Below are 144,179 nucleotides of genomic sequence, written 5' to 3' on the forward strand. Positions count from 1 at the left end.
ATTATGTTTCTGGTATTATAATTATTTAGTTTTCAATTAATATAAAATATCCCTTGTGTAACTTAAAGCCATGAATATGATAATCACTATAATTTCAAAATATGGCCATTGAGTTTAGTTTTAATGAATTTATTTTCAGTCTCAGCTATAAATTTCCTCCTAAGAATTAAGAAGAATGACAACCCCTCAACAAAGAGAAAAGTAAAATATATGTGTAAAATTTAAAAGAGAATGGTTAAATTTGTGTTTATTCCCTTTCTTTCAGTGACATTCCAATGATAAAATGAAAGGACACAATCCTATATAATAAAAGTGTGATATGCAAATTGACCCTAACACGGAATGAATGGGAACGACTGGTCGCTATGATGAGCACTGAACACCATAGGGCAGACACTCAATGCAGGGGTGGTCACAGGGGGAGCTCCGCTCAGCCACAAGCTGGGCTGTGGGCTGCGAGTGCAGTGGTAGTGGTGGGAGCCTTTCCAACCTCCTCAGCAGCGCTAAGGATGTCTACCTGTGGCTTAGGGAGCAGGCCTAACCCATCAGTCAGACATCCCCTGAGGGCTCCTGGGCTGCCAGAGGGATGTCTGACTGCCAGCTTAAGCCCAATCCCCTGGAGAGTGGGCCTAAGCCAGCTCTTGGTGGACATCCCCCAAGGGGTTTGGACTGTGAGAGAGCACAGGCCAGGCTGTGGGACCCCCCGCCCCCGAATGCACGAATTTTTGTGCACCAGGCCTCTAGTATATAGATCATTGAAGACCTGCAGAGAAGTCCTTTCCTAAGTCATGTTCAAGTATTTCACATTAGACCTTTGATTGAACATATAACTATTATACCACATGTACCAATATTGTAACTTGGTGTCATATCTGTAAGGAAAAATTGCTAATGACTATAAATGTTTAAGTATAATGTGCTTTCAATCAAACACAGTGAGTCAAGATTAGGAAAAGATAAGGTACATCATCAGCATATATTGGTGCTCACTGCTACAGGGCCAATGCGTTACTTGTTACACATCTTGAAATTAATTACTTTTGTAATCTATTGTCTATTTTGTTTTGACATGGGCCAAGATGAACTTGTCTTATATTCTATTTTCTCTTTAATGAATAATGTGAGAGGGAAACCCTATGACTTTTAGGAGCTAGCTGTAAAGAGACAAAACTGTGGTTGGTGTTCTAGAATGTGGGCATTCTTAGTCTGTAATATGCAGGCTAAAAAATCAGGCTGCCTTAATCTTGAGATAGGGATATAATTGTAGTATATAGTGGAAAATATATCTGTAAAAACGAATCTGACTCCATTCTTGATGTTTGACTACTGACAGCTTTTACGCCTTATCTCATGTAATTTCCTCTTTGCCCCACATCTGGGCAGACCCGGGTACTCATTGGCCACCTGAGGTAAGTACAAACCACATGCAGGAATTATCACACTGTCTAAACACAATAAAAACACCAAGCCAGTCTCCCTTGCTTGCTCTCAAGTTATTTTTAGAACTGCTTGGAGCCAACCTGCTCTCCCCAGAAAACCTCATCCTATATAATAAAAGACTAATATGTGAATCGACCAAAACGGTGGAATGACCAGTCACTGTGACACGCACTGACCACCAGGGGGTAGATGCTCAATGCAGGAGCTGCCCCCTGGTGGTCAGTGTGCTACCACAGTGGGAACGCTGCTCAGCCAGAAGCCAGGCTCATTGCTGGCAAGTGGCAGGAAACTTTCCCGCCTCTGCAGCAGCGCTAAGGATGCCTTGGGGGATGTCTGCCTGCTGGCTTAGGCCCGCTCCCCCTGGGAGGCGGACATCCCCCAAGGGGTCCTGGTCTGCGAGAGGGGGAAAGCTAGGCTGAAGGATACCCCTCCGTAGTGCACAAATGTTGTGCACTGGGCCTCTAGTTATGTAAATAATGAACCTCTTCATACCCTCTTGGTTTATGTATGGCATCATTAGGCTTGCCATCTGAACCACATCTTAGGGGTCCATCTTGCTTCTGCAGTGTGGCTTAAATGTATCTCTTTTCACCCAGGCCAGGTCGCTAAGTTGATTAGAGCATCATCCCAATATACCAAGGTTGCCAGTTTACTTTAGAAGTAAGGGCACATACAAGAATCAACCAATGAGTGCATCAATAAGTGGAACAACAAATATCTCTCTCTCTTTCTCTCTCTCAAATTCAATAAAAATAAAAATAAATAAAAGTATCTCTTTTCTTTGTGGAAGTGGGTCTTAATTTGGACTTTTTTTTCTTGCTTCCTCTAGATAAATAATTCTCAATACCTAGGATTTATTTTAATGGGTGTGTCACACAGATATAACAAAATTGATTTGAGCTAGCAGCCATGTATACAACTTCAATTTAGTGAGAGCACATATGCGCTGAAGCAGAACTTAGAAGGTTTCTTTCCAATCACTTGTGAATATGTAGGTGACAAAAATATGTTTATCTTCAAACATAAATAAGTATTGATGTGTTAAAGTACATAATTTTTAAGTTGGACCACTTATGTGTATTTCAACCAACACTTTTCAGAACCACTCTCTGTATAGAGACTCAATGCTTTCATTCTTTCTTCTAAAGTAAATAATTTTCATCAGGATTTACAATGGCTCATGAGATAAGTCAAATATATGCACTTTGATACTAGAAAATAAGTAAAAATAAATAGCTGACAGAAAGTAAAGAACTGGTAAATGTTGGAATTTCAGGCACATTTAATATTGGGGCAGGGCTGCTTTTTGATTTGGGTCACATAGTCAATGACCTAGTGACTGAATCAACCAACATATAGAGTATTCCTTGCCAAGCAACTTCACCAAATTTATAACAATGGAATTCTCCCCCCGCCCCAAATAAAAGTATAAAAAAGGCATGGAATATGAATCAATGTAGCATTTGTGGTTGTTGAAGTATTTAATTATGGTATCTTCATTAAAAATCTAAGTTACCTAAATAAAGGAAGCATGCAATATGCAAGTAGTAGGGACTCATATCATGGTCATTGTTACTGATGATGATGCATTGGTTTTGGTGGAAATCTAGGACAGTATTGAGCATGGAGACCTAGATTACAATCTTTAATGACTAGCTGTACAATAGCAGACATATTACTATCTCTCTTCAATTTTTCTACCTGTAAAATGGAATAATAACATTGAATTCCTATGGCTATTGAAAGTATTAAGGCTCTTCATGCAGAGCTTATAATAAAGGTTATTTATTTCTATACTTGCCTTTATTCTCCTCAGTGGAAATCACTTATATGCATTTTTATCTCTCTTACTAGACTAAATGTTTTTGGGACAAGCATTATGTGTGTCAGAGCATGCAGCAAGAGCCCTACAGGAGCTCTGCTGGACTGATTGACTCTGAGTGGCTGTGTGTCCATGTATTCTTCTAAACACTCCTATCTGACTACTCCAGGGCTGGTTCTGCTTGAACCCTGCCCACTGTACTAACTGTTGGGAACTTAGCCCAAGTTCCTCCTTTATCCTCTGCTTAGTAGTAACAGGTGTTGGGTCTGAGCCCCTCTGCCTGGAGCTGGAACTCCTAGGACACTGGATCATAGATGGAGAAGCCAGGAGAGGTTGTGGGTGTATAAGAATGAGGCTTTATTGCTGGAGCCAGTGGCCATTTAGCCATCAGACAAGAACAATCCTCACAGCAAAGTCCATACAGGCAGGCGGTCAGACACCGGCTGGTGAATAGATATATTTTCCATAAAGCAGCATCAGTCCCTATACCCACAGCTATTATCTGAGCAGGCACATGCTGCCTCCTAGACTCACCGCCTCACATTGTAGCTGTACCTAAGCTCTCAGGCTCAGCAGCTTCTCCTGTCTCTCCTGCCCAGCTGCTCTCTCTCCATACTCCAGCAGACTTCTTCTCACTCCCGCCTACTCCAGCCAACTAGCTGGTCAGTAACTTACTTTTATACCATTTAGACAAAGAAGGCTTCGTGGCAATAGTTACACTGATCATATTGGCTACTGAAAGGCACAGTGTACCAGTGTACCATGTATCCTTGCACCTGCTCATGGAATCTTGGCCTGATTAGGATCCCAGGCTCAGAGTCCTTAACCATTCCATTTAGGCACATGAGTGGCCTTTGGTTATTCTGGTGTATTTATAACAAGGCCTCTGTGCTCCCACCGGCCTTGACTATCTCAGGACCTGGCATAGTTCCCACAGTGTGTTTTTGTCATTTATTTTCTTAGCAAAAATCTTTCCAAGCATATGTCAGGAAATCAGTAAAGTGTGATGATTTAATTACTCAGAATGTTGATGATTTCAAATCAAGCATCCATTGGTCACTGTATATGGTATAGGTGCTGAAGTTTTCCAACAATTGGGCATCAACTTCATTAGGAAACCTTATTTCTACTACACATTTTGACATCTACGTCTTTGCTGTAAAATATGTAAAGCAACATTGATTGTGGTAATTTCTTGGTGGTATAACAAACCATTAAAAAAAATAAAAAGATGGACCTATTATTTTAGATAGCAGTAGGTCACCAACTGAAAAACCAGACGGTGCTTATATTCTCTAAAGTCCTATAAGTCCAATTCAAATTAGCAGGTAAAACATTAAAGTTTATATTTTAAACTACATTATTAGGCCAATTAGTTTAGAAATAAGAAGTTTTCATATGAAATTTATCAATGGTGCCTACAAATACTATTTTTGGAACAGTTTTTGAAGAGTAATGTGGACAATCCTATATAATAAAAGCCTAATATGCTGAATGTACAGTCATCTGGTCATCTGTTCAACCAATCTATATAATAAAAGCCTAAGCAACCATTATGGCAGAACGACCAGTCGCTATGCTGCGTACTGACCACCAGGGGGCAGATTCTCAATGCAGGAGCTGCCCCCTGGTGGTCAGTGCACTCCCACAGGGGGAGCGCCGCTCGGCCAGAAGCTGGGCTCATGGCTGGTAAGCACAGCTGCCACGGCAGAACCTCTTCCAACTCTGCTGCAGCACTACCGAGCGGTGGCAGCAGGTGCAGCAGGCCAGGATGAGCATGAGCAGCACGGTGCCTGGCCCCGATTTGGGCTCCTCCCTGACCTCCTGCCGGTTGGTGCACTGCTACATCCCCTGAGAGGTCCCAGACTGCAAGAGGGTGCAGGCTGGGCTGAGGGACACCCCTCCCCCCCCCCCAGTGCACAAATTTCGTGCACCGGGCCTCTAATTAAATTATAATATGCTACTGATATGCTAAGGCCACTCAACCACTCGCTATGATGAGCGCTGACCACCAGGGGGCAGACAGTAGATCGGTTGACCAGTCGCTATGATGTGCACTAACCACCAGGGGGCAGGCACTCCGACTGGTAGGTTGGCTTGCTTCCAGGATCTGGCCAATTGGGACAGAGCGAGATGGGCCGGAAACACCCTGGAGCCCTCCCGCGGCCCCTCCCTGTCTGGCCAACTTCCCACATCCCTCTCAGCCCCAATCGTGCACTGGTGGAGTCCCTCAGCCTAGCCTGTGCCCTCTCACAATCTGGGACCCCTCGGGGGATGTCAGAGGGCCGGTTTCAGTCTGATCCCTTATGCCAGGCCGAGGGACCCCACTGTTGTACAAACTCGTGCACCAGGCTTCTAATAGTTTAAATAAAATTGTTTTAAAATGCGGCTTTCTAAGATTTACCCAATCACCACTATTTTTAATCTAAGGGAAATTATATAGAATTTTATAAAGTGATACTTGTTAAAATGTCTTCAAAAGAGTAGAAAATTAAAAATTAAACATGTATTTCTTTTAAATTTTGTAAATGCTTATTGAGTCTCTATCCCATGCCATAGGTCTGAATAAGATGCAGTCCTGGCCCTGAAGGAACTCACAAGTATATGCATAGTTGAAAACAGCTTTAGAAATGAATTAATAGATCTGTGCATTAAGTGCTTTAGTGTATGAAAGCAGAAGCTCAGAAAATTCTGCCATTTGAAAGGAAAAGCCAAGAAAGTCATGATAAGGGGCTTATGTTTGAAATTAATCTTGAAAGATAAATAGAGGTTTAAGAACAAGAGCATTTTGGAAAGGAGAGAAAATATACAGTGTTTAATGATATGAGAAAAGGTGATTTTCTTGGGGAGAATAACAAGTAGTGCATGACTTTAGGGGCCTAAAAAAGAAGTCAGAGGAGAGAGGTGTAAGCTGAGAACAGAAACGTAGAACAGGATCTGACAATAAAGCACCTTGTATTCCAAGCTAGGAAGCTTAGAAATGAAACTGTGAATGGAATTGAAATCCATAGTATTGAAGAAACTTAAGAATAGAACAGTTAGGATTAGAACCACATTTAAGGGCATTTTCTAGTTACAAATGGAGAATGGATGCAGGAACGGGGAACCTTTTTTCTGCAAAGGGCCATTTGGTATTTATAACATCATTCCCAGGCCATACAAAATTATTAACTTAAAAATTAGCCTGCTATATTTGGTCAAACATTTAATTAACTCACCCCTAATGCCTTGGCAGGGCCAGACCAAATGATTTCATGGACCTTTTACGGCCGGCCCAAGGGCTCGATGTCACCCACCCCTGGTAGGGCATGAGAAGTGTTAACACAGAGAGTAATAAAGCTGATGCCACAGTTTAGGGGAATGATGATCAGATCTGAGGAACAGTAAAGAAGAAGTTGGGTGGGACATGAGGTAACAGATATGCGAGATATTTAGGGACAGGAATTAATACAATTTGATGATAGGCTAAGGACAGTGAGTAATAGTGAAGAAGTACAAAGATTAGCAACATTATAGCTCAGGCAAGATGGGGGATATAATAAACGTCAGTGCTTTTATATCACAATAGTTACATTTTTTCTCTTAGAACATGAAGCTGCCATTTGTGGAAAAGCGTGGTCACATGCCTTTCTTTATCTAATGGAATTCAGGAAGTGACATGTCTGCTTTGATGAGGAAGCTTTAGAAATCAGAGGATGATTTTTTTTTCACACACTCTGTCTTTGCCTTAATACCCAGTAATTAGTACTGCCTGCTCCAACAGACTAGGTATTTGAGTAAGATCAATGCAAAACAAAGCCCTAGCCAAGCCACATAGACCAGTAAGATTATGAAACAAATTATTGTATGTTTTAAGATGCTGAGGTTTGGGCAGGGGGGTTGGGGGGTGTTATTTTCTACTATACCATGGCCTTGAAAATACTCAAGTGATGGTGAAATAAAATTAAATTAGGAATAGTGGAGATTACATATTACGTGACTATATTAGCATTTCCAGTTTTATGAATTGGGTCCTCAGAATCAAAGTGTTTATAGGAGATTTGTATGCATGTTAACCAAAGTCATGAAAGCAGACATAGTAGTGCAGAAAAAAAAAAATAAGCAAAGAGCAGCAGAAAAAGAACTGATGAGGATAAAACCTTCAAATATATCAATACTTCCTTTTGTAAATTTGAACTTTACCTTGAAGAAAACAGTTTGTCATCAGAGAGTTTAAATAGAGAAATGTAATGATAAGAGTTGTGTTTTTGAAAAAGCACTCCATGGTTAGGTTAATTAATTAAGAATAAGGATAAGCTGGTTATTAAACACATTTTTTCATTCTTTGGTTTACTCAGTAAATATGTATCCAGAAATTACATCTTGAAAACACATGTTGCTCCAAACATGTCCTCCTTTGACTATAATAAAACTATGTAATAGAAAAACAATTAGGGTTTGGGATTATAATATAGTATACCCTGAAAACATACAAATTAGATAGCTTTCTAGCTCCTAAAGATCCAGAGGAAATATACTTTATTGGAGAGGAAATGCCTCTAAACACTGCATGCCCTTGAAACCTGGCATATGTGTTCTATAGAATACCTCAGAAGACAACTTCTTGTCAATCCATTTATATATTCTAGCAAGTACATAGTGTAATCACTGTAAAGGACATAGAGGGACATAAGCTACATTATTGACCTCAAAATGCTAAGAATCAAGGGAGATGTGGGGTCAAAACATCTGCAAAGATCTTCCTTTGAAGAATAAATACTTACACAAGACTAATAATTAATATCTAATAGGCAAATCACTAATAAATAATATCTAATAGGAACATGGTGCTATATCTTGAGCATCTTACTTAATTTTGGAATAGTTTTTGAATGAGACTTCAATTTTATTTTTTATACTTCATATGTAAAGTGCAAAATTATAATTTTCTTCACCTTTACCACTCTTCAAAGATCAACTTAACTAGTCCTTTCTCTTTAATTAAACTTGAAAATGCTAAATTCTGATAGGAACTTTTTTGTTTTTTGCCATGTTTTACTTCTTAGTGAAAAAATACTAGCAATAGCAAATTATCATATTTTGTATTATATATATAATACGTTAATTTATTTGAACCTAGGTAAGGAAACATTTTTCATCGTGAGTCATCCAGTTAATAATAATATTAGGCATATATTTGAAAGTCAAAAATAATACTATATTTATTGACCGATCAGTCTGCTGACTCTCAGAAGGGTTGGAGGAAATAGACCATCTGTCATTTGGATGCACACACACAACAAAAAAAAGGCAAGATAATATCTCACAAATGGCATAGGAAGGATTTTAACACTACAGAAGGTTGGATATATTTAAAATAAATGGGCGGCTGCAGAACACTCCAGATAGACTGTTGACCTTGCCTGAGTAAATACAGAAGCAAAGCAAGAAAAAAAGCAACATACAGTATATAAAATAAACTCAAGTTGAATAAAACAGGAAATCCTCTTATCTAAAATTGCCCTGTAATCCCTATTTGAGTGCAGTAAAGATTTCTATTTTAATACTTTATTTTTTCTTCCCAATTTATAACAATCTAATTCTATTTTAAATTAATTCATCTACAGTAATATTTTTCTTATTACACCTCATTCAGCTGCATGATGGCCTTTTCTACATTATGATCACATTATAAGTCTGTAATATGAAATGTCACTTTTACTCTAGTTTCTTCTCCTACATAATACATTTTGGGTTTCTTTTTTTTTTTTTTCTTTCTTTTTTTTTTTTTTTTTTTTAGAATAGCATGCAAACAGTAGCAGTTTTCCCTTAATTAAGACTATGATTATCATTAATCTGTCCTAATTTGTTGCTGGCATTTGTCCTGCATGTGGATTAGAAACAGAATATAAAACAAAAATTGTGAAAAACAGAAAGGAAGAAATGTAAAATCTTTTCAATACAAATGAGTCTGAACAGGTATCATTGCAATATGTTATATACAACTACTCTTTTGAGTTAAACTCTAAAATATTTTTAAGGCATTCCAGTTATATTTTTTGCAAGTGATATGGCTAACTTTTTTCTCAAACTGAATTCTCTGCTAAGTACTAACAATAGCAAAACAGCCCTAGCCGGATTTGCTCAGTGGAGAGAGCATTGGCCTGCGGACCAAAGGGTCCTAGGTTCCTTTCCAGTCAAGGGCAGGTACCATGGTTACCAGCTCCTCCTAGACCCTGGCTTTAGTCAGGGTGTGTGCAGGAGGCAACCAATCAACGTTTTTCTCTCACATTGATGTTCCTTTCTGTCTCTCTTCCACTCTCTCTAAAAATCAGTGGAAAAATATCCTCCGGTGAGGATTAACAAAAAACAAAAAAGAAAAACCAGAATATATATAAATATTTCATCATCAGCTTGGCAAAAGAATTTCATTGCCACCCAAAAAGTATACTGTCCTGAACTAAATGCTAAGAGGCAGATATTTTGAATACAATCACATACTCAAATATGTTTAATCTTTCATTGTACCATGTAGAAAATTTTCAATGCTGATTAATTTGAAATGATGATAAATCTAACTCTGTAAGGAACATCCTGAATTATAAGACAAAAAATCAATATAATAATTATTTATATTTTTGTAATTATCAATGAACATATTTATTTCTAAAAAGTGAACACCCAGATGTAAAACAGTATAACTTTCTAATAACAAAAATCCGTAAAAATCAAAGATCTGTTCTATCAACTTAATTACGTTTTCAATTATTTATAGAAATACTCAGCATTATCTTAACCAGCTCTATGCTTTGAAATTCACATAGTAAACACATATATTTTTAAACAGTCCTGTTCACTTTTACCCTGCAAAGATTTATATTTTAGCTTCTACCTTAGAACTATAGGAAAAGCTATTGGTTCTCCCATTTTTCAGTTTATTGCACTGACACCTTTGTTTCTTTTTAGTGTTTTCAGATCTGTGGAATTTCCTAATACTAAATCAAACATGCATAGATATCTATGAGCTTGCAATCATTCAAGCAGCTCTTGAGTTACTGTCTCTTCTGTAAACTTTAACAAAGTCCTTCAGCAAAAGCTTTTGACAATTTTCTAAAGAGGAGATGTTTCTCTTTTGGCATTGTCATTGGTTTTGGAATTACTGGTTTAAGTCTCTATTTCTACTAGATTGTAGGCTCCCAGAAGACTGAGACCATACCTTTGTGATTCCCAGATATGCCCACAATATCTAGAGTATGCCTACAAAAGAGTATATATGTGCAATTAGTTAAATAAGATGTAATGATAACTCAGACACAGAAAGTTTACCAAGTGTGGAATTGACCAGTAATTTTGGGATTTTATGATTTTGTGAATTCATTGTCAGAGCTTAGTATCATTGCAACAAGAATATAAAACAAACTCATTATCCACTTATCTCTTCCTGCCAAATGACTGACTGAGATTCTAGTATTTTACAGTGATAAACCCAATGATGGCTGAGAAAAATAGTGCAAAGGGAGAAAATGAGCCTCATTGGGTCTTACCATTCTCTGTCCCCTGTTAAAAGTTTCCGATCTCAGTGTTTGTATTTTTGGCTGTGGTTAGTGACTATCTATGCTTATTTCAGTTGTTCATTAAAATGTGTAGACTACAGAAGTACAAAAAATAACCTGCATTATTTTTAAAACTTTAATCATCTATATATATAAAAAAGCCTAAGTGACCATCTTACTGTCCGACAGTAGCTATGACTTATACTGACCACCAGGGGGCAGACACTCAAAGCAGGAGCTGCTGAGCTGCAGTGACTTGGCAGCTGCAGTTCTCCAGTGACACACCAGGAACCAGAGAGGAGGGAGCCCGATTCCGGGATGCGTCACTCCAGAACCACCCTCTCGCAATCCAGGACCCCTTGGGGGATGTAGGAGAGCTGGTTTCAGCCAGATCCCCGCAGGCCAGGCCAAGGGACCCCATCAGTACACCAGTCCATGCACCGGGCCTCTAGTATAATATATTTGCAATCCTAATCAAGATATACATTAATGTAAATGTAGTTTGTAAATAGGTTATAAACCATGTATTTAGCAGATTGTTTTACATTTATTTTATTTTTCAATTACAAATGACATCCAATATTATTTATTTTGATCCTCATCCAAGGATATGTTTATTGATGTTTTTTGAGAGAAAGGATAAGGGAGAGAGATTGTTGACTCTCGTATGCACCCTGACCAGGCTTCAAACCCAGAACCTAGGTATGTGCCTTGAACAGGAATTGAACCTCAACCTTTTGGTGTATAGGACATGCTCCAACCAACTGAGTCACCCGACCATGGCAACACCCGATATTATTTTATATTAATTTCAGGTGTATAGCATAGTGGCTAGACAATTATATAATCTGTAGATTCCATGATAATTCTAGTATTCCTCTGGGCCATAAATAGTTATTACAATTTTCTTGACTATATTTCCTATCCTATACTTTACATCCCTATAACTATTTTGCATCAATTTGTACTTATTAATTCTTTCACCTTTTTTTTACACAGCCCCTTAAGCCCCCTGATCATGGTCAACCATCTGTTTTCTGCATCGATGAGTCTGTTTCTGTTCTCTTTGTTCATTTATATTGTTCTTTTGAATCCCCATATAAGTGAAATCATGGTATTTGTCATTCTCTGTCTGACTTATTTACTCAACATAATATCCTCTAAGTCCAAACACATTATCACAAATGGTAAGGATTTCATTCTTTGTATGGCCATGTAATATTCCATTATATTTATGTAGCACATCTTTAGAAACTATGGTTTCTCTTCATATTGCAAAAATCTTTTGTTTCCATATCTTGGTTGTTATAAATAACTAGAGGCCTGGTGCACAAAATTCGTGCATGGTGGGGGGTGGTGTCCCTCAGCCCAGCCTGTACCCTCTCCAATTTGGGACCCTTTGAGGGATGTCCCACTGGCCGGTGGGATCGGGCCTAAACGGGCAGTGGGACATTCCTCTCACAATCCAGGACTGTTGGCTCCCAACTGCTCGCCTGCCTGCCTTCCTGATTACCCCTAACCACTTCTGCCTGCCAGTCTGATCACTCCCTAACCACTCCGCTGCCAGCCTGATTGATGTCTAAATGCTCCCCTGCCAGCCTGTTTGCCCCCAACTTCTCTCCTCTGCCGGCCTGGTCACCCCTAACTGCCCTCCCCTGCAGGGTTGATTGCCCCCAACTGCCCTCCCTTGCAGGCCAGGTGCCTCCCAACTGCCCTCCCCTGCTTGCCTGATTGCCCACAACTGCCCTCCCTTGCAGGCCTGGTCCCTCCCAACTGCCCTCTCCTGTTGGCCATCTTGTGTCCACAAGGGGGTAGCCATCTTTGGCCACATGGGGGAAGCCATCTTGTGTGTTGGAGTGACGATCAATCTGCATATTACTCTTTTATTAGATAGGATGCTCAGTGAACATAAGAATACATATGTATTGTTGAATTAGTGTATAATTTAAATTTAAGTGTTATGCATTTATAATTGCTGAATAAAATCTAATAATATTGGAGAATCATAGTGATGGTCATACACTGAAAGGGATGTTATCTCTAGAGAGTTAGTTCTTTCATAAATGCACATGTATGTGTCCTTGTTAATATTCCTTTACAACCTAATATTTATCAAAAATTAATAAATTATCAGGTTATAATTTGGCCCTGCTGTCCCTAACATAATAATGTATTTATATAGTAATATAGTCTATCTGTTTAAAGAGTTTGTAGCATATAAAAATGTATTTTAAAACAATTATCCCTGAATAAACATAAGATATGCATTATTTAGCCCTAACCATTTTGGCTCAGTGGATAGAGCATCGGCATGTGGACTGAATTTTCCCAGGTTTGATTCTGGTCAAGGGCATGTACCTTGGTTGCAGGCACTTCCTCAGAAGGGGGTGTGCAGGAGGCAGCTGATCGATGTTTCTCTCTCATCGATGTTTCTAACTCTCTATCCCTCTCACTTCCTCTCTATAAAAAAATCAATAAAATATATTTTTTAAAAAAGATATGCATTATAAATTGACACATCAGAATGTTTTGATACAGTAAGGGGTCCATAGTGAAAGCAGACTGATTATTATTTAAATACAGATTCAGAATCATTGTCAGTGTGTCAATTGATTAACTTATTAGTTAATAATATCTTGTTGATTTACATTAGGTTTCTGTCACTCATAGACATATAAACTAATGACTATAAGAAATAAATAAATATGTAAATAAGTAAAATGTCAGTACCCTAGATGATTAGATTCAACTATAGAATGAATGTAGCTATTTAGTTATTTAGCTCATTTTACTTATCTTGTGTTTGATATTCAACATTCCTAGAAAGCTATATAGCATGTTAAATTTAAGGAGAAAAAAGTTTGGGAGAATCAAAAAGATAAGTGAAGTCATTGCAGATATTTTAGAACCCAAAGCTCAAAGCTACTAGCCATCTTAGTACTTATTACAAATAGATTCTTTGCCAAAAAAAGTATTTAAATAAATGACTGCTTCATTAATACACAAAATCACTGCATTATTGCTAGTATTTAAGTCATTAGACTTTTTAAGTGTGTTGACATACTTTTATATAAGTGCTCTAAGACTCCACATTCCATTTACTACCTATAGGCCATCACTTATGTATCCAGCTATCTGTAACCTCTTCCCACTATTATCTTTTTGGGCTGTGAAGACAACATCCAAAATTCATTGTTATGTAGTAAATTTGAGAAAAAGGTGATGTCTTATTTGAGAGAATTATTGACATTCACTTTTATATTGGTTTTTGACATTTTACTGTGGTTATACATAATATGTATATTTGGATGGCCAGACTGTGCAAGTGCAAAGGTGCTAGAAATGTCCTAAAACAGGTCCATCCACTGAAGGGCACAATCAAATAAAAACCCTGGCCTCTTAAGTCCAAAAAAGATGTTATGCAAAAGAGGCATTATCAAAATCTATGACAAATAGCTATATAAAGCCAAGTCTTGCATAAAACTAGGCATTATCCATCATCACAATAGAGTTACTGAACTCCTACTGAGTTCCTGATAAGCAGTAGTACAATTAACTAGCCTCACTCCCTCCAGGGCTCCCTAACATAGAAGCCATTTGCTCAATGCTGGGTTAACTGGGGAATGGGAAAGTTCAATTCATATATATATTGAACTTCATCTATATCACCTACTATTTGACCGGCAGTGTGCTACAGAAATCAAGATAATAGAGCAGTTTATAATGCATAATCAGGACACGTACTCATGGTCTAACATACATCTGGGAGTAGTAAAAGTGCCTAAACTTCTTTAGAAGTTTGTGGTTGTACTATGTGGGTATGTCCTAAATAATGTCCTTTCTGAAGAATCTATTTCTAACTCAAGATACTCCAGTGAAGTAAATCGGTTGGTATTCAAAAACGGAGAGACTATGGGAGGGATCAGATGTTTAGGATGGATCCTAGCTTCCTAGAGAATGTTGAAGTTGAGAGGAAATTCGCTATCATCCAGTTTATTCCTCAATAATTATTTAAGCAAAAAGTAATAAATAAATAAAGGTATAAATGTAACAAGTTAAGGGTAGATCAGAACAAGTCTGGGACTCCAAATTTATAATTAAGAGTTAATTCTACCAAAATATAACCTTTAATTGTTTCCCAAGAGCCTTACATCTAAAATTTGCTGATGTTGAATGTATAAGGTCAAGAAAGTCAAAGGCATGAAATTACCTTGTGAGATTAGTCATTAACCAAACATGAACAAGTTTAAGAACTAGCTCTTAATTCCTGGACAAGTCTCTCCCAAGATCATAAGTACAAAACACTTTCAAAATCCTTTGAATTTATTAAATACCCCAGAACTGTTCCTTCTCAATGATCATACTATGCAAGCTTATAGTGATGGCTACAAGGAATAAAAAGTATAAAATAAATAGGAATATGGTTTTTATAGGACATATTTTTTTAACTTAAGTTGTTTTTTCTTAATTTCTTATCACTAAGTGTTCTCTCTTTATATGCCATGTTATTCTTCTCACAATTATTACAGGGTAGGCATTTTTTGTGTTATTGCTCTGTCACTCTTCCTCAATCCAAGAATAGGGAAACTGAATGGTTTTGCTGGGTAGTTATTATATTTGCTAATAGGACTTATGTTTTCATATTTATTCCCCATATTACTGTAGATCTCATTAACTGCTTTGAAAAACACTTTTGAAAAGCATAGTTGACAATTAGAAAAAAATATTATCATATGAGAGGGAATTTTTTGTCATATACTTAACCATGAAGAGAAAGAAGGAGAAGCAAAATCATTTGGTTAATTTCTTACATTGATTTTAAAAATTAAAGAAACAATATTTGTAAATTATATATATTCAATTTCATGAAAAATAGGATTGACTTCATCCAGATGCTCTATTTCTTAATGAGAAACTGTAATGAAGATAAGCCATTAGCAGTTTTAGAAGTCTAGATACAACTCACTAATGCAGATGCATAGAAATATAAACCCCAAAGAAGCAAATTTGGAATGCAAGTCTAGGAAATCAGTAATACCATCTGTATCATCTCCTGAGTCACAAAATAAAGAAGCAAAGAGTAAGCCAGATAATTTTTTGAAGAAGTAAGCTGTACCACATAGGGAAAAGGGAGGGAAAAAATGGTTTTTAAAGATGTTTATAGGATATTTTTAAATGTTTTAAAAATATATTTTTTTATTGATTTCAGAGAAGAATGGAGAGGGAGAGAGAAATAGAAACATCAATGTAGAGAGAGATTCATTGATCAGCTACCCCCAGCCACCCAGGCATGTGCCCTGACCAGGGATAGAACCATGACCTCCTGGCTCATAGGTTGATGTTCAACCACTGAGCCATGCCGTTTGGGTGGATTTTTTAAACATTTAAACAAAACACAATTATCTGTGTGTATATGTGTGTGTGTGTGTGTGTGTGTGTGTGTGTGTGAACCTACATATCTTGCATACTATAAGTTATAAAGTATTTTAAAATCTTAACAAGTGTTTGCTATTTTTAAAATAGTTTTCAATTATAGTTTACATTTAATATTAGAGTTTCTGCAATTTTTAAAGAGGCATACAAATCTATAGTTCTCATTAGCATATAAAGATTTTGAACAATATTTTCTACTCTAAAACAAAGTAAGCCAAAAAAATTTATTAGTACCGTTTTATTGATTATATATATACAGCCTCAATTTCTTATTTATAATATTTACTTTTTTCAGATATTGAGAGAAACGCCTGCTACTTTTAAAATTTTAGAATATACAGAAAAAGAAAAAAAATTCACTTCCAATTTTTATGCCTAATCTTAGACAAACCTTAGCTGCACAAGTTCCTATGATTTCACCTCTCAATATTCTGTTATGGGAAGCAATTCACATTTTATTAAACTTTCTTTGAAAATGTAAGCATAATATTCCATTAAAATAAGTATAATTATTTTGATTATTCCACACTTAATATTTTGAAGGCTATAATGTATATTCTTTTCTCTAACTTAACTTCTGAGCAGGAAGTTACTGTTCTGATGGGTATTGCCATTGAACAAAGGATTAGGTTGAATGGTGCATACACTGATGCTTGTTATTACACACAAATCTTTAAAAACTTACTCAGTTCCCCTAACATATTTGTCATGAGAAAATATTTATGGAACCAAAGAAGGGCCCTAAGATCTGGGCTTCATACAGAGCAGGTAAACATAAGGAGCATACACAGGATATTCTGAGCTAATACTTGGGGGTATTGTTGAACAAATCATAGTTACATATGCACTGTTTATTGAGGCCGTAAAGTGGACCAGACTTCTATGGAAGGCACTTCACATACATTTTTTAAAGAATTAGTCAAACTCTGTAAACTGAAAGAGCTAATGCCTTTCAGTTTTGGAAAGTTTGCAAAACCATGCTCTGACCTATGAGGTGTAGAAATTGAGGGGGGCATAAAGGCTTCTTGTCACCTTTCTCAAGAGTGGGATTCCTTATTACATAAAATACAGTATTATTAGACCAGTGGAGTTTTTATCCCCTCAGTTTAGTTGCATTACACTAATATCCCATAGAATGTCTCTTGTACTTTGAAAAAAGATTGTCTCTCTATCTTTGGTTTCAGAACTATTTGTCTGTTTTTCACCCTTTTTATGTCTTTAAAAGCATAATTGTTGCACGGTGGTAACTCTATAACAGGATCTTCTAGGCAGATGATATTTTAATTTACATAATAAAATATGACTTTTAATTTTTTCCAGTTGTGCAGAAGCAGTTAGAATTGATATGAATTAGCTATTCTTATCAGGGAAAGTATCTTAAAATGTACTCTACTTTGGCAAACATGTTGCTTCATTGTAAGAAGGTCAAATGCTATTAAAGTCAATGGTATTTTATTGATTGATTTGGTGTAGCTATGTAACAACAGATGTTAAAAGAAGAAACACATATAAAAAAAACACTTCCAGATTTATTATTTTCTCAGAAACTGACACCAATTCTGATGGTTTTTCAATGGATTTTTAATCTTTAAAAATGAAAAATTTGTATACTTTAAGTATTTTATCTAACTCAGCATTATTACAGGGAAGGACATAACAGAAAATTGAATGAGCAATGTACTTACAGTGATCGAAAAGATGAGGAAAAGCCTCCCAGAACAAATATATTTGTTCCAATATTAAATCTCTTGTTATATGTGGTATATTTCTTTAGCAAAAAAAAAAAAAAAAAGTCTCCTAGCTTCTGAATAAATTATGTTAAGGATCATTAACATGTTTAAACAGAGTGTTTTTATAAAGCACTTCTGTTTCCACTGGTGACACCCAAATATTCAGAAATTAGAAAATACATCATACTATTAGCTAATATAAATTCAAATAATATATAATTGTAAAATAAAAAATCAATTCATGATGCTAAATCAGGCTTTTTCCTGTGCTAAAAATTATAGCTCTGGTCCTTTATATTGGGGGTTTTCAAAATAAAACATAGACAATTTATATTTGCTTTCTCTGAGATGCCTATGACATCTGGGTTTGAAAACACATCATATAGGAAAAACATTTTGTGAATTAGGTAAGTACTTTAACAGTAAATACAAGTAAAACTATGTAGATGGAATTTTCAGAAGGAAGAGAAAAAGGGGCAGCACATTTTGGATCTTTGCAAATCCTCACATAAAATTATACAAATCACCAACATATTCGCAGTTACATTATATTATTGGTGTTCACTTTACAGCCAAGAAAGCTGAGACACAAAGGAGATAAGTAACCTGCCTACACTTACAAAGGGGACAAGTTTATTAAACGAGTGGGAATTTTAAGCTATAAATTTCTCTGACATACCTGTTCTAATGAATACCTAACTCTGTCTCAATGAGATTTAGTTTTGCAAATGATTACGCTGATTATTTTATCTTAGTTTTCCATGGAAGAAATGGATGGTCTAAATGATTAGACTCAACAGACTTGAATCCTTGAAAATGTATGATGGCTTCACTTCATTTTGCATTTCATGAAAGTCAAGTAGCACTGCATGGAAAGTACCTGCCAATAAGGCAGATCCAAGCATTAATACATAGATATTTTCTGTACTTTAATTTCCCCTGAGCAAACAAATATCAACAGAATGGTCGATGCCTATGGCTCATAAAGAAAACAAGAGGATAAATTCTGTCTTGCCCTCTTTACTTAATTCTAAGAACACCTCTCCTCTCCATTTAAGACAAGCATTTATTTTTCAGCTTTAGCTTAAATACCATTTCCACCACCCTGCTCACATATCCAAATGAAGATCCCTGCTTCATGCTTCGATGACTGACTGATTACTCTCTCCTCCAGACGAGATTGTAAACCATGATTTCCTTGTAGATGGAAGGAAAAATTGTGAGAGATTTTGAAATTTAATGAGTGTCATGACCAGCTCCATCTTCTGAGTTATCTCTGCCTTTGTTTGTCAACAATTAGGCTGATTTACAGCTATAGAAAGAGAAAATAACTTGTAGAATGCTAATGTAACACAAATTATATCCAGTACAATTTGATTATTATCCTGTGAATATTAGCCAGTTTTGTTATTCACTTATAAATTCATTTCAGAAATTATTTCCTTACTCTAAATGTGTGGGATTTAGAAATCTTTTTTGACCTGTTATACTGTCCTACAAGTTTTCATATTAATTAATGAGTTAAAAAATAAAATTATTGATAATTTTATAACTATATATATATATATATATATGCCACTATTTAACATACTGTGATTTTTTTAATTTTTAGAAAAGTGCTGCATCTTATTCTTTGTACTACCCCATTTTCTCTTTTTTTCTTTATTGATTAAGGTATTACATATGTGTTCTTATCCCCCTATTGCCCCCCTATCCCCCCACTCATGCCCTCACTCGCCTGGTGTCTGTATCCATTGGTTAGGCTTATATACAAGTCCTTTGGTTGATCTCTCCCCCTTCCCCCCACCATCCCCTGCCTTCCCTCTGAGGTTTGATGGTCTGATTGATGCTTCTCTTTCTCTCAATCTGTTTTTGTTCATCAGTTTATGTTGTTCATTATATTCCACAAATGAGTGATATCATGTGATATTTCTCTTTCTCTGACTGGCTCATTTCACTTAGCATAATGCTCTTCAGTTCCATCCAGGCTGTTGCAAATGGTAAGAATTCTTTTTTAATAGCAATGTAGTATTCCATTCTGTAGATGTATCACAGTTTTTTAATCCAGTCATCTGCTGATGGGCACTTAGGCTGTTTCCAAATCTTAGCTATGGTGAATTGTGCTGCTATGAACATAGGGGTGCATATATCCTTTCTAATTGGTGTTTCTAGTTTCTTGGGATATATTACTAGAAGTGGGATCACTGGGTCAATTGGGAGTTCCATTTTTAGTTTTTTGAGGAAACTCCATACTGTTCTCCACAGTGGCTGCACCAGTCTGCATTCCCACCAGCAGTGCAGGGTTCCTTTTTCTCCACATCCTCACCAGCACTTGTCATCTGTTGATGATAGCCATTCTGACAGGTGTGAGATGGTACCTCATTGTCGTTTTGATTTGCATCTCTCGGATGATTAGTGACTTTGAGCATGTTTTCATATGTCTCTTGGCCTTCCTTATGTCCTCTTTTGAAAAGTATATATGTAGGTCCATTGCCCCTTTTATGATTGGATTGTTTATCTTCCTTTTGTTAAGTTGTATGAGTTCTGTACTATCCCATTTTCAGAAATAAATCTGGCAAATATCTAGCACAGTAAAAGGATCATGTAGGTACTGAATGAATTAATTATTTCCAGGTCATATCATCCTATACAATAAAAGCCTAATATGCTAAGTTTCCAGTTGATGGGTCAGCCATTGTACCAATCAAATCATAATATGCTAAGGATATGCTAAGGCTGCTCGACCGCTCAATATGACATGCACTGACCACCAAGGGGCAGACGCTCCAACTGGTAGGTTAGCTTGTTGCTGGGTTCTGGCTGATTGGGACTGAGCGAGATGGGCTGGACACACCCTGGAGCCCTTCCGTGGTCCCTCCCTGGCTGGCCAACTTCCAGCGTCCCTCCGGAGCCCCGATTGTGCACCGGTGGGGTCCCTTGGCCTGGTCTGCACCCTCTCGCAATCCAGGACCCCTCAGAGGATGTCAGAGAGCCGGTTTTGGCCCGATCCTGCAGGCCAGGCCTCTAGTTGGGATATATATTGCTGCTGAACTGTGTTCCAGACAGTTTATAGAACTTAAGTTTAAATAGAAATTTAGACCTGAGTCAAAATATACTCCAATAAAAAATACTCATATTCTTAATCAGTGAAAAGGTATCTCAGAGACTTGATTGGTTTTAGACTCTCTAACCAAGGCTAAATGAACTTTTGCAGATCTTGACTAAAAAAGAACTAGGTATCTCAAGATGTTAGTTATGCTGAAGGTAACCAGAAATTTCTGACAAGTCAGACTTATGCCTGAAGAGAAACTGCAGTGATTTTGTTATTCCCCACCTCAATTCACTATCAACAGCATTAATGACCTACCATCTCCAAAAACACATTATTTATGAATAAAAAAAAACAGAACTGTTACTCACTAATCTTTTTTGAGAGCTTGCATTTAATTCTCCAAGTTTTTATTTATTTAGTCTTCCCATACCTCACTTTCTTCTTCATGGATTTATTCTCTATTGTCTATTTATTCTTATCCTACTGCTCTCCCAAGACTTAACTTATTCTAGCTCCTCCCCCTCTTCTTTCAATAACTGGAAATAGTTCAATACTTCATGAACATATAGTTTCAGAATATCAAGATTTATTTAGTAAACCAATATTTACTTTTATGTATTAAACTACATCCTCTACTAAAACAGTAAAGTAAAATGATAAAGCCTGTCCTCATATGATTTTAGTAAAAATAACAATATCAAATAAATACTTAGAACAATAGGATAAATATTATAGGAGTTTAATATGGATATGCCTAGGAACACCTAACCTACGGGTAAGGGACATCAGATAGTAAGTAATATTAAAGTTGAAACAAACAGAAAAAGCTAGAATAGGTTTGGTATGTGGAAAAGATAATTAGAAATAGTTTTAAAATCATGTGAGAAGTTTATCAGAGTGAAACTTTTATCATACTGAAGCAAAATCTAGTGTATAATCCTGGTATAATGGATTTCTTAGTCTTCTCCAAGTAGCTAATTGAGGATCTAGGCTTATTTCATCTTGAAAGCCCACAGTCTTTGTCCTATGGTCTCCATGGTCATCATGAAGGGGCATGGAGGATTTTAGGGCCACACCATGAAGTAGTATGCATCATTTCCACCCAAACTGCATTAGCCAAAATTTAGTCCAATTGGGAAATGTCATGTAAATATATACCTAGAAGGGAAGAAAAATAATAATTAGATGATACAGATCTCTATTTCTGCCACATCAGCTGTTTCCAATTCAAGTATTCCATAAAATAGAGTTTAAGAAGCACAGTGACACAAACATTATTGGTACAGCAACTATCATCTGTTTGCATTCCCTTTTTTTCCATGACAACCTCTGCTACAGAAGCTGAAGAAACCAAATACTCTACTGCAAGGCTCTCCTGAATTTAGGAATGACTGCATGATATAGTCATTCTCACTGGGATGACGGGGCATATTCACTGGAAGGGCAAGACTTCTAGGAAAGATTCTGATTTATTATAAAAAGAAATAGATCTGTCACCCTCACCGATTTGGCTCAGTAGATAGGGAACCAACCCCTAGACTGAAGGGTCATGGGTTCAACTTGGTCAAGAGGATGTTCTTAGGTTGCGTGTTCAATCCCTGGGGGTAGTGCTGGAGGCAACCAACTGATGTCTTTCTCACATCTTATGTTTCTCTCTGTGTGTCTCTCCTCTTCCCCTTTACTCTCTCAATCAATGGAAAATATCCTCAGGTAAATATTAACAAACAAAACAAAAACAACAGTATGTCTATATGCATATCTTTTTTCTTTTTTCTTGAATGGAGTCTAAAAGCCTCTGTTAGGGATGCCAAGAGAGTCATGTCAATCCAGAATCTTGTCCAGATTGAGCCATGGGAAAAAGTGACAGTAGAACCAGATAACAGAAAAGAATGAGTCCCTAATCAGTCAATTTTTTTTGCTACTTAAACATTTCTAAAAGGTATACACAATCTTCAATTGTATGTTTTAGTTGGAAAAAAGACTGGTTAACATAAATTTACTTTGCAATCAATATTCTTCAAATCTAAAAATTTTTATAGTAAACAATTATGTACAGCCCAGCTGGTGTTGCTTAGTGGCTGAGCATCAACCTATGAACCAGGAGGTCATGGTTCTATTCCTGGTCAGGGCACATGCCTCGGTTGTGGGCTGATCCCCAGTATGTGGTGTACAGGAGACAGCCACTCAGTGATTCTCTTATCATTGATGTTTCTCTCTCTCTATTTTTCTCCCTTCCTCTGTCTGAAATCAATAAAAACATTATAAATAAATAAAATAAATAAATCTGTCTATAAAAAACATAAGTCTATATTATCTAAAATATTTTACAAATACTCAAAACCTTGAGTCAAAAGAGTGTGCATAATATTCTTTTAATGTTATTTTTCATTTTATTTTTCTCAATTTATTGAGTTGTAATTGACAAATAAAAATGTATATATTTAAGGTATGGAATCTGATTGTTTGATATTCATATGCAATGAGAAATGATTAGCACAATCAAGTTATTAATATACTAGAGGCCCAGTGCACAAAATGTATGCATAGGTAGGGTCCCTAGGCCTGGCCAGCGATCAGGGCCAGTTGGGGCCTTCCTTTGTTTTGTGCCTCCCTCTGGTGGTCAGCGCATGTCATAACAAGCAGTGAACTCCCAGTCAGTCGAACTCCCAAGGGGACAATGTACATATTAGCCTTTTATTATATAGGATCTATCACCTCACATAGTTACTACTTTTGTATGTACATATATTTTCTTTATCCATTCAGCCTCCATGTCTTGTCTATTATAAATAACTGAGGTCTAATGCATGAAATTCATGCAAGAGCTTGGCCCTAGCCCCTGCCCGCTGCCACCACCCCTCTGCCACCTCTGCCATGGCTCCTAGCTACTGTGGCTTTGTCAGGAAGGAAGGATGTCAGGAAGGACATCAGGAAGGACGTCTGGTCTAATTAGCATATTATGCTTTTATTATTATAGATACTTTGATGAACAAGAGGATTCAGATATCTTTTTTAAGATAGTGATTTTGTTTTCTTTGAATAAACAACCCAAAGTGGAATTACTGGCTCATATGTTAAATTTTCGGTTTTTTGAGGAACATCCATACTTTTTTCCCTGGTGGCATTACCAATACACCTGTACCAATAGAGGTCAAGGATTTCCTTTTCTTGACACTCTTGCCAACACTTTTTCTTTTCTTTTTAATAATAGCAATTCAAACAAGTGTGAGCATGTGGGTTTTATTTGCATTTCTCTGGTTAGTGATGAGCACTTCTCATGTTCTTGTTGGTCATTTGCATATTTTATTTGGAAATATGTCTATTCAGTTTCTTTGCTTCTATTTGCATTGATTTTTTCTGAGTTGTATGTTTTTAATATATTTTAGATATTAATCCCTTATCCTTTGTATGATTTGAAAATATTCCTCACATTCCATAGGTTGCCTTTCCATATAGTTGATGGTTTCCTTTGCTGTGCAGAAGCTTTTAAATTTGATGTGGTCCCATTTGATTATTTTTGTTTATATTGCTGGTGCTTTTGGTGTCATATCCAAAAAAATATTGCTAGTGTAATATCAAGGAACATTTTCCCTATGAATTTTTTCTAGGAGTTTTATGGTTTCAGGTCTAACATTTCAGTGTTTAATTTAATAATGGTTCCTTTCAAAGAGAAAATTTTTCATGGTCAGAATAAAAAATAACTAAGAATGTGATCATATATCATATATTTTAAGAAGATACTATGAAGAATTTTTATTGTACATAAAATTATTTAGTTAAATATATTTAGTTATGGATTTTCTGACATGGGATTTGTTTTTATTCTGTATTTAAGTAAGCCTGATCTCTAGAAAATCCTGTAGGTAAACAAATGCTGTAAGATGAACCATGCCAGAACATTGAAGATAATTTGCATTCATTGACTCCAGAGGTGCTGGACACAGGTTCATTTTTTAAAATGAGCACAATTCAAAATTATGGACTAGACAAATCAATAATTCTTTATACATGGCAGATGAAGTAATTATTTTGGTTAGCTAATTGCCTTTAAGGAAGATATCTTACTAAAGCCTTTAGTGGTACAAATGAAAAATATGTATTTTTCCCACCTGTGAAACCAAAGTCTGAATATCTTATTTTGGATTTTCAATGACATATTTATTCCTCAAATTAAATTTTCTCATTGTTAAAAGTATATTTTTTAACTTTCTAATGTAGAACACAGTTGAATTATGGAAAGGAAAAATAAAATCATTATACTTTGCAGGATATGTGAGAATCCTCTCTAGATGATTATTCATATGTATTTGGAAGAGCCAGAGACACTGACTGCTTCTTTAAACTTTCTGCAAAAGTAAAATTTACATGAACAGGGTTCATTATTTTACCTTTAACAGTTACTTAGGTGACATGCTGACATATTTACTCTTCAATACTTATCCAACTTGCTATATATATACATATCTCAAAGGTGAGGCCAAAGAAAGTATTTCTTGAGGAAACTTTCACAAATGGTCTCCTACCCTAGTATTTAGATGATTAAAACTATTTCTACCACCCTTCCTTTTGGTATCATATTACCAATTAAATTGTGAAAGTGTGTTTGTTACTTCACGATTTCAAACTAGAATGATGCGAAATGTTAAGTGTTTTAGAGACTATAACCTATAAATTTACTTCCCAAATTTCTCTTCTATATGGCCATGTTCAGGAAATGTCACACAAGTGGATGGACACAGGGAGTAGAATCTCAATAAATACCTTTACCGAATTTACTAAGAGATAAACCATTTGATTTCAGAATCTTCTCAACAGATGTAAATGAGAAACCTAGTAAGTTTTTCATTTTATTTATATTGCAAAGGCCATAACTTAATACAATCAAATTTTTTCTCTAGCCCAGTGCACTTCTTTTCCATCTGATTGGCCTATGGCACCCACTGATTGACAAGTAGTCTGCAGTCAGTCCACCTTTAAAAAAGTCAGGTCTTATCACTTTATTTCTGTATATGTTTTCCTTTTATTGCTCTTTCATTTGAAGTGCCCTGGGAGTCTTGGATATCTTATCTCTCCTTTCCCTGGATTTGCTGCAATTCAGTTATAAAATACTCATTTTCTCTCGACATGTTTTTAACTTCTCCCAAAATGAACTATATCAATGCTGTTATTTTTTTTTTCCTGGCACTTTTAGTGATGCGATAAATAAAGTAGCCTTCCTGAAGTAGAAACAGCCTGTTGTCCCTGTTTCCCTTAGAATTCCTTTTAGTCTTGATTATGTGATCAAGCATTTCAGACAAACAAGTTTTGAGTGTGTCACTGATGCATAAATAGTTAATTTAGGAAACTTGGATGGAGACTTGGAAGGGGGCACAAGGTTCAGAATATTAACCCTTTGCACTCGCTTGCTTTTTTCTCAATTCCTTTATTCTAATGCTAACCGTGTCGAGTCACACTCGACATCCGAGTGCAAAAAGTTAATATACTAGAGGGCCAGTGCACAAAATTCGTGTACAGGTAGGGAGGGTCCCTAGCGGCTGCTGGCCAGGGGCCTTCCTTCATTCTGCGCCACCCCCCTAGTGGCCATTGCACGTCATAGCAAGCGATGGAACTCCTGGTCAATTGAACTCCCAAAGGGACACTTTGCATATTTGGCTTTTATATATGTAGATCTCTACCAGTTTGAAGATGGAAAAAAAGTTTGACCTTCAAATAGCCACACTATAATTTCAGTTGCTTCTAAGGATATTTTTTTTCCTCATTTTCTCACAAAAGCAGGAGTTAGCTACAATATTCCTATAATTAACCTCCTTCCTGGTTTAGAAGGAATAAATATTTACAGGTAGGCAGAACCTTAGCCATCATTTGGAAATTTTCAGTGTGTGTTCTGAAGTATCCTTATGTTCCATTGAGAATATTATTGGATCTTCTCAAGAGATGAGGGAGAGACCAAAATTGAGAATTTAAAATCAGAAAGCGTATCACTTTTCTATGAGAGTAATTTCAACTTATCAAATATTAGAGCTCCAATTTTTATGAAGTATCAATTTTAGTGATTAGCACTTAGAAACTCTTATTTTATGTTTCTCAACTTTTATTGTTCAAGCATGATGATAAATGTATTTCCCTAAGTCTAGTTTTATTTATAATGCAAGACATCAGAATCCATTTAATTAATTCCATATTTGTCTCAAAGTCATGAAAAGGCCCTACCCTTTTCCAAACTGTCTGTAGAGCTATACACAATAGAATTCAAAATACCAAACCTTCCGGTCTGTGGAGTCCCTGCACAGCCATCTCTGGTAACTGCTGAAGTCACATGGAGTTACTACCACACCGTGCCTCATTGGATAGAAACTGTGCTGATGTGTCAGTATCCCACAACTGTTGGAGTCTGCAAAGAAAGCTGAGGTCTCTGAGCACTTATGCAGAAAGAAGCACAGTGTTCCCTTCCCAGGTGGGAAAGGAATCTCACTTTTCTAACTACGCTAATCCAGGACTCCGTAGGCAGTGCTTTGACTTTCAGAGATTTTAGTGAAAGAACTAAATCAATACTTTCTACCAATTCTCTCTCCTCAGATTTAATCACATTTGGTTAAGATTAAGGCTAGAAATTATGTGAAATTAACACTGGGCTGTTCAATGATCCCAACTCCCTTCTTACCCATTACACCCTGAGACACAGTTTTGGGGACGTGTGTGCCTAAATTCTATTTTTCCTGGTGATAAGATGTTTCCCAGGAGGTTTCATAGCTCCTCATACAAATAATTCACAGTTGGACGTGGTCCTCAGTGCTTTCAGTGGAACTCCTGTATACATGAATCCTATGGTAAGCAAAGCTAAGTTTCAAGCTGATACAAGAAATTGAGATCCGGACAAGTGAGAATGACTTCTCCAACATCAAATAGCAAGTGACAGAACCAAAAACACAATTTACTGATCCCTAGTTTACAGCAGCCCACTTCTCAGAAACTATTGGTCAGCACCTCCTTAAAACACATTCATCTGATATCATTTGACACCACATTTTATCAAGGTCACTTTGAAAATAAAATCAGTAAGAAATAGACATTAGAAGAAGATTTAATTTCTATTTCCCTAATGTCCTTTTTCAGTTCCAAGATTCCATGCAGGATACCATGTTCATTTAGCTGTCATGACCCCTTAGACTCCTCCTGGCCATGACAGTTTCTCAAACTTACTTTATTTTTTATGACATTGAGAGTTCTTGAGGATACTGGTCAGCTATATTGTAGGATGTCCCTCTAGTGAGACTTGTCCAATGTTTTTCTTCCATTATACTTGGGTTTTTAGTTTTGGAGAGGAAGATCACAGAGATTAAGTGTAATTTTCATATCATATCAAGGGTACATTGTATCAACATGACTTATGACTGTTGATGTTGACCTCAACCTCTCTCTCCCTGAAGTAATATTTGCTATTTTCCCCACTATGAAGATACTTTTTTCTCTCCATTTCTATGCTTTTCTCTTTTGAAATAAATATATATGCATAGCCTGCTCTTTGTGAGTGGGAAGTTACCTTTCCTTTCATTTAGGATGGAGAATCTAAAGAAATTCTTCTGTATGGAAGATTGCTTACTTCTCTCCCATTCTTAATTCACTAAATTATTTATTTATATCAGCATGGACTAGGATACTTATTTTACACTTTGCATTGTAATCCAGTATTACTTTTTTTGTTCTCTAATTATTCCAGCTTTGGCCATTGGAAACTCTGTTAGCTCATGTGCTTTTTGATAAATCACAATAAATGTGTTTGTTTTTCTTTTAGCACTTCCTTACTTTTGGCATAGAAAGATTCTCCAGACTCATTTATGTATTTTCTCCCCTAGTTATAGATTCAACCATTTCTCCAAGGAAATCTAATTTCGTTAATTGGAGAATATTATTCAAAACCAAGATATAGGTCGTACGTAGGTGTGTGCATTGTACTTGAGGTGTCATAATTTTTAGGTTCTCTTACCTCAAGGGGCAAATAAATATATGTTTGCATATTAACTCCTATCTATCTTCTATCTATCTATCTATCTATCTATCTATCTATCTATCTATCATCTAGTTATCAATGTAACCATCTATAATAAGATTAAGGTAAACATGAGTTCTTACTGAAAAATAGTTACTTTTAAATTTCTCCTACCTCCAAATTTTTATTCCTTTCACCTTTCCTAATTTTATTCTATGTCTCTGAATCTTTTTCTTAAAATGAGGCTGGCTCATCTAACAGTATGCTGGAAACTCCCAAAGACCTACCACCAATATCTGCTAATTAAAGCTCTGAAGTAATTGAGACAACTCATTGAAGCCTGAGAGGGATGGGAGGACAGTCTAATGAGTAGCCTCAACATTTAAGACAAATCCAGAAGAGGAAGAACCAATAGTGAGTGTTGTGATTGAAGTCATCAGGGAAATTTTATAGCCAATTAATCTTAATTTACCCAACAATTTGCATTCTTTCAAGATATCATGCCTTTGAATATGCCATTTGCTCTGCTTAGAATTCCACACCAAACTATTAGATCTGATGAACAATTTTTTCACTATGCTGTACTCCCTCTCCCACCACACCACTCCAGTGTAAATGTAATTGTTCCAGTAAAGGTTTTCTCATTGTCTTTCCTCAAATAGATATATGTATTATTAGTCCCCATCTTCGTAGTACGTGACTTCTTATAATAGTTATCTTATTATACTATAACTATGTAATCAAATGCTTTGTCTTATATTAAGTTGTACGTTTTCTAAAGGTGTTTACCTCCAAGTCTAATAGAGTGTCTGGCACATAGTAGACATTTCAAAACCTTTATTAATTGAATAATTAAATATTTAATGTGGAGAAATAGATTTATTTATAGGGATTAAAGGGCAAGTATATAGATTAATTTGAAAATGAAACTTGGAATGAGGTTATATTCATGTTGTTAACTATATACAGTCTCCAGTCCCAAATTATTTACTGCATTTACTTGTCATTGGGTCTGAAATTCAGCATTAGGATTTCTTCCATTCAGTTCTGTATATTTTGTTCAAGGTACCATTTTTTAGCGTGAAAACATATTCATCAGGATAAACTTTCAACTGATAATTAATGTATTGTCTATTTTAATACCTTTGTGTGTATCAAATCATCATATTTCCTGATAGCTTTAATAATAACTACCTAGGAGGAAGAAGAAGTTATTTGGTTCTTAAGAACATTGATATTAACATTAGACTGGTGAAAAATCAGTTTTGTCCTTCATAATTTGTGACTTAGTAATAAATTCTTACCCTTTTCATATCTAAATTTTCTCCTCTATAAAAGGTTTCTAGAATCTCTATCATTAAAAGTTGTGAAGATTAAACAAGAAAAAACAAAGTTATCTCAGTGCCACATATATAGCAAGCATCAAATAAATTTCACCTACTATTATTATTTTCATATTGCCCAGGAATGGACATTTTGATAGAGTTTGGTGTATATGGATTATTTTGTTTTATAAGGGATTGCATGTATTGGAAGATACCAAGTAGGATATCAAAGAGATTTTTAGAATTTTTCTGAAACCCAAGGCATCTATCTATTAGAGAACTGGAAGCAGATTAGAGAATTGGAAGCAGATTAAAGAAAAAGGAAAGATAAGATTGAATGTTAGCATGGGTTAGAGTATATTCATGGTGGATATTTAAAATAAACATTTTGTCTGTTACAATGTATTATGGAGGATTTTTCTAGCATGGAAAATCTGAAAGTTGATTAATGATTCATTCCTTCAACAAATATTTACTATCATTACACTATGTATGGCCCAGACACTAATCTAGGTTTTGAGGATACAGTAGTAAATAGAGAAAGAAATGTCTATGCTCACATTTTTTAATGTATAGACAGACAGCAGCATGGTAATTATCAGAGGGAAAGGGGGGTGGGTAGGGTAGTAGGAAAGGGTAAAGGGGGCATAAATGGTAATGGAAGGAGACTTGATTTGAGGTGGTGAACACAGAATACAATATACAGATGAAGTATTATAGAACTGTACCCTGAAACCTATATGCTTTTATTGACCAATGTCACCTCAATAAATTCAATAAACATTTTTTTAAAATGCTCACATTTAAGTGTTATTGGAGGAAGTGGTATCTCCCTAGGCTAGAAATAGAATTCCAACTACAAATGATTTCTCATGTTACACTGATTGGCAGTAGGTAATGTTTACTCTTCTGAAATATATCAAGATGACTTATAAAATGTGACCACACATTTATTATAAGGTTAACATGTTCCAGGGATAATTCTAACCCCTCTATTAGATCATTAAACTCTCACAACAAATTTATGACGCAGGTGTTATTATTATCTCAATTCTTCCAGCAAAGAAACTGAATCATGGAGAAGGTAATTAACTTTCCTGTTGTTACACATCTAATAAGTGATACACTCAGTATTCACACCCGGAAAGTCAGACACCAGAGCTCTTAACCACCATCCGGTACAGTGAAGTTCCAGACAAATAAGAATGTCCTCTACCAGCCTGCTGCTGTCATCATTCTTCCTTAAAACTCCACAGAGATTCCACAACTGGCACTTTTCCAATACTCTTTCTCCCGGTGTAGTCATTCCCTTTCACATCCATAGGACATGAGTCATACAGGAAAGAAATCTGAACCAAACTGGGCCAAGTTTTTACAGCTTGGATCTCACATGATTTTTTGAATTGAATACAAAAATCAATACACTAGTTAGGCTGGGAGCTATATTATTCCTCTGTGAGTATTAAAATGAGATATTTATATTTGAATTATCCAGAATATTCCTTTAAGTATGGTCTTTTAATATGCCCATCCTAAGCCTAGTATGCAAAGAATAACAAGTAGCATAGCCAAGGTAACATTAATAGGCTAGTGTAACAGCAGTTGGCAATTAAAATATCCTGTTAGAAAGAGGAAAAGAACAGAAAAAAATGATTCAAGAAATTTCCAATAACTATAAAATAAAATTTGTTAAAAAACTTGAATTCTTGATTTCTCTAATGGATTGTCTATTTTAAGCAAGGAAAGAGTGCTAATCTCAAGCCATTTACGTAGGAGCTAAAATCCTTATTTTTAAATATCTGTATCCCTCATTCCTGTTATGTCACAAAATTTTGTGAGTTAATAAAATCACTGAGGTGCAAATTGCATGAGAGCATATTTAATATGATAAGGATATTTTTAAAATCCAGTGAATATCATTAATTTGCTTAATGGAAGTAGTCAAATCACATGATTTAGACCAAAATGTTCAGCTTTGATTTGGTTATTTCCATTGATTTATTATCCACAGATATTATTTATGTTGTTTACACATAATCTTCAGCTGGGACTAAAAAACATGCCAATATATAAAAACTTATAACGCTTGCTTCTTATTTTTTTGCCTTGTATAAAATGAATTTAATCAAATTTTGTCTTCTACAACTGTTTTTGTTTTATTTTACCAGGTTATCTCTCATCTCTCATAAGCCCATTTTAATCTACCTAGAACTTTATAAGCAGAGCATTTTTCTCTTCATCATTTTGGATACTTTAAATATCCTGTTAGAATTTGAGGTTCATTTATGGGCTGTAGAATTGTGATAGTTTCAAGTTTCATCTAAATGCAGAGAAAAGACTTGAGAAGTTATAGCGCCATTTACAGGAATTAAATATAACAGAATTTCTTATTTAGTATTTTTATTGCTATTTCACATTTATAATTACTTTACAATTTTAAAATGTATTTTAAATATTTCTTGTACTAGTATTTCTTGCAGTACTACAATTTATGAAGTACTGTCATTTTCAGTTTTAATCTGTTAAGTACAGGAAAATAAAAACTAACTTTTTTTTATTCTCTTAAACTAAAATGGAGAGTACATCATAATTAAACGCTGGAATAGAGCATCTCCAGAGAAGAAGAATCAAATCCCATTTCCATTACTTACACACTGTGATCCAGAGAAAGGCACTGAACCCCTTTTAAATATTGGCCACTCATCTGTGAACGTGGGGTTAAATATATCTGCTTCACACTGTGGTTGTGAGGAGGCACAGTAATGCAAATAATAGATGGCTTGATGTACAGTAGGATGCTTTCTATGCACGTAAACTAGGTTATATTAAATTATTCTTTCCTTCTTCAAATAGTATCATCTTCATTTATTAAAGAAATTGGTAATTAAATAAACATTTGTGTTTTAAATTATTTAATAAAACCACAGAAGAGAAACACTTTTCCATATTCTTAGAACACCAAGACCTTGCAAGTTTGGGACTCAGATTTTTTTTTAAATATGTTTTATTGATTTTTTACAGAGAGGAAGGGAGAGAGATAGAGAGTTAGAAACAGCAATGAGAGAGAAACATTGATCAGCTGCCTCCTGCACACCTCCTACTGGGAATGTGCCCGCAACCAAGGTACATGCTCTTGTCTGGAATTGAACCTGGGACCTTTCAGGCCGACGCTCTATCCACTGAGCCAAACCGGTTAGGGCAGGACTCAGATTTTAAAGGTCACTTTAGCATGCAGGTAAGTCAGGTTTCAGCCCGCTGTGTTTGCCTATATATATATATATCCTACCTTATAATAGAGAAACATGCAAATTGACCGCACCTCCGCTATGCCCATGATTGGGCCTGCGAGAGGCTGGGGGCGGGACTCCGGGTGGCCTATCCAGCTGTTGAGAAAACCAAGATGGCGGCGCCCAATCCTCTTAGTTCCGGGGGTCCCGGGCGGCGATCGCCACCCGGGGGGGCGTGTCCGGGCCAAGCCAGGCGCTCACGGGGTTCCCAGGCGGCGATGGCCACCCGGGGGGCCGTGTCCGGGCCGAGCCAGGATCTCGCGGGGGTCCCGGGCCGCGATTGCCACCCTGGGGGGGCGTGTCTGGGCGTGTCCAGGATGAGCCAGGCGCTCCCGGGGGTCCCGGGCAGCGATCGCCACCCGGGGGGGGGGGGGGCATGTCCGGGCCGAGCCAGGCGCTCCCAGGGGTCCCGGGCGGCGATCGCCATCCGGGGGGGGCGTGTCCGGGCCGAGCCAGGCGCTCCCGGGGTCCCTGGGAACATTGCAGACATGTGGTTGCTGCGACCCAGACCAGGCCTCTGGCCACAGATTCATACCTTTGCGGAGACCTAGGGCAGGGATCTGCCTCATCTGCAGAGAGACAGAAGTTCTGCAGTGCCCCCAAGATGTGGGTGGGCCCAGCCAGGGATCAAGGGGCATGGAAGGACTCCTGGCAGAGGGGCAAGGACCCTCACCCCTGAGGCGGGGGTTGAGGGGTGGAGCCACCTCAGTGAAGGGGTGCTGCACTGCAGGGTACTGGACTGACTGACGTGATTCAGAGAAGCTTCCAGAGCTAATGGGCCTCACTCAGGCGGCCTTCACACTTCAGAGGCAGTGATTACTGTTCCTGCCTTCACCCAAAAGCAAGCTCACTACACCCTGCCCCATAGCAGAGCATGCCTAGGCAGTGAGTGGGAAGCCTTCCACCTGCTTTGGAGAAGGGGGGGCAGTAAAGAATGGGGGGGAGAGGAAAGAATGTGGAGCATCCGCAATGAAGAGGTGCTTGAGAAAGAGGCTCGGAAGCCTGACTGGAAGGTTTGTTCTGTTTGCTGGGCCGCTGCCCCTTAGGAAGCGCAAAGAGCATGGCTCTGAGGGCTTCCTGTGTGCTCTGAGGGCTTCCTGAGTCAAGTTCCACAGCCAACTGGAATTGGCCTCAGTTTCCTGGTCTGTAAAATGGATGAAGCGTGTCCCAGTGCCTTCACTGAGCTTTGATGGCCAATTGAGATACTATATAAAGAAAATGAGGGAAGAAGTGAGAAAGAAAAGAAGGAAAAAAAACACAAAAGAAAGATTGAAAGGAACCTGTAAACCCATTGTCACTTAAATAGGGAATATAGTCAGTAGTGTTGTAATGATGGTATGATGCCAGGTGGGTACTAGAAATATCGGGGAACACTTTGTAAAGTATATGATTGTCTAACCACTATTCTGTAACTAATATAAAACCTGAAACCAATAGAAAATAATGTTGAATGTAAAGAACTGAAAATTGGAGTGAAATTTTTATAAATTCCAAAGTTTAAATAAAAGCTGTAAAGGAAGGAAGGGGAGAATAAAAAGTGTTTTTCATTTTGCCACTTCATTAAAAAGACAGTTGTCTTTATGTGGTGCTTTTATACTTTTCTAAGTCATTATCTCATTTTAATTTCCAGGCAACTTAAAGACAAGATAAGTATTCCCTCCACTATTCAAAGAAAGTAAATCTTGGTGTCTGGTCCTAATGATTCAATCGTCAAGCCCTTATTGTAAAGCAGGGTTAGTAAAATTTTCTGTGCAGGGTCATATCTATACTAATAAAAGCCTTGGGGGTGATCAGGCCAGCAGGGAAGGGTATTTGGGGGCAATCAGTCCCGCAGAGGAGCAGTTAGGGGTCAATCAGGCCAGCAAGGAAGCAGTTAGGGGGCAATCAGGCAGGTAGGTGAGCAGTTAGGAGCCAGCAGTCCCGGATTGTGAGAAGGATGTCCAACTGCAGGAATCGGGCCTAATCCTGCAGTTGGACATCCCCCGAGGGGTCCCATATTAGAGAGGGTGCAAGCTGGGCTGAGGGACACCCTCCCCAGTGCACGCATTTTGTGCACCGGGCCTCTAGTATATATATATCATGGGGATCTCTGCCTCTGTAGATCTTACCTGGGAGAGGAATGTGATTCACTTGGTACGTTTCAGTTTCAAGGTGTTTTATCACTTGTTGGAAGCATTGAATTAGCTTAAAAGTTGTATATAGCCTTTGGAAGTTTGAAGAAGAGAAAGAGAAAAAACTGAAAATAGATATTAAGGTATTTGAAAAGAAATATCCCATGTCCTTGCAACAACTATGTGGAAGAGGGGTCAGGGTATTGATATCCAAATTCAAAGGGATCTCAGTCAATGAAAGTTATGATCTGGAAATAATACTAATACTTAGTGTGCAAAATATATTAATGAAAAAATGAGGTTGAATTAACAACCAAAATGTATTTGTTTTGTAGAAGTAGTCTGATCTAAGAGGCAAAAGTAACAAAAAGTTGGCCAGAGTCAACATGATGAAATCAAAGTGAAAGGAGATAGCAATGGCCATCATTAACATTGTTTTGTTTATTTAGGATTGTTTTTTTTTTCCTTGCTTTCCTGTGTAACTTCTAGAAATTAAAATACTAAATGAGAAATATTATTTAAGACTAGGCATATGAAACAATCCTTAATAGGATATAATAAAAATAGTAACAATAATAACAGCTAATATTCATTGATTGTTTCAAATGCCAGTATAATGTTTCATTGAATCAATATGCTATGCTCTATCAATTTATTTATTTATCATTTAGGAAAACTGAGATTTGGAGAGGAGAATTAAATTATTTATGATTCCACATAACTATCACACATTGTTCTGATTTACATTTACCTTGAGAATGTGAGTAGGTGAAATGGGTTTAAGATAAAGCTACAAAGGAATGTCATTAAAACAAGATTTTTAAAGTGTAAAACTATTTGAAATTGAAAAGGCAATAGCTTGTCTTCCTCATGAGTTTGTTTATTTCTTTTTTTGTTTTGTAATATATTTTTTATTGATTTCAGGGAGGAAGGAAATGGGAGAGAGAGATAGAAACATCAGTGATGAAAGAGAATCATTGATCAGCTGCCTTCTGCACACCCCCACTGGGGACGGAGCATGGAACCCAGGCATGTGCCCTGACCAGGAATTGAACTGTGACCTCCAGGTTACTAAGTAAACACTCAACCATTGAGCAACATCGGCTGGGCTTAACTGTTACTTTTTGAGGGTAGGTTTCTTAACATGGGCTTCAGGAATGTTGTCTCTGACTTTAAAGTTTATGAAAAATCATGTGTGTGTGTTTGAGTGTGAGAATGTGTCTAGGTATCTGTGTGGGTATTTGGATGTGTAGGTAAACATGAATGTGCTTGGGTTCATTTTTTCAAGGGAGAGAAAACAAATGGTTTTGCTAATATTCAAAACTTCTGTGATAAAAAAAAAGGAAGTTTATAAGCAAGCCATCAATACTAATAAAAGGGTAATATGCTAATTAGACTAGATAAACCAGACATCTTCCGGATGTCCTTTCTGACAAAGCCAGGCCTGGCCTGGGAGAAGCTGCCTGGGTGCCAGAGGGAGGGAAGCCCAGGTCCCAGGTGCCTGCTGCAGGCCAGAGGGAGGGAAGCCTGGGTCCTGGTTGCCTGGGGCTTGTCGGAGGAGGGAAGCCTGGGTCCTGGGTGTGGAGGCCAAGGCAGAGGCGGTTAGGGGTAATCAGGCAGGCAGGCGGGCGATTGATTAGGGGCTATCAGGCAGACAGGCAAGCAGTTAGGGGTGTCAGGCAGGCAGGCAGAGTGGTTAGGGGCTATCAGGCAGGCAGGCAGAGTGGTTAGGGGCAATCAGGCAGGCAGGCGAGAGGTTAGGAGCCAGCGGTCCCAGATTATGAGAGGGATGTCCAACTGCCGGTTTAGGCCTGATCCCTCAAGCCGACAGTCGGACATCCCCTGAGGGGTCCCAGATTGCAAGTGGGTGCAGACCTGGCTGAGGGACCTCCCCTCCCCCCGTGTATGAATTTTGTGCACCTGGCCTCTAATTGGTTTATAGGGAGCAATGTTTTAGATGGTTATAATGTAAACAGGCATATAAAAATTTTAAGAGTTTATTTGAGCCAACATTAATTGGAATTGGGCAGGGCCAAACCAGAAGTAGTTAGAAATACTCCACCTAGGGAAAAGAGTTTTATAAAGGAAAAAAAAAAAATGTAAACAAAGCAAGGACATTATTTGATTGGCTATAGCTTAAGTGTTTGCCTTATTTAGAAAATCCTAGTTGGCTGTATGTGATTGGTTGTCCTTCCATTTTGATTTCTTAACCTTGAGGCATTTATGGGCTTAGATTTTGGTTTGCATATGTGCTGCTAAGGTATTAGAACCCCCTCAGTCTAATTGTCCTTCTTGTTAATTTAACAAGAACGGTGGTTTGAATATAATTTTGCACATTACAACAGCACCTAGAAAGCTCGTAAAAATATTGGCTCCACCAATTTATTTTATGGTTTTAGGTGCAACTTATGCATTGCCACCTTGGAAAAGCTCCCCAGATGATTCTTAATTAGGATAGAAACAACTTATTTAAATGAGATCAAATGGATCATTTCTCTATTGTGTTATAGCGATAACATACTCATCATTTCATTACAATAAGGGAGGCTAACTTTAACTATAGTTTCAATTAACTTTTTCACATCACAGCTTTTCTGTTTTCAAGTATATTTAATTGTAGTTTTCTAGGGTGTTTTCATTTGTCTACGGATGTTGAGAAGCTCTTAGGCTTAACTTTTCTTATTATTTTTGGACCATTGTTTTTAATATAAGTAAGTTTAGGAAATAGACACCCGCATTGTGATTTTAAAGAATAAATCCTTCAGGGAGAAAAATATAAGCTTTTTAAAGTAATTAACTTGACAACGCATTAAGTGATCAGGTTGACAAAGGAATAAGATTTTGCTCATTAATTCAGATTCTGAGAAGAGATTGGCATCAGCGTTGTTCTCCAGGGTATAGAGCATTTTAGTAGAGAAAGCCATACTTAAAGTCAGTGTTAAAATCGATCACTATCTGAAAATCAATCATTAATATGATGCCGGGTCAGTTAAAGGTCCTTTCACACAAAATAAGAGGAAGAAAAAAAAATAACTGTGTGTGTGTGTGTGTCTGTGTGTGTGTGTGTGTGTGTGAGTGTGGTGTGAGTGTTATAGAGAGAGAAAGAGAAAAGACAGAGAGATTTGTATACTTTAACTAAAATAAGTAACAATAACTACTTTGGACCTGTTTAATACAGTGTCTTTGGCTATAATGCCTCTCAATTTCTTCTAAGGCAGGTCCGTTTTGTTTCGTTTTGGTAACATTTTATGGTAACCAGTGAACAAGCTACTATTCATAATTGGAAATAACACAGATAAACTCATTGAAAAAGTGGTGGATTATTAGACTCTTAACAAAAATTTGAAAAATAGTAACAATGTTTTAAAAACCTCAAATGTTAAATTCTTTAAGCAACCATATGAGAAAGATGAAGAACTGGTCCTTAAGGAACTTACTGATCCAGGTTGACATAGCTAGTGTTCCATGACACAGGAAGAGCATCCAGGACTTTCTGACTGGAGAGATAATCATCAACTCCTGTATCTTCTCTCCATTCTTATACATCATGTTTGTACCCCTTCCCGGGTCATCTCCCCTGAATTTGTGATGGTGAGAATGGGGGATTATCATTTCTCAAAGATAATGGTTTCACAGGGGCCTCACTGAGGGCTTGGGCCTGTGAACTACATAGAGGAGCATTTTGTTGATGTGAAAGGCAATGATTCTAAAAGCAGGAGACCTAAGTTTTATATCCAGATGTGCTCTGAAGAGTCCTCGAGTGGAGAATTCATTTACCTTTGTTCACCAAAGTATATTTTAACATGGACTATTTTTGCGCCCCACCCCCTGCCCCAGAGCTAATTTTCTAATATTATAACAAACATAAGTTGGGTACATTTGTTAGAGCTTTTACATGTGTCTCCAAACTTAGGAGACACATAAGGTATGTATGCTTCTTTTTATTATATAATTTATCTGCACAGAAAGAGTCAGGTGAAGCAGACCACTGAAGATAGATAGTATACTGCTGAATACAGATTCCCCATCAGATGAAAGCAGTCTCTCTCTTCCCTTCCCTTCCCTTCCCTTCCCTTCCCTTCCCTTCCCTTCCCTTCCCTTCCCTTCCCTTCCCTTCCCTTCCCTTCTCTTCTCCTCTCCTCTCCTCTCCTCTCCTCTCCTCTCCTCTCCTCTCCTCTCCTCTCCTCTCCTCTCCTCTCCTCTCCTCTCCTCCTCCTCTCCCTTCTTCCCTCCCTTCCCTTCCCCCCTCCCTTCCCTTCCCTTCTTCCCCTCCCCCCTTCCTCTCTCCCTCTCTCTCTCTCTCTCTCTCTCTCTCTCTCTCCCCCCCTCCTCTCTCATATATCTCCACATCTATAATAATAAAAACATAATATGCTAATTAGACCAGATGTCCTTTCGGTCATCCTTTCAGATGACTTTCCGGATAAAACAGCTGCGAGGGCCGAGCCCCTTGCACGCATTTTGTGCATTGGGCCTCTAGTATGTGTATATTTATGCATACATGTTTATGTATGAATATACACTGAGTGGCCAGATTATTTATACACACACACACACACACACACACACACATACATACATACATATATATACTAGAGGCCTAATGCACGAAATTCGTGCACAGGGGGTGTGTCCTTCAGCCCAGCCTGCACCCTCTCTAATATGGGACCCCTCGAGGGATGTCCAACTGCCCGTTTAGGCCCGATCGGGCAGTCGGACATCCCTCTCACAATCCAGGACTGCTGGCTCCCAACTGCTCGCCTGCCTTCCTGATTGCCCCTAACCACTTCTGCCTGCCAGCCTGATCACCCCCTAACCACTCCCCTGCCAGCCTGATTGATGCCTAACTGCTCCCCTGCCAGCCTGTTTTCCCCTAACTGCCCTCCCCTGCAGGCCTGGTCACCCCTAACTGCCCTACCCTGCTGGCCTAGCCCCCCCCAACTGCCCTCCCCTTCAGGCCTGGGTCCCCTCCAACTGCCCTTCCCTGCAGGCCCTGTCGCCCCCAACTTCCCTCCTCTGCTGACCTGGTCACCCCTAACTGCCCTCCCCTTCAGGCTTGATCTCCCCCAACTGCCCTACCTTATAGGCCTGGTCCCTCCCAACTGCCCTCCCCTGCTGGCCATCTTGTGGCAGCCATCTTGTGTCCACATGGGGGCAGGATCTTTGACCACATAGGGGCAGCCATCTTGTGTGTTGGAGTGATGGCCAATTTGCATATTACTCTTTTATTAGATAGGATAGAAGCCTGCTGCACAGGTGGGGGCCAGCTGGTTTGCCCTGAAGGGTGTCCAAGATCAGGGTGGGGGTTCCCTTGGGTCATGGGAAGGCCTGGGCGAGGGGCCTGTGGTGGTTTGCAGGCCAGCCACGCCTTCTGATGACCCAAGCAGATGCCCTGGTATCTGGGATTTATTTATCTTCTATAATTGAAACTTTGTAGCCTTGAGTGGATCCAAGCCTCCTGCTTGCTCCCTGGCCACAGCCATTTTTGTTGGGATTTATTTATCTTCTATAATTGAAACTTTGTTGCCTTGAGTGGAGGCCTGGGCCAGCCAGGGTGTGCAGAAAGCTTGGCTAACTCCATTGCTGGAGAAGCCCAAGCTTCCTGCTCACTCTGAGGCTGCAGCCATCTTGGTTGGGTTAATTTGCATACTTGCTCCTGATTGCATACTTGCTCCTAATTTGCATACTTGCTCCTGATTGGCTGGTGGCATGTGTGTGGCAGAGTGGTGGTTAATTTGCATATTATTCTTTTATTATATAGGATTTTAGAGGCCTGGTGCATGAATTCGTGCATGGGTTGGGTCCGGCCAGCCTGGCCAGGGGGAGGGGACATGGGCAGTTGGCCAGCCTGCCTGCTGGTCGAACTCCTGGTTGAGGGGACAATTTGCATATTAGCCTTTTATTATATAGGATATACACTGAGTAGCCAGATTATTATGTGCTCAGAGATCATAATAATCTGGCCACTCAGTGTATATTCATAGATACAGTACATTCCCCAGAGAGTCATTTGCCAACTAGTGATTTTCTAAGATACATAATGATACCAGATATAAGAAAGTAGGAGGAATTTATCCTCACTTTTTCCCCCCACTAGGTTTTATTTAATATTCTAGATCTCTCTATATTTTCACTATGCTAATTATGATTCTAATCCTCTCACTTCCTTTATACCCCTCTAGAAAACCATTAAGTTTTTAAGAAAAAGCGTGTTGAGTAGTATTCTTTATGAATAAATGAAAGTACTAAATTTTTACATAGACATAGTAACACATAAGAATAAGCCAGAGTGTTATAAACTTATGTGTTGCATTTAAAATATTCTCTGATGTCTAATCTAAGAATGGGAGTTTGTATCGGTATCCATAGAAAAATATTAGAACAGGTGAAACAAGACAAACCTGGGTGAGTTGGAGAAACAACTGAAAAAGCAGATATGTTCAAAAATGCATATTTGGATTTAACTGTTTAAGTATTTACATAAAAAAACTCAACCTGACTGTCCTTTGTTTTATCTTTGGCAGTACCTAGGCTCCCACCTCTGGCACCAGTGTCTCTGTCTTTAAATCAGGCTTGTGTATGCACCTCACATTGTCATCTCAATGAGCATAGTTATGACTTTTAGCTACCTCAGATGAAAATCATATAAGTCCCCTCAGTAGTAACCAGAACACGGGGTGTTTTTCTTTGAGATGTGCAAGAACCATGATTTAAAGGGGGCAAACTAACACATGCATTTATTTGGTGTAAAATTGGCCATCTCTTTTTCATATTCCTTACATGTCAGTTATTTTTTTTTTAAAATGTAAGTCTTTTTTGGTAATATATTTATCTATTTTTAATGGAATGTTAGTTTTCTTGAACATACTAATAACAATTTTAGTCAGTTGTATCTCATTATTTTATTTTATATTCTCTAAATTTGCATACCAAAATTCTCATTATTTTGGTGTAATTTTAAATGTCTTCCAAGGAATTTTTCCACTTGTGTCAATGTTTTTTAGTGGTATTGAATCTAGACGCAATTTAGGTTCTAGTAAAACTATATATTTTTTTTTTGTTTTAAGCACATGTATTTGAATATATATACATATATATTTGTGTGTATATAATATACATATATGTTGCACATATAGATGTGTTGTGTGTATAATATCCTATCTAATAAAAGAGTAATATGCAAATTGACCATCATTCCAACACACAAGATTGCCGCCCCCATGTGGTCAAAGATGGCTGCCCCCATGTGGACACAAGATGACCACCACAAGATGGCCAGCAGGGGAGGGCAGTTGGAAGGGACTAGGCCTGCAAGGGAGGGCAGCTGGGGGTGATCAAGCCTGCAGGGGAAGGAAGTTGGGGGAGACCAGGCCTTCCAGGGGAGGGCAGTTGGGGGGAAACAGGCCATCAGGGGAGGGCAATTGCGGGGGACCAGGCCAGCAGGAGAGGGCAGTTAGGGGCAACCAGGCCTGCAAGGGAGGGCAGTTGTGGAAGACCAGGCCTGCAGGGGAGGGCAGTTGGGAGCAATCAGACCAGGAGGGGAGGGCAGTTAGGGGCAATCAGGCCAGCAGGGGGGCAGTTAGGTGTCAATCAGGCTGGCAGGGGAGTGGTTAGGGGGTGATCAGGCTGGCAGGCAGAAGTGGTTAGGGGCAATCAGGCAGGCAAGTGGTTGAGAGCCAGCAGTCCTGGATTGTGAGAGGGATCCCAGATTGGAGAGGGTGTAGGCTGGGCTGAGGGACACACACCCCCATGCACAAATTTTGTGCACTGGGTTTCTAGTGTACTTATAAATAGGTAAACTTTTATGTTTTGACAATAATTTGATACTGATTAAAGCATGGTATAAATGGGTAACTTTATATATATTAAGCGTCTATGAATAACAAAGAATTTCTTCCCTTATAAAATATAGATATATCTGGGGGAACATTGATAATAATTAATAAAGTCTGTTTTCATTTTAATATGCCATGATAAATATAATGATTAAATAAAAATTAATGTTAGCTTTACCAGATTTCCATGATTAAACAAAAGTAATCAAGAATAGTTAGCATCTATAAGGACAGATATTTGTGGCATCAAGTCTTATAACAAGTAGTATTGATTCCCATAGATGATTCCTGCTGATGCTATTTCATCAATTTAATGCTGGCATATTGTGCCACCTCTCATTAATTCATGGGCCCAAAGGCATTTTGATTCATATTCCTACTTTTTGCCTAGACACACTGTGATAAAAGCTGTCTGATTTTGAAATGTAAATTAGTGAAGAATTAATCAGTTTGGTGAAGGTGTTAAACAATACTCTACTGTCATGGCAATTTCAAGATTTATTCAGCAAGTAGTTTTAAGTTTACTTCTGATGCCAGATTTGGGTGGTGCCATGAGTAATTCAATTTTTAATAGGAAGTCAAATGTGTAATTTAATGTTTTGACAATAAGTCTTGTATCTCAATCTACAGCCTAAAATCTTATTATAAAACTTTATGTACATTTTTGGCCAGCCAAATAACTTGAGTTCCTCCAACACATTCTTTCCTTTCCCCTGGCTTCTGTCTATGTATATATGGAAGCCTGATAGTTTTACCTTGGAGATTTCCATTTTGGGAGATATTTTAAAAGCTTAGCTACTCACTGCAAAGTGAATTTTAGCCATAAACAGCAAACAGCTTGATGCTATTTCTTGGCATACCTTTCTCTATAAAATGTCAAACCACTAAAATGTTCAGAAATGTAGGACACCGAAACGTTTTAAGTAGTGTCATTCTCACCACTTGGCAAATAATTGGGAGCTGTTTCACATGACAGAACTGTCAGAATGGGATTATGATCATAAAGGAAACTTCCAAACTCAAAACTCATATAGTTGTCAATTTTAGGTGATGTCCACCAGATTTGAAAACACTCCACCAAAGCATAAATATACACTAATGTCAACATTAAAAATTTTAATGAAAATTTCTTTTCTTTAATTTTCTCTGTCACTTTCCTATGTTTTTTTCTCTATTTCTCTTCAGTTTTACTACTACTTTTTCACCACTCTCTTTACTAATTGTCTTTTCAAATCATTTGCCTTAATGTAATTAAAACTTCCATAATTCAACTAATTATCAATTCATAGAAATTCTCATGATACCTATTAATATTAAATTTACCCACATTAAGTGGTAATGATACATGTTCTTCATGTCAGACAATTGAATTTTCATTTTGAAAACCCATAATGTTTGTAGCAAGGGAAACAAACATTCAGGTATTATAGAAAGATAATTGGGCCAAGATCTGAAAAGATGAGATAGGCCTTCTTTGGAATTTACACTTCAGAATAAGCTTCCATATATATTCTTTCTGCTTTTCATATTACTATGTTTTTCTTTCTCTATTTCAGAATCTACAAATTCTTTAAGAATTGTCATTGTTTTCATAACAGGCCTAATAGCAGGGAAATTCCCTGGAGAATGACCAAGTTCAGCTGCTTCCAGATTCAGATTATAATTTGTGAGTTGCTAATCATTCAGAAACATTAGCTTTTAGATCTCTGTGGATAAAGAAAAGGGCACATGCACTCTCTAGGTCCTTGCTTTTATTATTGCTGTTTAGGCTAAAAACTAAATTAGACCCTGAACTCTGTGATTATGGTTCCTAGAGTTATTCCAATTTACTCTATTATTTCAATTTATTAGTTATTCCAGTGTAATCTGTTTTATCTCAAACTGCTATTTTGCTCTATTCTCATTTTTTTCTTCTTGCCTGTGAATAAAGAGGGTCTCCCTACAATCCATCTTTTTTTACCTTTCAGTCCTCACTTTTACCCCAGTCAGGTGTCTATGCTTGCCCTTCCTCAGGGTACATTAAGCCTTGAGCTGGACACATCAGATATCTCTTTCTCAGACGAAATATGTGGCTCTAATCTAAAGGTTCCCTTGTTCCCATTTAAGACCAACATCTCTCTGACCTTAGGGTTGTTGCTGGCCTTGTCTCTTGCTTAAATCAACAGACATTGTGTATTTCAAAACACCTAACATTTATTTTTTATTTATCTTTTTAATTTTTTTAGCACCTGCGTAATATGTGCCTTCTAATTACTTGTTCAGTTGTGACTTGCTTCTTGGAATCAGTATGTTGCTTTTGTTGTTGTTATTGTTAATCCTCACCCAAGGATATTTTTCCATTGATTTTTTTTTTTTTTTAGAGAGAGTAGAAGGGACGAGGAGAGAAGGAGAGAGAGAAATGCCAACGTGAGAGAGACACATTGATTGGATGCCCACCTCATGCACCCCGACCTGGGCCTGAGATTGAACCTGCAACGGAGGTATGTGCCCTTGACCGGAATCTAACACTACTGGATAAAAACCAATATAAAATAAGTCTTGAATGCACATAGTATATGTGTTATAGTTTTCTTTTTCTGTGGTTGTTGTTTTGGTTATTCTAGGATGTTGACTTTCCCCATATCTATTAGAATCAGCTTCTCAAATTCTAAAATGGGCTCACTAGCCTACTCTTAGAGAATACAGGCTATATCACAAAATATGTCTATTTTGCCAATGTCAGATTCTAGGAAAGACAACCATATATGATAGGCATATAATAAATATTTGTGTGGTCTATAAATTAATGAAGAAATGACTTTTGCTTCATAGCTATAGCTTAATGACTATAGCTTAATAGAAAAGCAATAAAGTTAGAATCATAACTGAGGGATTTTAGTACAAGAGTTGTTCGTATAAAGATTTTAGAGAATTTGAAAAACATCATTTAATGTTTTTTCCTAATGCATAAATAAGCATCTTTAATCATATCTTCTATAAGGTCTCCTGTTCACGGGTTACAGGTGTACATTTAATGGAGACTCCTCCATGACAACTTAGCACTTTTCTAATATTTTATTTTATTTCTACAAAAGCAAATTTCACACTACATTGTCATGTTTTCTGTATATATTAGCACAATGAAGGCATGATCGGTATCTTATTTTCATCGTTATATTCTGATTGCCAGGCCAGAGTTTGCCTCAAGCACATTTCATAATGGATTCATGATTGAATAGCCAAGCACATTTTTGGTGATTTTTCTTTCGAGTGCTACATCAGGTAGTGCTGATAAAACTACTCAAGATGATGAATATGGCATTCTTGGCAGTTATATTTTCTGTGACCATATAGATTAGACACAAATACTACTCCAGAGACTTGCAGCTTTGCATAGTTACTATATCAAGACTGTCAACTTTCCAAAAGACATACTGACCTTTCTTAATCAGTGCATCATTTGGAATTCGTGGCAATGGAGTTTCTTGACAACTTTTAAGCTTAAAAACCACAGTCTACATGAAAAGATTCCTTTGCGCTGGAAAGCCATGATTTCTGTCTTCTTCATGCTTGTCATTAGTAGTTCTTTGCTGACCCTGCATGTCTTCTTTAACATGTAAGAGTGCCATCATTAGCAGTTTCTGGACTACTGTTGTAAGGATTTATGATGATCTTCATAGCCTGTTGAGTTAGAAAAAAAATTTCCAGAGAACCAGAGCACATTATGATACCAGCTTCCACTTTTAGCATATGTCCCAGGGTAAATTTAATGTGGTGATTGATGGCTGCTTTAAAATTGACATTCCTCCCACTTAAGAATTCAAGTTTTCTTTTAATTAAACATATTCTGTCTACTCAATGAGAAAAGAAAATCATATCCAGAAAAAATAAAAACAAAAGAAAATTGACATAAGTACCTGTAGGTAATTATCTCTTCATAGATTTAATTAGACTATTAGGGTAACTTTATGTGCTGAATGTGATTTAATCGGGTGATGACTATCTACAATTAAAGTTTATTACTTCAAGAGTTAAAATTCTGAAGCATGCAAACAAATCAGTTATTATTTTTCCTAGCTAACCATGTGCTATTAAAATATTTCAGCCATTTTGATAGCTGATTCAAAAAATTATAAATACACTTCAGCCACTTTATGCTTACATATAATTTTTGTTGGCAAAAGTCATAATGGATAGTTACAAAGGAGAAAGTCATTATAGTACCTGTGAGAAAATCATTATATTACCTGGGAACTAATTTATAGGGAATTTTGGTTGGTTGTTTTTTTGTCATATTTATAGACTTATGTGCCAAAATGTCTCAGATATAAATGGAAATGATAAGGTTATGATACTGATACAAAATACTGTTTTGAGAACAAAAGAGTCATAATAAATACTTAGAGATAAGGAGGTATAAAAACAAATACAGTAGCCTACCTGGCTTTCTGCTTTTATGCATGATTTCTTACCAGCTAATCTCCATTTAGCAGGGTTTTAAAATGTAAATCAGATTATATTACTCCCTTGCTCAAAATCTTCCAGTAGATTCTCAACTTGGAATAAAATCCAAGATCCTCTCTAAGGCCAAATAGGCCACATGACATTGCCTCTTATCACTTCAATTTTGTCACTCCACCTCTGTTCTAGCTCATCATCTACATCAGCCACTCTGCTGTCTTTGACCAAGGCAAACATGCTCCCTCACAGGGACCTATAGCTGCACTTTCTCCCTAGAACACTTTTCATCCACGTATTCATTAGGCTTTCTTGAACTTCATCCAGGTCCCAGAGAAATTTCTCTTGCACCTGTATCAAAGTATCCTTCTAGCCATTATGTCTCTTTACTCTCCATTCTTTTTCTGTGTAACCTTTATCATAATCTATTTTATACTTACTAATTCCCTGTCTTCTAATAAAATAAACAAAATGAAGGCAAAGATTTCACTGCTTCATTGTACCCATCACTTTCTCATTTTTAATTTGCCACCTTGATTTTTAGAGCTCATTTTCCAGTATATTGCTAAAAGGAGGGCTTAGGAAGTAATTATTTGATGGCTTTCAACATTTGTTAAAATTGTTGCTAGGTTTTGTGTGCTTTTTTTTTTTTTCTGTCAGTAATTTTGGGTCATTGTGTTTATTTTGCTTTATTTTTACCCATGATGTCAATCTGACATATTTACTAAAATTTGGTAGGAGAGTCCTAAGGCTCTTTTATTAATATTCTCTACATTTTGAGGGAAATAAAATATTATGTAATGTAAATAAACATAAAGTATAGATATATTTAGAGAAAATAAAAATATTTGTTGGTTATTAAATACACATATCATGTTAATCAAAATATTCACTTATATATATACTAGAGGCCCAGTGCACGAAATTCATGCACCAAGGGGGGGTGTCCCTCAGCCCAGCCTGCACCCTCTCCAATCTGGGACCCCTCGAGGAATGTCCCACTGCCCTCTCACAATCCAGGACTGCTGGCTCCCAACTGCTCGCCTGCCTGCCTTCCTGATTGCCCCTAACTGCTTCTGCCTGCCAGCCTGATCACCCCTAACCACTCCCCTGCCAGCCTGATTGATGCCTAACTGCTCCCCTGCCAGCCTATTTGCCCCTAACTGCCCTCCCCTTTAGGCCTGGTCACCCCTAACTGCCCTCCCTTCAGGCCTGGTTCCCCCCAACTGCTCTCCGCTGCAGGCCTGGGTCCCCCACAACTGCCCTTCCCTGCAGGCCCGGTTGCCCCCAACTTCCCTCCTCTGCCAGCCTGGTCACCCCTAACTGCCCTCCCCTACAGGCTTGATTGCCCCCAATTGCCCTCCCTTGCAGGCCTGGTCCCTCCCAACTACCCTCCCCTGCTGGCCTGATCGCCCACAACTGCCCTCCCTTGCAGGCTTGGTTCCTCCCAACTGCCCTCCCCTGCTGGCCATCTTGTGCTGGCCATCTTGTGTCCACATCGGGGCAGGATCTTTGACCACATGGGGGCAGCCATCTTGTGGGTTAGAGTGATGGTCAATTTGCATATTACTAATTTATTAGATAGGATAGAGGCCTGGTGCATGGGTGGGGGCCCACTGGTTTGCCCTGAAGGGTGTCCCAGATCAGGGTGGGGGTTCCCTTGGAGTGTGGGGCAGCCTGAGCGAGGGGCCTGTGGTGGTTTGCAGACTGGCCACACACCCCAGCGACCCAAGCGGAGGCCCTGGTATCTGGGATTTATCTTCTACAATTGAAACTTTGTAGCCTGGAGCGAAGCCAAGCCTCCTGCTTGCTCTGTGGTGACAGCCATTTCTGTTGCTATTTATTTATCTTCTATAATTGAAACTTTGTAGCCTTAAGCAGAGGCCTGGGCTGGCCAGGGTGTGCTGAAAGCTTGACTTCCTCCATCGCCAAGGGCAACCCTAGCCTCCTGCTCTCTCTAGCTCCGTGGCTGCCGCCATTTCTGTTGGGATTTATCTTCTGTAATTGAAACTTTGTAGCCTTGAGTGGAGGCCTCAGCAGGCCAGGGTGTGTGGAAAGCTTGGCTTCCTCCATTGTCAGGGAAACCCAAGCCTCCCTCCTGCTCACTCAGTGGCCACAGCCATCTTGGTTGGGATTAATTTGCATACTTTCTCTTGATTGGCTGGTGGGCATGGCTGGTGGGTATAGCAGAGTGATGGTTAATTTGCATATTACTATTTTATTAGATAGGGTTTTTTTGTCTTAGGTCAGTCAAGTTGCTCAAAAGTAATATAGGGAAAAACCAAAAAATGTGAAGGGCAAAAGATGGCATAATAACTTGAATTAACACACTTGGATAAATTATCAAATAATGTGTTTCAAAGATTTATGAAACTTAATATAAAATTCTTTTAATGAAATTGCAGTTACCATTTAATAAAAAAGTATAATTTTATATGTAATTGGAATTAGAAATGTCATCATTTATTAATTAAGACCATTGATATTGAGAGAGTTGAGGATGTTCTTATTTCATTAAAAATACCCTTATTATTTCTGTCTAGTTTTTTGAATATTTGTTGAAAAAAATGTAGAAAAATTTCAAGTGATGCTCACATTTATTCCCATTCAATGTAATAAATTGCAAATTTATTTCTCTCAGAAAGTAGCAACTTCTATAAGTAGCTTCATACCCATTCTCCCCCCTCCCAAGTATTTAAGGATTAGGGCTGGAAGGTAAATGCCTATGATTTTAAAGTGAGCAAGTGAAAGTGGGCCTATTTTCCCCTATTGCCAGTTGCTAGCCACTCACAGAGTAAATTTATTAAAAATATCGATAAATATAATTATAGGTAGAGGTATATCTATCTATCTATATAATATATATATATATATATATATATATATATATATATATATATATATGAGGCCCGGTGCACGAAATTCGTGCACGGAGGGGGGTTGTTCCTCAGCCCAGCCTGTACCCTCTCCAATCTGGGACCCCTCGAGGGATGTCCGACTGCCCGTTTAGGCCCGATCTCGGATCGGGCCTAAACGGGCAGTCGGACATCCCTCTCACAGTCCAGGACTGCTGGCTCCCAACTGCTTGCCTGCCTGCCTTCCTGATTGTCCCTAACCGCTTCTGACTGCCAGCCTGATCACCCCCTAACCACTCTGCTGCCAGCCTGTTTTCCCCCAACTTCCCTCCTCTGCCGGCCTGGTCACCCCTAACTGCCCTCTCCTGCAGGGCTGATCACCTCCAACTGCCCTCCCTTGCAGGCCGGGTGCCTCCCAACTGCCCTCTCCTGCTGGCCATCTTGTAGTGGCCATCTTGTGTCCACATGAGGGCAGGATCTTTGACCACATGGGGGCAGCCATCTTGTGTGTTGCAGTGATGATCAATCTGTATATTACTCTTTTATTAGATAGGATAGAGGCCTGGTACAGGGGTGGGGGCCAGCTGATTTGCCCTGAAGGGTGTCCCTGATCAGGGTGGGGTTTCTTTGGGGCGTGGGGCAGCCTGAGCGAGGGGCCTGTGGTGGTTTGCAGGCGGGCCACGCCCCCTGGCAACCCAAGCTGAGGCCCTGGTATCTGGAATTTATTTTCCTTCTACAATTGAAACTTTGTAGCCTGTAGCAGAGCAAAGCCTGGGCCTCCCTCCAAGGCCCGTAGCCATTTGTGTTGGGGTTATAATTGAAACTTTGTTGCCTTTAGCGGGTGGGCCCAGCCAGGGTTTGTGGAAAGCTTTGCTTCCCCTGTTGCCGGCGGCAACCCTGGCCCGATCTCTCAAGCTTCATTCTGCCGCCATTTGTTTGAATTTGTTTACCTTCTATAATTGAAACTTTGTAGCTTGAGTGGAAGCTTAGGCCTGCAATGGCTGGCAGAAAGCTTGGCTTCCTCTGTTACCTAGGAAACCTTGCTCTCTGTGGCTGTAGCCATCTTGGTTTGGGTTAATTTGCATACTCGCTCTGATTGGATGGTGGGCGTGGCTTGTGGGTGTGGTTTGTGGGTATGTCGGGGGTATGGTCAATTTGCATATTTGTCTATTATAAGATAGGATATATATCTCCAATTTGAGCTTCTACATCTCAGGGGGGTCCAATCATAAAACCTGATAAGCATATTTTCCAAGTAATAAGATATGTAAAGGAAATGAAGATAGTAGTTAGGTGTCCCTTGGAAGCAATGGCCAAAAGTAAGCTTCCAGTGTGGTCTCCTGGAGTTTGAAGTGAAAGAACAGGAAACAATTGGACATATATGAGATAGGACAACTGGTGAATAAATTTTTAAATCTTCACAATGTTTGGAAGAGAGGCTACTCTAAGAATAAGGAAGACAACATTGAATTAGTAGAATTAGAAATGCATTAAGTTTGCTTTTCAAAGATTTTATGAGTCTAGAATGGCTTTGCCTTAATAACCACTGTAGTTGTATAAGGTTGTAGTTCTTCTAGCACTGCCATGGGCTTTTTGCCATAAAAGTCTCAAAATCTGTCAAGGTATCCACTTTAGTATTTGGGGTAGTTTCTGATATGAATATGATAGCAAGAGCAAGAAGCTCCACTTTGTAAGGAGGATCTCTTAGAAAAATATACTTGGCAGCTCAACACCCTAATCCGTGGTTGGCAAACTGCAGCTCGCGAGCCACATGCGGCTCTTTGGCCCCTTGAGTGTGGCTCTTCCACAAAATACCACGGTCTGGGTGAGTCTATTTTGAAGAAGTGGCGTTAGAAGAAGTTTAAGTTTTAAAAATTTGGCTCTCAAAAGAAATTTCAATTGTTGTACTGTTGATATTTGGCTCTGTTGACTAATGAGTTTGCTGACCACTGCCCTAATCCAACCAAGTAACTATAAAGTCTATTCTTGCCAGTTGTCAAGAATAAATTAGTGAGTAAACACCATTCTAAGTGTGTTATTTGATGAATCACTTGTAGAAATATTCTTTGGAATTCTAAGTCTTAGCAAAGTCCTTAATCCATGTTGAAAATACAAATAACAATAAAAGAGTTCCAGTGTTTTATCCTAGAAGTAAAAATATTTGAGGATTCTTTTTATACATATATTCAAATTTTATTGTTTTTTTGCAATCATATTTTTTATGATTTATAGCAATTATTTCCTGACAGCATTATAATCAGAGGTGGTGATACTTAACTCAATTGTAGTGTACTTTTTATAGCCTGCAAGGTGTACCTAAGCATTCATTGTGAAAGATGAGCAGAGAGAGGATCAACCTGGCAAAAGACTGAAAAAACACATATACATAAATATATTTTTATCTTAGCTTAAATGGAATAAAGCACACTTGCAAAGAATAAATTGTCATTCGTCCCTTGACACAAAGAATCTAAATGAATATGTTTCCTTCTTTTCTAAGATAAAACACTAGTTTGAGTTACCTAATCCTTTAATCCGGATTTAAACCCTTTAATCCTGCCAAGTATAGCCCCAAATGGGAGTTAAGGAAGGTATTTCAAATGCATTCATAATTGTACCAATAAAAATATACTCTTTTTTCCAGTCCGATCCTGTCCTCAAATGCTTCTTAGAGCTTTGTCTGTTTTAGATAAACAAACAAACAAACATAAGAAACAAGCAAGCAGCTTCAGAGTCAGCAGATAGCAACTGAAAGAACTGAGAGAGTAATTTTTTTTGTCACAATATTGAATGTATAACCCAAAGTATTGTGGTTTTATACTTTTTATTTACAGATGTGTTTAGAACTTCCACGGTATGTGTTGTTGGGAAAAATAGTTTATTATAGCTACTGATGATAATAATAATATAATAATAATAATAATCCTACATAATAATAGACAAATATGCAAATTGACCATACCTTCGCTATGCCCATGATTGGCCAGGAAGCACGGGGTGGGGGCGGGACTCGGGGTAGCCGGGGTGGCTGATTGGGCCGGCAGGACGCTGAGCTGGCAGCGCGAGCTCAGCGTCTGTGCCATGGCTGTGCTGTGGCACAGAAGGGGCCTCTGGGGCAGCGAGCTCACGTCCCGCTGCAGACCATCAAAAGCGGGGGAGCTGGGTGCCTGTCCGCTCCAGCACCAGGCCTTTCAGAAGCCTCCCCCCGCGCCGGAGGCTTCTGAAAGGCCTGGTGCACCAGGGGACAGGCATCCATCTCCCCCGCGATCGAAAGTGAAAGCGGGGGAGCTGGGTGCCTGTCCGCTCCGGCACCAGGATGGCAGGTTAGGCCTAGGGGACCCTACATGTGCATGATTTAATCATGCACTGGGCCTCTAGTAATAATAATAATTATTATTATTAAGATTACGAAATGGGGCTGTAACATTTGAATGGTGCCAAGGACATACTGATTAGAAAATATCTTACTGGACAATAGAATTAACTCCAAACATATAACTAGTCTGAAAAGTGCATCATAACTTCTTTGAATTTTATGATTCATATTTTTATAAATTTTGGTTTTATCTTTTACAAATAGGTATCATAAGTACATAGTTTTCTGCTTTATGGAGGAAGTATGTTTCTTGTATGTGAGTAGAGGAAAATGCATTATTAAATTGTGATTACCTAGAAGAAGCTTTATAAATATCTGTTGAGTGATTAAGGACTTCATCTTGATCACAGTAAATCACAGGGCTAGTGGAGTTCTTCATATGATTCTATGTGATTTTTCTTTTTTAGCAAGAGCGTTCACCTTCACTTTGATTTTTTGAGTCATCCTGGAGTTGCATTTTTTATTGAGCAGCATTTGTTTTCCACCCATCTAAAAGGTGTGTAGTTTAGGAAATATATCTGAAAAATGCAGCATATACAATTACCTAAATATTTATTTCAGTCAAGCCTTCTAATACCCAGCATATTTATAGAACGTACTTAGTCCTAGTATTATTACGTAATAAGAATTAAGTGATAATAATGTATTCAAAAGTACTTATTGTAGGCTTGATAAGTGTCATTCATTGGTTCTCTCTTTAGGAAGAGATTCCAACTAATGAGTCACACTCCCAAAACATTCAAAGTACACCAAGACAATAACAACAAAAACACACCAAGACATATCATTTTCAAACTGCTAATATACAAAGACTAAGAGAAAACCTTGAAAGAAGCCAGGGGTTATACATTAGAAACAAAGGAACAGAGGATTTGTCATAAATCATGTAAGAAGAGAGTGGAGTAAAGCATTTAAAGTGTTGAGGAAAACAACAATAGCCTATTAACTTCAAATTCTACATCAATCAAAATTATTCTTTAAATAGAAAAGGAGACACAAAGACTTTCTCCACAAGCAAAACTGAGGGAATTTACCACCAGTAGACCTTCCTGTCATAAATAATAATAATAATAATAATAATAATAATAATAATAATAAATATTTAAGTCATAAAGAAAATAACATAGGCTAGAGACTTGAATCTACAGAAAGAATGTTGAGTGTTGGAAAATGAATGGAAGTAAAATATTTTTTTCTGTTTCTTAGTGGCCTAAAAGATAACTATTTCAATATAGATTCAACACAATAAATACACACACAAAAATTCAGTAAGTTACTTCAAAGATAATAACAAAATGACTTTAAAATTTACTATATAGAAAGGCAAAAGACCCAGAATAGCTCACACAATAATAAGAACAAGTTAGAGGCATCGCACTACCCAATTTCAGGTTTTATTATAAATCTACAGTAATCAACAGTGCAGTTATTGGTTACAATGTAAAGACACAGATCAATGAAACAGAACAGAAAGTCCAGAAGTGACCCACATAAACATAGTCAATTATTTTTTGACAATGGTCTGGAGGCAATTCCAAGAAGAAAGGATTGTCTTTTCAGCAAATTGTGCTGGTACAATTGGACATCCTTACACATAACACACACACACACACACACACACACACACACACACACACACTCATTACTATACACATACACAAATAGACCTAGACATAGACTTTACATATTCTTCCCAAATAACTCAAAATTCATTACTCATCTAAATGTAAACACAAAACTATTCATTTTCTAAGGGAAAAGGAGAAAAATCTATAAGACGTTTGATTTAGTGATGAATTTTTAGAATCAATACCCAAAGAAAAAAATGAAGAAAAAAATGAGCTTTATTAAAATAAAATAAACTTCTGCTCTGAGAAAGTTATTGGTAAGAGAATCCAAAAGTCAGTAGAGACTGGGTGAAAATATTTTCAAAACCTACATCTGATAAAGAGTTTGTATTTGAAATACACACACACACACACACACACACACACACACACACATGTGCACACACCTTCTTAAAACATAATAACAAAAAACAAACCTTTAAAAATGGGGGAAAGATCTGAGCAGACACCTTACCAAAGAAAATATACAGACAACAAACAAGCCTATGAAAATAAGTTTGGCATCATTTCACATTAGGAAAATGCAAATTAAAACACCAAGATAACACAGCATGCCTAATAGAATTGGGGGTGGGGGGGAAATCCACCATGCTGGTGAAGACGCAGAGCATTAGAACCATTTGTTCAGGGCTGATGGGAAGCCACAATGGTGCAGCCACTTTTTAATACAGTTTGGCAGTTTCATCCAAAGCATATCATAATCCTACTTTATAATACAGGGATTATACTTCTGGGTGTTTGCCCAACTAATTTGAAAATATTTCTTTACAAAAGTCTGCACATGAATATTTATAGCAGCTTTATTCATAAATTCTAAAATTAGGAACAATGAAGTTACTCATTAATAACTGACTGGATAAGCAAACTGTGGTATATCCATACAGTGAAAAGCTATAAACAATAAAAAGGAATACACTAGAGCAAAGATAGAGATGATTATTAAGTGTAATATCACCAAGTAAAAATAACTAGTCTGAAAAGGCTGCATGCCTTATGCTTGCAATGTATGACCTCCTGGTAACGGATAACTATAAGAGACCATAAATAGATTGATGGTTGCCAAGGCTTTGGAAAACAAGGGGTTGAGGAGTTGAAGATTAGGGGATGAGTTCGGGTGATGAAGTTACTTTGTGTAATAAGTACCATTGAACACATAACACCTTTGATGGCATTACTACTACCCTTGCTCCTTTTCAATCTTCCTCACCAGTTGTCCTCCCTAAACTCAAACTTCAAATGTAAATTTCCTGAAACATCCTATTGTACTTTAAAATGTTCTCAACTCTTCCTTGGAAACCTCATCCACTTGTATATTTTCAGTCATTACTTAAATGCAGATAACTTCCAAATACGTATCTTGGGTCCAGTTCTTTCTTTTAACATTCAGAACCATGGGTATTCTGCATTTTCAGATATTTCATTAGTATTTTCCAAATAAAAGGTCTCAAATCCACATATTTAAAAACTGACCTAGTAATTGCCCCTTGCTTCCCCAAATTCTCTTAAGTCTGGTTTCCTTTTCTTTCTTCTTGTTTTTTTTTTTTAATATATTTTTATTGATTTTTTTACAGAGAGGAAGGGGAGGGATAGAGAGTCAGAAACATCGATGAGAGAGAAACATCGATCAGCTGCCTCTTGCACACCCCCTACTGGGATGTGCCCGCAACCAAGGTACATGCCCTTGACTGGAATCGAACCTGGGACCCTTGAGTCCGCAGACCGACGCTCTATCCACTGAGCCAAACCGGTTTCGACTGGTTTCCTTTTCTTAGTTAAGGACACCAGCACCTACCACCAGGTTGCCTCATCAGAAACTTATCATTCAAACCGAACATCAGTGTCTCAATTACTTCCTTTATTCTATCACCCAGATCAATCAGGTATCCCTTCTAATATATATCCTGTTGATCTCCTGCTCTCTATTTCTGCTTTGTGAGGTATAACATACATTTTTTGCTTAGAGTAGTTGAGCAGTATTTGCTTAACTGGTATGTGTCTCCAACTAAGCTGACCAAGAGGTCTCTTCAAACACAAACCGGATCACAACATCATCTTATTTAAAAACAAACAAACAAAAAAAAAAAAAGCACAGATTCCAATATGCCAATATTTTCCAAATATTTTAGAATAATAGTCAACTAGTTTATCCACCTGTACTTTTGTCATTCATGTCTTAACTCATACCACTTGATCCCTCAACATTTGATATAGCCATAAACAATGACTTGCAGATTATGCATTTGAGTGAGAACATTTAACACCAGCATGGCTGTTAACATTATTTGTGATACACTGCCCAAACTCAACACACAATATGTACCCAAATAACTCCAATTCATCCTTAAAGACTAAACATTTATTCTCAGAAGGGTCTCCATTGATCCTCAACTCTTACATCCTAGTCCTTCTACCTTATGAACAATAATTCTCCACATATTTGTTTGATAAAAATAATAATACAATCATTAAACACAACTTTAATAACAAAGCATTAACATGGCATGTATGGCATCGCATCACATTTTCCACTTTTTAAGTCAAAATAACTACACAACCAAAAGTTAACCCAGGATTTATCCTATCTAACAAAAGAGTAATATGCAAATTAACCATATCTCTGCTACACCCACAAGCCATGGCCACTAGCAAATCAGGAGCGAGTATGCAAATTAACCCAACCAAGATGGCTGTGGCCACGGAGAGAGCAGGAGGCTTGAGTTGCCCCCGGCGGTGGAGGAAGCCAACCTTTCCACCTGCCCTGGCCTGCTTTGGCCTCCGCTCAAGGCTACAAAGTTTCAATTATGGAAGATAAATAAATCCCAGATACCAGGGTCTCTGCTTGGGTCACTGGGGGGTGTGGCCGGCCTACAAACCTCCACAGGCCCCTCACCCAGGCTACCCCATTCCCCAAGGGAACCTCCACCCTGATCTGGGACACCCTTAAGGGCAAACCAGCCGGCTCCCACCTGTGCACCAGGCCTCTACTATCTAATAAAAGAATAATATGCAAATTGACCATCACTCCAACACACAAGATGACTGCCCCCATGTGGACACAAGATGGCCACCACAAGATGGCCAGCAGGGGAGGACTGTTGAGAGGGACCAGGTCTTCAAGGGAGGGCAGTTGGGGGTGATCAAGCTTGCAGGGGAGGGCAGTTAGGGGTGACCAGGCCAGCAGGGGAGGTCAGTTAGGGGTGACCAGGCCTGCAGGGGAGGGCAGTTAGGGGCAAACAGGCTGGCAGCGGAGTAGTTAGGCATCAATCAGGTTGGCAGGGGAGTGGTTAGGGGGTGATCAGGCTGGCAGGCTGAAGTGGTTAGGGGTGATTAGGCTGGCAGGCTGAAGTGGTTAGGGGCAATCAGGAAGGCAGGCAGGCGAGCAGTTGGGGGCCAGCAGTCCTGGATTGTGAGAGGGATGTCCAACTGCCCGTTTAGGCCTGATCCAGGTAGGATCAGGCCTAAACGGGCAGTTGGACATCCCTCGAGGGGTCCCAGATTGGAGAGGGTGCAGGCTGGGCTAAGGGACACCCACTCCCTGTGCACGAATTTTGTGCACCAGGCCTCTAGTCTCTATATATAAAAGGCTAAGTGACCGTGCAACCAACTGACCAGCCAGTAGGTATGACGATCACTGACCAACTGGGGGCAGACGCTCGACACAGGAGCTGCCGAGCTGCTATGACTTGGCAGCGGCGGTTCTTGGGTGACGCACCCCAGAACCAGAGAGGAGCCAGAGCTGCCCCAGGTGCAGCTGGCCAGGGAGGAACCACAGGCGGTTGGCTCCAGGGCATGTCCAGCCCATCTTGCCAGTCCCACCCAGCCAGCCATGTTCTAATTAATTTCCTTTCAATGTGCACGAATTTGTGCACCAAGGCACTAGTTAGAAATAAAACAAATAAATGACATGAAAATATAGTGACATATTTCATTGTTGATGTATGTTTTCAAGTGTATAATCCTAATTTGTTACACTCTAAGGGGCTTAACTACATCTTCAAAGCTTTGTCAAGGACCAAGAAATAACATTTCTCCTGGTGTTTTCAGATGTATGATATTTTTCCTAGTTTCTTGATTTTGCCTTTTTAAATTACAGTTTCATTTGAAATTATATGCATTTACTAGTATAAAAAAAGTCAAAAAGCTCCAGTTCATTAATTTTCTCTGGATTTTGACTCTTCCTTAGAGATTTAAAAATACTCTACTGGAGAGATATTTATGACTAAAAAAAATAGTACACTGCCAGTTTATATGAGAAATAAAATCTTTGGTTTCACACCAGTCGAAAGAAGTCCTTCAGGCAAGATGACTCTGAAGGAGGAGTATGAGTAATGGATAGAGGAGATAACTGCATCGGCTGTAGGTTCTAAAATATGATTTTTGGCACAACTATTGAATCTGTTAGTAACTGTAGTTATGGCTATGAACATACAGTATTTATAAAAGATGTATCACTACACAATGATAGATAAATGAAATTTCCCTAACTATGACAAAATAGTTATTGTTTCTTTTGAAATACTATGAGCAGCCTCCTTCCCCAAATATATTGCTTTTGCCCCCAGTTAATTATGAGTAATAATGAGGAATACCTCATTATTGCCTTGGAAGCCTTAGACCTGTAAGTTTCAATACAAAGAAATCATAGTATTTTAGCTTTTACCTGGTACATCTTACTGGCACCATGCTAATCCATTTGTACATAAGCATTTATTTTCTTTTATCACTTACCTTGGAATGATGTTTTACTATGGATAGTTGGAAAGTAGATGCAAGGCAAAGGCTTATAGACCATGTACTAGTTTACAGTGAAGTGCAATTTCAGAGGGCAGAAATGAAGGCAAGGGGTATTGACACAGGAGGAAGAAAAGTCACTTCAAGCATCAATTACTGGTATCAAATGTGACTGGTTGTTCATTCTTACATGAGAATTTTCAGAAAGGCCAGAGACACAACTTTTTCTTTGGACCATCTTTGTAGTTTAGGCAAGAACTCACACAGAGTTGAGCATAGTAGCCATGTGCCCAGATGTAGGAAGTGATGGAGGAGAAAGTACTCAGTGTCTTGGAGACGAGATGCGGAGATGAACTGATGCAGCACTGAAAGGTATCTGATACAAAGTACCTGTTATCCAGATTCCTGTTTCACTAAGACCCGTATTCTGCTCCTCCTTTTTAATTATTGCTTTCAGATTAGTTGCTCACTACTTACATACCCTATGGCTGTTTTCAAAATTATAAAATATAACACGGCTAATGTGATTATCTTAGTTTTCTCAATGGATGATGTGGTATGTTCCTGACGGATTGGGTATCAGGATTGCTTCTGATTATAGAAATAGCTAAAATTATTACAAATGCTACACCACAATTCAATCACATCATTCAAGGATTAGCTTTTCTCATTCATAAAGTTTTGGAAGAAGTGGGGAGATTGTCAATTGTTTCCCTCTGTCACTCAGTCCATCAATTAAAGATGAGTTCCATTAATCCATCCATTAGAAACATCCCTGAGGGGTGGCCTGCTACTTTGCATGTTAGGGAGTCTTTAGTTTGTAAAAGATCTCAAGACTAAAGTGTAAAAAAAAAAAAAAACATATAAAAAAGAAGAATGGAGCATCCTCATTTCAACCTTAAGAGGATTACATGGAAGCTTAAAAGTTGGCAGTTAATATTAAAGAATTCACTAGTGCCCCATACTCAGGTCAGATGTGTGACTATTTCTGCTCTCAGAGTTTGAGATTAGATGAACATGGCACAAAGTCTGACCTATTTATCATGTGCTCAGTACAAACTGAAAAGCAGGAGATCATTAAAAGTATATTAAACCATGGCTGGTGTGGCTCAGTTGGCTGAGAGTCATCCCATGAACCAAGAGGTCACCTGTCTGATTCCTGGTCAGGGCACATACCTGGTTCCAGGCTTGATACTCAGTAGGGAGAATGCAGGAGGAAGTCAATTGATGTTTCTCTCTCTCAAATCAACAAAAACATATATTTTTAAAATGTATATTGAAACTTTCTATGTAGAGTACATGAGAAAGGTAGATATTTGGCTCCTGAGGTCTTATCTTTGGAAATGTGTGGGCACATTTCTTTGAAAATAATATCTGTTTTATCTTTTCGGGTGTTGTATCCTCTACTCTACCTTCACTCATGTCACTTATTTCCAGTTGTCTCTGTCACAGTTTACAAATTATTTTGTCAATCTTTCTCTTGAGCTCAGCTGAATTTTAAGATCAATGAACTTACTTGCCAATTTGACAGGGCTATTAGTTGTTCTAGCAATTAATTAAGCCTTGCAAATTATTTTAACCCAGGACTAGCAGTCTCTACACCACTTAATTGTCACTCAATCACAAGTTAAATTTGCCTGAAATTAACATTGTGTTCCACAAGGAAGACAATTTCAACCAGTCTGTCCAGTTGCTAATTTTCTGAACATTTCCTTAGGCATTGCTTTGGAAAAAAAATTAAACCTTCTACATAGGAATTTTAGTTTTCTGAAAGCATTTGAAAGTGCTCTTTTCTCCATCAAAGCCTAATATTAGGTCAAGCAAAAAGTGTTTATGAGGAAGCTTTTTTTTTCTGCCTTTGTGATATTTAGCACTAAATTAGGGAAGATAAATCAACGGGAGAACAGTATAGGAGGAAAGGGTAAAAATTGCAAACATACACACTCACATTTTCATGCATCTGGTTCATTGACTTTGTCTTATGATATGATAGCCAAGAAAGAGAACCTGGTCATGTGAACAACTTCTCAGTGGATCTTCACACTGAAATCACTCATCATGGCAAGCTGCCTTGGAAACTAATAGTCTAAGCACCTGTAAAAATATATTGATATCTCCTCATTACTAGCAGGCATTCTTCACTGGGATGTCTCTAGCAGATTGTGATTGTATGGCAAAATAGAAGTATCAGGGGTTTTCCAAATTACTATTTGTGCCCAGATTTTTAGTTCAAGCTGCATAAATGCATGCAATAGGCGATCTGTCTTTGAGCTAGCTATTTAAAAATGACATGTTTCCATTTCTAAGCACAGAAATGTACATGTTAATCCATTCCCAGCAAGAGAGCTACTTCTTTATTCTTTGCTCTGTCAGGAGAGAGGGAGAGAGGGGAATTATGTTCTAGAGAAAATCATCTTCCTTATAGAATTGGAGACTAACTTTCCAGAGGCCCGGAGCTGGTGAAGGGAATCTATTTAATGAGTGCCTAATATATTTCTGTCACTGTACTGGCTGCTTTATGTACATAGTCTAATCTTCAGAGCAACTTCTAATCTTCAGAGCAACCACTATTACCTTTTATTTTTTTCGATGAGAAATCTGAGGCTTGGGCTAGTTATGCAATTCAACAAGGTCTTAGAATCCATAAGTGGAGTTATCTCTTCACCAGTTTTGCCCCTTCCAAATCATTTGCCAAACTCCTAATCAGGCTGTATGATCCTATTCCCTATTATTCCCTATTTCCTAAATCATAAAGTGCAAAGTAAGATCCCTTCTCTATCTTACTTTTCCAGCATCATCCATCAACTTTGTGCTAAGTTGCATCAATAGTTAATCACTGTGGTTTCCAGAAAAGAACTCTGATCCTGCTCATTCCAAACTTTGGCTTATTCTTTACTTCATACCTGAGAAATCTGATGCTTGACTCTCTGATTCCCTCCTTCCAACCCAATATACTTACTTATGTCTCCTAATTCCTCACATCCTCCAAAATTCAGATCAGGTTGTACCTGTTTTTGTTGGGTTTTTTTTTGTTGTCAGTTTGTTTGTTTTTGAGACTTTCCAGGCCCTGGCCTTGCTTCAGTTTCTTTCCCAATTGTTTCCTTAGTCACTTTTGCTTGTATTTCTTTCTGTTGATGTGTCTGCCACACAGGGATGCTGGGTCTTTGAAATAGAATCCTGAGTTATAACTCTAGAATCAGTACTTCATAGGCACTCAGTAAAATCTGATGAAAGGGATGGATGAATTGGGTCAGGCTGAAGTGGGTGTCAAAGTAAAGCTAACGCAATAATGCTTGGTGTAAAAGAAAAATACTTTTCCATCTAGGAAAAATCATCTTCGAGTAAAATATATCCCTGAAAAGAAGTGAGCAGGTGAAAAATCTATTAAACCTTGATTTTAGGAGAAACTTTGAGGAAAGGGAAGGTATCGGACTTATTCTAGACTAGTGGCCCGGTGCACGAAATTCGTGCACATTAAAAGGGGATTAATTAGAGGAAATAATTTAATATTGCTATTTGCTCTTTCTCTATAATAGAAGTGTCAGAGATGAAAGAAAATTAGTAAAATGTATATGAAAACCTTCCTCCTGTCAGAGTCAGGGGCGCACCACGGGACCCAGAGTCAAGTCCCTGCCCACACACATGCACCTCAAAATCGAGTGAGATCCAAACCCAGCCATCCACCCCCCCATTGGGCTAGATCCAAACCCAGCTATTCCCACTCTTGTCAAGCCCTGCCGGGCAGGGGGCATAGCCTCAGGTCCCCTGGCCCGGCGCCAGGACGGGGGGCATGGCCTGAGGTCCCTCAGCCCAGACCAGGGCCGGGGGCGTGCCTTGAGGTCCCCCGTCAAGCCCTGCCAGGCGGGGGTGCACAGCCTCAGGTTCTCCCGGCCTGGAACTGGGAGGGGGGCAGAGCCTCAGGTCCCCTGTCAAGTCCCACCAGCAGGGGTACAGCCTCAGGTGACCCGTCAAGCCCCGCTGGGCGGGGGGCACGGCCTGAGTTCCCCCGACCCAGCACTGTGGGTGCACCTTGAGGTCCCCCATCAAGTCCCTCTGGGTGGGGAGCACAGCCTGAGTTCCCCTGTCAAGCCCTGCCAGGCAGGAGGGTGCAGCCGTAGGTCCCCTGGCCCAGTGCTGGGGTGGGGGGTGCAGCCTGAGGTCCCTTGTCAAGCCCTGCCAGGCAGGAGGGTGTAGTCTGAGGTCCCCCCGGCCTGGTGCTGGGGCGCGGGGAGCAGCCTGAGGTCCCCTAGCTCAGCACCAGTACGGGAAGCACACCTTGAGGTCCCCCGTCAAACCTCACCGGGCGTGGGGCATGGCCTCAGGTCCCCTGGCCTGGCGCTGGGGCAGGGGTCACGGCCTGAGGTCCCCATCAAGCCCCACTGGGTGGGGGGCGTGGCCTGAGGTCCCCTATCAAGCCCTGCCTGGTGGGGGACATGGCCTGAGGTCCCCTGTCAAGCCCCATGGGGGTGGGGGAGGGCATAGCCTCAGGTCCCTGCTGACTGCTTGTTAAGGCTCCTTATGGGAACTTGGCCTCAGCTATGGGTGCAGCCATCTTTGTGACAGAGTGATGGTTAATTAGCATATTCCCTCTTTATTAGATAGGATTAGGTTTTCTTTATGCAGCATTCACTACATTTTAGAGGGATAAGAATTGCAATTTTACTCAAATTGATTGGTTTTTAAAAATTAATTATTTTGTCCTCAGGATAAACATGTAACCCAAATTATACCTAGCCTAGCAATCTACTAGATGGATGAATTTGTTGTCTGTGTGGTGGTGAGTGGGAAGGAAAGAAAATGGATGGAAAAACAAGGAAAATGTGATGTGAATTTCATCAAATGAATATCAATAAATGAGTTAATAATTGAAATGTGTTAGTAAATCTTATCTTATGGTTATGGAGGTTTTTGCTTACAGTTTTATAGTCTTTTGATAGTCATCGACTAGGTGTCAATTATTACTTTAGTAAAGATTAGGAAGTTTTTCCTTTTTTTTGTTGTGTTTTCAATAACCTCCTTTATCTCAAAAGGCACTTTATGTTTTCATGCATCTCCTACTGAACATGGTGCTTGCCTAATGCACTTTAGAAAGTCAGCAGATAGTATTTATTATTGAACTAGATTCCCGATTGAACTAGATGCACGAAATTCGTGCAAGGGTAGGCCTTCTTTCCCCCTGCTGCCAGCACCACCTTCCCTCTGGCACCTGGGACCCAGGCTTCCCTCTGGCTGCCAGCAGACACCCGGGACCCAGATAGCCCCAGCTTCATCCAGAAGGTCGTCCGAAAGGATGTCCAGTCTAATTAGCATATTATGCTTTTATTATTATAGATATTTTCTTTATTTTGAATAAATTTTTGCTGATTTAGAAGTTTTCAAGGAATTGTAATGGCTTCTATGTGCACTCTTCTCCCCTAGAAAGTCAATTCTATTGCTGACATTTTATTCCTGGATTCTGTTATGAGAATTATGAAAAAAAGAACTAGCTTCTCACTGTCTTATTGCCTCGCCTTTAAAGAACCCTATGTTTTCCTTCTAAAACCCAATTGTTATTTTCCAAATGGTTCATTATAATGCAGTTCAAAGATACTTATTCATAAATGTGTCTTGTAAACCAATAATGATGCCATAAAGCATACATCTAGAAGCTTGCTGCTGCTGCTAGGGCGCACCCATGTGAAAGCTGGTGACCATATAAGAATGTAAACCACCCTTAGCAAGAGAAATTTGGTTTGAAGACAGTGGGCCACAGGTAGTGTTTCTGAGAACAGTGTATCATATGCTTATCAATTTTCTCTCCACCCAGCTCCACAGAACATCAGTTCTGGGGTGAAAGACTGCCATCGGGAGCTGGGTTAAAAAGTCACTTCCACTATTTTCTCCGTGGAACCAGAGGAGCTCAATGTTAAAGGGAAATCTGATCCAGATAATTTGTTATCTTTTACTATTAATATATTGGCTCACTTTCACTCCATCTCTGCTCTAAGTAAAAAGAGAATACATATCTAGAGCAGCAACCCATTATAATGTAGATGTTTTGGAGATGAATGTATCTTTTAAAACTCTATATAATAAAGATAATTATTTAATGAATAGTCATTATTTAGAAAAGCATGGTTTTCATTTACATAATAGCAAAGTTGAAAGTTAGCTCCAGATATTTAGAACAAAATACATTAAGTATACTTAAAATAATATTGTATATATCATACTAAGATATTTTAATCTGGCCAATATTAACGGGTTTGAATCAATATTTATTGTGTTGTTGGGTTTTTTTAAGAAACATAGCCTGACTATCAGAATATCATATTTTAAATACAATAAGGATTGGTAGAATTTTGAGGTACATCCCTTATCTTCCTCTCTCTTTCTCTCTCTCTCTCTCTCTCTCTCTCTCTCTCTCTCTCTCTCTCTCTCTCTCTCTCTCTCTCTCTCTAACATATATACATGGATCCATATTTTTGATCCGGCAGAACAGTTGTTCAACATTTTGGAATATAATATAGACCATATTTAAAGGTGTCCCTTTTCTGCCCTGCTCTACAAACATCTTTTTGGAAACCTATTCCAATGTGTAACAACCATTGCCCATCAGGGGAATCTTCCTTATGGTTAACTTAAACCATTCACACTGTAATTGAGAACCATTTATGATTTGGTACTCAGTCCTCCTCAGAAGAACTGATGAGAAGATAATCACTAAATTATCCCACTTGAATCTTCTGGTTCTATCATATTGGCACCAAAAATTATAGGCCGGGCAACAGCAGTATTTGTGTGTGTGTGTGTGTGTGTGTGTGTGTGTGTGTGTTTAAATATTTTTTTAATTTCTTTATTGATTACAGTGTTACATATGTGTCCTTATTCCCCCATTACCCCCCACCCTACCCCTCATGCCCTCACCCCCCTGTTGTCTGTGTCCATTGATTAGGCTTATATGCATGCATACAAGTCCTTTGGTTTATCTCTCCCCCTTACTCCCACCCTCCCCTACCTTCTCTCTGAGGTTTAAATGCTATTGCTTTTTACACATTGGCTTTTAAGAAAACCCTTAAAAGTTTATCATAATAAGTAGATTTTGTTTATTATACAAACACTCTGGTCATTATAATGATTATACATATGAAAATAAATTCATTTTCAAAATTTTACTTAAGACTTATACTAATATAACTCTAATAACACAGTTTCATTAAATATAAAGCATGGGAAAAAACACTCATACAGTTCTACTACTGCTACTGCCTGTTCATACATGTGACTAAAAATTTAAAAGTAACCTGTTGGCGTGGCTCAGTGGTTGAGCATTCACCTATGATCCAGGAGGTTATGGTTCAATTCCAGATCAGGGCACATGCCCAGGTTGCAGGCTCTGTCCCCAATGGGGGGTGTGTAGGAATCAGCCTATCAATGATTCTCTCTCATCATTGATGTTTTTTATCTCTCTCTCCCTCTCCTTTTCTCTCTGAATTCAATAAAAATATATTTAAAAAAAATACAAAAGCAAACCACACTTATACCACAATTTGAGTTCCCTGGGAGCAGACTCCAAGGCAAAGTTTAGTGTTCAAGATGTTTACTATAGACAAGGGCCCTTTGAATCACCCACATGGAAAAGAAAAGAAAGAATCAGGACTGAGCCAGCAGGCTCAGCCTCGCCATGGAAAAGGTTGAGCTAACATGGCCATCAGAGACCTTCTCTGCTGGGCTGGAATACTTCTGCCCTTATGCTTCCTCTGGATCGGCCATTTGATATAAGCTGACTCTGGAAGAGCACAACTTTGGATGTGATGAATCTGTTTGGCTGAAGCACATCCTGGAGGGGATAATAATGGAAAGCTGTCCCTGGACAGTTTACCTAGAAGCTTAAGGCAACACCTCCTTCCTTGAAGCAGAAATTGGGTAGTGCATATCCAAATATACCACTGTTTATATAATTACTGGTAGCCCTGTGCACGAATCCGTGTGCCAGTAGGTCACTGCCACCCTCCTGTAGCTCCCCCCGCCCCCCTTCCTCCTTCCCACCCTTCATAGCTTGCTTCCCTGCACCCTCATGTAGCTCTCTGCCACCCGCTTGTAGTTCGCTGCCCCACCCTCCTGCAGATTCGTAATCCGGTAGTAGTTACACGGTCTATCATTACACCTCAGGGCATAATGGATAATTAGCATATTCCTCTCTTATTATATAGGATGTGCCAAACGTTATTCTAAGTTGTTTACATATATCAACTCATATAAAACCATAACCACATGAGAAAATCACTCATATGATACTCATTTTTCAGATGTAGAAACTGAGCATCATGGAATTTAAGTGACTTTCCCAAGGCCATGTAACTAGTAAATGGCAGAGCAGGTGAATTCCAGTCAGTTCTGTTGCTGACATTCCACAGACTACCACTCACCATTAGGTACACTGCCCCTCAGAGGCACTAACTCAGAGGTTCCAAGGACTTCTTGATTGCCCAAATCCAAGTTCTCAAGTTTTCAATTCTTCTTTATGTTGTCTTTCTGAATTTCCTGGCATGCTCTAAATTGTTTTACTTCTTAAAACTTGCTTTTACATTAATTTATGTGTTCCTGTGCTAGTTTTCATACCTACTTTAATGAGGGTTTTCTGGTGATTCTTTTTCATCTGTCTAATTAAATGTTAATGTCCTTTTCTTGTTCATTTCTCAGTTTTCTTTTCTACTCACACTACATGATCTACTTCAAGTGTACTTCAAGCATATTTTACCCAAAAAGGGGTAGGAAAAAAAAATAACAACCCTAAGCAGTTTCAGGCCCCAGTTCCTGGGAAGAGTCAAGGGTTAATATCCAAAAGGTACCTGTTGCAAGGGTAAAATGTGATCTAGAAAATATGGAAACATTAGCAACAGGAATAGCAACAGTTAGGAAGGCAATTAGATGATAACTGACTGATGACAGGATTCAAATTGAAGACTAGGAGTAAACATTGCAAGCATTATTTAAAATTAAATCCCTCACCCTGAGGAATTGGTATCAGACTGGCCTTCGGGGGTCATAAACCAGAAAAATAATCTAAACATGGAAGAGATTGATGTGAACTATTTGAATTCCAAGATTAAAAATAATAACAAGGTTAGGGTAACAATCAATGATTCAATATTAGATTGCTCTTTCAATGGGAATACATGTTGGTGTTTATTTGTGTTTTAAATAAGGTGCAGGAGTCCTTCAATAACTTAAGTTTTGTGCTACTGATTTATGAAAGAAAAACGTGGCTGTATTCTTAAGATTCGTAAGTGGTAATTTAATATATCCAACATTGTCAGTAAAAATATATTAAGACATATGCTTGTAAACTAATGGTTTTAGAAATAAAACATGCTGTGGAGGTGATTTAAATATAACTGATACTAAAATACAGCAACACACACACACACTAAAACACTCTGAGCACTTAGACTTCAGGGTTTTTTTTTAATACCATGCGTTTGCTTGTCATGTATAAACATTATATACATTTCTAATTTAAAATGTTCTTAATCATCTCACCTAAATATGTTCTCAATTGGTTCTTCCTTAAACTTTATATTGCATCATTTCTCCAATATTGGGGAAATTGTAGTGGTATATTATTTTTATTATCTATTATAGTTTGACAAATTTGATCTTCAAAAATCTGGATGACCCTTTTTATTTTAAAAGCATAATTTTCATACATTGCATCCATTATATGGGCAAATGTTTTATTGGGAGATACAATTCACATACCATAAAATCCATTCTTTTTCATTGTAAGTTTGATTTTTTTAAATATATATTTTATTAATTTCAAAGAGGAAGGGAGAGGGAAAGAGAGATATATAAACGTCAGTGATGAGAGAGAATCACTGATTGGCCACCTCCTGCACAGCCCACACCCGGAAAAGAGCCCGCAACCAGGGCATGTGCCCTGACCTGGAATCAAACCATGACCTCCTGGTTCATAGGTTAACACTCAACCACTGAGCAACACTGGCCTGGCTGGATGACCCTCCTAAATCAACAAATGCAGAGTGATGATTTTCAGATTGTTAAAATATTAATGCAAAATAGAAAGGGAGCAGGCTGAAGGCTGAGCTGTCGGAGAGTATAGGAGGGACTGAGGGTCGCTGGAGGGATTGAGGAAAGAAAAGATAAAATTCATGGACATGAGGAGAAAAAGTAACTAGAATCACAAAAACATGTATCTTTAGAGTACTAGTAATCCTTAGGAGAAAATAAATATTTCAACCCTCCAAAAATATTAATGTGAACAAACATTCTGACATATAAAACATTTGGTGAGTTATTCCTTTTCTTTCTTTGACACTGTATTTCAGAAAAGTATGTTCACCAAAGTTAGGAATCAATTTTATAAGTATCACCAAGACATATCGGTAATAACCCTGCACTATAGCAAAATTCCTTAATTTCCTGATTATACTGTCAAAGGGAAAGTGCCTAAGTCTGAGCCGTTCATGTCACCAGGGAAATATAATTTGCTCATTTCTTTAAAAATCATGGGCTTGTTTATGGAATTAGAGCATGATGAATGGAGAAGGAAGGTTTTGCAAGAATGGAAGGGCCGTAAAGAGCAGACTTGTATGTATTAGGCAAATGACTTAGAAACATGTGGCATTACAAAATAAAATCACAACCCAATATTATAGTTAATGCTGCCACACAGAAAAATAACATCATTTTCTGTACTTAAAATACATTAAAATTTGCTTCTTTGTTGTATCAATAAGCAAAACATGAATTTCCATCTTTACCTGTAACATATCAGAAAAAACAAAACACTGACTAAAATATATTTTAGACTGAAAAATTACTTAACTCTTGAAACTACACCAAGTGCTCCGGAATCACCTGGAAAACTCACAGGTACTTCAAAGGAAAGAAACATTTCTCAGTCTATAAATTATCTCTGCTTCCCTCATTACTTTAGGGTTCTGTGGTAGAATCACCTGTGTTGTCAACATTTCAATTCCATTGAAGTGGTGAGTTGTCAGTTTTGGAGTGAAAATATATTGTTATGGCTATTCATTTCTACCACGTATATAGTCTGAAACAAGTTAACATATTCAATCTTCCATTTATTTATAGTTTTTGAAGAAATAGTAATTGAGTGTTCCCATTTTCTAAGCAACCTTTTGATGTTCACAATACAAATATGAACAAAACAAAGCAAATGGCATTATGAATAGAAATATGAATTTTAGAGAGCAGATGGTGTACTTGGGGAACTGTATCAGATATGCTGAGAGTAAGAAGAAATGATATGGAGGCCAAATTTTGAAGGATCTCTCATGTCATGGTAAGTAGTTTAGAATGTATCTGTTAGGGTGAAGGCTTAGTGAAGGTTTTTAAGTTCTGTAATAATATGAACAGATCTGTATTTAGAAAGATACTTCCATAGGAACTGATTGGAAGGGGTTTGCGAGGAAGCTGAAGAAAATAATTGAAAACCTGTTATGTGCCACATGGGAATGCAAATATTAATAAGACATGATCTCAGCATTCAAGAAATTAGTGTTGTGAAGAACACTTTTAAACATTTAAAGTTAACAATGCTTTACTAAAGGAATAAACGCAGCAGGGTGATTGCCCAACTGCCTGATTTGTGTGTATGTGTCAGGGGTACTAGCGGGGAGAGGCACTCATGAAGGTGGAGGCTAGTCAGGCCGATACCCAAAGCGATAAGTGAATTGGAACTTGCAAGATCGGATAAAGGACTCATAAAGGAACAAGAATTAGGACTAAGATCTTAACTAGCAGAGGTAATATAGCATGTGTAAAAATAACTAGGCATCAGAAAGGGTAGTGCACTTGGAAATATCATATAAATAGGCATTGCTGAATCAAAGGAAAAATTTTAGAGAAAACAGTGGGAGATTATGCTAGAAAAGTCAACAAGGACTAAACCAGAAAATATTACTATCCTGCTGACAGTTTTGTTTGTTTGTTAATTTTATTTTTTTAAGTATCATTACCTTTCCTTTTTTTGCCATTACAAAAGGCTCTATCAAGCATACATCTGTACTAATAAAAGGGTAATATGCCGATTAGACTGGACATCTTCCAGATGTCCTTCCGGACAAAGCCACGTTGGTGGGGCCGAGGCAGAGGCGGTTAGGGGCGATCAGGCTGGCAGGGGAGAGCAGTTAGGGCGATCAGGCCAGCAAGGAAGAGCAGTTAGGGGAATCAGGCAGGCAGGAAGAGTGGTTAGGGGCAATCAGGAAGGCAGGCAGGTGAGCAGTAAGGAGTCAGTGGTCCCGGATAGCAAGAGGGATGTCTGACATCGCCCAAGCGGTCCTGGATTGGAAAGGGTGCAGGCTGGGCTGAGAGCCTCCCCCCACATGAATTTCATGCACCAGGCCTCTAGTATTTTAATAAAAAGTGTGTATATTAAAAGTGTACAGCATACCTTGATTTACATACATAATGAAATAATTACCATAGTCAGGCTAATTAACACATCATTCTGTGCACATGGGCTTTTAAACAATAAAATAAGAAAGCTCTATAGGATTTTATGGAGAAAATTGATACTTTAAAATGGTATTCTCTGCAGACAGAAGTAGCCAAAGATTGAAGTCAAATTATAGTAAGAAAAAAATTACAAAAGATATAGAGACCTTGCACTAAATGAGGAGGAGAGAAGGGGAAATGATATATTAGTTTCAAAGAGGAAATGATGTATAAAGTTCAAAGATACTGTATTTACAGGGCAGAAATTACAGTATTTGGTGATCTCTTGGACATGATGTTTTAAGTGAGAGAGAGGATTTCTGATGTGAGAATTAGCAGACATTTATACAGACAGCCAGTGGGGAAGCCAAAAGTGCACTTGAGATGATCCATCATAGTACTTCAGACATACTGAATTTTTGGCACCAATGTGACAGAATCAGAAGGCACAAAAAGTAAAAAATTTGAAGCAGGACAAGAAATTTGGTTTGAAATGTAAATTTTGGATTAAGGTCTGAGTTTGTGCCTTATCTCTGGCTATTGCCTTGACCCTCAACCCTCGCTGACTTCAATGATGATTCATATAGATTAGAATTAAGAACAATTATTGATCAATGGAAGAAGTCATGAAGTTATATAAGAAAACCACTCCCCATTAGCAGGTGGCATTTGGGCATGACTTAAGGTTCAGCTGCTGTATGCTCAAAGGCCTAAGGGTGAATGAAACATTATTTTGTTCTGTGACCCTTTCTTGATTATCATGCTCAGTATTTCTGTCAACTTCATTTCCCAGCTAACGAGATTATTTATCTGGTGGAAGCACTGGTGGTGATGACAATACATGCAATATCATAATTTAAGAGTAATCTAAATCTAGCTTTCTAGACTTAAAAAAATACTACTTAAAATTTTCTAAAGTCAGAATTTATCTCATCTCCTCTATCCTAAGGTGCATGCCTACCACATTTCATACATATTACCTGCATAGAAAATTATGCTAAATTCTAGTAAATTCTGGTATAAGTCTTACACAAAAATGTAGCTATAAAAATAAAATTAAAATAATAATATACAATTCACTTAGATATATTTTAAATTATTATTTTCAGTGTGAAAATGCTTTATCTTTTCAATAGTTCCCTTTAAAATCATCTTCTCAGTGTGAAATAGTTTCTTCACAGAAATAGCAATTTTCATTTTTTTGTAAATCTACAGAATGTGATAGAATGTGTTGTTTTCTTTTAAAAAAAATAAAAATACTTCTATTGACTTCAGAGAGGAAGGGAGAGGGAGAGAGAGACAGAAATATCAATGAGAGAGAATCATTGATAGGCTGCCTCCTGCACGCCTCCTACTGGGGAGCAAGCCTGCAACATGGGCACATGTCCTTGACTGGAATCGAACCTGGGGCCCTTCAGTCCACAGACCGGTGCTCTATCCACTGAGCAAAACTGGCTAGGGCTGTGTTATTTTCTTTATTAGATTAGTATAAAATAGCCATTTGGTGCCCTGAATTTTAAGTATTATTAAAAGAATGAAAAGTTTTTTGTAATATATTTTATTGATTTTTTACAGAAAGGAAGGGAGAGGGATAGAGAGTTAGAAACATTGATGAGAGAGAAACATCGATCAGCTGCCTCCTGCACATACTGGGGATGTGCCCGCAACCAAGGTACATGCCCTTGACCAGAATTGAACCTGGGACCCTTCAGTCTGTAGGCCAATGTTCTATCCACTGAGCCAAACCATTAGGGCAAGAATAAAAAGTTTGAGCAAAACTAAAATAGAATATAATCTTTATTGGGATGTTTCCTAAAGGCATCCAAATACTAGTATAAGAGGGGATGAGAAGATCACAGAAACCCAAAGTAAATATTTAGACTCACGTATTTCTGTCTCTGAGCAGAAAAAAGGCAAAGTCTATTAATCCATTAGCTTCCTTTTGTAAAAAATAACTACCTTGTAATGTCTAAAAGACTGCTCTAGACTGCTGAGTGTCATTTATATTTATACACACATACCAGTACACATACACACACATATATATATATATTCTAAAGTGATTTAACTATAGTGGTAGGTGTACATAGTTATATTATGACAAAGTGAATTGGGCAGCCTTAGAGATGTCAAAATCCATAGGGTGGGCAGCCACATGATATTCTGGGTAGGATTCTACCAAGTGATTGGATTTTAATAACATCTATGTCTTCTTCTAAGCCCAGGGTTTTAATATCATATAATGCTATGAATTATTGTCCTTACTGCTATATTGATTTGCCAATATCTGAAGCAAACTTTCTGAGTCAGAAAGCTCTGAAATTGTGATGAAGAATATTATTGTAGGCGGAGGGAAATGGGCGAGGAGTATAATATAGAAAATATCAATAATTTAGTCTAGAAGTAGAATATGAGTTAATTTCGACTAATTAATAAGAGGAGTCAAGAGACTGCCAGAAGCCATATTCCTGAAGAACAGAAGGCAAATTTCCTCTTCAGCTAGGTAAGCACAGTGGGAAAAGGGTGAATTTCTTCTTCAGATAGCAAGCACAGTGGGAACTATGCCTTTGAAAAGATTTTTTTAAAAGAAATAAAATACAAACCCTGACCTAGGTCACATTTAGGATGTATGCCCATAGAGCCAGTCTCTACCATCCTTTCTCTTAGCCATTGAGCTATATGTCTTTGGGGAAAAGTTCCATAAGATATTTTTCTTTAGAAAATGTGTTACTTAGGAGAATAAAACGTTATTGGCAGGATTAAATCTCAAAATACATTTTCCACCTGGAATCTTATATAAGAAATATAGTCCTCCATGTTCCATACAACAGCTTTGTGATGAATGACAGATTCATTTCCACGTGGCCATTTATTAGAACTGCCTTTGGCAAAAGCAGAGGATGTAACTAAATAAAGGAGCTCAGAGAAAGTGATAGTGTGTGGAACTAACCACTTCTAAGTACACAATATTCTGCTAGTCCAGCTCACTCTAAAGGAAGAATTTAGAATTGAATTGCTGGTCCCTTTGACTATCTTCTCTAAAGATCACAATCTCAGACAGACTTTTCCTATAGCACAACAGTTCATTCAACAATAATCTCAGAACTTTTGAAGTGTTGCATTCTGTGTTGTTGAAGAAAAACTATGTTGCACCCTTTGTAAAATAAAATTTAGAAATGGGGCCCATGGTGTACTATATGACTACTAATATTTTTTAATACATTTTTTGCCTTTTTCTGATAAAAAAATAGGCAGGGGGTTACTGTCATGAAATCATCTATGTATATAAAATCCTAATATGCAAAGTGTCCCCTCGGGAGTTTGGCTGACTGGGAGTTCAATTGCTTGCTATGACGTGAGCTGACCATCAGGGAGCGGCATGGAATGAAGGAAGGCCCTGGCCAGCAGCCAGGGAAGGGAGGCCCTGGCCAGTAGCCAGCAGCCACTAGGGACCATATCCATGCACTATTTTTGTGCACTGGACCTCTAGTTTTATATATATGTACCAGAAATGTAAATAATCTATTTACTATAAAGGGTAAAGTGGTATTTAACTTTAAAGAAAGACTAGAGGCCTGGTGCATGAAATTTGTGCACTGGGGCGGGGGGATTCCCTCAGCCCCGCCTGCAACCTCGGGGATATCTGACTGCCGGTTTATACCTGGTATCAGGCTTAAAATGGCGGTCAGACATCCCTCTCTCTATCCAGGACACTGCATGCACGAGTGACCATACTTTTCATACAGGTGAAAGGCATCTTGCTGTTGTATGGGCAGCTACATTTATTTGCCCTGATTATAAAAGGTAGTACATAACATGATCCTTCTGAGGCAGTAGTACCTTATAGGTGGAAAAACTGAAGCAGAGAGAAGTTAAGTAATTGGCTTTGTAACGCAGTTATAAGTGTCAGAATCAGGACTGACCACAAAATGTGCAAGGCAGAGTTTATGCATATCATCACTGTATCATCCTGTTTTTTTCAGTGTTAGAGTAGCCTTGCCAGGTTTTAATTTTTATATCTCAGAGACTATTCCCAATATATAGAGTAAGGTCCCTAAGCCTGGCCGGCGATCAGGGCCAATCTGTGGGATGACCAGTGGGCAGGGCAATCGGGGGGCCCCCCACTGGTACCCGCCTTGGCTGGTGGCCTGGCACCGCCCGCTGGCCAGCCCCACCCACCGCCACCGCCAGTCGCCTCCCTCTCAGGGGGCAGACGCTGGTGGTCAGTGTGCATCATAGTGACTGGTTGTGGCGCTGGTTGTTCTGCTGTTCGGTTGATTTGCATATTAGGATTTTATTATATAGGACTATAACAAATATATCTTGCCAGACATTTTAATTTGTTGTAATTATGTTTAGCTCATTTCTCCTAGAGACAGTTGCCAATAGTTACTGGTCTTAAACTAAGCTGATTTAATCTAGTTGCACTCACCCTGACTTTTACATCTGTGATCTTCTGAAGTGGTTTATGCTCTAGCTGGACTGGCTCCCCTAATTCCCGACAGTTTATCTGCTATTTGCCACCATAAGATGCAGGAACCAAGTCATTAACTTAATTAGTCTACTTATCTATCTCAAAGTGAGTTTTCTCAAATTTGGAAAGATGTTGACTTCTGATAAGGTCAGATAGCAACTGGAATTATTCTTAAAAGCAAGATCATGACACCTCTTTACCTTCTAGTTTTAACCATCCCAGTGGCTGTATATTCACTCAACACCAAATGAAGTTTAATAATTATTAATTAAACATATATCACAGTCTCAGCTTTCTAGGTCTTAAGACAAATACAAAAAATAATAATAAAACATAAAATTGTATGTCTGTATCACAAAGGAGGAGTTGGTCAGTGAGGGATGTAGCGGCTCCCTATTTCCTCTGCCTACTTCTAGCTCTTTGGACATTTGCTTTAGTATCTCTTACCCGATGCTTTCTTTCCATGCTTAGCTCCTCAAGACAAAAACAAAGATCTTTATAAAAGGCAATACTGAGGGATTTATTTTCTATCCAAAACATTTTTCAAGAAAATGTATTTTGCATGTAGTTTTGTGATACAGTTTTTTACTGACTTTATCTGGGTGACACTGGTTTATGGTTTATGGGTATGATTTATGGCTTTATGGTGTATGGTTTGAAGCCATACAGATTTCAAGTGTACAATTCAACAAAACGTCATCTGCACACTGTATTGTGTGCCCAAGCAAAGTCTCTTTCCATCCCTTTTCCATCCCCTTTGCCCACCTCTACCTACCCCTCACTCCCATTTCCCTATGAGAGAATTGACTAAAAGCAGTTGATTTTGTTGTGGTATTTTCCCTTTTTAATTTCCCGTACATTGTCACCACAGTAAGTTGCAAAGAGTTGTTTTTATTTATTTTATATTTTTACTAGAACTTGGAAAAGTAGAATAATAACTTCATACTTTGATCATCTCCAGCTGACACCTTTAATAAGAGTTCAACCTACATTCTCATTTTGTAAGGAGGGATTTTCTGAAGAAAGCACTTATTCCAACCCATAATTACCTTCTTCAATTTATCACAGAGAGATTGCTTTTATTCAGTAGGTAATATTTGAAAAGCTATTCTTTGTACTTTTTTCTTGCATTGCCCCCCCCCACCCCATAATGATTACAGAATGTGAGCTAGTCCTATTTTTGTATCTATGTTGTATCATTTAGCACCTGTGGAAAGAATTCCCACTTTATTAAGAACACTCAGGGTTCTGATATGCAAGTACTTCTAAATGTCATGCATATAGGCATACAAGGGCACATAGTTATCAAAGAACATAAGATACAAACTAACATTTATAGAAATGGGCATAAGAATAGATTTCTAAAATATATACACTTTCTATTGTTCCTATCAAGATTCCCCCCCCCCCTTTCATTCTAAACACACAACTTGATAATTTGGACCACACAGTACCACCTCTCATTGTTCCTAAATCTATTAGTAGGCTCACATACTAGCAGACCATGGGAGAACAAATATTTATCACAGCAGCCTGATTATAAAACATGTAAAAATAAAGTTTGGTAAGAGAACAATTAGGAAAGGCTGATAATTCAGGTAGAATGGTTAAGGACAGTCTCTCTGAGGAGATGATATTTGAGGAGAAACTTGAATGACGTAAGGGAGATAATAATGTGAATATCTAGGAAAAGGGAAAAGTATTAGTTGGGTTAGGGGAGGTTGATGAGGGACATTTTGGTGGGTTTAATTATTTGTTTATATTTTAAATTACGTTTCCAGTTTTTTGGGGGGAGGGGTGATTGACAAGTGACGATTGTATATATTTCAAGTGTACAATGTGAAATTTATAGCATACCACCTGATGATATATACAGGTTGTCCCAAAAATGCATACCCACTTTCAATAATTATTAATTCCAATGGGTAAAATCTGAAAATAAAGAAACATCAATTGAGTTATCAGCTGTTAAGTATGTATACATTTTTTTGGACACCCTGTATATGTATACTGGTATATAAAATGACCACAATCAAGTTAATTGGTGGAAATAACAATGAAGATTGCACGAGAAGTGCACTGAGCAACTGTGATAGTAAGAAAAGGGACTTGAGAAGTGACAGGAGGATACAGGTGTTGGACAATTGTAAGGATTCTATATTTTGCATTAATGTTGTTAGAAAACTGTTACAGGATATTTACCGAGAATATTATGATCTAACTTACATTTTTAACAGGATCACTTTTCATTATTTTATAAAGAATAGAATGTTGATATTAAGCATGGAAATAAGAAGATTAGTTAGGCAGCAATTTAAATAGCCTATGTGAAGAATTTATTCAAGTTCATCAGAAGTAAACAGTTAAAGTTACCCAGTGCTTTGCACAAATAAATATTTCATAATTATTTGGTGATTTTTTGTATCCATATAATTTTATCTAATAAAGAGGGAATATGTTAATTCTCCCTCACGCCATCGCAAAGATGGCGGTGCCCACAGCCAATAAGGAGGGAATATGCTAATTGACTGCCATGCCTTCAAAGATGGCGGCGCCCACAGCCACAAAATGGCAGCGCCCAGTCCCCTCACCCCCGCCAGGGCAGCAGGTGCTTGGCAAGGCCCGGCCCGCCTCCTTCGTGCGCCTGCCTCTGGTGTCCCCCAGTTCCCTCAGCCCCCCTGCCACTCAGGACTGGCCCAAGGCACAGGCAAGCCTCAAATGATGGCTGCCCAGCCTCCCAGGGCCACCCGAGGCTCAGGTAACCAGGGCCAGGCGAGGATTGCACTGCTGGCTGTGGCAGCAGCAGAGGTGTGATGGGGCGTCACCTTTCCCTGATCACCAGGTCGCCTCCTGCCCCTGAGGGCTCCTGGACCATGAGAGGGGGCAGGCTGGGCTGAGGGACCCCCTCCTCCAGTGCATGAATTTTCATGCACTGGGCCTCTAGTAATTATATACATGATTCTTCAATGCTACTAAGTTTAAGTTTAGTATATCTATATATTAATCTGCAAAATTGTCATGCTTCGTTTAGTTGGAAAACTGATAATGGGGAAAAGAAACTGAGTTTCTAAAAGCAATAACTGAAAGAAATCCTACAGTGTTAATAACATATCAGAGAGAAAAAAATTGTAAATTGTAATTTAGAAATGATTGACTCTACTGACAGAAAGATTATTTCTGCCTTAGGATAAATATATTATCCATTATAGGTTTTCAAATTTGTGAAGCCAACTATCAGCCATATTTCAAAGTATACTCTAATGAGAAGGCTATATAACAAAACATTCTAAAAACAAAAACATAGTACAAATTTTTATGTGATATATTTTTAAAATATTTTCAATGAAAATACCTAACATGGAGGAAATTAGCCAATCTAAAATACAACATGCAGATATTGAATAATCATGCTTTTCGCCACAGATGATATATCTCACTGTATCTTGCCAGCACTTAATCACTTTTATGGAATTACAATTTGGTTTTCACTAACTGTGATTTACTTAGTGTAGGCTGATTTATGCCATTGAGAATTTGTTTAGTTAATGGAACATTTTAATTTATGACAGAAGGCGGCATAAAATTGCTTTGAAGATCTGGATTGCATTGCTATTGATTGCCAGTCAGAATTTTAGAGGAAATGAAAAGTGACAGATAAAAGCATTTTTGTATCAGCTATAGCAATATACTAGTGGAGTGAAGATTCGAAACTGAAAACACAAGAAACTAGTAGCTTTTACACTTGCTTCTTCAAACCCTTGAGTAGATAATTGTAGTTCTCACTGACATATGGTGCTGTCTGTGAAGTCTTTTCAGAAAAGCCTCACAGGGAAAGAGTGAGATGTTTCACAATGTGGTGTCATCAGTATGCTACAGGCACCCAGCACCCGGTCTCCTTTCATCTGGCCAAGGGGGTACGGATCCCTGACTCCTAAAGTGTCTGCAGGAGATCAGAAAGGAGTTGAAAATAAACTGGCTGTTGTTCTAACCTGATGATTTTAGAATAAAATTTATGGGTCAAAGAAGCCAGGAGCAAATAAAGCTCAGCCTTCTCCAGTAGATGTTTATTTAACATTTGCTATTACGTTATATTCATTTTTATTTAATTTCTGACTTAAAAATATCCATTTCTATCCAGCAAGTGCTCGTTCATGCTTCTAAGTGTTTCTTTCAGACTGTGAGACTTTTCTTGAAAGAATCTAATAGGATTAGCCCTTCACGGCATCAGAGACTTTCGGGGTTTAGTTAAGTTCACATGTGTTTATAAGTGTTTGGGCTAGATATTTGCTGCCTTACCCACCAGATGCCTTCTCCCTATAAGTCCCTGTGCAGAGTGGGTGGGTGACCTCTGTCAACTGGCCTAGCTGGCCTTCTTGTCTCCTGCTGGATTTGACAAATGAAGGCACCAGCAGAAGGCTGAGGTTGGGGGGCTGGGAATATAAGAGTGATACCAAGATATTTATTACCCCAGCTTTCTGTCTGCCAGGCTACAGGAGGTTGCAGTGATTATTTTCTTTATCCAAGGCCTTAGTACCTGTGTGTGGCCCTCTCCCACAGAAGAAATAAAAGAGATCTCTCAGATCTGACAACCACTCATTTCCCTTATCCCTTCAACTCCAAGTGGATAAGGGTTCATTCACCAGTGTACTTAGCCCGAGGATGTGCAATCTCTTGTTAGTTTTCTCTAACCTTAGCCATGGTTTTGCAAAGACTTTATTCATTAAAGTATTGTCAATATCCCTATTAGAGTGCCCCATCCTTTTCTTGCCAAGTCCTGATGATACAGTGGACTTGTTGGATGCTTGAATCCCCATTTTAACACCTCTTCTAAATGGTCAACTTGACTATATGTTTGAATGAGTATAGTTACAGAGAACTCATTGCTCCCTAAGACAGCCTATCACTCCTTAAGCAACTTCTCACTGAATATAATCTCTTATGTATGGAAAAATAGGAGTAACTCTTTAGGTACCTGCAGAGAAAATATTGTCATGTTTTTATATTGTTAGAGCTTTCTGAGCATGGCACACTGGAACCTTGGGAAGGACAATATTTGGAAGTTCAAGTGTGGTTTAATAGAAGCCTCTAGAGAGAAATAGTTTTCAAACCCTGGATCCTAGTTTTACATTTTGAAACATAATAAAACCAGGAGTGATTCATTTATATTTAAAAGAGTAGTAAATTAGGGACTTCTCTTCATGGAGAATATGTGCTTACATTAGTGAGATAAAAGTTCCTTTCCCATTCTCAGGGGTGGGGAGAGGAGCTCTACAGTATTCCCTATTTAAACATCAAATTAGTAATTTTGAGGCCCTCATCTGGCTTTCATTACATTACCCTAAAGGAGAGAAAGGAGTATGGGGAACCAATACAATTATTGCTGTGATAGTAATAGTCTGTCTGCGATCCAGAAATATCCAGTTTGCTTTCTGCACAAAATAAATTAATATTGACATTAAAAATATATCAGTGTTTCTCTCTTCTGTCTTGGAATTAATTTTATAAACATGCAAAAGGAAACACTTTTCCAAAAGACAGCAGTGTAGGTTCTGGTCTTCGTGTCCTAAATGTTCCTTTGCCCAAATTTGAAATGTAATGTCAAGTCTCCTTAGCTTCCAGGTTGTTCTCTTATAGAAACTCTTGCTTAGTTAAATACTATAGGAGGTCTCAGCAATGCAAAATGTATTTAATCCTCATGTCACTATATATAATCATTAGTTTTTTTGGGGGGAATAGAGAATATCAAGGTCACAAACACAATTATAGTGTTTCTATCATGTATTATCGTCAGAAAGAATACATTCTAGTCCAGTGATGGGCAACCTTTTGAGCTTGGTGTGTCAAACTTCACCAAAAAACTGAGCATAACTCGGGTAGTGTGTCACTTTGAGGAAAAAACTAACTCCAAGACTCTAGTCGCAAATGTTTCATCCTCAGGAGCAGCAAATGTTTCATCTTCGGCATGCGGCCACGTGTCATCAGAAATGGCTACGCGTGTCAGTGCTGACACGCGTGTCATAGGTTTGCCATCACTGTTCTAGTCTGTCTTTGAGCAACTAAACTCAAGATTCTTATTACAAGGGGAAAAAATCATTTTTGGCATTGATTGGATTTTGTGGTTGTTCTTGATGAAAAGAAGATGATTGATTCATTTTGGCCTTTTATCCCGGTCTTTTATAGGAAGGAATTTAGGATGTTGTTAAGGAAATAAGGATAGTGTTACTAGAAGAAGGGGATATACATAAATAAGCTTAAAATATTAATAAAGGTTTTTGCAAGTAAAGGAATGAATGTGATCAAAGGTTCAAAGATAAGGATAAGATAATATTTTTGAAAAGTAGGTAATATCTGTAAAAGAAAAAAGCAAGGAGAATTGTGGGGTGAAAAGAGTTAAATTAAAATAATTTTGCATTGCTGAGACCTCCTATAGTATTTAACTAAGCAAGAGTTTCTATAAGAGAACAACCTGGAAGCTAAGGAGACTTGACATTACATTTCAAATTTGGGCAAAGGAACATTTAGGACACATTTTGTTGTTGAAGTTTTTGCTGTTCTCTTTTTTTGTTTGTGTTTGTATTTGTTTTGTATTATTTGCTTGGAACAGACAAAATTGAATGATATATTAGAAGTGCTGAGAAATCCATTCAAAAGGGCCTTCCTAGTTGAAAATACAATTTTAATAATAATGACAAAATAAAGATGTTTTCAGATATAGAAACAAACAAAAAACAGAACATTTGTTTTCAGGATAACTTTACTAAAAGAAATACTAAGAGCAGAGGAAATGTTCTCAGCAGGATACAGAAAAGTTCAGAAAGGAATGAAGAACATTGTAAGAGTAAATATGTGGATAAATTTAAATAAGAAATAACAATACAAAGCACTAACAGTAAATGCTGTTCAAACTGAAATATATATTAAAATACATATGTAAGAGTTTGCAATGATGGATGGAGGATAAGTGGAAATAAAATGTTCTAAGTTTATAGTATATTGGGCAAGTTGAATGTTATTGATTTTTATTAGATTGGAATTAATTGAGAATGTATGTTGTAGCCCCTAAAATAAAGACATAATAGTAAAAATATAATTAACAAAATTATTTAAAATATGAAACAAAAATATATTGATTAATATATAAGACTGGAGACCCAGTGCATGAAATTCACAGGTAAGGTCCCTAGGCCTGGCCGGCAATCAGGGCTGATCTGTGGGGCAACCAGCTGGGCGATGGGGGCGGGGGAGGGGGTCCCTGAAAGCACCTGCCTTGGCTGGTCTGGGGCCTGTGGGCTGGGGGCAGCTCCTGCGTTGAGTGTCTGCCCCTGGTGGTCATTATGCATCATAGCAACTGGTCATTCTGCAGGTCCTTCCACAATTCGGTTGATTTGCATATTAGGCTTTTATTATATAGGATGAATGGGAAAAATGAAATCTAAACTGTGGGTCAAATAGATTACAAACAGTTAGATGGTAGATATAAACCAACACTATGCCCTACCTGGTTTGGCTTAGTGGATAGGGTGTTGGCCTGCGGATTGAAAGGTCCCAGGTTTGATTCCAGTCAAGGGCACATGCCCCAGTTGTGGGCTCGATCCCCAGTAGGGGGAGTGCAGGAGGCAGCCTATCGATGATTCTCTCTCATCATTGATGTTTCTATCTCTCTCTCCCTCTCCATTCTTCTCTGAAATGAATAAAAATATATTTTTAAAAAACCCAACACTATTATTAATTACATTAAACACTAAATAGTCCAATTAAAAGAAAAAATATCAATTTGATTTAAAAAATGAAACTTGACTATTTTCTATTTATATGAGTCCCCTCTTAAATATAAGGCACAAAAATGTTTATACTTTGTAAACATTTACAGACAAAAAAAAGCAGTTGAAGTTATGCTAATATTAAAATAGACTTAAATAATTAATAGAGATAAAAGAAAATATTTTGAAATAGTTACACATTATTCTACAAAAAAATCAACAGTTCTAATCTGGCTTTATCAAATGGTATAGCTTAAAAATATATAAAGTAAAAATGTATAGAATTAAGAGGAAAACAAGATAAATCCATAATCAGAAGACAAACATAAACACAGCTTCTAGGGCAAGCAAGAAAAATAATAAGATTACAGAAATTCCACAAAAAGATAATTAGAAAATTAACAGACTATACCCGGCTACTTTAGAGAGTATTCTATCCCAACATAACAGAATAGACATTCCCTGAAGTGCACATGTGACACTCATCAAAACTGACTGTAGGATGGGCCATAAAACAAGGCTAAAAATATATATAATAGAGTAATCACTGGAAATAAAGAACAAAAAAACTAAATCATGCCCAACATTTTGGAAATTAAACAATATAGCTCAAAATAGTTTACTGTTAAAAGAAGATGTCACAAAGGAAATAAATATTTTTTACAGGGTAATCATAATGCATCATGAATGAACTTAAATGCTTAGAGGAAAACTGTAGCTTTTCATGCAGTTACTAGAAATGAAGCTTCTTACGAAGCTAATTAAAAAAAGGTGAATCAATTGGATATTAACCTCATATCAGAGTTGTTGTTTGCAAATATCTTCTCCCAACTGATGAGTTGCATTTTTGTTTTGTTTATGGTTTCTTTTACTGTACAAGAAGCTTTTTAGTGTATTAGAGTCCCATTTACTTATTTTTGCTTTTGCTTCCCTTGCTTTTGAGATCAAATTCATAAACTTCTAAGGCCATGGTTTATAGGTTTAGTACCTATGTTTTAATCTATGTAACATATTGTTTCAGATCTCATATCTAGGTCTTTGATCCATTTCAAAATAATTTTTGTGTATAATGACAAATAGCAGCCTAGTTTCATTCTTTCTGCATATGGCTTTCCAATTTTCCCAGCGTCTTTATTGAAGAGGATTTCTTTTCTCCATTGTATGTTTTTATATAAGCTTTTCCCAATGATAGAGAAAGTGGAATCCCATATGGTTCATTTTCTGAGGTTAACGTATCTTAAGTCCCCAAACCAGACAAGGACATTGCAAAAGAAAAAAAAAATGTTCAGACAATTTCCAAAGATATTAAAATAAATATATCAAACCAAGGGGAATTTAGTCCAGGATTAATTTAACATTCAATAATAATTTTTAAAATGATTAATTAATACATGAAGAAATGGAATGTTATCTGATGAAGCAATTACAACAAAATCTTATCTGTTATAGAACGTAGGTGATGGAAACATAGGTGTTCCCTGTACAATTATTTCAAGTTATCTGTATGTTTAATTTTTTAATGAAAATGTTTAAAAATATAGAATTGTAAAAATCAACCACTGAAATCCATCTCTATCTACAAGAAAGAAAAGAGAAGAAAAACTTATATGTACATTTTAATAGGTCCCGAAAAAGTTTTAGACAAAACTGAACATGCAGTCATTATTATAAATTATTATAAAAGTAATAAAAGGTAATATATTTAATCTGATAAAGAATATCTACCAAGAAAAAACTGTATCAAACATTCTGTATATTGATGAATTGAAAGATTCCCCTCTGCAGTTGAAAATATAATGGAGACAAATGGAAATGAATTGATGTATAATATAACTACTTCTATTCTAAATTGAATGAAGATTCTAGTAAGTGCCATAAAAAATAAAAAGAATAAAAGGGATAATAATGTGATATGAAGAAATAAAATTGTTACATTTTGAAGACACTGTGATTATACTATAGGAAGTTCAAAGGAACTTTTGAGAAAAATATTAGAATTAATAATAATATTAGTATTATTTTATTTCCTTTGGTCTATATTTCTCTATACCAGCAATAAACAATAAGAAAAAAAGCCAGTATATTTTTATTTTAATAACACCAAAAACTTCAAATTAAATGAACTATGTGTAAGATTTCTGCAATGTGCAATACTAAGTAATACTGATAGGTTTTTTTTTCACCATCAGTGATTTTTCTAAAAATTTTAAATCAAATTTACTGGATAAAATTGTTTAATAACATATAAATAATGTAACATCTGTTTACTCAATTGTGTAGATATTTTTAGCAGACCTGAATAAATTGAGAGATGTTCAAAGACGTGAAATATTCACTATTTTAGACATGTCAATTCTGTTCAATTGATCTATAGACTCAATTAAATTCCAGTTAAAATCACTTCAGGTATGGTGTGTGTGTGCTTGTGTGTTTGTATGTGTGTGTCCGTGAATATATGGGAAATGAAAGCTGATTCTAAAATTTATGTAAAAATTAAAGAGACCAGAAAACCGAAGGCAATCTTGAGGAACAAAAACATTTACGCTACCAGATAGAAAGATTTATTTAAAAACTATGATAATTATTCAGTGTAATAGCAGTGCAAAGAGAGAAATATAGACCAAAGGAAAAGAGAAGAGTCCATAAATAAGCTAACCTGTAGTCATTAGTGATTGCATTCATCATATATTCTGCTTAACAACTTATCTCAAAATACAGCAGCTTTATAAACAAACATTTATTATCTCACAAATTTTATGTGTCAGGAATTCAGGAGCAGCTTAGTTGGGTGCTTCGGGCTCAGGGTCTGTCATAAGGTTACAATCAAGCTTAGGGCTGCATGCAGTATGGACTTTTAAGCTCAGGGAAGTCAAGAAAAAATGTCCATGTGCTCTATAATTCTACTTATTACATAACATGCAAAAGCAGTCAGATAGCTTTTGGTAAGAGGCTTCCATTCCTTATCACATGAGTCTCTCCATAGGCCTGCATAGTAGCTGGCTTCCTCCAGCAAGTGCCATGAGATAGAGAGCAAAAGAGAGCGTGCCCAAATGGAAGGCACATTTCCTCATAGCTTCATATCAGAAGGGGCACACTCTTCCTTCTGCTGAAAGGTATAGGTCTCTCAGACCAACCTTGATAGTATGTTGGGAACTGCATATGGACATAAATACCAGAAGGTGAGTAACATCCGTGACATTGCAGTGCAGTGGGGAAAGAACTTTTTGTTTAAAAAGTGGGTCTGGATAAATTGAATATTCTTAAAGAAAGAAATAATTGCTGATTGTATATTGCACAATACACCAAAGAATGCATGTTGGTTACATAACATTAAAAAACAGGAGGTATTTAAAGTCAGGATAGTAGCTTCCTTTGGTGAAAGTCATGAAAAAAGCTGGACAGTTTCGAACCTTCTAGGCTGCAATCAAATACCTGCTTCTTCATCTGGGTGCTGGGTTGCATAGTCTGACCCTTTGTAAAAGTCCATCGAGCTGAACACTTGTGATATATACACTTTTTACATATGCTATAATCCTGTTAATAGAAGCCTAATATGCTAAGTGTCCAGTCATTCGGTTGTCTGTTTGACCAATCAAAGCGTAATATGCTAATGATATGCTAAGGTCGCTCAACCACTCACTATCATGTGCACTGATCACCAGTGGACAGACACTGACCAGTAGGTTATCTTGCTGCTGGGGTCCAGCAAATCAGGACTGAGCCAGATGGGCTGAACACGCACTGGAGCTCTCCCACAGTCCCTCCCTGGCTGGCCAACCTCCTGCCTCTCTCCCCGGCCCTGATTGTGCACCACTGGGGTCCCTCAGCCTGGCCTGCACCCTCTCGCAATCCGGGCTGAGGGACCACCCCCTCACTCCCATCGCCAAGTGCATAAACTTCGTGCACTGAGCCTCAAGTTTAATAGAAAAGTTATTACTTTGTAAATACATTGAAGAAGTGGCATGCAGCAACAAAAAGTGCTTTTTGCATAAGGCTGATATTGAAATCAAGAGAAGAAATCGATATTAATTTCACTGTAACAGTAATAGTGGGAAGGGTCGTTTAGGAAAACTAGAGTGGAGCAAGTGCAAAGATATCTAAAGGACCGTAGAGAGACAAAACTGATAATATATGTAAGGGTTCAGCCTGAAAAGCAGGACCTCCAAAACAAGAGTAAGAGGAATATAGCATAGTTATATACATGAAAGATTTTCTACATTTAGAATAGGGTGAATAAAAATAGGGAGAAAATCTGAAATAGACATAAAATTAACTTAAGGATTTTTAGAAATTTTGCCATGTTGAATCAATATTTTCAGAAGTACAACCATATACAGAGAGGAAAAATGGGTGACATTTGGACTTTTGAGGAGAGAGACAGACTGTCAAAAGCTTTGAGGAGTTGTAAGAGGGAACTAAATAGTAACACCTTTAATGACTGACACTAGCACTCCATCACAATATACATATTATAAACATTATACCATTAAGTTTAGTGTTGAAAAAGGAAGATAATTTACAGATGCATATATTCTTTTGTCAGCTTTTATACTTATTACTCTCATTTGTGTTTAAAGACAACTTCTCTCTGAGAATTGATCATGTCTCTTCCATTTATCTATACTAAAAAAAGCATAATATGCTAATTAGACCGGATGTCCTTCCTGACAAAGGGGCGGTGGCAGGGGCGAGGCAGAGGAGGCAGAGGCGGCAGAGGCCGCCAGCTGCCATGGTGGCGGGGGCCGAACACCTTGCATGAATTTCGTGCATCGGGCCTCTAGTATTAAATAAAGATCCTTTGTATTAATATTTTTCACTTGCCACAATCATATATAAACTTACGTAAATCTCTTTAAACCAATAAACAGTCACTTTTTCTTTAAAATATATACCATTTAACAAGATTACCACTTTATTGCCATGATATCACTATAGCTCCATATGTATTCTTTTACACATTGATATTTACATTATTTTCTTGATGGATGATATTTATTTATGTGTAAGATAGGTGTGTTTTAATTTCAAAAATTCTTGACAAAATTATTGATTACCAGTAAGAGTTTACTGTTTCCCCCCTTGTTCTAGAAAGATGTTCTATACTTTGGATAATCATTATGTAGAGAGCTTGATTTTATATATTTAGTATGATGATTTTTTCACTTAAATAAAATTCTTGATCTGTATATCTTTAATCAATGCATTTTTATTTTCTTGAAAGAAATCTAATATTTACTTGTTTTCTTTAAGCTCACATTTTAAGCATCACCTGTGACTTTATTGGACATGTCATGATTTCATTTATAGCCATCCTGATGATTATTCTCATTGAAAAATAAGGTAAAAGTGGTCCTGGCTTATAAGGTAAAAATGACCCTGCCCTCAGTTGGTTATACCACTATCCTGTACACCAGGATTCCCAGTCAGGGCACACATAGGAGGCAATGGATAGGTGTTTCTCATTCACATTGATGTCTCTCTCTCTCTCTCTCTCTTCCTTACTCTCTTCAATAATTAAAAAAAAAAAGTACAGTGTGTCCTGATTTTACTCTTGAATATAAATATAAGAATACCTCAAATTTGTAAGAAACCACTCAGAGAAATCAAGATTTACCAGGAAAATATTTTAAGATTTTCTGAAAAAATTTGCATACTTAATTACTCTCCTATAATTTTATTATATTGGTCATTAACCTGAAATAGGTAAATCTTCAGAGATTTGATAAAACAAAAACCTTTGCTTCCATTATATTTGTGGAAAAAAATAAAATAACATATTTTTTGGTACTTATTTAAATAAAGAGCTTGATAATAATAAAAGAGAGAGAGAGACTTAAAATGAACAAAAAAAAAAAAAAAAAGGAAGGGAAAACTTGGGTTTATGCATTTCTCTTAAAAGAAAATGATGATAGGTATGACTAATACTCCAAAACAAAAACTTATGTAAAATCCCATAATGCTGGCAATAAAAGAAAATGGAAAAATCATTTATAAACATATTTCAGACAAAATATTAAAAGCCTCGCCATATAAGGAGCTTTACAAATTGAGATCAAACTAGTTATATTAGCTTAATGTTCCATTTACAAAATTTAACAGGAGTATTTACCCCTCCCAAACATTTCTCATCTCCAAAAATATGCAAAGAAATTCAGTATTTACTCACACTGACCCATGAATCAGTCTACCGCTAGCTCATCTCTTGCCCTTTGTCAGGAGAGCAGGTGCTCTGATATTTGCTGGAATCAGATGCAGGACATCTAATATACTGACTATCCCTCTTTTCAACCCAGTTGACTTACAGAACCTCTTCCTGGTGATAGCACCCACACTTCTACCAGACTAGTGAGACCAGAATTAAATCAAGCCAGTTGGAGGCCTGAGGCTTTATAACCGCTTCTATCACTGGAAAAGGCAGTTTTGAGGATTTTACCCTTTTCTGGGCAAACCAGGCAACTTGGCCGCCTACCTGGAATTTGACCCTTCCCTCTAAATCCTACCTCTGCTAGAAATACTCCTTCTGGAAGACTGGGTTTCAGGTGAAGCTGGGGAGCCTCTGATTCCCAGGAATTAATATCACAATACCCCTGCCTCTCTGGTAACTATCTCTGTGTTTGTCAGTAAATAAATCTAGCCACCAGGATTCTAAGAGAAAAAAACAAAAAACAAAAATAAATTGGACTGAAATATTTCTGAAGACATGGGCTGTTCAGTTTTATCAATGAGCATCTTATTACATATGCATATGCATATGTGTGAGGGCATGAAAAATATTGCAAACAACTTAATTGTTGTTGGAATGATTACTAAGGGATTCTTTTAATTTCATTCCTTAAAGTTCCTCAATTTGCTAAAGTTTATATAATAACATGTATTCCTACTTAATTCAGAAGAAGAACATTAGTTTTTAAATAAATTTAAGTACCAGTCTCATTCCATTTCACGATTAACATTAAAAGGGGGGGAGACCTTTTAAATTATCTTTGTTCTATTTAATTAAAAGGAAGTTCCTAGTCAACTTTCTCCTTAACATATAAGTTGATCTGAGATTTTCAGACATTTAGTGGCACTAACATTTGGATAGACAAAGTAATTAGCTTGATGTTCTTTTTATAACCAGGAAAGCACTGCATAAGAAATTTGGCATTCATTTACTCAACAGTTATTGGGTCTAATAAACACTAGACAATAGGATCACAAAATAATTAAAATATAGGTTTTGCCACCTAGAAAAAAATTACAGTAGAATAGAAAAAATTTTGAACCAAAAAATACTCAAGCAATGCTCTAAGTATGAGTGTAAGGGTGTAACAGAAGTACAGTGCAGGCACAGAGGGCTATAATGTGAAATGAATTCTTATCTACCTTTCAGTGATCAGATTTACTTATTTTGTATCTAGAACCAACACGAATAATCAAACCAAATCATTGTTGACTCTTCAGTACACTCTAAACTTATACTCAATTGTTAAAGTAACAAATATCCTGAAAATATACCCCAGGACAACCAAAGTCAGCCATGTTAAATTTTTAACAAATAAGTACAAATAGTCTCTATAATTCAAGGAAGTATTTTATCAATTGGAGGTTTAAAAAATAGTTTCCTTGACTTTTCTTCAAAAATCCCCTTATTTTCTTTAATAAATTTCATTGCAATTAAAACCTGCTAACATCAGAAAAGCTCTTGCTTGTATAAATCTGAGGCTATATTTTGTATTGCTTTTTCCTAGGTCCTAGGGCTTTATTATACTACTTACGATCTAACTTCTCACCAATACTAATAATCAAGCTCAAGAGAGGCCCTGCCTTAACCTAGTAGTTGAAATGAAAGTTAGAGACTACATGAAACTTGATATTATATTTTAAGTGTTAATTATAGGAGAAAATCACAAATATACATATCTAAGAAATTATATTTTAATTTCCAAATAATATATAGGTACATAGGTATACAACTGTAAATATTTCCAAAGAGTTTTTGATATACAACTTTTACCTGCACAGTACCATTATGGATTGGCTGGGCAAAAGAAATAGAAAGTGAGAGAGATTTTGTAGTCTTTAAATAACTATAGTAAACTTAGGGACAAACTAAGGTCTCATGATTTCCCATCCATTGCTTTTACTCTATGCAATCTCAAGCCTTTACTGAAATATTGTACTTAATAGATGGAGCACACAATTAATAAATTGCTTTTTAAAATCTAAAATAGTGGAAAACCAAATAAATGCTATATTTCTTTGCATATGAAAAAAATAAATTAAAATGTAATGATCCTACTATCTGAAATTTTTATTGTTTCAAAGAATAAGACATATGATAGATGAAGAAGGCAGACTTGGCACATTAGCCTAATGGGGGCTTTATATCCGTTAGGAGCCTTTTGGTTGTAAGATAGAGAGTTTATAACCATAAACTAGGGTCTGAATCTGGAACTCAAGTCATGCTAATACAATCTTGTTTATTCTTAAGTGCCACCTCTTTAGATTGAGCCCATTTTTATATAAACTATCTCTTCTTGATAGCAAAATAATTCTGTTTCTAGATTATAGACTTGCAGTTGCAAATTCTAATGGAAAAGGAAGGGTCTCTCAGAAATTCCAACAGTTTCCCTTCATTGCTTTGGCTCCCAATGCACCACGTGTTCATTCTTAAACCAACCATATTTGCGGAAAATTTGATGCTCTTGTTAGCTTAGATCCAAAGCTAAACCCTGGAGCTAGAAGTAGAAGCCATTTCATCTGAGCCCATGGACTGTAGGACTTGTAGGTGAAACAAGTTTATTTGCCTCATAGAATTCTGAATAATCTTATTCTAAAAGGGAAGGAGATGGCAGGTGGCAATATGCATCAATTAAAGAACTTGGTTTGCAAGTAACTGAATTGAAATGGGATAATTTTCACAAGTAATTAAACCTGTGAGGGAAGGGGTAAGTAATTAAACCTGTGAGGGAAGGGGCTGTGGGGAGGAGGTAGTAAAGGATAAAGAGGGTCAAATGTCTGGTGAGGGCAGGAGATGTGACTGTTGGTGGTAAACATATAATTCAGAATACAGATGATGTATTATAGAATTAGACACTTGAAACCTATATAATTTTAATTACCAATGTCACCCCAATAAATTGAATTAAGAAAATAAATAAACCTGTGTCACTGAATTAGAAAGCAGGGATGTAACTAGCACTCATGCATGGCTGGTGTCTCTCTAGCCCTGTTTTCTGATTCTCACTTAAAATCTTCATGCTTTCCTTTTGTACTCCTGATTTCTCTCATCCTCAATCCATGGGCAGTTGAATGCAGAGCTATAACTCCTGATATATTACATCACTATTTAAATCTCAACTAGAAACTTTTACTCCCAAGTCAAATGTTTTAGTGGAAAGGATTTGATTGGATCAACCTGTGTAAAATGGCATGCCTCACACAATTAGCTGTAGCCAGGGGCAACACAGATAGAATAAATATGACTGCCATAGTTCGCTCCACCAGTGAGAGAGAAGAATAAAGGTGCTATTTTGAGCTTGGCAGAATATCTGAAAATCGGGCACCTTACCTGAAGCACCCCTAACCCAAGGTAACCTTAAAGCTTCCCTGAAAAGAGCTGATCCTTGTTAATGTTTAAACATTAGGGTGGAAGTAACGTTTTAAAACTAGTAGTAGCTGCCTGTGATTATAGCAATGTAAGTGGTTATAAAAATATAAAGAGGAGAAAACAGTGGATGCCTCAGGTGCCTGAGGGAGTGGGAGAGGAGTCTTAGAGGGTGAAAAAAGGAAATGGAGATTGTTAAAAATACCTCTTTCACAAATTTGCCCAAGGCCAACCTTTCTTACACGGTACTATCTATAAACCAAATGCCTTACATTATAAATCAAGGAGGGTTAAAACTATATAATTATCTTCACACTATCCTGAAGAAAAACGTATAAGAAAAAAAAATACATAAAAGATTAATGAAAATATCGGCCTCCAGTCCCCTAACATTTAAATCAAAGAATGGGGTTTATGAGTGGTACAATCCCAGCTGTGGGATGATGTACGGGTACAGAGGTCATCTATAAGGCCCCGTGGCAGGCCATCGGGAGGGGATTTATACATTAAAATCAATATGGGAGTTTTACTCTGAAGCCTGCAGTAGTTAGTGCTGATTGCAGAGCGCTGGTGAAGGGCCTCCAAACCTGCTTTTACTCATATATCAACATTTCCCACCATCAGGCATTGGGAGACACCGTGGTAGAATTCTAGAGGGCAGAGTGTTTCTGTGAAAGACTGTCTAACTAACCTTGAAATAATTTGTAAAATATACACATAAACACACAGTATCATAGAGATGAGCATCTGACACAAAGTAATTATTTTTTGCTTTTATATATTTTTAATTCTTCTGTTTATTTGTTTTTTAATTGTATTCTGTTTTAAAGCTTGAATAAAATTGAATAAGTGACCAGATGGATAAAAAGCCACCGTCATCAAATTGGCATTTTAAACTGTATGTGATATGCAGGTGTGCGTTTCTTCTCATGAAAAACAACATGATTAAGTGCACCTACTCTGGAGCTAGACTTCCTGGGTTTGAACACAGGATCCAAATAATGGGGCTTTGACATGTTATTTATCTTCTCCCTGGTTCACTGTCTTCATAAATAATATGGGTGATTTCACATACCAACCATTTTTTCACCCTTACTTTCGTTCTCCAAATATAATCAATTTAAACTTTTCTTCTGTAAACTTGCAGAAATGTTTATGGATTTCAAACGCTAAAGATTACATTATTTTACACAATGGATCTTAAAATACCTTGGTGTTTTTCATTTAATATATATTTTCAATCCCTCCATTTTAGTGTCACAAAAGGTGATCATTATTTTCAACAGACATGTCCTAATCCATGTGTGGATGAGACATCATTTTTTTTTGAATTTTTATGAGTTTATTTGAGCCAAACCGAAGACTTACTGGGAAGCAAGTTCTCAAATGCTCTGAGCCATCCTTTTAAATTTCAGAATGGAAGTTGATTTGTTTACAGTTTTTTGGCTACTTAAAAAAGAATAGTAGGCAGAACAGTAAATATCCTTATACTTACCTAATTGCAAACAAATATAAACACATCTGCATAATGAATTCATAGGTATGCTATTGCTGGGTCAAGGGCTAAAAGCTTCAATATGAAAACTCCACCTTCTAATTTAAATTTTTTTACCTCTTATTTTATATAAATGGAGAATCCAGAAATTATGTATATTGAATTGTGTATAATAGTATGTATGATTCTGGAAAGCCTTCTTTAGAATTTAACAAGATCTACTTTAATGGTTGATACAGTTCTTTTTCTCATTCTCCTGGTTTTTAACTATAATTAGTGCATTTTATATAGGGGTAGATTTATTGCCTAGTGCAGTACTAGGTAAATATTTTATACTTTTCAAGTCGTTCTTGATTAATTCAGCCTGGTAATTTTTAAAGGGAAATACATTAACTGATTGCAGGAAATTTATAAAATTATGTTACGGAAAAAACTTTGACAACATAGCTAATATTTGAATTTTGTATTTGTCATATAAGATGTTTCCAAGAGCACATACCCAAATTACCAGCTTCTTAAGTGAGAGACTTTACAATATCTAATATGAAAACTTTTTCCTGAAAAGGAAATCTTAGAGCTTTGTGTAAGTAAATAGTCTGTAAGCCTTTTCTTCTTTTTCTTCTTCTTATTTTTTGTACTTAAAAAAAATAAAAATTGAATCTATTGAGCAGCACTGGTCAATAAAACCATACAGGTATCAAGTGCACAACTCTATCACACATCATTTGCATACTTGCATTGTGTGCTGCTCATCTTACCACCACCATTTACTCTCTTCCACCTCCCCCAACTCCTTTTCCCTCTGGCAACCAAAAACTATTGTCCCTGTCTCTGTTTCTTTTTTCTTCTTTATCCTTTCACCTTTTTCACCCAGCCCCAAAGCCACAGTCCCTCTGACAGCTGTCATCAGTCTATTCTATGTGTCTATGCTTCTATTTCTATTTTGTTTGTTAAATTATTTTATTGATTATATTCCACATATAAGTGAGATCATACAGTATTTGGCTTTCTCTTCCTGGCTTAATTCACTTAGCAAAATATTCTCCAGGTTCATCCATGCAGTCACAAAAGGTAAGAAATCCTTCTTTATTACAACCAAGTAGTATTCTATTGTGTAAATATACAACAGCTTTTTTATCCACTCATCTATTGATAGCCTGCTTCCAAATCTAGGCTATCCTATATAATAAAAGCCTAATATGCTAAGTGTCTGGTTGACCAGTCGGCTGTTCAACCAATCAAAGCTTAATATGCTAATGATATGCTAAGGCCACTCAACCGCTCACTATGATGTGCACTGACCACCAGGTGGCACATGCTCTGACCAGTAGGTTAGCTTGCTGCTGGGGTCTGGCTCTTCGGGACTGAGCAAGATGAGCCGGACAAGCCCTGGAGCCCTACCATAGTTTCTCCCTGGCTGGCTAACCTTCCGCATCTCTCCTCAGCCCCAGTTGTGCACCGGTGGGGTCTCTCGGCCTAGCCTGCACCCTCTCGCAATCCAGGAACCCTTGGGGGATGCCTGAGAGCTGATTTCAGCCAGATCCCACAGGCCAGGCCGAGGGACCCCACTGATGCATGAATTAGTGCACTGGGCCCGTGGTCGGAAACTGCGGCTCACAAGCCACATGCTGCTCTTTGGCCCCTTGAGTGTGGCTCTTCCACAAAATACCATGGCCTGGGCGAGTCTATTTTGAAGAAGTGTCATTAGAAGTTTAATTTTAAAAAATGTGGCTCTCAAAATAAATTTCAATCATTGTACTGTTGATATTTGGCTCTGTTGACTAATGAGTTTGCCAACCACTGCATTGAGCCTCTAGTTGTATATAATGCTGCAATAAACATGGGGGTGAATATATTCTTTTGAATCAGTGTTTCAGGTTTCTTTAGATATATTCCTAGAAGTGTAATTACTGGGTTGTAAAGCAGGTCTATTTTTAATTTTTTGAGGAAACTCCATACTGTTTTCCACAGTGGCTGTGCCAGTCTGCATTCCCACCAGTAATGCATGAGGGTTCCAGTTTCTCCACATCCTCACCAACATTTGTTTGTTGATTTATTGATGATAGCTATTTTGGTAAGCCTGAGGTGATATCTCATTGTGCTTTTAATTAGCATTCTCTGATTATTAGTGATGTTGAGCATCTTTTCATGTCTATTGGCCATCTGTAAGTCCTCTTTGAAGTAGTATCTATTCAGGTTTGTTGCCTATTTATTAATTGGATTATTTGTTTTCTTGGTATTGAGTTGTATAAGTCCTTTATAAATGTTGGATATTAATCCTTTATCAGATGTATCATTGGTGAATATATTCTCCCATTAAGTGGGTTGTCTTTTCATTTTATTCATGGTTTCCTTTGCTGTGCAAAAGCCTTTTAGTTTGATGTAGTCTCATTTATTTTTTGTTGTTGTTGTTTGTTTCCCTTGTCTGAAGAGATATATCAGAAAAAAATATTACTAACAGATATGCTAAAGATTTTACTGCCTATGCTTTTTTTAAGGATTTTTATGGGTTCAAGTCTGTCATGTAAGTCTTTAATCCTTTTTGACCTAATTCTTTTGTATGGTGTAAGAAGGTGCTCTAATTTCATTTTTTTTTTTTTTTTTGGCACGTATTATTCCAATTGCCTCAACACCAATTATTGAATAGACTGTATTTACCCCATTGTATGTTCTTGCCTCCTTTGTCAAATAGTAATTGACCATAAAGACATAAGTTTATTTCTGGGATCTCTATTTTGTTCCATTGATCTATATGCCTGTTCTTATTCTAGTACAATGCTTGTAGTATAGTTTGATATCAGGTAGTGTGATGCATTTAACTTTGTTCTTCTTTCTCAAGATTGATGTCGCTATCGGGGGTCTTTTGTGGTTCCAAATACATTTATGGAATATTTAGTATTTTCCGAGGTCCTTTAAGTGTAAATTTGATTGTTAATTTAAGATTTTTCTTGTTCCTTGAGGAAGCCCTTTAATCCTAGGTGTCTTGTAGAGCTCAGTGGCACAGTCTTCCAGATCACCTAAGCTAAGTGCTCTAGGAATGTTTCTTGTGGGGGTTAAGTGTGCCCTCCTGTTGCAGTTGAGTCTTGAATGCTGTTGGCCCATTTGTGGGTGGTGTTATCATTCAGGCTTGCTGACTATAAGAATAGACCTCAATCACTGTGTGTAAGTCATTGTGCAAGGGCTGTCCCCGATGGGAGAGTTGTTCCCAGCATGGTCTGATGCCTGTTGAAATCCCCTTCAGGGTGTGCCATTTGTGTGGGTAGTTAAGTGGAGTTCTGATGTGGTCTGAAACCCAGCACTGGTTGTGTTGGTTCTGGGTCCACTTGGGCGGGGTTCCAGTGCAAGTAAATGTCACACTGTTGTGTGTAACAGTCCTTGGACTATCCTTCTGGAGCTACCATGCTATTTACTATTTGTGGCTGTGTCTACTGGGCCTGGGTGTGGGAGGGGCTAAGCTGTGTTCAAGGGTCAGCTTTCTACAGCTCCGAGCTGGGGACAGATCAATAAAAAGTCCCAGGACCCCTGAGGTCTGTGTCCACCTGTTGGCTACACTGCCATCCCTTAAGGTTGACTGGACTTCCTCCACAGTGTTCCAAAGAAAGACTGTAGAATGGGCCCAGCTGTTGGAGACCCTCAGACCCTTTCACGAGGAGCAAGCTTGGTGGAGTGGGGAAACAGGAGTAGGGTGGACCAGGCTAGTGATTCCCTACTTGGGAGCAATGTGTTCAGGCATTCAATGGGGAGAAAGTGGCCCCTACACCAGAGCCATCTCACTCAGTTTCTGCCTGAGTCTCTAACTTGAGCTCCCCCAGGAGGAGTGCACCACAGCTTCAGGTTGGTTGCAGTAAGCCAGTGGTCGGCAAACTCATTAGTCAACAGAGCCAAATATCAACAGTACAACGATTGAAATTTCTTTTGAGAGCCACATTTTTTAAACTTAAACTTCTTCTAACGCCACTTCTTCAAAATAGACTCGCCAGGCCGTGGTATTTTGTGGAAGAGACACACTCAAGGGGCCAAAGAGCCGCATGTGGCTCACGAGCCGCAGTTTGTCGACCACGGCAGTAAGCCATCTCCAAATCAGGAACAAGCTCAGTGGTAAGGGGGGGTTGGGATTTGGGAGGACAGATCAAGACAGTCTTCTGTTGGAAATGTCTCCAGTGGAGCCCACAGGAGGAGAGCAAGCACTAAGCCTCTCTCTTGCTCCATAGTCACACCCAGAGACCCAGACAGGAGCCTCTGCAGGAGCCTTTGAGGGAGCTCAAGGAGAACAGTGACTGGACCTTCCTGCACACAGTCAGTTTCTGCTGAGCCAACAGCTGGTGTCCTGATTTTGTCTTCTTGTGCTTCCTGGTAATACTTTTTCCTTCCAACCCTTGTTTTGACTCTGAGGACTGCTGTCGATGGACAGCCACTCTACACTGTACATACGAATTGAGAAGTTAGATATAAGTGTGGATCCATATCTGTCAAGTTTGGTGTCCAACTCTTAGTTACAAGTGTGATATTAAAGTGTTGTGTGTGTTTTTAACAAAACATAAAAACACTGTTTACAGTTCATTTTCCCTAAATATATCTCTCTTTCATTGTTTATTCCTCCCTTCTCCTCTACCTGGCTATAATGTACAAACAACTGTTGGGAGAGAATCTACAATCATCCAATAAACAGGTGCTGCTTGTCAAAAAAAAAAAAAAAATGGGGTGAGGAGCTGGGTGAGCACAGCTTTAAGCAGCTCCCTTCCCCCTGTGGAAGTGAGTTCAGCAGGGTGGGGCCACCTGGACTTGGAAAGACAATATCCAAAATAGTATCTCATTGTGGATAGTGCTTGACAAGCCTACAGGTAGGGGGCTAGACTGGCCCCCATTCCAAAGCCACACAGCTCAGCGACTGTCTGAGTATCTACCTAGAGTTTCTCCAGAAGAAGAGCACGTCAGAGATCCCTGTTGGGAGCAGCCAACAGTCCTTTCTGTGGGACTTGAGCTTGGTAGGTGGTGTTATTATTGGTTGAAGGTCTGGGTTGGTGCACTTCCCAGACTGGTGCTATAAGAATAGGAGTGCTCAACCCTGGCAAGATGGCACTTGGAGGCAGTGTAGGATAGGGACTCAGGACAGGGACCACAGTTCTTAATTCTCCAGATCTCTCCTCTGGGCCATGCCATCCACATCTTCTCTTTATGCCTCCTGTATGCCCTGAGTTGCCTTCCCTCTACCAGAGCCCCGGATGAGTGCCCAAGAGCAAGACCCTGTGCATTGGCCCTTTAAGAGAGCACCTGGGTTTCTAGCAGACTTCCCTCCTCTTCCAGGTGAATAGAGTCCTCCTGATTTTCATTGTCAGATGCTATGCAGGCTCCTCTTTCGGGCCCTGGTGCTCTGGGTTGGGATCACAGCATGGGGTTGAAACCCCACACTCCTCAGGGAGCACTTTTGCAGCCAAGCTACCGTATTTTCCGGCGTATAAGATGACTTTTTAACCCAGGAAAATCTTCTCAAAAGTCAGGGGTCTTATACGCAGGAAAATACCATATTCCTCCAGCTTTTCAACCACTGCACCTGGGGGAAGAGGCCAGCCACCTCCACATCTCTGCCCTTCTTACCATGCTCTATGTGGCTTCTGTAAATCTTTGGTTAGAATACTCCTATATAGCTGTTGTTCAGTTGGTTACGCAGGTTGGTTGCTCTATAATTTAGCTGAAAATATGGTTGGGCACTGAAAGGAGGTCAGTGTAGCTTTGACCTACTCTACAGCCATCTCAGAATCTCAATCTCTCTTTCTCTCTCAATCTCTCTCTCTTTCTCTCTCAACACTTTTATAAGATTTCCTTCTGTCAAGGTGTCCCTTTGCTATTTCACAGTTTTCATAATCTCTAAATCTTTATTTAAGTTTTGCTCCAGTGACATCCTTTATCTACTAAGATAACCACTCCTTTTATCTGTAAGCCTGTCAGATGAAGGCCTTAAGAAAAACTGGAGCATAGGGGCGAGAGGAACCAGCTAGTCTCATTCTTATGAGGACTTTAGTTTATATTTTACTCTGCTTTTATGCATGTGAGAGAGAAAAAAAGGTTCTGAAACATCCTGCTGTGTTTCTGTTTTTATTCTCTTCCTCCATTTGCTAAGTATTTTTTTTTTTTTACTGTATCTCCCAGAGAAAAGAAAATACACAGGAGAACAATTCTTTTTTTCTCCCTCATAACTTATCTCCAGTTAAAAAGTGTTTCAGATTACCATGAAATAGTTATCTGAATAATTTTACAAATTGTTTCCTGTGTGCACAGCTAGGACTTAATGACATAATTGAATGATCAATTTGGATTTGTACTTCTTACTTAAAGTCTCAGTACTCTCTTTAGGTTTTCAAGCTTCTTTATCTTGCCTGGAAGTAAAAATCAGAGAATTACTAATTTTTACTTCATCTGTCTTACTCAAGATACTGATTCTTGTCTGCTTTATGATAGAGACGTTTGTATTTTTTTCTACTTAAATTTTATTTCCATATTATATATAGTTCATTTTACCAGAAATGGTAAAATCACATTTTAAGACAGCCTTTTTATAACTTGCTGGTGGTGTGGCATCTTTGAATTAATTATTCTTTGAGTTTTATTAATTGCATCTGTATTTATAAGTAAATTTTCTACTTTCTCTAAATCCATAGTCCTATAACCTGAGTGTTATTTGTTGTTAAGAGAGATGATGGGAAAGGTGTGGTGGAGGTCAATGGAGGGGAGGGGAAAATATATCTGTAATACTTTCAACAATAAAGATAAAATTTTTAAAAAAGAAAGATACAGCACTTAAATATATAAAACAAATCTTTATGGGCATACAGAGAGAGATTGACAGTAATACAGTCATAGTAGGGGATTTTAACACCCCATTGACATCAATGGATATATTTCCAGACAGAAAATCAACAAGGAAATAGCAGCCTTTAGTGACACACTAGAGCAGGTGAATTTAATTGATATCTTCAGAACATTTCACCCCAAATCAGCAGGATATATACTCTTTTCAATTGCACATGAAACATTATTTTAGGATAGACCCCATGTTAGAACACGAAACAAGTCTCAGTGAATTTAAAAAGATCAAAATCATATCAAGCATCTTCTATGGCCACAATGGTATGTAATTAGAAATCAATCACAAGAAAAAAAGAAACAGGAAAAAATAAACACAAAGACATGGAGGCTACTAGTAAAAAATTAAACAATAAATTGGGTAACAATGAAATCAAGGAAGACATCAAAAGATAACTTTAAACAAATAAAAATGAGAACACAACAACCCAAAATCTATGGGATACAGAGAAAGCAGTCCTAAGTGGGAAGTCCATAGCATTATAGGTCTACTTCACTGAACAAGAAAAATCTCAAGTTAACAATCTAATTTTACACTCAAAGGATCTAGGAAAAGAACAAATACTCCAAAAATTTACATGGAAACACAAAAGGCCCTGAATAGCAACAGTGATCATCTCATTAAATAAGCTTTTCACATCATAGTAGTAAGTTACCTATTTGATTTCAGTATCATGAAACACTTTTATAACCTGGGGGGCAGGGAGAGGGGCATAAAACCATTTAAATTTCTTTATGAAATTGGTAATTGAATGTAGAAGCTAAAATGTTATTTTGTTAATGTGATTACAGATTTTCTATAGGGATAAAGTACTAAAAATTAAAACAGCTATTACTAAATGTTAGTGTTTAAAATTTATAAGTTTCAGATTTCAAGTATCTCTTTTCAATTTAATTAGAAAGATACCAGATACATCTTTTGATTTTTGAACCTGCTAGGCTATAGTCAAGATTAATACCAAGACTTCCTGCCAGCTCAGCATGCTTCAGCTGAGGTGGGTGGTCATGGGAAATATCCTCTAAAGTTAAATCCTCTAACGGTTGCTGAGTGCCTAATGTGGAAAAGCACCATTTTATACCAATAATCTCATTTAATTGTCACAATATACTTTCATATTATCTTTGTTCAAAGAGTAAGACCTGAGGCTCTGAAAACTATAAAACTGTGTGTTTGGGGGAATGTAGGAAACAACTCATGAATGTCTAACTCAAAGTCCATTTATTTTCATTAAACAATAAAACCTTTCAAAAGATGAGGAGGAACAAATTGCTTTAAAAAGTCAGTTCAGTAGCCCTGACAGTGTGGCTCAGTGGTTGAGTGACAACCCATGAACCAGGAGGTCACGATTTGATTCCTGGTCAGGGCACATGCCTGGATTGTGGGCTTGATCCCCAATAGGGGGTGTGCCGGAGGTCCCTCATCATTGATGTTTCTCTCTTTCCCTTTCTCTCTGAAATAAATAAAACATATTAAAAATTTATATATATATATATAGTCAGCCCAGTGAATACAAAACCCTAAAGATGTAATACTAATTTATTTGTGTACTCAAAATACTTTTTTTTAGTGCTTACTGCTTACCAATAATTTTACTAAAAATTGTTAGGGGAAGAGGGGAAGAGATGCTAAGAGTAAATCCTAGAACAAGGTTTGAATTGAGGCAATTTTTCCTCAAGGTTCTTTTAACTACTCTACTATACTTCCCTAATGCAGGGATTAGTGATTGAAAAAAGACCTTAGCAGACTTGAAACCTCTTCTGATTTGCATCAAGAAAAGTGAGAGATTGTGAGAGTCAGGCATTGGAAGCTGGGCCACTACACCCCATAATGGAGTTTTCTAGACTTTCCTGAAGGGTAGGTGCTACCACATGCACCTCAATAAAGATAGGCTCAAGAACTTGCAAGTGCAATAAATGTGATCTACTAATGTTCCCAGTAGAAAAAGCCAGAAGAACACACTGTACTAAGAACAACTCACAAGAAAAAAAAAAAAAAAAGATTTACAAATATCCAGTAAAATTATTTATTGATTACCTATCTGTGATTATTAGAATAGAGAGGCCCGGTGTACGAAATTCGTGCATGATGGGGGATGTCCCTCAGCCCAGCCTGCACCCTCTCCAATCTGGGACCCCTCGAGGGATGTCCGACTGCCTGTTTAGGCCTGATCCGGGCCTAAATGGGCAATCAGACATCCCTCTCACAATCCAGGACTGCTGGCTCCCAACCGCTCGCCTGCCTGCCTTCCTGATTGCCCCTGACCTCTTCTGCCTGCCAGCCTGATCACCCCCTAACCACTCCCCTGCCAGCCTGATTGGTGCCTAACTGCTCCCCTGCCAGCCTGTTTGCTCCTAACTGCCCTCCCCTGCAGGCATGGTCACCCCTAACTGCCCTCCCCTGCAGGCCTGTTCCCCCACAACTGCTCTTCCCTGTAGGCCTGGGTCCCCCCCCAACTGCCCTTCCCTGCAGGCCTGGTCACCCCCAACTTCCCTCCTCTGCTGGGCTGGACACCCCTACCTGCCCTCCCCTGAAGGCTTGATTGCCCCCAACTGCCCTCCCTTGCAGGCCTGGTCCCTCCCAACTGCCCTCCCCTGCTGGCCATCTTGTGGTGGCCATATTGTGTCCACATGGGGGCAGGATCTTTGACCACATGGGGACAGCCATCTTGTGTGTTGGAATGATGGTCAATCTGCATATTTTTCTTTTATTAGATAGGATAGAGGCCTGGTGCAAGGATGGGGGCCAGCTGGTTTGCCCTGAAGGGTGTCCCGGTTCAGGGTGGGTGTTCCCTTGGGGCATGGGGCAGCCTGGGCGAGGGGACTGTGGTGGTTTGCAGGCCAGCCATGCAAACAAAGAGGAGGCCCTGGTATCTGGCAACCCAAGAGGAGGCCCTGGCAACCCAAGAGGAGGCCCTGGTATCTGGGGTTTATTTATCTTCTATAATTGAAACTTTGTAGCCTGGAGTGGAGGCCTACGCTGGCCAGGGCTGCAATAGCTTGGCTTCCTCCATCGCCAGAGGCAACCCTATCCTCCTGCTCTCTCCAGCTCTGTGGCTGCCGCCCTTTTGTTGGGATTTATATATCTTCTATTATTGAAACTTTGTAGCATTGAGTGGAGGCCTAGGCCAGCAAGGCCAGGTGGAAAGCTTGGCTTCCTCCATTGCCGGGGAAACCCAAGCCTCCCTCCTGCTCTCCATGGCAGCAGCCATCTTGGTTGTGTTTATTTGCATATTCGCTCTGATTGGCTGGTAGGCGTGGCTGGTGGGCATGGCTGGTGGGTGTAGCGGAGGTATGGTCAATTGCATATTACTCTTTTATTAGATAGGATTAAGTGGCTGTTCATGTAAAAATTAATTAGACCTTTAGAGGACAGTATGAGCATTAAGTTTTCTTTGAAATTGTATTATCAAGCATAAATATTATGCTGTCAAAGAGATGTTTCCTTTTAAAAGTTTTATATTTATATATATTTTTTACTTTTTCAACTATGAATTTCTAGCACTTATATTTTAATAAGACGTGAATATTTGTGCAGTATTTTTTTTTCTTTTCTTTGTTTTAATTGTTTAAAATGTTTGTTGTCATAGAAATGCTTCTGCTCAAGAAGTATGCATAATAGTTAAATGGTCATGGATCAGGGAATATGCAGTTAATATTCAAAAGTCACATGTTATACTAGACTAGAGGCCTGGTGCACAGATTGCAAGAGGGTGCAGGCCACGCTGAGGGACCCCACCAGTGCACAATTGGGGCTAGGGAGGGATGAGGAAGGTTGGCCAGAGAGGGAGGGACCACAGGAGGGCTCCAGGGCGTGTCTGCCCATCTTGCTCAGTCCCAATTGGCCGGACCAGCAGCAAGCTAACCTACCAATCAGAGCGTATGCCCCCTGGTGGTCAGTACACATCATAGTGATTGGTCAACCGGTCGACTGCCCCCTGGTAGTCAATGCACATCATATTGAGCAGTTGAGTGGCTTTAGCATATCATTAGCATATTACGTTTTGATTGGTTGAACAGACGAACAGACACTTAGGACGTTAGGCTTTTATTATATAGGATGAACATTATAGAAACATCAGGTCAAAATTGTATTTTCCTAAGAATTATAAAATGGGAAGCTTTTGTACTTATTTAATATAAATTTTTTCTTAGATCTATGGGGTTACAGGTAACCAGGAAATCAGATTATAATTTAAAGGAATGAAATTCCATATCATACAAACATACCACTAAACAAAAGAAAAAAAATACTCCAATTTTGCCAGGCTGCTAGAATACAAACCCTGTCCTTTTCCCTATCAACTTCTTGGAAACATTGGTTCCATTGTTACCTATTTACTCATTGTGTGTAGACTGTAGAGAAAAATAAGACGGCCTGGTGAGTGAACCAAGTCCATCTTTTTTCCTTGCCTATTAACAAACCAGCTGTAACCAAAGATTCCACACTCATTCTTCCTTATCTTTAGAGACTGCACATAGACCACTCATCTTTCCACAGAAATGGAAAGATGAGTGGTCTATGATTTGGGTATTTTTTCCAAAGGTCCACCTGAATTATATGGCACAATCTCAGATAGCTTGGTGCCTGAGCCCAAATGCATATTCCCCCTACAAGACCACTTTCATTATAGAACCATAAAAGGGAGAATAGAGCGATGGGGTCACTCTGATAGTCCACAGCTCCACAATATTTCCACAGAATGATAAGGAAAGAGGACCCTTGTACCAGTAACCCTTCTGCCTGTGAATTCCAGTCTATGTCAGGTCATGCTCCTCATATTTGCCCAAGTCCTTTGCTCAACAGTAATAATAATGAGGTTCAGACTCTTTCAGGTCATTCATGCAAAATTCAAATGAAAATCCAGAGGTATATGTACACAATAAAAACCAAAATTGCTCTCTCACTTAACATAATGAAGCCCTGTGGTCATCATTAGATCATTTCAATGTTACATTTGCACACTAGGTGTCCCAGTGTGCAATTGCTTGGCCTGGGGCAAGATGCAAAAGTACTGTATGTATAAATATTTAAAATGTTTAAATCTGGCTAAAATTCTTTAAATAAAATATGTTACATATTCCTTCTTTTATATATATATATATACTTTTATAATGATGTGGAAGGTCAAGTTTGAATTGAGAATTTTCTGACTCCTTAGATTCCAGGTTAGCAAAATGGAAATATAATGAGGTCAGATCCCTGGTCCTTCCCTGGCCTTGTCTCCCTAGATCTGGCTTCGTCTCATAAGCAAGAGGCAGGTTGACATGGGAAGGGGGTAACCTGATTTGAGGAGGTTCTCATCAGTTGAAGCAGACCCTCAGAGAGCAGACAACTAGATGATGTTTCTGGTCCTCACTCCCTACTTCTGGGCTTAAGTTCTTCCTTAAAGGAGAAATCTGACTGTGCATCTTCACATCTACACAGTGGCCAAGCCTCAAATAGCCACCCCCACTGATAAGACCACACGTATTCTGGCTTTTTCATTGTTAAGGAAAACAATAAGGAGGGAACCGTTTCTGGAATCCTCTCCCATGGTATGTAGGGCTATACTTTGGCCCAAGCCCATTGCTCTGAAATATGCCAGGTGAAGAGAAGACTCGTAAAATCCTTCTTCAGGTGAGTTCTGACCTGAATCATGTGGTGCTACTTGTGTTTGTTTCAAGTGTTTTTGCTTCATAGCGATACCCAACATTTTCAGGGCATGGTTGGGGTTCAATTTCAATATCCAGAGGTGAGACACATTCACTTAGTGCAGAAAGATAGTTCACTGTAAGGTAGTTCACTCCAAGCAAGTCAGAGAAAATGGAGAAGAGGAAAAAAGTAAACCAAGTCCGTGGAGTCTGGAGGCTTTGGTAGAACACAGCTTCAGAAACTGCCAGATTGACACAGAGGCTGGGCGGAATCTTAAGAAATTATATGATGAATTTTCAGTACGAGGCTGTGCCTACATTCGCTGACATTCCCTTCTAGCAGCTGATGCTTGGAGCAGTGTCTAAGGAAATTAGATGGAAAATCATTTCAAATATCTAGGAAAAAGTAATAGGTTAAGAAGCTGTGAACCATTATTAGAAAAGGGAAGGATTATCCAGAGGACTGTTAAAGAAGAAAAGGGGGCCATCCAGATGACTGGTTGAAAAGGAGAAGATGGGGAACAGCTGAACACTGAGTGGACAAGGGCTCTTGGACTAGATTCCCTTTCAGAGATGAATTTAAACTGCATCGGACATAGAATGCCACTACCCTCTCAGATGTCTTAGAGAGAGATCCTGTGAAAGAAAAGCGGGGAGGCAATCACATATAACATCTTGTGATTTATTTTAGAAAATAACGTAGGAGACTAATTCCCCAGTATGAGACTTTTTGAATCAAAAGTAGACTAAGGTTGGGATTAAGGTACGCCTCGTACCAAGATCATGTCCTTTGTTCCCGAGCTCAGGTCGGTTAAAGCAGTGGTCGGCAAACCGCAGCTTGCGAGCCACATGCAGCTCTTTGGCCCTTGAGTGTGGCTCTTCCACAAAATACCACGTGCGGGCGCGCACGTACAGTGCGATTAAAACTTCGTGGCCCATGTGCAGAAGTTGGTTTTTGGCCTGAGCGAGTCTATTTTGAAGAAGTGGAGTTAGAACACTCAAGGGGCCAAAGTTAGAACACTGCATGTGGCTCGCGAGCCGCGATTTGCCGACCACTGGAAAGTGACAAGACCTCTTGGATGCTGTCACTGTTGTTTGCCCGACACCAATTACTTAACACATTTGTTATATGATTTTGAAGAATTTTCCACCTGAGCATTTATAAAATGAAATTTACATCAGGCACATTGCCTATTAAAATATAAATACAACTTACAAAAAGTGCCCTACTTCTATTAAATCTATACAAGCCTAAACAATACAGGCTGGGGTAAATGTATGCTTACAGTTATTTCTATAGAAAATAATCATACAATAATTAATAAATAATAATGCAAGAATAAAGTCTGTGTTTTGCATACTCACAACTATTAACCTATGTTTGCCCCACCCTGTGCATGCTTTTTTATATAGCAAAAACTTCCTAGCAATATATTTTGGAAGCCCAGTGGTTTTATGGTGCCTTTCTTGATTCCAAGTCTGAAAGGATGTCACTAACTTCAGTACTTGACAGAATAAACCTATTCAGCTGACAAGCTTTATTTGGCATCAAAAGAACACAAAGAACAGCATTACACAAAGCCTACTCCTATTCATCTTCTGTTCCTCAGGGAGAAGTAAACAAAGTAACATCAGTAGGCAGCACTGAAGAGGTAGCTTAGGCGTCCCAGATAAGACTTCCCTGGTTTGATACCTTCCCCTGCCATGAGCTTCTTAAAATATCCAAAAAGTAACTTTTATTACCATGTAAAATGGTAAATCAAGACCAATGACTGGATCCAGCTTTCTGAGCTCTTGCTGCTTCGCATTTAGACAGCTTCTCTTATATGCTCTTGGGTTATGGGACATATATTCTCTGTGCGAACAGAAGCTGTCATGATTCATTACAATGCCCTAGCATCAACCAGAGACTCTCCCCTTTTATGTGTTTTTTACTTTTGATTTGTATATCTTTAAATGAGGAAAATAATGCTTAATAAAAGTTGAAAATTATCTTTCTACTTGATATTTTATTAAATCACAAATCCAGTGGCCAAATTAAAGTTTCAAATGTCCCTATAATAAGAGCTAAATTGGTGTTTGGGCCTTCTCTCCCATCTTTCCTCTCATAGGTCTGCTGCCATCTGCACTGGTGTGTCTCATTTTTGTACTGGCAACTGAATCGATTTGCCAGTTGGAAAGAGCTTCAAGCAGCTTAAATCACGTGTCCATTAAGTATTTGGGATGTCAGGTGTCCTTCTCTTGCATTGCCTCCTTTGTTCTTCTTTGCAACACTTATCATATAATTGTCTGACAATAATGTATGAATAGTTTCTAAATAATTAATTAGTTAATATATTACTCTTATAAAATAACAATGCACTAACTCTTAAGGACTAGTGGTGAAACTGAGCCAGTTATTGAGGCCACTGGGGAAGGCATTAAGAAGGGAAGAGCAATGCTTTTGGTTAGTTGAAAATATGTCTTAAAGACAAGTGGCTACACACACTTCTACTTGCACCAACATGTGCTAAGTCCTGTTGCCCTATCACCTTGAAAGCACAAGGTATTTCAAATCTTGAGGTACATTGCACATGCATTTTGACTGACCTATTATTTTTTTTCTTTTCCTGCCTGTTCTCTATTCTACAACCTAAGTTCCCCTAAATGCTGATAGGACAATCTTAAAAGAAATTGACTTATTGCACTCTATTGTAGCCTTTCACATACACAAAAATATTATCAGAATTTTTGCTATTTAAGTTTCAAACACTGAAAGAGTTGTGACTAGAACAACAAATAATGTGCAAGGACAGTATTGAAGGGGAGGAAACAGGCTGCCCCGACTGAACACGCCTTAACCAGAGTTGTGTGATCATGTGCTGATCAGCAAAGATCAGCAAGTGCAGCCAGAGAATACTTTCTGGAGAGAAAAGCAGAACTCTTAGGGTGAAGATTATTGTGCATTGAAAACATCCCTTCTACAGGACATTTTTCTTTTTTGACTCTCGGAAGACAAGGAGAATCAGCTATACAAGGGCAGTATCCATAGACAGCTGGTTATTTAAGAATAGCAATTATGGAACCTAAGCTATTAATTTGATTTCTCTCATGCTTCACAAAGAGTAAAAGGGGAAGGAAGTGTCTTTTATTTCAATTTCTTAAAAAGATATCTTAGCTGATCACATGTTAAATAGTTATAAACATTTTAAGGATTAAACCTAGGCATTGCTTTGATGTTGCTAAAGAAAATTGACATTTTACATATTAGTCTATTAGATTGATGTTAATTAAATCATGAAGGCTGTTTTCATGCCTTCTTCTGATTTTATTGATTCTTCCTTTAAAAGACAAAAAAAAATAGAGATTATGCATCTCTACTTACTCCTAAGGAAAAAAAAATAAAACTTTAGTATTTAAATTAATGAGCAGGATTCACTTTAAGCACAGTTTTTTTGTTGTTTGTTTGTTTGTTGACATCATAAAACCCAATGCAGGGTGATGTCTTAGAGACTCAAAGAATCTTTCATTCAAACTTCTGATTTTCATGATCTTTAATAAGTTGAAAATAAAATAAAATATATGAAAAGAATAAATTTTGTATTAGGATTTATTTTTTTACTCACTTTTGTCCTTGAAAGTAGATCTAGGCATTATTTAGTGATATTAATCAATACTCAGTTAGACCCCAAAACAGTTAAAACATACTTTTATGTTTTGTTATGGAAAAAGCAGAAAAAGGTCCAATTTTTATAGATGACCCTACAGCATTATACTTTATAAGAAAGAGTCTTTTCCATTTTCAGTCTAAACAGCAATCTCTGCTTGCAGCTGTTCTATTTGAGTAACCTGATTAAAACTGAATGATAACTTTTTTCCAAGTCTTTGCTGTACTGATGATTGCTTCAATAAATGGCCACAATCTCTTTTTTCCAGATAGGATATTTTCCCTGAAGAAGCTCAACATCTTTTAACTCTTGGTTCTGAAGGTTTTTCTCTTCCAGGCTGTTAGTGAAGATTGTTTGATCAAAGCATCTTTTAAAACCAATGGCCCCCCTCATCATTAAACTAGCTAAATAAATGGTTGATAGCCCTATCCATAGAAAAACGAAATTGTTTCATTAGTGGATTTGAGAGGAAGGATGTAAATAAGGAGGACACTGGGAACAAAATTGTTCTAGGGATATTTTTTAAAGACTTACTCTCGGATATCTATTTAAGAGATAACGTCCCTGGGAAAAACATGCCCTGCCTGGATAGTGTTTTGTTGGTTACAAGTAAATATTGAGGTGAAGCCAAAACGTCTGTTTTCCAAAGAACAAAACTGCTACATCCTTAACGATGGGTGAAACAGGATTTCAGGTTCTGAAGTATAAAGGCACTTACAGACTACATTTAAAAAGATATCTCAGAGTTGCAAGGGAATGTAAGGTCATTCTAATCTACCCAGATATAACAATGTCTATTATTTGCCCCTCACAGAAAAGCATCCAGCCTTTCCTTGAAAATAAATAGAATTCATTCTAGTCCATCCATTATTACTTAGCATTAGTGGCTAAAACATTTTTTCATATATTGAGCAAAATCATACCTTCCCATATCTTCTCCTATTAGTACCAATTCTGGCCAACCACATGGTGCAATGAAGTTAAAACCTTAGGTAACTCTTCCAATATTTAAAATCTATTATTATGCCAATCTTCCCAAATTTGTCTTTCCAAAGCCAAGACTTTCTCAGTCTTTCAACTCGTGAACTAATATCTATTTTAATATTAGACATATTGAATACAAAGGCCCTGATGAGGTGTGGGGAAATTATTATTTTCCTTTTCTTGATTAAAACTGATTATTGGTGAACTTAAGTTTTCAGCTACCTTGCTGTACTGTTTTAGCTGTTTAACTAAAAGTGACACTGAAGTGTTACTAATTGTTTTTGCTATCTGTGTTATGTGTATATTCTCGTCTTTCTGCAATTTGTAAATAGCCTTGAAAATCAGAGTACAAAAAAAATAACTGAATGATGCTACAGAAAAATAAAAAGAAAGAAAGCTATATAAGGAAATATGTACCCTTCACTAAATTTTATGGAAGGTATTAAAAAAAAACAACAACACTTAGTTCAAAGGGTACAGATTCAGTAAATTGATTTGGTATGACAACAGAACACAAACAGAAATGGGCTATATCTTGCTTTTCTAAAAAAATATATTTTATTGATTTTAGAGAGGAAGGGAGAGGGAGAGAGAGAGATAGAAACATCAATATGAGAATCATTGATTGGCTGCCTCCTGCATGCCCCCTACTGGGGATCGAGCCCGCAACCCAGGTATGTGCCCTTGGCTGGAATCGAACCTGGGTCCCATCAGTCCGCAGACTGACACTCTATCCATTGAGCCAAACCAGCTAGGGCTGGGCTGTATCTTGTTTTGCACTTCTAAGTAAAGGAACTTTGGACAAAAAAACACCAAAAACCCACAATGTTTATGAACCTCATTTTCCTCATCTGTAAAATGGGAATTTTTCTTATGTCAGGCTGCTTACAATGAGTAAAGAGAATCATATTTTCATTTTTTCTTTTCCTACTGTGTTATAAATACTGTAGAAGGAAATTTGTATGTTTTTAGTAATTTAATTGAATATTCACAACATCTATGTGGCTTATATAGCATATGCGGAAGTCTTAGTACTTTGTCTGACACACAAAAGGCATTTAATATAGGTTTATGGCTTCTCCATTTTCTTTATACAAAAATTATAGAATAATCTATTCCCAATATTCAGTCATTCTGTCAATCTGCATGCTGTATTGCTACTGAATTAAAAGCACATAATAATAAAACACTCACTGATTTGCATTCTAGTAGTAATCAGTTACATAACAATTCTAATCCTACCTAATAAAATAGTAATATGCAAATTTACCGCACCTTTGCTACGCCAAAGCCACGCCCACCAGCCAAAGCCACGCCCACCAGCCAATCAGGGTGAGTATGCAAATTACCCAACAAAGATGTCAGTTAATTTGCATATGCTGAGGGAGGGAGGAGTGAAGACTGAAGACAACTTAGAAGGAAGAGGGAGGAAAAGCGGAAAGCAAGGTGGCTGCCAGAGGGAAAGCCCGGGCGGGGCGGGGCAGAGCAGAATGGGGCGGAGCTGGGCGGAGCGGGGTGGGCGGCAGTGGCGAGTGGGTGCAGTCGTGGCGGGCCACAAAGGCGGTGGCAGCGGCAGCGCACGAGGCCCCAAGGGCTGCTTGCAGGATTCTTCCTGCAAATGGGCTACTAGTTCTAACATAACGAGTTTGAATAATTTAAAAGTTTCCCTCCAAACTATTAATCTATTTAATTTTTAGCTAGGTATAAAATGCCTCCAAATATAAACACGTGGTTAATTTTATACTAAGAATTCTTTGCAAAGAAGAGCATGTACTGCCTTTATCAGGGTTAATTTACAAAACCTTGAAAAAATTTAACAAAAGGTTTAAAGAACACTTCAAAGTAGTTGTTGAACATGCTTGTACTGAATTTAAATTCATGAGTGTCATGATCATATGTATTGCATTCAATCTTCATTGCTTATCCTGCATAGTTTCTGGCAAGTTTTAGACCTTAATACATCTATGTGAAATTAATATCTCTAATGTCAAAATAAACATCAGGTAGGGCTATATTCATAGGTTGAAAAAACATCCATAGGTGCACAATACATAAATGTGTGAGACTTAAAATTAGTACTTAGGGAAAACCTTGGTTTTAATAAGAGTGATATATTTTTTAAAAGAATAGAGTATAAATATGATCCCAATTAATAAAGGGCTAATAGTCCTCTATTATCTGAATTGTTAGCATTTTTCTCTTTAATGTTAACATATGCAAGATGGAGTGAAATGTATAATAATGAAAACACTAGCCTCTGTTACTGCAGAGCTGGGAAGACGCTGTGAGATATATTGTGAGACGGAGAGTATGTTGATGTGCTGCAGCAGAATGCATCAGGCTGCAGTCATAAGAGCTTTGTTCCAAAGGCTTCAGTGCCTGTGTCCTTCCCGAAAACCCCTTTCCATTATCTGGAAGCTTGTCTTACAGTTTCCTATTGGCCTTTAACCTGACCACATTCCCCTCTTTACCATGTCTGTCAAGTTCAGATGACAAATCTAGAGGGAGGAACTACTTCTTGGACACTGTAGTATCCAGTAAGATGGTTGTACACATGCATTCATTCTCTCAACAGATATTTTTACGGGGAAGTGTTATGAGCTAAGTACTGTGGTTAGGCACTGGGATGTGGTAACTGAAAATATATCTATTACCTATTCTCAAGAGGCTCAAGATCCATTGGGAGAGAATGGAAAGCACAGCAACTGTAATACAGTGTGATGGTTGCTAAAATATCACAGAAAGTCTTTCAGCAAAGAAAAACCTGAGAGACCAGAAAAACAGAAAACATCTAAGAAGAAAATATGTCTAATGTGAGACCTAAAATCTATGTACACTTTAACCAGGTGAAAAGTAGAGTAAGGTAGCTAAGGGTAGTTAAAAGAGAAACTTAGTTTCTTTTTTTACAAATCTTTGTTGTTGAAAGTATTATAGATGTCCCCCTTTTTCCCCATTGATACCCCCACCTTGCACCCCACCAGACCTTCCCCATACTGTCTGTTTCCATGGGTGATGCATATATGGATGCAAGTTCTTCCTACCTCCCACCCCAACCACCATAACCCCCACCTCCATCCCCCTTCAGAGTCATAGAAGCACTGAATAGACTGACAAATCTCAGAAAACTTAGCTCTTAATGGCACTTTCAATTTCTCTACAGCTAGAGTGTAGAGTCCATTAGGAATGACTAGAAATAATGCAGGAGAAATAAACAATGTCCATATTTTAAAGACTCTGTAGGGTGACTTTTTTTCTGAATACAATAAAGTACCATTGCTAATTTGGTAAAGAGATAAGACTCATAAGACTTGGATCTTAATAAAATCAGCTTGGATGCACTGCAGAAAATGGATAGAAAGAGGGTAAGATTAGAATCAAGGATAATAATTAGGAAGGTTTTATAGTAATCCTGGTAAGAAATAATGGTGTCCTGACCTTAGAAAGAAGTAAGAGAATTTGAAAGCTAATTTGATAAATTAGTCAAGAGAACAATACAGGTCCACTTCCCTGTAAGAGGAAAAGATAAGAAAATTACAGGGTTTTATGAGGCAGTGTTAGATGCCATTCTATTCGTCAGATACATATACAAAATTTTATCACTCTCAGTTACCCTTAAAAGTAATTAGTTATAGCATTTGAACAACAAAAACAAAAACTGCTTAAATTTACATACATAATAAGTGCCAGAACTCCAATTCTTAGGGTGTCTGATTCTGAAGTCCACACGTTTCCGTACACCTTGTTACGTCTCATTATTAATGTCAAATTCCACACTGTATAATATTAAGAATAGTAAAGAAGTACTTTAATTATTCCAAAAGAAATATTTTCCATTTTATTTTGTTTTAAAATATATTCTTATTGATTTCAGAGAGGAAGGGAGAGGGAAGGAGAGATAGAAATATCAATGATGACAGAGAATCATTGATTAGCTAGCTGCCTCCTACATGTCCCACACTGGGGATCCGGCCCATAACCTGGGCATGTGCCCCAACTGGGAATCGGTAGACACTCAACCACTGAGCCATTCTGGCCAGGCAAAATGTTCCATTTTCAATGACCAGACAAATGATAAATCAATTAATGGATAAATTAGTGGTAAAGTTCCAGATTGAGAAAGGACTTGAGTTACCTGATACATGGGCCTTATAATAAATCTTGCAAAGTGATGCCTCAAGCTACTAATTTTCCACAAGTGGTCCTTGCAAACACCATCATCTGGATCGTATTTAAATGCAGATTTCTAGGCTCCATGATGCATTTAGGGCATGACTCAGAATCTTTGGAGAGAGAGGCAACAATTACCAAAACCTCTAAATTATTTTTATGCTTAAAAAATGTTGAGAAAACCTCTCCTTCGCTCCAATATATATATATATATATATATATATATATATATATATGTGTGTATATATATATATGTGTGTGTATATATATATATATATATATATATATTTATATAACCAGTGTAGTTATTAGTACAGAAGAAAAGACATTAGAATAATTTTAACATGCTATTAAACAAATTACATAAACATAGTAACATATTACAGCTGTGGAGAATTTTACTTTTCTGTTTAAATGTAAGACATTAAAATAAATGAGATGATAGCAAATTAAACTTCGAGGAGCAAGACATTTTTCTAAAGGCCTTCTTTCAAGGTTAAGGTGTTGTATTTTTAGAATGCATTCCTACATTGAACTGCAATTCTTTCTACATTGAAGCCTAGAAATAATTTAGCCTCTTATTCTAGATAATGTTTGATTTAGTACCTATTTTTTTTCATTAAGAACAATTATTCTGAATAGACCCAGAGACATACCAGCATGAACAGACTTTTGAACCTCAGAGAGAAGGCAGGGGAAAGGTGGGTGGGAAGAGATCAACCACCTTGCACATATATGCATAATCCTTGGACACAAACAATGGGGGTAGTGAGGTCCTGGGGTGGGGGGAGTGGTCTGAAAGAGGTTAATATGGGGGAGGGGTGTGAGGACCTCTGTAATACTTTCAACAATAAAGATTTTTTTAAAAGTACAATTCTTCTGAAGATCACTAAGAAATGCTGAGTTTGTTAGTACATTAATATCCATGGCTAAATGGATGAGAAACATTGCACAAACAGAAAATTATATAGTAAAGCATAAATAGGTATTGAGAAGTTTAAAATATTTTCTAAATAATTTAATTTCAGTATCCCATGTTGGTATGTAGGTGTGACCATTCTGATATTTTTCTATACTTAAATGTTTTAAGGTATTGATATTTCTATCAGTTTTGGCATGTTAGCTCCTAGGTTTACTTTTCCATGATATGAGATTCTAAAAAGGAAGTCAGCTTACAGAGGAAATGTGCAGGCCTCTGGGACGCTATTAGTTGTATCTATATTTGACCTGCCTGAGTCTTGCCTCTTCTGACCCATGTGAAAGGATGCACCAGTTCATATTACAAACATTAGAGATCTGCTTTTTCTTTCCATCATACATTTATTTTTACTGATTATTTTCTCTCTAAGCTTTCTTTTTTGTAGAAACTACCTTTAGAGTCTCCTCTAAAGGTTAAACATTTTGCTAGAAGTTCTAATAAAACTATTCAAAAATATAGAGATGTACATTTTTTGCCCCTCTGTCTGCTCCTCTTGAAAAAGGGAAAGAAGTAGAATAGCAAAATAAACTCGGAGGTCAAAGCCTCAGAAATTCTACTCTTTTTGAGTTCAGAGTGTGAAACAGATATTCTATGTTATATGAACAGTAACATTTGGATCTATTAAAAATAAAGAAACGTTAGTTTGGAAGAATTCAAAGTATTAATTTGAAGCTTCATCTTCCACCATATACTATGGTACTCGAGGGCACTGTATGTTTGGCTTCAGAGCTAGGGCTTCTTTAAGAAAGTATTTGACAGAAATTGTAGAAAGATGAGTTGAACGCATGGAACTTAGTTAATTATTTTACAGTTTGAAATCAACCTTCCAAGCAGACTAGCTTTTGAAAATATTTGTAGCATACATTATCTCCTATAGTTCCTTCTTGTAGTAATGCTTTTCTAAGTCATTTGTTATTCAGAAATTTCACTGGTGCATTCTATTAGGGATAATTTATGTTTGCCAATGAAACCTGAAGGGACAACTTGACACCTTGACATTTAATGCTGTGGTGAGGTGAAGCAAATTGGTGGTTTCATACTGCCTGTGCACTACAATAATTTATGTAGCTTTTGCACACGTTGAAAAAATAACATTTGAATCTGTGAAGAAAACAAAGATACAATAGTTTGGAGGAACTCAGTCAATAACATGTATCTTACTGAGTTATCATTACCTTGTAACTAAAAATACATATACATCCTCAGATCTATTTCTAGAGCTAGCTTAGTCTTTTGAAGTCTGGCTAGCCTGGGAGTAAACTTGAGAGGAGATGTAAAAGAGCTCCCTTGACCCTATTAATGAATTTATAATGTATGTAATTTCAGAATTCTGTTTTACAAAGGGTTCGCATCTAATTTGCATATAAAGTTTACATGAAAGTTTTTTTAAATGATTGGTCAAAATATCTTGATTAATTCCATTATTAAACAGTAATACTCAGAAAACAATCATATCTTCCATGTTCAAATACTATTTCTCATATATGAGTATCACATAATTAAATAATATAAATGTAATAAAATATATGAAATTTATTTTAAAATTCATTAAAGATTATATTTAGTAGGTATTATTATACATTTATGAATCTTTACTACAACTACAGCAAGTTTATTTGTTTCAATATAATTTCTCCTTCACAACAACTAATTTTCTTGATGCTTACAAAGGGGGGGAAATTTTAAACCCACATTAATCTCTAAAGGATGCAAATATATTTTCTTTTTATTGCTCCTTTGAAAAGGCAAAACCTTCTGATAATGAAGAATGAAAAGTGGGTCCAAATCACTTCTTTAATATTTTCAAACAGCTCATTTAGATTATCAATTTTTAATGACTTCCATATCTTTATCCAATCACCTCATTACAAAACTGTATCCAAAAAGTTTTCCAAGTCTATTTGATATCACTAAGAATGATAAAATAGCATGCTACTAGCAAAAGGTAATTTTAATACATTAGGTCCACAAGCTTGGTTTTGTAGGGATAGAAACCAGCAGCATTCTTCATTTTAAAAGTGGCTCCAGTCCCTGCCAGGGCTCTAGCTGCAGCACTGTCTTTCTGCTAGGGAGCCTCAAGGACAAGCTGAGGTCACTGAATATCACTTACAATCCAGGAGGTGTGAGATGTTGCTGAACAGTGATGCTGCCAGATCCTGCCAGGGTCTTATTTTGTGAATCCTGATGTTGCAACTTCGGGAGGCATATTAGTTGTGAGATTTTATTTTCCACATTTTCTTTCAGTTCATGGTACTTCTAAATACCTAATACCCATGAGGGAAGCCTCCCTCCAAATCCAGAGGTTTCAAAAACAGATTTCAAAGCTAACATCAGATAGGAAAGCAGAAGGCAGGAAAGAGCTGCCATTACTTAATCATCACAACTGATCATTTAATCATCAGCGTTTTTGAAATGTAAGCACCAGTTTTTTCACCTACCTATTTTGGGAGTTTTGTATCACTAGAGAAGGAAACACAGCAAAAAGTATTGGATTCCATAAAGAGAATAACAACTCTTCCTTAATGTAAAAATAGGATGTGTGTAGCTCAGATATATCCTTCTTTGTGTTAAGAAGGGACAGATAAAGAGAAATAAAAAAATGATCCAGATAAATTTAAAAAAATGATCCTTTCATGTGGGCATGAGTACCTTTAGAAAAATATCTAAACAGGTCCTAGAAATTTAAACACTATATATATAAGTATGCTATCCACACCACTATAGTAGCTTTAAAAATGGTTCATAAGAAATATATGTAATGAGTTATTCTTAGAATTTATTAGGAGTTAACTGAAGACATTGTTATACATGTTTTATGTTAAAAAAAAAAAGCTCATACTATTTCTTATCTGGGACTATTATATGAGAGGTTTATATGCACAAATTTCCAAGATTCAAAAGGTATTCCTCAAAAATTTATGCCTGAGACATTACTGATATTATTTCTACTAAGCATTAAAATCCTGAAGAACTTTAGAATATCTATAAATAAATAAAAGAAAATAGGTTAGGAGTAAATAGTGAGAATATATACATATATGTGTATATATGTATACAGGAAAGCAAAAGGCAGAGAAAGATAAAAATGAGAGGCGTGGGCATACAGAAAGGTCTTTTTAGGTTTGTTTAATCAAAGTACTTACTGTAGGAAATATTATACTATACTGTTTTCTTTCATTGCACTAAAATGTCTTCAACTGTTATAATAAAGTCCTTCATCTTAAAATGAAGATGAGGTCCATAAAAGGGTGGGTGTGAAGGAAACCTAAACATTCTCTAGCCTGTTTCCCAGAAAGTTGGAGAGCCATGATTGATGACAACAGTCACAATTACAGCTACCCTTCCTTGAGTAACCATTAGGTACTAGGAGCTAGTATCAGTATATGCAGTAGTTGTAATATTCCCAACAGCTTTGCAAGAAAAGTATTATTATGTCCCATATTGGAAAGGAGACTAATGCTAAAAAGAGAAAACTAGCTTTTCCAGGACACATAACAAATAAATGAAAGTCAGGCTTTGAATTAAGGTCTTGCTGCCTCTGCCACCCCGTTCAATCCACTCAGCAGTGGCAGGAGGAGAATTTGAATGTCTTGTGTTACATAACCAGGGAGTGTGTTTCCAATTATAACACCCCGATCAATGGGATGCCATTCAGGCAATGTAAGGATGAGATTAGTGGTTAAGATGCAAATGAAATTATTATGCTCTCTTCAGAACCATTGTGAAATGCCACCTCCTTGTAGGTGGTATTCTCTGCTATCTTCCCAGCACAAGCAGCACTTAGTTCTTTGATTTTGTTTTAAGACTCTAAGAGCTAGGCAACGAGTCTGATATTTTATCAAGTCATAAGTACTTGATGAAGAAAGAGCCATAGGAAACAATAAAACCTATATTAGAACAAACAGGAAAATCAGAACAGCAATGGTCTAGAAAATCTACTTTGTTGGAGAGGGAACTGGGGAAAGTAGAAATTGATACAAATTCTTTAGTTCAGAGAGTAGGGTAGCTTGTACTTACATTTTAAAATTGCCAATTAGTGCTAGAGTTAAATTCTCAGACTGTGTTTATGATTGAAATATTAAACACACACACACACACACACACACACACACACACACACACACACACTATTGTGCTACCAGTGAAACGGCACCATAATGTTACTGGTGAGTGGACCTTGGTTTAGCAACCTGAGTACTTGTGTTCTGGCTAAGATAGAATTCAGAGTCTAAACTCAAATACAAGCAAAAGTGAGGGAGAGGGAGAGGGGGAGGGGGAGAGGAAATGCCCTGGGAAAAAAGGGGGAGAGGGGAGAAGGAAGGCAAGGGCATGCTTAAAGGTAGGGATCTTAGGGGAGGTCCCAGGGGAAGATCTCAATGGAATATTCATCAGCTTGGTACATGTGTCCTTTTTATCAAGGTCCTGGTCTCTACTGATTGGTCAGTGCCAGGGTAGGGGGTCATTAGTCATAGCAGCTGGTCCTGGCATCAGCCATAGCATCCATGGGTTGGCCTTGCTGCTTTTCTGGGCCTGGAGCTGAAACTCAAATGGGTCCTATATGTTATTTTTAGTTTGACCAAAACCCTGTCTCTGTGGTCAACAGACCCAAGGCTTTGTTCCTAAGAGGCTTTGATGCAGGTCACAACCTCATTGTCTTGAGGGCTTAGTGCTAAAGGGAGTGGTTGTGCAAGGGCTTGTATGGGAGCCACATGTGGCTACTTTCTGGCCCCCTTGTTCCTCCTCTAAGAGCGTCTACCACATGACTAATGACATGGCAGGTGAGGAAAGGTCAGGGGAGGGAATAAACCACATGACCAGCGATATGAAGTCTAAACGGCAGGGCCAGAGACATGCTAGGAGGGGAAAGGTCACCCTTGAGGCTAGATCTCGCCCTACAATTATCTGTTGCTAGGCCCCCAGGGTTTTCTGCCCTGCATGACCTTTCATACCCAGTCTATTGTCCTTGCTCTATTCATGCCTGTGTAACTGCCTACTACAGTTTCAGAAGACTTTTTACATGTATTACTGTGTTATAAGACACTATTTGCCATAGGTCCCAGGTTAATAAAGGCAAGGTTAATTATACTTTGGTGACTTTGAATGTGAAAGAATGGAATATCCCATTTTTATTTATTTATTAATAAAGAAAAATGTATGATGTCCCTATTGCTGCTTACTGGTTATCTTCAAGTACCTAAATCAGTGGATGAGGTTCTTATGAAAAATGATTATATATTCAGAGCTGGTGTAAATGTCCGTTCAAGTCAACAGGCAATATTTAATTTTGCATAAGCCTGGCAGTTGTAATGCACTGTTGGTCTGTGTATCCTCATTGCAAAAGCAAGATTATATATAGTGGTATTGATGAAAATGGAAAGAAAAGAATTTGAGGGCAGTGGTTCATGGTCATAAAAGTTGGGGAATTAATAGCAATAGCTAGAGCCAAAAATGTAACAACTTCCCCTAGTGCATCAGGAAAATAATACAATGCTTTTTCCAGTCAGAGGTTTCTACAATGTGAAGATAAATGGTTATAATAATATTCAGCACTTTCAAACAGAGATCACTAGGTAGTTTGCAAACCAGTATGTCATAGTCTCAAAATGGAATAAATATATGGGTTCAAAATAAGGTTAAAAACTTAAATAGAACAAGATGTTCTATTTTATAAAGTAAAGTTATTACCCAGCTTCTAGAAGGCTTGGTCTCTAGAGTGGCTTCTTTATTACTTCATTTGAGATAACTACACTTTTGTTCAGTCACCATATTGCACAGAATATTGTAGCATGTATTATTTGGAAAATTATTAAAGACCAGAGGCCCGGTGCAAGAAATTCGTGCACTCGGGGGCAGGGGGTCCCTCAGCCTGGATTGCGAGAGGGTGCAGGCTAGGCTGAGGAACCCCACAAGTGCACGATAGGGGCCAGAAAGGGATACAGGAGGTTGGCCAGCCAGGGAGGAACTGCAGGAGGGCTCCAGGGCATGTCCGGCCGTCTTGCTCAGTCCAGATCAGCCAGACCCCAGCAGCAAGCTAACCTACCAGTTGGAGCGTCTGCCCCCTGGTGGTCAGTGCACATCATAACAACTGGTCAACCAGTCAACTGTCTTCCCCCTGGTGGTCAGTGCACGTCATAGCGAGTGGTTGAGTGGCTTTAGCACATCATTAGCATATTATGCTTTGATTGGTTGAATGGCTGGACACTTACCATATTAGGCTTTTATTATATAGGATATTAAGAAAATGGATGTGCAGTTGAATATAAAGGATACAAAATAGTATTTATAGCATGAATATATGACCCTATTTTTAAAATAAATCATTTCTATATATATATATATATACATAAATGCATATACATATGATATAGAAATATATTCACAATATGTTCATAGTAGTTATCTCTGAGTAGTAGAATAAAAGGTGAATTATAAAAATATACTTTTATTAACACACTTTCATAATTATATCTATTTATATAATAGAGAAATAAAAAAAGAGAATATTCATAACAAGGTTGTATTTCAATGCAATTTTAAAGAATTGTTTTATTTGGTGATCCACAACTAATATTTAGCCATAACTTATTTGGGCCTTATGATGTAATTTGTGTTAAAACTATAGCAGTGTTACAGAATAAACTAGTTAGAGGTTTTTTGTATTTTGATTGTTTCCCCAGTATCTTTGTATATGAATTACAGTTGAACCTTGAACAACATTGGTTTGAGCTGCACAGGTTCACTTACAGTTGTTACATTTTTGGATATTGTTCAGTAAATACTGTAAATATATCTTTTCTTATGATTTTCTTAAAAAGATGTTCTTTTTCCTAGCTTACTTTATTATAATGCAGAATAATACACACAATACACTAAATATGTGTAAATTGACTGTTTATGTTATTGGCAATGTTTCCAGTCACCAGTAGGCTATTACTAGTTAAGTTTTTTGGGAGTCAAAAGTTATACATTAATTTTTTACTATGTAGGGGGCTGATATCCTTAACTCCCATATTGTTCAATGGTCGACTGCATATTTCCCATTAGTTTGGCTCATAATTTCATTGCTGTGATACTATAATTCCCATCCCACTGTTCGTTTCTAAACCTTTTCTGGAAGTTCATGAATTAAATCATAAAAATTCAGTTATAGAGCATCTTTTATGTAACAAGCACACTTTATATGCATTACACATGAATCATCCCACTGATATAAAAATTGTGTGACTGAGACTTTAGCATTTCCATTTTATAGATGAGGTAAACTTAAGATGGAAGAAGTTAGGATAACAGACTAAAGTCCAACACCCAGAAATTATCAATACTAGAATTTAAAACCAGATCCATCTAAATCCAAAGTCAGTGATTTCTATTGAAACACTAAAATTACCCTAAGAAGTTATCAGAAAAACAATCAATCCATACAAACTTTGAAAGCTTATTTAGAAGCAGTCATATATTAAAATATACCTCATGGTTAATTTCAAATCTTCTGGGATTTCTCTCTGACTCCATAGAACTTGAATCTTTAACCACCTAGCTGGCCAGGGCATTAACAATGCAAACATTTGGCAGAACTCCCTGACTGAAAGAGTCTCAGGTTAATGCTTTCTAATATAGTTCAGAAAATAAAAGCAATTCATGATTTACACATGCAAGTAAAGTTTTTGTGTATCATTCCCATGAATATTTATATAATTTATCTATCCCATGAATATTTATATAATTTATCTATCTATCTATCGTTGCTAGAGGAAGGATATGCATGCGCTTTATAATAATTTTTACTGAAGGCTTGTTGCAGATAGAGCCTTGCCTAACCAATGTTCTTCTATTCATTTTAATAAGAATCAACCACAAGTTTCCAGCCATGGCTTTCCAGTTCACTTATTCATTTATCACCAGCCTGAAACCTGCACCTCAGCTCACACTGTTGGGAACATCTTTGGATTAATGTCCTCTTTGGTTATCATCTCTGCCCATCCTGCCATGCCCTGACACTTCCTATGTTGTTACCCTTTTATGTTTTTGGTGTTTTTTGTGTATGTGTGTTTTTTTTAATCATCCTTAGCTGATACTCTGCAATGAGAGGACCTATACAATTCACTCCATATTGGTAGGGGGTCCCAAGACAAACATATGCTTCAAGTTCCAGTTTCCCTGAATTTGAATTTGATTCTGGGTAGGATGGACTTTATAGAGAGAGGCTGAAGAACTTATTGTGACCCTGAGGAATGCCTGGGAAACTGGCCCTGGCATTAATGCCATAGATAGCTCTGGTCTAGAAGACTGTGAACAGGCGGTTTTCATGTGTGGAGGGTGGGGGTGTTGATTGAGGCCTGTGCTCTGGGTGACCGTGCTGAATCTTATCTTCATTGTATTTCATAGTGTATAACTGAGATTAATGAAGTGCTTGGGTCTTGATTGATTGCTTCCCAGACAATACCCATATAAGCCCACTGGAACTGCTCCAGTATAGTTAAACTTAGAGGGAACAGTTGAGCTTTCTGAACATCTAAGATGACTCTCATTCATTCAGGTATTGACATGCCCAACTGTGAACTAGGATGAAGGCTTTAGGGGTTTACAACTGTGCATCTTCATGTCTACTTTGGAAAATGCTACTAATCTCTCTTCTGAGTATTCTGACTGGTCTGAACACATTTTCTTTTTCCTTTTATTATGCAAATATTATGCAAATCACCTCCCCTTGACTCCTTGTGAAGTTGCTTATCTTGTCTACATTACCAACATCCCACAGGCAAATTATTATTATTTTTTGGTTGTTTGACATATCCCTAAAAGGTTAGGGCCATAAAACTGCTGATAGGTTAGCCATAATACACCAACATTCACAGAAACAACAGCTTTTAGGTTAATTCTGACAAATTTTCTGGTATAAGTTTTGGCTACTCTATGGCTGGTACTTGACAGATAAAACAATGACTTGGATTTCTCATTAATATAAACTCCAAAATTATATATCAGCAGATAATGCAATGCATTTCATAAGACATAAAATGTAGAACCAAGCAAAAAATAATACAGTATTAAGTTATTCTTTCTAATGTCATGAAATCCCCAAAGTTGCATAACTGAAATTCAAATTGATGCTCTGCTCAAAAGTTCATGCTTAGACGTATGAGTGAGGGTGAAAATTTAGTTAGTAAAACCATTTTCTAGGCTTGGTAGTGCACCAGCCAAAAACATGTTTATGTTTGTTAATCTCTGTATATTCAGCACTTAGAGAATGCTTTTTAAATGATGGTTTTATAGCCAATATTTATTAATCATATAGCAGAATTGTAGGCACATGATTAGGGTACAGATATCTTTATATGTAATCAATTAATAAAATATATATAACTAACAAAAGTATTTTTTATAAAAACAATTAAAATTATTATTTCACACATCTTTTGTGTGAACATAAAAATAGCATATTTTATGATTAATCCATGGTGGAATAAAAATATTAGAAAATTCAAATAAAACAAAAGAATAAAATTTTAATAGATTTCTAACAATTATTGTCCTTATGGTATATATATAGATATAGTACTTTCAATTTGTGTGTATGTATATGTATATGCCTGAATGTATATTTATATGTATGTATGTATAGGTGTGTATAATATAAAGAGACAAAGAGGGAATTTTGAATATCTCTTTCAGTATAAGTAAAATATACATTTATAAAATGAGCACAGACCAATTAACTGTTTGAATATCCCCTACTTTATTTAACCAATGCAATCTTGATAAGTACTTTCAGTGTTTGCAAATTTTGCTATTATTTTCATAAAACAATGACATTTCTACATGTTACAGAATATTTAAAATATATTTCTAAACATTAAATTGCTAAGGAATATATTATAAATTGTTGTGAGACACTTGACACATATTGCCAAATTGCTTTCCAGAAATTTGATAAGAATTCACACTAAATTAACAATGTAGTGAAATGCCCCCACCAAGTCTGGGTATTAGAGAAATAAATTCCAGAGGATTAAAGATTAATATAATGAAAATAAAAATAAATCTTTAATCCATCTGGGATTCATTTTGGTATAAAATATGTTGTGGAAATGTGTTTGTGTGTGTGTGTGTGTGTGTGTTGTTAGCCAGTAATTCTACTGCCATTTTTTGATCAATCCATTTGGTCACCCTACTGATTTAAAAGGCCAATTTAAGACTAATTAACTACGTAATTATATTTATCTTTGCTTTTGTCCTTTCATCCTTCTTGCATTGACCTATCCATATGCTCTGTTGCTGTTATTATAATTTGTATTAATGATATGTATATAATTTTGTAATTATTGTGAGAGAAAGCTCCTCCCACAATTTTCTACTTTTTTTTTTAAAATATATTTTATTGATTTTTTACAGAGAGGAAGGGAGAGGGATAGAGAGCTAGAAACATTGATGAGAGAGAAACATCGACCAGCTGCCTCCTGCACACCTTCTACTGGGGATGTGTCCGCAACCAATGTACATGCCCTTGACCGGAATCGAACCTGGGACCTTTCAGTCCGCAGACCGACGCTCTATCCACTGAGCCAAACCGGTTTCGGCTCTACTTTTATTGTAAATGTGTATATCCAAATGATGTGCAGAATTACTTAGTGAAGTTTATCATGTCTTATCAGAGTTAAATTTTAGGTTAGAATGATCTTATATAATCTTACTAGAGGCCCGGTGCACGAAATTCGTGCACAGAGGGGGGTTGTCCCTCAGCCCAGACTGTACCCTCTCCAATCTCGGACCCCTCAAAGGATGTCCGACTGCCCGTTTAGGCCCGATCCCAGGGATCGGGCCTAAACGGGCAGTCGGACATCCCTCTCATAATCCAGGACTGCTGGCTCCCAACTGCTTGCCTGCCTGCCTTCCTGATTGCCCCTAACTGCTTCTGCCTGCCAGCCTGATCACCCCCTAATCACTCCCATGCCAGCCTGTTTGCCCCCAACTTCCCTCCTCTGCTGGCCTGGTCACCCCTAACTGCCCTCTCCTGCAGGGTTGATCACCTCCAACTGCCCTCCCTTGCAGGCTTGGTCCCTCTCAACTGCCCTCCCTTGCAGGCCAGGTGCCTCCCAACTGCCCTCTCCTGCTGGCCATCTTGTGGTGGCCATCTTGTGTCCACATGGGGGCAGGATCTTTGACCACATGGGGGCAGCTATATTGTGCGTTGCAGTGATGATCAATCTGCATAGTTCTCTTTTATTAGATAGGATAGAGGCCTGGTACAGGGGTGGGGGCCAGCTGGTTTGCCCTGAAGGGTGTCCCTGATCAGGGTGGGGTTCCCTTGGGGCATGGGGCGGCCTGAGCGAGGGGCCTGTGGTGGTTTGCAGGCCGGCCATGCCCCTGGCAACCCAAGCAGAGGCCCTGGTATCTGGAATTTATTTTTCTTCTACAACTGAAACTTTGTAGCCTGGAGCAGAGCCAAGCCTGGGGCTCCCTCCGAGGCCCGAATCCATTTGTGTTGGGGTTATAATTGAAACTTTGTTGCCTTAAGCGGGTGGGCCCGGCCAGGGTGTGCGGAAAGCTTTGCTACCCCTGTTGCTGGCGGCAACCCTGGCCTGCTCTCTCAAGCTCCATTCTGCCGCCATTTGTTTGAATTTGTTTACCTTCTATAATTGAAACTTTGTAGCTTGAGTGGAGGCTTAGGCCTGAAGCGGCTGGCAGAAAGCTTGGCTTCCTCTGTTACCTAGGGAACCTTGCTCTCTGTGGCTGTAGCCATCTTCGTTTGGGTTAATTTGCATACTTGCTCTGATTGGATGGTGGGCGTGGCTTGTGGGCGTGGCTTCTGGGTGTGTCGGAGGTATGGTCAATTTGCATATTTGTCTATTATTAGATTAGATATCTCTCTCTAAGTCTTTCTATTTAAAAACGAAGTATGTTTCTTCATTTACATCTTTCCTTTAAATTCCATAGAAAATGTATGTAGCTTGAGGTCTGAGAAATTTATTTTAGTTTATTGCCTGGAATTTTATATTTTTCTTGCTATTATATATAGCTATTTTTTATTTTATTTTAACTATCATTAGTATATGGAGAAATTTGATTTCTCTATCATTTTCAATTTAGCTATGCTAGTGTATAGATTGAATTTAATAGGATTTAAGTTAATCCTTATCATCTCCAAATTAACAATTAATATTCACTTTCCTTTATTTGATTTTAAACTTATGGGTTTTTGCATTTGTTTTCCCAAATAATTTCATTAGAACTTCCAGACTGATGTTAAAAAAATAATGGTCATAATGGACAACTTTGTCTTCTAAGTTTAATAAGAACATCCCAAGTGACCAACTATTTGATACAAAATTTTCTTCAGCCCTGATAAAATATTATATTACGAAAGTACACACATTACTTCACCATACCATTGCTCTTTTAGTTGTTTCTGTTATTTTAGCTTTATTTCTTTATTGAATTTGCTTCTAGTGTTTGCTAATGAAGTATATTAGCAACTTCTACTTTGCAATGTTTTCTTTTACACTTGTATTCCCAGTTCTCTAACATTTTAAAAATTAGGAACATATGCTGATTATTGTTTTGATGGTTTTTTTTTTTGTATCTATTCTTTTGACCATGATTTTTTTCTCCTTTGACCTAGTGATATGATGCATTGTATTAATAGATTTCCTTACACTAAACTATACTTCTAATTTTTGTTTATTAACAAATTGTTATGCTTCTTTATATTTTCAATATGTGTTTATATGTGAAAATAGTTTGTAATTATTTTTTCTTGTACTATATAGTTCAGATTCTAATATCACTTCTATAGGTTATATCAACGAAATAAAACTGTAAAATAAGAACAATCTCTAAAATTGATTGTTTTAATATGTTGAAATTTACCAGCAGAAAATGGACCATTGCTTTATGGGAAACACATTTCTATGATATAAAGTGTTTATGAAGTAGTCTCACCTCAAATGTGAGATGCCAGAGTTCATTTGAAAGTGTTTTCTGTGTTTACATATGTTTATAAAAATGAGGCATAAAATCATTCTCTCAACTACTATTTAAGAAAAAGAAATGGGTAAGTCTATGGATAAAAATAAAATAACAATATACAAGTAAAAATAAAACAAAAAAAATGAAGAATATATTTTCCTCTATGCCATTCTTAGGATAGAACTATAGCAGGAATCATAACTCTACATTTAGAGGAACATATATTTCCAGATACGTAGGGCTATGAAATTCCATTCACTTTTGTACAGACAGATCATGAAACCTGTATATTATTAGGGCTTGTAATGATGAGCTTTCTAAAATATGCCAGTTCAGATTTTTTCAGAAACGGATATTTGTTCATTTCTTCATTAAAATTATAAAATATATTTTTCATTAAAATGTTATGTTAAGCATGTTTTATACTCAGTCATAAAATAAGCACATAGAGAGTAAATTTGCCAATTTTTTTTGTTTTCTGTAGGATATGCATTATCTTTTATTTCCCATTGCCCACAGTATTGTGTACCTGTTATGAGAGCATCAGACAGTACAAAATAGTGAAGAACCCCAGGGCATGCGGAACATGGATATTTATGTTTACAGTCCATGGAAGTATTGAGTCAGATGGAAAAGATAATGATTATAATCTAAGAAATGAAAAAAAAAAAGGTAACTGCAAATGCAATAATGCATCTGAGGGGATTTGACTGAAATACTAAGTGAGGGTTAATGTTGGAAATAATAAAAGATACCGCAAAAGTGCAAGTAGATCAAACAGGGAACTCAGGAGCTATTTCTATGACTGTTGGATGTCTGCCCTCTCATTCATTCCCCGCAGGAGTTGGCCGGGCAGACTTTCAAAGGGGTCACTCCAACACGTTTAATGAATAGCTTTTATTAAGTTAACACATTAAATTTATATAGCTCTTTTCTTTAAATGTAAGTTAAGAAGACATGTTTTTCAGCAAATTCCTATGGATCACATGTAGTTACTGATCAGGTCAGAAACCCACCTAATGTTTTCTCCATTTATTTCCAATGTTGGAATGAAAATATCAACAGAGGAAAGGGAGAAACCACATTATTTTGTAAGTAGGAATGTATGCCTTGGCTGTGTTGCTCAGTTGATTGGAGCATTATCCTATACAAAAAAAGTGATGCAGATTTGATTCCCAGTGAGGGCACATACCTAGGCTGTGGGTTCCATCTCTGGTCAGGGCACATACAGGAGGCAACCGACTGATGCTTCTCTCTCACATCTAGAAAAACACACCCTTGGATGAGGATTAAAAATAAATAAAGTAGGGATGTGTTTAATGACAATCATCCATCATAAACTAATAATAAAAAGTTAATAAAGGTTGGGCAAGTTTGAGGAGGAAGAGGGAGTTGGAGAGGATTCATGTAATAAGTAACACACATCTAACCAAATAAAAATGTGACGAGGGGGAAAAGAGAAAAGAAGTCAATTACAATTTAATTAAATATTTTTATGCATCAGGTAATGTGCAAGGTATTTTCATCCGCATTACATATTTTATTACTCAAAACCACCATGTGACATAGTATTATCTCTATTTGAATGTGAGAAAAATCAGAGGCTCAGATAACAGAAGGAAGTCAGCATAGTCACTCTGTTAGTGAGCTTCAGAGTGTAGGTCAGATCATTATATTTTGCAGTTACAAGTGACAGGCTGTGAACAGATTTTTGTTTGGTAAAGAGATTTTTAACTTTTAATTAGTGATCAACATTTTAAAATTAAGGACTTTAAACCTTTTTTAAAAATCAGGTATTTGTCAGTACTGGGCCGACTTGCAGAATTTAGGTAGCAGTGGCCCCAGCATGGAGAATGTCCTGCCTTCTGGCCAATTCTACATTGCCGGTGCAAGCATATGCACCGATAACTTTCTGAAACAATTCATATCCTTGCATTCCCCTCTGTCCCCTGAGGCACAGGCATCTGCTGAAATGAAAGGAAGCTAGAAACAATGACAGAAAAAAAAAAAGAAAAGGTGAGCTAATTCACATAACATCACACACAAACACGAACATGAGCAGACATAAAACAAAAAGAAGGCTTTAAAAATGAAATCAGTGAAAGGCTGAAGAAAATAAAATATTTCAAAACATAAAGATTTTAAAAGGGTCTCAAATCTATTGGATTGATATACAAAGTTAAAAATAATGTATGTTACATTAATTTTTTGATAATTCTTTAAATGGAATGTCCTCCAACAGTTCAAGTTAATGTCTGCTTTTTAGAAGAGCATGTCAGAAAAGCATTCCGGAATAATTAACACATAATTGTGTGATGGGGGAACTGCATATATAATGCTATGAGGCTGAAAATCTTCTTGTGCACAATAGCAAGTTCATTGTTAAGCATCCTTTTAAGTGCTCTGGTAATTATGCACACACAAAACATGCATGGTGATTTCTAAAATTAACTAACACATTTTTAGATATCTGGGAAGGCATATTTCTTTATAATGGATGGAGAAACTCAGGATTGGTGAAGGTACTGTGACTTCAAAAAGGGGATTATTTGAAGAAATTGAATTAGAGAAAATTGTATCATGCTATGTATTTGTAGAATTATATTTACATGACCAATTCATATTATTGTATGTTATTCAGAAATTACAAAATCTATTACTTCATACTCTTAGGTACCTTGCCTCTACTTTTAAAATAGGTCACCTGCTGTTAAAATATGGCATAAAACCATGTGGTATTTTTATAATAATTTATCTAACTTGATTATTGGAGATTAAAAACACACATAATTCAGATTTCTGTATAAGATTTTTTTATGCGTTTGTTGGTTTGGTTTGACAGAGAGTGGTTAAGAATAAACTCAGGAATCAAGTTGCCTGGATTCAAATCCTGTTTCTGCCATACACTAATTGTGTGACCTGAGGCCCTTTCACTTTCTTATCCTTTATTTATGAATCTTATAAATAAAGATAATCATAATACCTCTCTCCTAGAGTTTTGAGAGAACTAACTGAGAAAAATGCATGTAGGATACTTGCATTTTCTGATATATCTGAAATACTTAGTAAATATTAGCTATTATAATTGTTTTATTCATTAAACTACCCTTGCAATTGGAAAATTTCTACATTACCCCAGGGGCTTTTTCTAGTAGAAGAAGGGAGAACTCCAAGGAATAGATTAATTTAATTAAACTTAAAAAAATTAAATGACTCAGAAGATGGATTTTTTTTTTCAATTCTAAGTTGCCTGAACACATCAGGGCCAGAACTATAGCAAACAGATTTATTGCATTTTCTCTGCTTTAAGTCAATGGGTTGACTTTCCACAATTTTTCAAGAATTGCAATATGTGTCACTACCACAAATAACTTAATTCAGGAATTGGTTTGCTCTAAAAAAAATGCCAGCATAGTAACAGCACCTTTTTTTTTTAACTTTAAAGATGTTATTCTCATGAGGAATTCAATAATGAATAGAGATAAATTCTAAGAGATGAATGCAATCAGTTATGTACAAAAGGGAACAAAACTGTGTGGCTTTTGATTGTCTGATATAACTGCATGATTGAAACAAAGCCTTGGTTGTGGTACTTATCTTTTAAAAGCTAAAAATATAATGTTAATAAGTTGATAGGAGTTGTTGAAAACCATTATAAGCAGAAAGAATCAGAGGTAGGCAAGATGTAGGCAAGAGCTTTGTGTATGGGAGTTGAATTAAAACACTTTTCTAACAGGAAAGGAGAATTTGTGTTGGGCAGTGACTGGACGAATTTGAATAAGTAGAGCATACCAAGTGACCTCAACCTTGAAAGCGAGGTAAAAAAGACTAAAATTGATGTGATCATTACACATTTTGCTGTCCATTCCACTCTATGCAAATCTCTAACTTGAACTCTGTGCTCTGCCATGTCTGCAAATATATGACATTCTCAAGAGTAAGGACTGTGCCTTTATTCATCATTGTACCCCAATACCTACCACAGTCATTGATATCTACTAATCACCAAAAAGCTTTTAAAAAATAAAAATCCATGAGAAACCTCTTAATATCTTTGAATATTGAAATAACAAAGCAATAGTTTTGTTTTATAAACATGAAATGCAATGATAAAATTCAGAGAGGAAATATAGGAGGCAAGTGCCAGAAATTTGGGCTTGATGTACAATGGATCTAGTTATCAGTCATGGCAAGTAGGAATAGAATGAAAGAAAAATTATTTTAAAATCCTGTAAAAATAAAAATAGTAAATATATACATGTATAAAATATATACATGTATTTAAAATTAAATTTAAATATAATAAAATAAATAATCTCCATATCTATCAATTGATTTGATAAACAGAATGAAGACATAAAATAAACCTGTGAAAGATGATCCCAATGTTTTACTTCTGGGAACTGAAAAAATAAATATTTTAAAAGGGAACTTGATCACAATATGAGTCTAAATGGGTGCATGGTCCAAAGATTTAAGATCTGAATTTTGGCTCTGTTAAGATGGGTGTATTTCAGGAAGGGGTTAAAATTATGGCGTGGATCATCTCATCATCCGCTTGTGGTTCTCTTGCTCTAGGGCTGCATCACCCACCCGAGATGCGCCATCAAAAATATTTTACTTGATTCCAACCAAAATAAAGTACTGACCTTTTTTACCAAACTTCATTAATTTTTCAAAAGGCTAAACAGAGTTGATGCTGTAACAGTTAAAAGATCAAAACTGGAATATGAGATACTCTTGGCTTTTTCTCCATAAGTTTAGGGCTCTTGCACACTCTGCACTGTAATACCCCCTGCCCTTCCTCTTTTCTCTTTCTCTCCCCTTACTTGCTATAAAATAAATAAGTTTCCCAATTTTATTACACAGTTTCTTTTTGTTTATATCTTGTTCATAACATCAAATTGATGATGAATTTTAAAAGTTGAAAGATTTAGCGAGATGACTGATAATGGCATATACAAGGGACTAGCCATTTCCCATTAAGGCAGGGCATCTCTCATGGACAATGCTTGCTCTGGAGTGCACCATTTAGCTGACAAAGATTTGTCAAAATTCACGGCATGGATTAACAGCTCACCCTGCCCAATCCTGCTTCCTACCCTTTTCACAGCTGCTACTTCTCCAAAATCCTTTGTACTCTTAACTTCATTTTAAAATCTACTTTCCAGAAAAGTCAACCTGTGGCAGTTGGTGCCAAGAGTACTCTGAGGAAGATAGTGCTCCGATGGAGTTTTGCCAGAACATGCTCAGTGACCCTCCATCTGATAATAGGATCCTATACTTAGGGGTAAGTAAAGTGTAGAGAGCCCTTGAAACATGGTGGCAGTTCAATTCTTAAAATGATTGCCCAGATGAAAATGAATGGTGTGGGAGTAGAGGTGAGTACAATGTCATAACCCGGGCTTTTGAAGTGTATCTTTGGAGGGAGGAGTATGAATATAAGGATAACAACATTGAAGGGTTCTTGCCTTGATGTCGACTAGTAATGAAAAGCTGAAGGCTATTAACAAACAATTTAAAACTGAGAGTCAGAGAGTCTCTTTAGTAGTTCACAAAGAAACCTTCTTATCCTGGTCTGAGTAAACAGATAAAACTAAGATTAAGCCCAGGATTTGAAAAAACAGTGTGTTAAAATTAGAGATCATTTAATGATCAACCATAACAGATCTGAGACCAAGCCGTAGTTGTGAAATCCTGGGACTCTGACTCAGGATGGGGACATCTGGGAAAAATGTCCTGAAAGATTTTGAATCCCCAGATTTTTTTCTTAACATTGTGGACATTTAGAAATGGCCCATCTTATCCCATTAAAATCTAGCACTCCTCCAATATCAGAAAGTAATACAAAGGTATTTACCCAAGACAACAGGTGTCTATTCAGAAACTCAGGAGTGCCACCTCCCCTTTTGGTCTCCAGACCTATAACCACAATTAAGTGATAGCATAATGTATCCAGGTATTTATAAGCCTGAATTTTCATGACAAATGGTAGAGGGTGGGATTAAAACACTCAGGGAAGTAGGTATTATATGAAGCTGTTTCAGTCACAGGAACTATTATATGAAGAGGTGACTGGATTCCCATATTGAAAGATACTGTGACCTTCACATAAATCCACTAATGCTTCCTCTAGGCCTTTTCCAGAGAACTTTTGTCATTTATGTGAGTCATTACCTATTGGCCATTTCCTGTGCACTGGGAAAAGGGGATTCCACAGAAATTTTGAGGATAGTTGGGCACAGAATTTAGGTTGATACTACTACCTGAGGAAACGAGGGGCCTTATAGCTTTCCTTATTAGTGGGATCATGTGGGTTTAGGTAATCACTGTGTACAACTTAAAGTGGCCCCTGAGTTTACAGACCCATCCAGTAGAAATGTCCCTGATAATCTGAATATACATTTGGCATTCACATGTTTGTCCTTTGGAATGACAGTTGAATCTGTGTCTTACCTATGGGGATAAAAGTAATCAGAATGTGGAAGGCCATGTAAAAGTTTCTGAAACTACCACTGCTCCTTCAGCTAAGATAAGAAAACAAACAAAACATTTGTATCAATACCAGAGGAAATAACAGAGATAAGTACCACACTGAAAGATCTAAAAGAAGCAAAAATAGTGGTCTCCATTTAATTCATCTGTCTGGCTAGTGCAGACACCGGATGGATCCTGAATACTAGCAACTTACTGTAGACCAGGGTGGACTCAACCAAACATCACCTCCAGTGGCAGCTCTGGTATCTTTGGTAAAGCATTAATAGACCGCAGGTGCATAGTATACACCTGCTAATTTACTAAATATCATATTTGCTATTCAGTTAAGAAATCAGAAACAGTTTACCCCAGAACTATGTCAATTCTACCACACTCTGTCATAATATAGAAAAGAAATCTAAATTATTTGGACATCCCAAAGAATATCACATTGATCCATTGATGACCTGTTAATCAGGAAGGAAAAACAAGAAATAGCTCTTAACTTGGAGGCCTTGATAGAACATATACATTCTAAGAGCTAGGAGATAAACCTTAAAATGATTCAAGTCTTTTCACTATAGTAAAGTTTTTAAGCCTTTACTAGTTAGGGATATGCCAGGACATCCCTTCCAAAGTAAATGATAAATTGCTGCATCTTGTGTACCCTCCTACCAAAAAGGATATTTAACACCTACCAGGCCTCCTCAAGTTCTGGAGAAAATGCATGTCAGATCTACAAATACTGTGCCACCTATATATTGGGAGACAAGCAAGGTTGCCACTATGTTTTTACATCTATTTTATTTTTTCTAACCTTATTGACGTATAATTGACAAATAGGAACTGTGTATATGTAAAGTACTGGTATACAGTATGGTGAAGGCTGCCGGCTCTGAGTGGGACACAGCTCTGCAACCATTCCAGGCTGCAGTATGAGCAGCTGCATTGTGAGCCAATTGACTCAGTAAATCCTATGGAGTTGAACTTTGGATATTGGAAAAAGATGCAGTATGGAGTTTATGGCAAGCCCCTGGGGTCATGGAGTTCTGGAGCAATAATATGCATCTGAAATAAAAATTTTGGAGCCACTTAAAATTTAGCTCCTGGAGTGCTACTGAGCACTGATAGAAGGCTGGACAATCTAAATCTGTCCACACGAGCTTATGATTCACAAAATCATAAGTCCAGTGGACTTGTAAGAAATCATTTTTATGACAGAAAGAGTGTATCCAGGAGTGATCAAGAACAGAGTCAGAGGGCATAAGCTGTATGAGAAAGTAGCCCAGACTCCTGACACCCCACTACATTTGTACTAATTCCCCTCCATCATCTCATTCTTCTAACCACTTGGGAAAATCATGTACAATCAGCTGGAAAAGGAGTAAAATCCCCAAGCTTGTTTTACATATGGGCTAGCTTATGATAGGGGAGTCAGTTGAGAAGGAATGGTGACCTTGTTTCAGCTTCTTCAAGTTTAGGCTTAAAATACAGGCATGATATATAAGCACTTGGGTATTTACTTTGTGTGGAAGGAGAATTAACACATGGTCATAATATATACTGACAGTGGGCAGTAGCAAATGACTGGATCAACTGGCCAGGGACTTGGGAGGAAAAATATTGGAAGGTTGACAGCAAGGATGTCTGGGGTAAAGGCATATGGATGGACATATATATATGAGAATGTGCTTAAAGAGCGAATGCCTATGATAAAAGATGCACTAGAGAAAAGGCACTAAATTTCCAAATGGAAGAAAAGCACAACCAGTTGATTTTAGTTGGTATACATCTGTCTGATGCAGAACTATCAGTAGCTATTATAAGTGCTATCATGATGGGTATATAAAAGACAAGGCTATGACAAGGACTAAAGCTATGCATGGGCCCTAAAGCACAAATTCCTACTTATCTAGGCTAGTCCAACCACTGCTACCACCACCTCTGAATCTCCAAAATGCCAATAACAGAGACCAATGTTTACCTCCCATATGGCATCAGTCTTCATGAAGACCAAATTACCACTTGGTTCCAAGTTGACTGTATTTGGGTCCTTCTATCATGTAAGGCTATGTGGTTTGTTGTCATAGGAACAGAGACCTAGTCTGAGCAGCAAGTTTTTGTTTTGTTTGTTTTGCTACTTGGCCTCACAGCAGCACTATCCAGGTGTTTACAGAATGCTTGGTCCACAGGCATGTAATCCCCAGGAGTCGCTGGTTGTGATACATAATGTATCCTGCAGATGCTGCTGACCTGATAGAGTGTTAGGAAGGTCTGCTGCAGGAAAAGCTAAAGCATCAGCTTTGAGGCAATACCCTGCAAGAAAGAGGTACCATCCTCCAACATGCTTTCTATGTATTGAACTGGAGTAATTTATATATGTGGAGGCCAGTTATGTTGTCAAACATCCTATAATGGACAAGACAACCTCTAAACAAAGAATTACTCAGTCCCAAGTGTCAACAGGGCCAAGACTGAGCAAACCTCTCCTAAAGATCCAAAGGCAACGCGGTCCGGGACCACAAGAACTTTGTTGCACAGGCTAACAGGACTGGTAAATCAGGTCAGGATACACATTTAGGATCATGGTATCCTATTTCCTGTTCTTTCCCTGGTGGGTGATCTGCTTTGACACTATTCATTTCAACTCGAAGTTAAAATATAGTAATTTAGGATCACTCTTCCATATTCCAGGTGAATAACATCAGTTCCCTCTACCATTTTGGAATGAATAAAATCTGTCAAGCTAACTCAGCAGTTCAGGTTCAAAAGAAAAAAAAAAGTTTTTAAATGGGAAACATAAAAATGCTGAATAAATTTGAAAACAATTGTCTGACATTCACATTCACAACTCCAAACAATGAAGCTCTTCTCTGTCTTTTAAAGTACTTAAATATAGGATAATGAAAACAAGGATGGAAATGTGAAATATATTTTTCTCATAAAACATATGTTCTCTTCTAAATGTAATATGTTGTCAGTAACATTTTGCACCTTATTTACTAAGAAAAGAACCTAAAAGGGAAAAACACAAGAAATGTCTTTACAAATGTCAAAATCCTAGTATACTATTTGCCTTGGCAATATTTTTTATTTTATTAATTATAAGTAATTATTAAATACATAGTAGGAAATAGATCTGATAAATTTATTTGATTAGCAATTTTGCAGATATTTAGAATACAGATGGTCCCCAACTTTCAATGATTCAACTTAATATTTTGGGATGTTACAATGGTGAGAAAGTAATATATATTCAGTAGAAACTGTACTTCCAGTCTTGAATGTTGATCTTTTCCAAGTCTAGTGATACACAATATGATACTCTCTCATGATTCTGGCCAGTGAGCACCAGCCCCCAGTCAGCCACGTAATGATAAAGGTAAACAACTGATACTCTACGGTACATGCATTGTGTTCTATGATTATGCCCAACTGTAGTAAGTGTTCTGAGCACATTTAAGGTAGGCTAGGCTAAGCTGTGATGCTCAGTAGATTAGATGTATTAAATGAGTTTTAAACTTAAAATGGGTTTATCAGGACATAACCCCATTTTGAATCACGGAGTATCTGTATATCCAATGCTTCCAGCTATATTGCCCTGTTCTATACCAATACATCATGCATACTACACCCAATTGTGCTGTATTTGTAACTTAGAGTGTAGTCTCTCCTGATCTGAACTGTAGTGTATGAACTAATAAAGTTTAACACCATCGGGGTCATGTCTAAATGTACAACCAGTATAGCTATTTTGCCTGAATTTACTAGTAACTTTGAGTAGTAAATCCATTCCTCCTGCCAAGACTTTTTATCATTTTTTTTACTGAATTGAAAGAAGTAAAGGTCACTCCAAAGAAGAGGTATTAAATCTATCTAAGAGAAAAGAGGAAATGAGAGTTGTATTTTAAGAGATTTACTGTAGAATAAACAATGAAGCATACAAAAAGAATTGTTATGGAAGGGACAACAGCACATTAATAATGATATTTAATGGGATAAGTTATGAAACCTTTTTTTTCTAATATCTAATTCAATGAGAAGAGTGCTTAAAATAAATACAAGTAATTAGAAGTCTTTTTGGCCTTGCTATTAAATAGTTTGTTATTAAATATATAAGTCAAACATAAAAAATTAAACATAGATTTGCATTCTCTTATGCTACATATTGAAAATGGAAAAATTATTGTTTAGTAATAGAGTATAAATTCCAGTGAGTACTATTGCTTAAAGTCCATAGAGGACCTGAGATGTATTAATGAAATCCATTTGAGTTGCAAATTTTCATAGAAGAAGAAAAATAGCATATTTTGATAATGACCATTTTTCCTTTTTTTCTTTATGTTGCCAATTTTTATAATCATGGAATCAAATTGATTTTGAATGAGTAAAAAAGAAAATTATCTCTTTTTAAATAATAAATTATACAGAGCAAAATGAATATCAGCAAATAAAAACAAAATAATTTAAAGATGCAGTCCAAATTAAACATTTAGTAGGGACTGAATAAAAGAATTACTATTTCAATTCAAATTGAATCTTTCTCACGGAGTAGTTTATAGATTATTGAATCATAAGTCAGAGACTGAATTCAGTTTCCAGCTATAGGATTTATTGTAATGTCAGTGTTTGCTATATAGAAAATAACCTCAGAATCTACAACATTTTTTAAATAGGTCACAGGTCTTTTGAGTTTCTAAGAGTTAACCAATCCTAACTGATTACAAGGATTTAAGTGGGCTGGGTACTGGACTGCAGCTGGGTTCATAGCCTCCCACATATCTCCTTCTAGACAGGAGCACCCTGAGCACTGCCTGCTCATAGCCTGAAAATAAGCCCAAGAGGCAAGTGGTAACCTGGAAGCTTTGTAATGCCTGAGCTAGAAATTAGCATACCCTGACTTACACATGCATCTCATTGGCTAAAGCAAGTCACGTGGCAAACCCAATGTCAATGGGGTAGGTGAATCTATTCTACAAGGGACACTACACTAACAGGCCAGAGGTTGTTCATGCATGATCCTGAGGGAAAGTGAAGAATTGATAGCAAGAATTCAATTTATCATAAAACTAGGGGCCCGGTGCATGAAATTTGTGCACTGGGGAGGAGGGTCCCTCAGCCCAGCCTGCCCCCTCTCACATACTGGGAGCCCTCAGGGGATGTCCCATTGGGAGCGGACCTAAGCCACAGTCTGGCCTCCTTTTGCGGGAGGTGACCGGGCTGATCAGGGGAAAGCGCCAGCCCCATCACCCCGCTGCTGCAGCCACTGCCAGTCACCACAGCCGCCAAGGTATTTTTATCAACACGGACTCCAGTCCCTTCACCATGAAAAAATGACAAATTTCTTTAAGCATTTTCAAGATGTGTCTTTCATAGGACATGACATTTCTTTATTTTTCTTTTTATCCTCACCTGAGGATATGTTTCCATTGATTTTTTTTCCCCGTCCCTCCTATCCCAGGCTCGACCCCTGCCTAAGCCTAAAGCCTCTGCCCCAGGCTTTAGGCTTGGGAAGCAGGCATCCCCTGCCCCTCCTATCGCAGGCTTGGCCCCTTCCCAAGCCTAAAGCCTTCGCCCCAGGCTTTAGGCTTGGGAAGGGGCCCCACCTCCGATGGCCGGCTGGGAGTGACCTGGGTGCCGAGGAGGTTCCTGGGACCCAGGTATGTATGCAAATTAACCACCATCTTTGTTGGGTTAATTTGCATATTCACTCTGATTGGCTATAGGTGTAGCAGAGGTATGGTCAATTTACATGTTTCTCTATTATTAGGTAAGACTAGAGGCCTGGTGCATGTATTCGTGCACCAGTGGCGTTCTTCAGCATGGCCTGTGGGGATTGGGCCAAAACCAGCAGTCCAACATCTCCCAAGAAATGTAGTAGTGTGCCACGCGGCAGGTGGCTGGGGAGGAGCCCAAGCCTGGGCGGGCACCACCTCACTTTGCTCATCCCGGCCCTGCTGCACCTGCCACCACTGCCACTTGGTAGGCTCACTGCCGCTCCACTGTGGTCTCTGCACACCTGTCCCAAGGCAATATGGCACACCCATGACCAAGAAGCGCTCATGGGCTCATGCCCAGTCAGTTCCGATGCTGATCCCAATCC

Source organism: Eptesicus fuscus, chromosome 15 (assembly GCF_027574615.1).
Source record: "Eptesicus fuscus isolate TK198812 chromosome 15, DD_ASM_mEF_20220401, whole genome shotgun sequence".
Lineage (NCBI taxonomy): Eukaryota > Metazoa > Chordata > Mammalia > Chiroptera > Vespertilionidae > Eptesicus > Eptesicus fuscus.